The 121,896-nt window shown below is 41.7% G+C and overlaps 1 protein-coding gene across 7 annotated transcripts; it reads left to right on the plus strand.

Moving 5' to 3' along the window:
* Positions 1 to 19,329: 19,329 nt before the first annotated feature.
* On the plus strand, positions 19,330 to 121,272 carry PRICKLE1 (prickle planar cell polarity protein 1). Of its 7 annotated transcripts, none has more exons than XM_075014436.1 (9): positions 19,330 to 19,576; positions 80,656 to 80,704; positions 111,103 to 111,285; positions 113,804 to 113,917; positions 114,749 to 114,886; positions 115,389 to 115,592; positions 116,268 to 116,454; positions 116,615 to 117,478; positions 118,434 to 121,272. In XM_075014436.1, the coding sequence occupies exons 3-9, from the start codon at positions 111,154 to 111,156 to the stop codon at positions 119,288 to 119,290; spliced, it is 2,496 nt and encodes an 831-aa protein (XP_074870537.1). In that variant the 5' UTR covers positions 19,330 to 19,576; positions 80,656 to 80,704; positions 111,103 to 111,153; the 3' UTR covers positions 119,291 to 121,272. The 7 variants fall into 7 exon arrangements, with proteins under 7 accessions (XP_074870537.1, XP_074870554.1, XP_074870508.1 ...); XM_075014453.1 differs by having other exon boundaries at positions 111,108 to 111,285; XM_075014407.1 differs by lacking the exon at positions 80,656 to 80,704.
* Positions 121,273 to 121,896: the final 624 nt, after the last annotated feature.

The raw sequence follows: 121,896 nt of genomic DNA on the forward strand, positions 1-121,896 counted from the left end.
CCCTCATCGGTCACCACTGAGTGCTACAAAGATATGTGACCATGTCGCCTGGTGCTGGAATCCATCTTGAATTTCATACTTTTCCACAAGGAGGCAGGCGAATTTAACAAAGACTTCCCACCTATATCAGGTGAGGGAAGTAAACAGTGATTGTCTTCAGCTGGTTTTACAGACTGCCTCTCCACCCCAAGAAGATACGTGAAAACACCTGGAAACGAAATGTAATTACAGAAACAGAAGAGAACTGCTGGACCCAGGTCAGAAAGAACATCTCTGGCCTGAGAAAGACTTTGCCTGAAATAAAATCTAGTGGTGAGAAGTGATTATTTCTAACAAGTTCCTTTAGTGTATTAAACTTAGCTTGCATGTTCTGTTTTAATTTGCTTAGTGACCTAACATTGTTTGGTGTGTTATCTCTTATGACCACTGAAGTCCTATATTTACCAAAACTGGTTTTATTTATTAATAAAACCAGTGTAAATAATTGTTACTGGGGAAGGAGGGGAGCAAGGGGTCTGTGCATATCTCTGTTTGCCCTGAGAAATAGGGCAAACATGAGTTTACCCCATATAAAACTTTATAAAGGGTAAAATGGATTAATCTGGTGTTTTGGTACCTTTGGAGCTGTGCTTTTGGATGCTAAGGTGAGTCCCTTTCATTGAGCTTTCCCAGACCAGAGCTGATCTCCGTATCTGTATTACACAGCTTAGGGCTGTGACCCCTTCGCTGTATCAGTGCTGGAGGTGGCTGGAGGGCCTGGCTCAGCAAGACAAAGTTAAGGGAGCACTCAAGAAGGCAGGTAGGCCAGCTCAGTGATATTTCAGCACATCAAGTGACACTCACAAGGTGGTCTCTGTGACTGAGCCCATCCCAGTCAACAACCAAAGTCAGCTGCCAAATACCAGATCCAGAAGTTGAACCTGAACTGGAGCCAGAAATCCTTGAGGGTTCAGCCAGTGTCAGAAGGCAAATGCCAGAGCCAAAGGTTAAGCCCGAGTCAGAATTCAAAGCTGGGGAGATCAGAGTCAGCAAGAGTGGCCAGTGGCAACTAGTGAGGAGAGTTCCAGGGGGCACCAGCCATGAGCCCATGCCTCACCCCTCCCCGCCCCAAACCCCACTCCTGCTTTAACTCCTCCCCATCCATGCTGTACTCATGCCACACCCCGCTCTGCCTCTTACCCCTGCTCTGTCCTCAGCCTGCCTCTTCCTCTGGAACCTTGCACCGATCTAGGGCCATGCATCTCCAGGGGAGGAGCAGGGCTGCACTGAGCAGAAGCAGCACAGCAGATGCTAGGGGGGCACATGACCCTCTGGGAACACCTCCCCCAATGTGTCACCCCTGACAGTAGCAGATGGTTGGGGTAAGGCCTAAGGGCAGGAATCAGAGGACAGGGAAAGGTTAGGCATGGAGTACGGGCAAGGTGGGAGCTAGAAATGAAAGCAGGGTGGGGGTGGAGCCTGGAGTAGGGCAGAACAGGAATGTGGTTCAATATGGATAGCGGGAGGTAAGCAGAAGCAGGGTCAGGCAGAAGAGCATCAGACAGTCTGCAGAGCTGGCCAGAAGGCCCACCTCGGGCACTTCCTGGCTTTAGATAGTGGGAATGAACCACTAAGGTAGCTGAAGGCCTTAAGAGCTCCAACGGGACTTTCAGTAGGGCCTGACCTTCCACAATTAGCATGATACCACATCACCCATCTCCCTTGGTGGCAATGAGGAAGTGTCCAGGTGCCCACAGCATCAGGTTCTAGACATGCACCCTTGGATCTTTACAAAGACACAGTTCCTCCTCTATTGAACTTTGAAGGGTTTTTTTTCATGGGTGTTTGTTGAGAACGATGTAAATTTTCTGTCAGATGCAAAGGGTGCCAAAATTATGCATACCAATAGGCTGAATTGTTTCAATGCCCAGCAGTTGAGGTGTCTTCTCACCACTTTTCAGGAATTTCACATCCTAAATCTTAGTGTCATCCACAACTGAGTCCATATTTACAGAAAGTGAATTTCATATTTGCATATGCGTTTGTACACTTAGCACACTCCTCCTGTCAAAGAGAAAAAAATGCCATGTGACTTTGACCAATCAACATTAGATTAGGACTGTTAACACAGCTTGACTAGTGATTACTCACAGAGAGCTCTTCATTCTCAAAAAATAAAAATTCTTCTAAATTTGTCAAGTGATTTCAAATAACTAATATCCTATTAGCAGAAAGAGATGCATAAGCCATCTTCTACATAGTATTACTTCAGAGGTAGAGACCTCCTCTTTCCCTGTGTCTTAATTTGGCTGTCAAAAGCAGCTGGGAAATTCAGGATAACTGTGTTTATATTCGCACATCTGGGGCTTCTTAGAAGGGTATTCTGAACAGAGGGCCCTCTATCTGGGACCTCATTCCCTGATTTGGATCCACAATGCCTAAGTGCTTTTGACTTAAAGGGCTTCTACAAAGCTTATCTCTTTAGCCAGGCATTTTCAAAGAGGGTTGTTTGCACATATGGGTTTGATTGACTGGGAAGTTATTTTGTTTGTGTTAGTTAATAGTGGTGGTTTGAATGATGTTTAGTGCTGATGTTTTTATTGTTACCTAGAGGCTACTTTCTACAGCCCACTGAAGTCACCATGAGTCTTTTACATTGATTTAAATGGGCATTGGATCAGGCTCTATATAAACTGAAATAATAAAACAATAAATACAGCCAAAGCCCAACCAAATTAGCAAAACCAAATTCTGGAAGTGAATGCAAGGACATCCAGAGCAATTTTGAATCTACATTCAGGATAGCTCTTAATATGAAATAACACAAATTAAGAAAAGATAAATTCCTTGTATAAATTAAATGTTTAAATGATGTTAGCAATGTGTTCTTCCTCTTGTAATGCTGCTGCATCGGCACATAATCATAGTGCAGATGAAAGTCTGTAATTGTGGTAGTATCCTTGCATTCGATAGGAGTAATGGATGAGGAAAAATAGAAAAACATTTCAGGCAACAAATATGTCATCCATGTCACCATGTGCGAACAGGGCATTGTAGATTACATTCTTTGTACAATCATTACTCAGTGAGTGCCTCAATCAAACTACTCACATTTTAATTTCAATTTGATTTAATTGCAAGAATTGTAATTTGAAAAGCAGTTATCAGTATGGAATCCAATAGTATTTCATCTTAATTGCAGTTTATTTTATTCTTCATGTCATCTATTCTCCTTTTCCAAGGATGATGAATAATTGATTACATGATCTGCTACAATTATCTGATGAACAATCAATGGTATTCAATCAATTTGTTTAGTGATTGTGCTTTGTAATTTACATTTAAGTAAAAAGATTAAGATCTCCTGCATGGTTAAATAATGAATTATGTTTAAATAATGTTACGACTGTAATGCAAAGCAACAAAAACTAATCAAGGCAACATTATGATTCAGAGTTGTGACATTATGGAGATGGAAAAGGACAAACAGCATGTGTTTGGAATAGAGTAATATTCTTAACTTCTAAACAGGCTGGCTTCTTAAAATTAATATTTGGAGATTAATTCTAAGTAAATGTAATTTAATAAGAAAGGAAGAAAAGATTTTAATGGAAGGCTAAAATATTGTTTTGGTTAAATACCTACTTCTACTTTTTCATTGTATCTGGAGGGCAATGCAATGTATAAGATGGGAAAGAGAGGACTTCTGGTTGAGACAAGTTTAGCATAATTTCTACTGGGTCAGCCAACGGTAATCTTTCCCCTTCCTTAATAACGTTGCTCACAACACCCTTATCTTCAATGGCTAACATCATAGATTCAATTCACTGCTGATGAAATTCCACAAGTGGAAATACTTAATTTAAAGAAGGCACATGTGTTTTTTTCACCATATTGCTAAAAACATACCAGGAGGTGATTTAACTGAGAAGTAACGCCTTTTTTAACTTTCAGGCACAGGAGCTGACATGATATGGAACAGAGAGAAAGTCTCACCTCATTTCAACTTCAAGTGAGAAAAACAGAGGCAGAGAGAATCATTTATAACCCTCCTGCCATTAACTTGATAAAAATTTCATGTTGAGATTTCCCTTTAACACCAGGACATTGTGAGGTTACAGATCATGGTCTAAATTTTATTCTCATTTACACTGCTGTAAGTCTAAAGTAATTCTCTCTGTCACTATTCAAGTTACTGCTGTAAACCAACCCCAGCTGAGAGCAGAATGTTTCCCCATATAATTTTGAAAAATAAATTCCATGGCTTGTGGCATTGAGCTGAAATTATTAAAACGGAAAGGATTTGTAATCTTAAATGTTTCAGATATTTTTTGCATTTTAGTGTGGTAAACTTCAGTTTTAATCAGAACTGAAAGGAACCTTGAGAAGTAATCAAGTCCAGTCCCCTTGCAGAGGGACCAAGCACCACCTAGACCATCCCTAACAGGTGCTTGTCAAACCTGTTTTTACAGATCTCCAATGATGGATATTCCACAATCTCCATAATCAATTTATTCCAGCATTTAATCACCCTGAAAGTTAAATAGTAACAGAGAGTAAGCCGTGCTAGTCTATACACTATCAAAACAAAAAGCAGTCAAGTAGCACTTTAAAGACTAGCAAAATAGTTTATTAGGTGAGCTTTCGTGGGACAGACCCACTTCTTCAGACCATAACCAGAACAGTTCTGGTCTGGCTATGGTCTGAAGAAGTGGGTCTGTCCCATGAAAGCTCACCTAATAAACTATTTTGCTAGTCTTTAAAGTGCTACTTGACTGCTTTTTGTCCTGAAAGTTAAGAATTTTTTCTTAATGTCCAACCTAAACCTCCCTTGCTCCAGTTTCAGCCCATTGCATCTTCTCGTATTATCTTACTAAAGTAAGGAGAATAATTTTTCTCCCTCCTTATAACAACCTTTAAATTCTTGACGTTGGTTATCAAGTCCCCTCTCAGTCTTCTCTTTTCCAGACTAAAGAAACTCAATTCTTTCAATCTTCTCTCATAGGCCAAATTTTCTAGATCTTTAATCATTTTTACTGCTCTTCTCTGGACCTTCTCCACTTAGTCTACATCTTTCCGTAAATGTGCCACAATACTCCAGCTCAGGCCTAATCAGTATAGAGTGGAAGAATTACTTATTGTGTATTGTTTTTAACACTCCTGTTAATACATATCAGAATGGTAACAGAGAGGTGGTGTTTGCTTTTTCGCAAGTGTCACACTGTTGACTCATATTTAGCTTGTGGTCCACTGTGATCCTTAGATCCCTTTCCATGGTACTCCTTCCTAGAGTCATTTCGCATTATGTGTATGTGAAACTGATCGTTCTTTCCTAAGTGGAGCACGTTGTATTTATCCTTATTGAATTTCATCCTGTTTACCTCAGACCATTTCTCCAGTTTGTCTAGATCATTGTGAATCATAATTATAATCCTGTCCTCTAAAGCACTTGCAACCTCTTCCAGCTTGGTGTTATCCTCAGATTTTGTAAGTGAATTCTCTATGCCATTATCTCAGTCCCTGGTGAAAATACTGAATGGAACCAATCTCAAAACTGGTCCTCGTGCAACCCCACTCATTCTGCCCTTTCCATGTGACAGTGAACTAAATACTCCTAACTACTCTCTGGGAATTCTTATCCAAGAAGTTCTGCACCCACCTTATAATGGTTCCACTTAGGTTGTATTTCCCTCATGTGTTAATGAGAAGACCATGCAAGACTGTATCAAATGTCTTACTAAAGTCTAGATATACCGCATCTACCATGCTCCACTCATCCACAAGGCTTCTTATCCTGTCAAAGGAAGCTATCGGGTTGCTTTGATTTGATTTGTTCTTTATAAATCCATGCTGACTGCTATTTATCACCTTATAATTGTCTAGATGTTTGCATTCCTTAATTATTTGCTCCATTACCTTTCCTGGCACAGAAATTGAGCTGACTGGTCTGTAATTTCCTGGGTTGCCCTTATTTCCCTTTTTTATAGCTGGCACTATATCTGCCTTTTCTCAGTCTTCTGGATTGTCTCCTGTATTCTGTAACTTTTCAAAGATAATAGCTAATAATATCTCCTCAGTCAGCTCCTTGAGTTTTCTAGGATGCAGTTCACCAGGCCCAGGTGACTTCAAGACATTTAAGTTGTCTAAGTATTTTTTAACTTGTTCTTTTTGTATTTTAACTTCTGAACCTATGTGTTAGGCATCCAATCACTATCAGCCATCTTGGTGAAAACCAAATCAAAGTAGTCATTAAGTGCCTCTGCCATTTCCACATTTTCTGTTATTGCTTTTCTCTTTATTGACTAATGGACCTACCACTGTCCTTGGTCTTCCTCTTGCTTCTAATATATTTATAAAATATTTTCTTGTTACCCTTTTGCTTGTACTTAGTTTTCTGTTGTGATTCTCTATTCCAGAGTCTAGGTTGTAAACCCTGGGCCAGATCATGCCTCCTCCATTTTCACATAAAGGGGTTCCTCTGCACATGGATGCCCTGTCTTTGTTATGCAAATGTATCTATCAACAAGTGACAGCATACTGTAATGTGAGACACGCATGGCAACTTGAGGTGAAGGATGCCACATTGCTAGTCTACAAAAGGACTAGCAATGGTGTTCTAATGATGCTTCTAGAACCAGGGATAGTCCTGGAAGTTTAGCCTCTGCTCTTATAATATCTGTAGGTTTTTAGGTGAACAATCACCTAAAATTCACTAGCAATTGAAATCTTACTGGACCTCTAGGATGTATTCTCAAAGTCACTGCTTAAGTCATTAAGTATTGGAGGGGTAGCCGTGTTAGTCTGGATCTGTAACAGCAACGAAGGGTCCTGTGGCACCTTACAGACTAACAGAAAAGTTTTGAGCATGAGTTCACACCTCCAGATCAACTGCTGGTAGTAAGCCTCACCCTTGCTGACTGAGCTAACCTTGTTATCCCCACCCTTGCTCTGGCTTATTTATACCTGGGCCTGCAGATTTCCAAGACCAGCATCTGATGAAGTGAGTCTGTGCTCACGAAAGCTCATGCTCAAAACTTTTCTGTTCGTCTATAAGGTGCCACAGGACCCTTTGTTGCTGCTTAAGCCATTGTGGCTAATACACCTGAGTACTGTACCTAGGATAGGACAGCAAGTGATTGATACTTTTCTGTCAAGGTAAACAATGCAATTTAGCATTCCTCTGAGCCAAGCTGTCAATGAAGTTGACTTGGCTAAGCCATCAAGAGAACTGACAGGTGGGCCTGTTGTTGGAAATGGGCAGAAGGAATGAACTTGTTTCATGAGAAACAAAATTTGAAGATTTGTGCCTAACTTGGCTCAGGCAATCCACACAAGGTGGTTAATTATTTTCTAAAATGGTCCAGAAGAACACAATACCAAAATAGAACTCCAAGCTGCTATTGTTAGAATCTCAAGTGCAAAGATTAACCAAGCCCCCTATGACCCACATGCTATAGGGAAGTTTATTCTTTTTGTACAAATGAAGCACATACAGATTAAATGATCTTACCTCAGCAAGACAGTGGCAGGAACAGGAAAAGAAAAAAGCCTCGGTATTCTGACTATTATGTATTCCTTCTTTCCCTGAACAAAAATACACATACACAAAAACAGAATTCAAAGCTAATGTCCCAGTGTGTGATAAGAACTTAAATTACAAAAAGTAGTTTTAGAACATTCACAAACCTGGGTTTAACCCAATAAAGTTATATTACTGGAGGTTACTAATAATTGGTTTTGGTTTTCATGTAAACTTCTTGTGACCTCTTCTTGGAGATCACAAAACAAAACTATTGGATTTCAATACTTATGTAATGAATACATAAATCTATTTCCACGGTGGATAGTAGGCATGTGTTATTATAAACCTTTACTCACTTAACTGGAACCACTCACAACATACATGCCCATAAATAGCAAATACATTGTGACCATTCCAACCTTACAGCTTTTAAGGACAAACATAACAAAACAGAACAAAAAATCCCACACCCCCAGGCCATCATTTATATGCCCAGACTTCCACAACCTACAGTTAGAAGAGGGGAGCTGGAACATAAAGATGTATCTTGAAACTGCTTTTCCCCCTCCAAATGAAACCATTTTCCAATGACAATTGTTTTAAAGTTTCATCTACTTCCCTGCCCCCATTTGAAACAGGAATGGAAAGTGTATAGAAAATAGCCCTGAGCTGTCAGAATAACCATCCAGGGATGTCCATCACCTTTAAGAAAGTGTGGAGGGTTCTGTATTTGCACACCTCAAGGAAGTTGGTTATGTGTTTTCTGTAGTTGCACATCCTTAGTTCTGCAAATATTTTGTGGTTATAGCTAGTGGACAGTAACAGGGAGGACATTATAGAAGAGGAAGGAGTGGTGGTGACTTCACAGTGCGCAGCTCCCCTTTCTGAGTGCTCCAGTGCATGGATTACACAGTTGGGGTTCAGAGTCTGAGGTCATGGGTATTGATGTTGGAATTTAGGGGGATAAACAGGAGAAGGATTCTGAGGGAGCATATCCAAGGAGCAGCCATTCGTTGGTCAGGTTTCCACTAGGAGATTAAGCCAAATTTAAGAGTTTGAGGTCAATTTTATAAACCATCAATCTACACCACAGTGCTCAATATGTTGATTATAAGGGGCAGTAAGGCTGACTTTTGTAATGCCAAATTCACTGGGAGTAACTCCTAAAAGTTGATTTTTCAATGTTGACCTGTACAAGTGCAGATGGCAGAGTTATTAAAACTGATTTTATTGGCCTCCAAAACTATCCCACAATGCCCCTCGATGTGTCCTTTCTGGTCATTGCTTCACCTCTGCTGTTTCCAGGCAAGCAGGAACTAGGTGACAGGAAGCAGTGGTTATCAGCCTGGGAATTCTGAATTCATTTCTTTCCTTTTCTGGCCACTGTGGTGAGCAGATGTCAGGAGCACACTTTTGCAACATACCTAGTAGCCATGAGTTCATGAGCTCTCAGAAGAGCCCAAGCATGGAGCCATCAGGAGATCCTAGACCTCTTCAGAGTGTGGGGGGAAGAAGCCATCTTTGTGAAGCTCAAAACCAGCAAAATAAATGCTTATATTTATGAGACAATATCACAAAACATGATTCAGAAAGGGTACACCAGGGACACTCACCAGTGCTGCATTAAAATCAAGGAGCTGAGGCAAAATTACTGAAAGTGCAAAGAAGCAAATGGTTGGTCTGGTACATCTCCCCAGAAATGCTGATATTATGATGAGCTTCATGCTATTCTGGGGACAGACACAACCTCTTCCCCCATAAGATTCATGAACTCCTCAGCAGGATGATGAAGTGGAGTATGAGCTATTGGATGAGGAAGAGGTAAAAGACAGCCAGGTGCAATCAAGTACAGAAGTTGATCCTGCAATTTAGGACCTGTTTCTTGACTTGGAGCCCAGCCCCTTATCCTAGGAGGATGCTTTGGAGGCAAACCAGGATGCTGGCGAGGGCACTTTGAATATGCTTTTCTTCTACTAACGATAGTATGATACAATCATGGGGAGGAGGGTCTATGCCCATTTCCTTCAGAACAGTTGTCAATATTTTTGATAATGGAGGCTGATCTTATTTGGACATCTCACTGAAGGTCTTAGATGGGCACCTTTGGATTCTCCTCACAAGATTTTTGGGGAAACCTGACTTGTTCCTGCTTCCTTGGTAAGACACCTTAATGCATCAAGCCACCATTAAGTAATCTGGAATCATGCCCCCACAAAGCATTTTTGCAAATTTTCCAGCATTGTACCTGGACAGAATGAGCAACCTTTCCTTATCCCTTATTCTTATTCTGAGGAGGCTGATGTCTCCTTTGGCAACCTAGAACTCATGGGAAGTTTTGTGAGTCACTAATGACTTTTTGCCTGTGACCCACCCAGCACAGAGCAAAACTCATTCAGCCTCACTGCCTTTCAAATTGTGGCACAGCTTTAAAATCCGGGTGCGGACTGAAGCAGCCCATACTGCAGCCAGCCCTGTCCCCTGAGGGCCAGCATCTAATCAGACAAATGGCAGCCTCACCCCGTCCCCAATCTGGGCCAGTGGGTATTCAGACCCTCCCCTGTTCCACATGTGCACCTGCAGTGACTTTCAGGGATTTTTTAAATCCTGGTGCATCCTGCTCTAAAACCCCCACCACTCAGTGGCATGCTCCTTCCATAGTATTTTTTTCCCATGAACCAAAGATAGCATGCCATTGTGTTCAAGGTAAGCGTCAGCCACAGAAGAGCTTAAACCATTCTGCTTGGAATCATGCATTCTTCAGCCTTAAGAGCCCACAGAGTGACCTTGCAGTTGCAATAAGTTCTTCCATAGAGACAAACAGCCATTCATTCTGTGTCAGTATGCTCATTGTTCTGAGTAAAGATACAAATGTTGCTATTGGCAATGCCCTTAATATTTCAACATGTTTTTTTAATGCAGGAAATGACCTCGAAAACAGGAGTAGCGCCTCTAGTTGAAGCCCCAGTCTCCCTGAAATGACATTGCCCCAAATGCAGAGAAGGAAGAAATCAAATCAAGAAATGATGGCAGATTATTTTCAAGTGGCAGGAAAGGAAAATGAGGACTTAGAGAGTGGAGGCAAGCCACTGTGGATAATCAAGCTAAAATGCACACTTCATTCCTGTCAATAATGGCCAGGCAGATGGACATCATGGAAGCAATGCTTTAAAAGTCGAATTCCATGAACTCCACACCCCCTGTCCAATACATGCACCGTAGCATGCCACTCTGTCCATATTCATTCCCCTCACCTGGACAGCTTATTATCTTGTTGTTTTCCGTATAACCCCCACTCTGCCATTAGGGCCCCCTAAATAAAAAACATTATGGCTGTATCCGTGCTACACAGAAATCTAGAAAAGGAAAATGTCGAAAATCTATATCGAAACAAGGGAATTGGAAATAGCATGGCCACACACACAAAGCGGATCGCCGTACTGGTCCACTGTTTTGAAAGGGAGCACCCACATCACAACATGAACCCTTTCTAAAGAACAAGCCAGGAAACACCACGCATGGGGTCACATGGCCAACAAGCCCTTCCAGGTCCCACAACCAGCAGTTCCCTTAAAGGGACCCGCCCAAACACACCTGCCCTGCACACACAGAGCACTGCAGAGCAGCAGACAGCACCACGGGTACCGTGTTCTGGGAAAGTCGCTGCACATGGAGTACCAGCAGCTGCCCAAGGCTGACACCTCCACCGATAGCAGGGCCCAGATGGCCATGGTCATTTTTGCTATGGTGGAAGCCCTGCAGCCCATGAATCTCCCACCAGGGTCCTGCAGGCCCTGGCCACATGGCAATCGCCTCACCCCATTCCCTGTCCCTTACAGCGCTTCTGGAGCTACCCCAGCAGTGGGGACTGGTGGGAGAGGCTGGTACTGGGCCAGTGGAATGATGAAAGGTGGCTCCAGTACTTCCAAATATCGAGGTGGACATTCATGGAGCTGTGCCAGTGGCTCACGCCTGACCTGCAGCACAGGGACACCGGCGTGCGGCCTGCACTCCTGGTTGACAAATGTGTGGGGATCGTGCTGTGGAAGCTGGCCATCCCAGACAGCTACTGTTCGATGGGACACCAATTCAGGGTGGGCAAGGCCTCTGTTGGAGCTGTCCTCCTGGAGGTGGGCCAGGGCAGAGCCCCACACCCACTCCAGGAATGAAGGAGCAGGCCCCTGGGTGGGGTGGGGGGCTTGCAGAGGAAGGGGCAGGGGGCCCTGCAGGGGAGGGAAGCAGGGGGCCATAGGGCTCGCCGACATGCAGGCCCACATGTCAATGCCCCTGCCCCACACAGGTGGTCCAGGCGATCAGCCACGTGATCCTGAGGACGGCTGTCCACCTTGGGGACCTGGATGATGCCGTGGTGGGATTCGCAGCCATCGGGTTCACCAAATGGTTTGGCACCCTTGATGGCACCCACATAGTGATCCGTGCCCTGGACCACAGTGCAGGCCACCACATAAACTGCAAGGAGTATCACTCGGTGGTGCTGCAAGCCCTCATTGATCCCTGAGGCCAATTCGGTGACATCTGCATAGGCTGGTCTGGGCGAGCCCATGATGCCCGTGTATTCCAGAACTCCTGGCTGGGGCGCCACAGAGGGGAGGACATGTACTTCCCTACCCGGGAGCACCTCATGGGGCACACCACAATGCCACCATGCATAGCGACCAATGGGGCATACCCATTGCCGCCATGGCTGGTGCACCCCTACACAGGGCACACTACCGCCAGCCAGGACGCTTTTAATCACTGCCTCAACCATGCCCACAGTACCATGGAGTGGGCCTTCGGATGCCTGAAGGACACTTCCAATGCCTCAGTGTGTGGCTGGACGTCAGCCTGCCCAGTGTCCCCAGGGCGGTCTCAGCCTGTTGTGGGCTGCAAAACATAGTGGGGGGCAAGCACAAGCGTTTCATGCGGGGGGGGACTGCAGACAGTGGCCCTGGGAACGAGCAGCTTCCTGTGGCTCCATGCCACCAAGTACACAGAGACAAGGTTAGGGTCTGAGAGGCCCTCCGGGAGGCCTTCAACTGGGAGCCTCACTGACCTTCCCCCTGGCACCCTCCGGCCCACATCCACCCTTCATCATGGCCCCCCACTCACTCACCCCCCCCATATCACTAGCCCCCCACACACCCACCCTGCATCACAGCCTGTGCGCACACAGGAACACTGGGGTGCACAACACAATGGTTTACTGAACATAACTGAACCAACACACATGTAAATAAACTGCACATCAACAAGAAACAGTGTGGGGTCATCATAACTGGGAGATAGATTTGGGGGCAAGTGGGGGAGAACTATGTACAAAGGATTGGGGGCACACCCCTGTAGATGGGGGCCACAGGCATGGGTGGACCTAGTTCTCCACCGGGATGGAGGGGGTGAGACCCTTGGTGGGTGCAGGGGCCCTGTCAGGGGCTGGGATGGGGCTGGGACGACAGGGAGGTAGGCTTGGGCAGGGGCTGGGGGCACCACACCAACAGGGGAGCCAGGTGGGCTGGGAGGGGTGGGGGTGATGGGGTGCTGGAGGGAAAGGGGTGATGGGGTGCTGGGAGGTGTGGGGGGGTGGGCCCCATCTGGCCCATGCTGGCAATGAGCCAGCAGCCAGGTGCAAGCTGGGTGGCTGGGGAGAGGGTGGCTGGGATAAGGGAGGTGTGTTTGGAGGCAGCAGGGCTGGGGCTGGGGCTGGGGCTGAGGCTGGGGCTGGAAGCAGGGGCAGAGGGTGGGGCAGTGGGTGGGGTGGCAGGGGGAGTGTGTAGAGGGGGCAAGACCCTGGAGAGTGGAACCTGCCTTGCCCCAGACCTCTCTCCACCAGGCTCTGTCCTCCACCAGGCTCTGGAGCCACTCCTGGAGGACAGCCATCTGCTCCCAATGGCAGCAGTGCAGGCCGCCATGGCTTCCTCTGGGGCAGGGCAGGCAGTTGCCAGGGCAGTAAGGATGGCGGGGTACCCGGCCCTGTGGAATGGTGGGGCTGGTGTGCTGGTGGCTGGGATGGGTCTAGTCCAGCCCCCGGAGGATGAGGCTTCTCACCTGTCAAAGCAGGTCTCATTCTGGTATCACTGCACTTCAGGGCAGGAGACAGCACTTCACAAAGTTCCATGAAAGTGGCCTTATGCATGTGAAAGTTTTGCAGCCACTGCTGATTGTCCCATGACTGCAAAACAATGCGATCCCACGAGTCTGAGCTGCTTTTGCAGGTCCAGAACCTGCACTCTATGCTGTGCAGTTACTCCAGTGCTGGCAACAACTCTGCAGTGCTATTCTGCAGATCTTCACGCTTGTTAGTGCCCCTCCAACATCAGCCCACTGATACTGCATGGGCATTACATTCAGAATATACTGCATCACAGTGTGGGAAGTCATCACAAAACACTGCACCAAACATTGAAGCGTCTCGGGATCCAAGTTCTTCTTTGTAATGGCGAGTGACAACCAATGTAAAAGCAGTGCAAAAATTTCCTTGTCCATTTCTTTTCAGCAGAAAGTGGAAAGTGAGGGAAATCAATGCTGGGATGATGATATCAGGAACCCAGAACCACTCACAGTGACTTATTTTCCCACAAGACATTGGCACAGAATCCCACAATGTAATGGGTCTCCAGGAACTGTGGGATAGGCACCCACAATGCACTGCTGCCACAGTCAAACTTAGGCAATCTGGTGAGGGGACGGTAAGCTGACTTTGTGAGCAGTTTTGGGCACTCAGCTTCGACTTTATAAAATCTATTGTCAAAAAGTCGACTTTAATAAATTCAGCTTTATTTCCCAAGTGCAGACACGCCCTTTGTGGCATGCCCTGTTGACAGCCCAGCAGATTTCAATGGTGCTCTATCCAGCATTAAGTCCCCAGTGCAGCTTCTGCCCTCTGTAGATGAAGATGGCCAGTGGCAGCAGAGCTGGGAGCCAATGCAGGAGTGGCCTGTGAAAAAATGGATTTACAATGCCAGAAGGACAGGGTTTTTTTTCAAGATCCATGAGCTTAGGTCCTAGCCAGACTGAGGCTTGTTCCTTCTGAACTGGTGTAGGCCACCTGCAGAACATATGACTCTCCCAAGAACTTTATCGGTCCTAAACAACCCGTGGGCTGCCGTTTGCATCCATGACTCTCTATTCTTCCCCTGCTCTCAGTATTTCCAACAATAAAAGTTGCAACATCACAAATGTCTCTTATGCACACACAGACACACACCCTGAGCAGCAGCATACCCCCACTCTCTCCAGCTCCACTGCTCAGATGCCGTCCACTTTAGCAACTGAAACAACCGGTAGGTAGGAGGTATGTTGGTATCCTCTGTGTAGATGTGCCATAATGACACAACACACAGAGTGCATGGCCTCAGCATTCTCTTTTCTATGGTTTGCTTTGGTAGCTAAGTGTAGTGTAGTTTCAAAGCTCCAATTTGTGCCATTTGTGGTGACTGGATGCGGGGTCTTTGAATGTAATAGTGCTCAATATTGCCCATTAAGCTGAAAAACTATTTTTCATAGCTTGCTGACAGTAACAAATATAAAACTCTACATACAGTTTACCCAACAGAAGCTGAACAAAAATCATACTTTTGGTCTGTTTACACAGCAAAAGCTATTTGTAGACTAGCCTGCTGAGCCAGCCTGAACCCAGCTAGTTTGGGTAGCAATAACAGTGAAGACAACAGAGTGGGCTTCAGTGAGTAGGTAGTAAATGCCTGGTACAGGCCCATGCTAAGTGGACCCTAGTTAACTGGGATAGGCTGGGACACACACTGGTTTTTCTGGGTAGACTGGGTACACTGTGTTAGTGCAGGTTACACAAGCACATAATCCAGCACGATAAGATGCCTTGGTAAAGCAGCCAAGAGGGGCTGTGTTATGTTACAGATGCGGGTTCTAATCCTTTGTGCAAAGTCTCACTAATAATCTGTGAACTAGGTAAATAATTACAGCAATCTTTAAGATATGAGGCCTTGGTAAATAAGAATAAGAAAACATGAGCAGGCACACAAAATAATGGTGTCTGGCTGGCAGCTCAATGCATTTCCTCATAAGCTTAAGGGGCTGGGGCGAGGAGAGGGAGGGCAAATCATATGTAGCCAGAAGCATGTCATGTTTTTTGCAAGAGCTCCTGCAGCAAGGGCCAAAAATCACATTCCTCATGATAAATTTATGGCAGTTGGTAACACCAATTAGTGTAATTGCATGTTTACTTACAGTGTATTTGTCACACACTGGATGTTCCTATGAACATAACAGAGGTCCATACAGCGCATGGTCTCTGGTAACCAAAGGCAACAAAGTAGAAGTCATGCTGCACAGAAGCCTGGTTGTAATTCAGAGTTGTTTTTCTTCATAAATGTTTAGGCTATATAATGATACCACATACATCTGATGCTAGGGACTTCTTTATATGTAGCTCCATCTTATACCTCCCTTCAAAAGGCAGGTGGGATGGCATGAAAAAATTATGGTGCCTGAGGCTGCATGGGAGGTACAACAACATGAAAAACAGCAGAAGGACCAGACCTAAGAATGCAGGAGACAAGCAGCCATCTGATAGATACATTAAGGAATAGGTTGACACTGCAAAACAAAACAAAAAAACCAAAACCCAGCCTACGTCAGCATGTCTGATAACTCAGCTGAAGAGACTTAGGTTTGAGCCGAACATATGCGAGCTAAAAAAGAGAATCTTGGTGTTTCTGCTTGGGTTCTGAGACTCCGAGAACCCGGGGGGAGGGGGAGGCATCGGACCCTGACCTCCACCCCAAGAGGAAGCATCTTCTGCTACTTTTAAGCATGCTACACAAACCCCCTTAGCCTGAGTCATTCAACCTCAGCTCTCTCACTGCCATGGGGCTTTTTTTGTTTGTTTTTCTCTCAATGTAGAAACACAATAAGACAGTGTTTCTCAATGACCAGTCCACAAACCAGCACAAGATCTCCCTGAAACAGTTTAGGAAGGAAACAAATATTGTGGTATCAAAAAGATTGAAAAACACTGTTCTAAAAGAATAGTAAAAAGTTGGTAGTGACATATCCCATGCCCTCCCACAGTGTTTGTGCTCTTGGGTTGCCTTTTTCCCCTTACTAATGGTTTCAGGGCTATTAAAATGTGTGCTCCTGATTATTCCCCACCTCTCAGACACAAATCTTGGAGCTAGGAGATGTTTCTTTGGATCTCAGGGAGACAATCTACCACAATCTCTCTAACAGGGTTAGGGTAAAGTTCCTAATGTGGCTGACATGGTTTGTATCTGTCCACACTGGGAAAACCAAACCCTGTAACATCCCTGTTAAAGTAACATTACAGATTTTGCATTACAGATAGGGCCTCAGAATGTGCAAAGCCCTTTGCAGGCTACTCAGACTACTCTAGGGTTAAATAGAAGCTAAAGGTTTATAGCTTAATGAGAGGCATTTGTAACTGAGTGTAATACAAACAGATACACGACTTAAAAGGGTGCATTAGTCATAAAGTCTTTAAGAGCAAGATAACCTAACAGTTCATCCCAGATTCAGATCTGTTAATATGACTGTAAATACCATAAACAAGGGTTCTGTTTGAAAGCAAGCAACCTTATTTCCTATATAATCAGAGCTCAAAGTGGGAAGAAATAAACGAGGGAAGCCATGCAATGCTGCAGCACAGGTCTGAATGGGCCTACATATTAGCATTTCAGAGATAAGCATTACAGCAATGCTTGAATGGATGGCATGAAGGAACTCAGCACAAGGGAGGTATGGTAAAATGGGAACAAACAGTACTGATCAGTCTTCATCAACTGCTCCTTCTTTCACGGTGTATTTCTATTCAACTCCTATATAACAGCTTCATCCTTCACTTTTTTCCACAAATTAGTACACATGGTTTGGGGTCAGGCTTCTTCTCTGCCCTCTCCCTCATTTTGGGAAAAGTTCTGATATTCACTCTGCTGAAACAAATGCTGGTGACCAGCTCCTGAGTGTTTCTAGAGGTGGGTGCATGGGGTCAGAGACAGACCTCTTCATTTTTTTCCAGCCACACCTGTATTTTTCAGATGTTTGTATTCAGAATTAGAGAAAACTTAAAAGAATCTGTACACATGAGCAGTGTGGTGTTGATTCCATCTCCTGAGAACATTGAAACAGCAGAGCAAAACATGGATATTAAGGTTTAACACCAAAGATCATACATATCTAATCTAAGATAGCTTTCCCGTCAGATTTTACCTTTTTAATTTTTTAGATACGACAAACTTATTTTAACCAGATAGACTTCCACATGACTATACAAACACTGAAAAACCAAATGTACTTGAAATCAGGAAAGAAATGTTGTCATTTTAAAATCATTCTCCATTTTGGAAAGTCAATAAAGAGACAATGTAAGACATGCAAGAATAAAAATTTAAGTTTTATATTAAAACAGAACCACTTGAACATTCAATTGTATTTCTAAAACCAAGTATGAATAGAAATTCATTCCGAATATTGTTTTTACTTAGTTAAAAACAATTTTCAATTTAGATTTAATTATTTCCCTGTAGTGCAACTGTAGAATAACCTTAAACTGAAACTGATTACAAATAAATGTAAAACTGGCACCTCTATTTTATTGTCCAAACTGAGTGAAGTCTAAGTAAATACATAAACCATACAGTGTGAAGGCTGAAAATTAAAGGAGATTTTAAACTATCCAAAGTGTTATTAGCAACATAAGTAAATTTGTTACTAAAATGTATGCTAATTTACTTAACTTCAAGTTAAAAATCTACTGCAGCATTAGGAAGCTAATATTTAGTTATGTATTGGAGATGTCATATTTTCTATACTTTGATTTTTTTCCATAGTTTCCAGCATGCAATAGAGATAGCTTTGAAGTTGATGGCAATTAACATGGAATTTTAAAGCATCCCAAACAGCCTCTTCACACAGAAAAGGAGAATGAAATGAAAATATAACTGTACCACACTCTCCTGCCACTGCCTACTACTATTACAAGCAATGTTCTAGATGACAGATAGTGATTTATTTGGGGCCACACACACACACAGAGCACATCTCTGTATACATCAGTGGGGAAAGTTTTAATTAACTTTTTCTCCGCTAAGTGGATGCTGAGGGCACAGAGCAGTAATTGACTGCAGAAGCCCGTTTGATCAAGGGAAATTAGGAAGATGGGCCTGTCCTGCCTTTTCCTGGCTTTAAATCCACCAACATCATTTGTGTAAAAAGCACAGGGAGGGGAAAAAGAAGATTTGCACTTCAGATCTTTTGCTGTGCCTCAGTGAGCTTCAAATGCACGCGAGCATTCCAACTCATCATGCTCATCTGATTGCACCCCAGCTACTACTACTACTACTACTACTACTTAACCCTTGTAGTCCGCCTGGAGCATAGGTCATCTACAAGTCTGCTCCACCTCACTCTATCTTGGGACCAAACTTCTAGCTGGCTCCAGGAGTACCCCAGTTGCTGCCCTTCAGTCTCAATAGACGGTCATGTTGTCCAAGGTCTTCCTATTTTGCGTTTTCCTTACACCCCAGCCCATGCCCCTTTATACAATCACACCCATGAGTCACGGAAAGCACAACCTGTGCCCCCTCCCCCCACCGCCCGCGGCTGTCAATCTCCCTGCTGGAGACTTGCTAGGGCTTCCGAAGCCTGGCCAGTCTCAGGCAATAGCTCTCGCTCCCGGTCAGCCAATCCGCCCCCCCGGGTTTTCTGAGCTGCCGGCCCCGCCCCATCCCTGCGGCGATTGGCGAGTGCGGCCGGCCGCAGCCAATGGGCGCCGTGGAGTGCTCAAGTCGCCGGACCCGGCTGGCAGCGCCTTAGCTGCCGGAGGGAATAAGGGGGGATCGGCAGCACAGCCCGGTCACTTCCACGAGGAGGCTGCTTGGGCTGGTGGCTCCCTGACAAGCTCCCGCGTCCTGCTCGCTGCGGAAAATGCGAGTCTCCCGCCTGCACTGACTTCCCGGGGCAGCAGCAGCAGCAGCAGCTGCCTAGCCAGGCTGCGGGGGTACCTGCTTCCCTCGCTCTCAATGTGACTGCTCCTTCCCCTCCGCCCAGGAATACCTTGCGGCGCTGCCCAAGTCCTGCTCCTGCGGGGTGAGTGGGGGTTTGTCTGCGGGAGGCCGGGCTGCTTTGCACCGGGGTCCCCCGTCTCACCCCGGGGGGCGGCGGGCAGGGGCGCTGGGGAGGATCAGGCTCCCAGGTCTTTCTTATCACCTACCAGTGGCTCGAGAGACTTAATTAGCTGACTAGGACCATCGTGGCTACTCCAGGTTCCTCGTTGCAGAAGATCAGGCAGGAACCCCCTGAGTTGGGTTCATTAAACTGATGCCTTCAAAGGGGTGAGCGTTCGGTGTCTTTCTTTTTTATAAACGACACTGAAGAAAAGCCCAAATCTGTTACTCATTAACATACCTGGGGCTCAGGATGCGGCGCAAAGTTGTTAAATTTGGCCTGCGGACGCAGGAAAGCCAAGCAGCTCTTGGTTTGCCTAACCTGGCAGCAGTGGGGGGTTGCTTTTGTTGGGTGGGGGAGGAGGCAATGGAAGATTGTCCACAAACTTGACTGAAGAGCCTGGATGATCCCTGCTTTGAAAGAGAAAATCGTCTGGGGTCTGACACCAGTATGAGTTTAGTTACAGTTTGCTCACGTAGGATCTGAACTGGCACTTCAGATGCATGTGATTATTAGCATCAATGTATGTGTGTGCCCTACATGCAGAATAAAGCAGCAAAACACAAACAAAACAAGCTGTGAGGGGACGAAAATCATAAGGGGTTTATTCCAGGTATTTGCCTCTGTGTTATGTTTTACGTTTGTGTTTAGCTCTAAACGCAGAGCGACATGGTTGTGCTTACATTTTATCTTCACATATGTATACGTTCTGCTAAACAGAGGCAGTATAGAAATTAGCATTACCTGTGTGTGTGTGTGTGTGTGTGTGTGTGTGTGTGTGTGTGTGTTTATACCCATTGTTTATTTATACATTTGTAGCGTGGAAAGCTCCATCTCTCTTTATAGTGCCCAAGACTATAGATGGATGTGAGTTGCAGTGTTTGCCTGACTCAGGCTCCAGATGTGTGAGCTCAGCTGTTGCCTGTCAGTTGGGTGACAACTGGTCTTTTTCCACTAAGCCTTTGCCTTCTCCATTATCCTCAAGCAAGTGTCAATGTTTTAGTTGTCTTCTATTATCATGAGTGTATTTCAGTCCCAAGGGAGAGAGCAACCTTGTTTGGCTATTCTCAGCAGTGTCTCCTTCCAGACTCTCTTCCATAGGGGGAAAAAGACTGAGAGACGTCGGAAAGGCAGCCCTAACTTAAGCTAAACATCCTGCCTCAAGAGATCTTTGAAGGGGTGACTAATATTTGTCAAGCTTTTTCTTCTCAAACAATATTTACTCCCACTAGGGGATTTTAAACATAAACAGCAACCATTTATTTTGCGCTCTGGTTGGGTTCATTTCAGTGTGCCTTCAGTGTGGTTTCAGCTTACCGTGTCTGGATCTGGTCTTGGACAGGAATCTGTCATTGTACCCCAGCTGGGGGCTGAAGAAAACAAAATAAAGCACTCTGCTAGTACCGGTGTCTCTAAATGCCATCAACTGGAGAGTCAGGAAACTCTGTGGGGGATATTTTACAAGCTCTCCAAGAATGTTTATACAGAGGCTTTAAAGGTTAACAATGCATATTCCCAACATGTTCAAACTAAAAGGTGTCAAAAATAAATGGCTAATGTTACACCCAATTAAATTTTCAGTGCTTTGTCATGAAGCTGAAAACTACATCTTTAGTTCACAATTTTACTTGTCAATCGAAATGTCAGAACTGACAGTTCTAACAGCCAAAGCCAAGACAAGCTAGAAGAGTTTATCACATTTTGTAATCCAAGGTCTCTGGGGCCATTGTTGTATAATAAAGGATGCTGCACTGAGTCACTCTGGTCACCTGCATAAAAATTGTAACATCAGCGGAGGGAGGAGGGAGGAAAAAGCCCTTACAGGGTTAATAGCTGAACTATTAAGATTAGAGTCAGATGTGGGTAAAAGCAACAAGGGAGTCTGCTTTTTTTTTCCCCCTAATATCCTGTAGTCTGATAACTCTGAAAAAGGTAGTTGTTTTAAAAAAAAAGGTTTTAATTTAGAATTTTTTTAAAAAATCAAGACTAAATCTGCATAAATAAGAGATGATGCTAATATGTAGGAAGGCTGGGAAACAGCTAGAAAATTCCAATCAAATGTGTAACACTAAACTGTGCAAGGATTTTTCATGCACAAATAAAAGAATTTTATTGATTTTTTTTTTTTTTTTTTTTTCCCTCCCACCTTTTCTAAATAGTCCATTCTCTATCTTAGTGGCGCAAAGGATACACTTCGGTGTTTGTGAAAGAACAGTCTGTGTGCTGGAAACATAGTTTCTAGCAGACTAGTTAATTATACCCTTTAATAAAAGTGATTTAGAGTATTTGCCTTCTAGATAATAAAGTTTTGCAAAGGAGAAAATGTAAATGTTTGCAAGAGTATAGGTGATGTTTGCTGTTATACTTTCATAATTTATAGGTAAAAAGACGTTTGATGACTTGGCACACAAATGACCTGGAGTCTCATAAGCTCAAGAATCTGGTCTGTCTACCCCTGTGTTTTTAGTAAGAGATTGAGTTTGGCATTGTTCATTTAATTGGTGTATGAAAATCAGATGGGTTTTTCTCCATGACTGTTTTCCACTGAAACATTGCAACTTTCATAGTATAAACTTGTGTGTGTCTCTGCTTGATCCCTTCCTGATGCTTTGGATCAAGATACAAAGATGAAAGTATTTTCCCAACAGCATGGAATTTACATAATATGGTGATGATGAATGTTGTACAACCGCCTAATGCCGAACAGTTAAACAGATCAGCTTCAAGTAAACACAAGAATTCACTAGACAGTGTCCAGGCAACTGGTGCTGTGAAATATGTACAATTACTGAGTTAATTTTTTTGCAACTCTTTAGAAATATATGAAAAATATTTTTGACCCCTTGATGTGGTCTTTCACATTTAACTTACATGGCCTACAGGTAAAGCATCAAAGCCTTTGCCTATAGGCTCATGAAAGAACATTCTCCAAATGTTTATTACATTATATATTATATTTCAATAATAAAGCAATCACTTCATAAATATTGAACAGTATCATTCTATGGTTGAGGGCTGTGTAAGGTGAAGGAGAGTAACACAGTATTGTTCCATTGTTTGTGAGCAGGCTACCTAATGATCACATGCAGGCCCCCTATTTGGTGTGGGGTGGCAAAGGGGCAGTTGTCCCTGGACCCCAGAGATTCAGAGGGACCTGGAGCTACCAGCTGATGTATTGCTACTGCAACAGTTGTGGCAGCCAGACCCCTGAGCCCTTTAAATCACTACCACCAGGGCACTGCACCCATCCATGTGACTCTGAGAACTGGCTGCCTTGGGCCCTGATCTTCCAACCGAGGCTCTGTCCCTTCCGGGGCACAGAGCCCGGCCCCACCCACACCTTGCCTGGGGGCCCACAGAAGCTGTCAGCCCCGTCTGTTCACATGGCTTTCTCATATCTTGAATTTATAACTTTCATAGAAGCGCAGTGCCACAGTATTTGGCCTGCTTAACCAAAATTAGCCAATGTTTTTTGTTTCCAGTCCTTCCAAATTGAGGTAAACTTGAACATAACTCTTGTTCGCTAGTATATTCTGGTTATAAACCATGCATTGTTGGGCCCAGCTACTGGGAACGCACAGGTGAATAGCTCTTACTTGCATGTATAAGGCCATATCTACATGTCCAGTGCTCTGGCTATGCAGCTGAACGAGTATTATGCAGCTGTGCCACTGCAGTGCCTCTGCTGAAGACACACTGTGCTCTCCATTAGCATAATAAAACCACCTATGTAAGTGCAGAAACTGTGTATGTGGGAGAAGTTCTCCTGCTGACAGAGTTCTGTGCTCACTGGCGCTTATGTCACTGTATCTTATGTCATTTGGGAGGGTGTTTTTTTCACACCCGAGTGACATAAGTTGTGCCAATACAGGCAATGTCTACACTATAGCTCAAGTGCTCATAAGTTGAGGACTTAGCGTGGAAAGAACCAGCTTTGAAAGAGGAGAGAGCGGTACCTCTGTGTCCACCTTCTCCCTTTCCCAACCTTCTGACTGAGCAATGGTGGGACAAAACATGTTTTACAAGTTCTAGCATGCTGATGTCATGACACTTCTGGCAGAGATACCTAGATAAACTAATCAGATCACTTTACTACTTGCCAAAATGATACTGTTTTTCCAGAGACTGCTCTTTTGTTGCTGATCCATATTAAAAAAAAAAACAAAAAAAAAAACCCCTTCCAATTATTGAAAGAGAATCTCCAGAGGTCTGTAATAATTTGTTGTATGTTTTCGTACTGTTTGCTTGTTTAGGTTTTACTCTAAACACATTCAACACACTTTTTTCTTTAGCCTCTAGAAAAGTGGAATGATGGCTCAGTGTGCATTGATTAGCCTTTTCAAGGGTTATTTTTCTGCAAGAAAATTTAAAATATACACACTGAATTAAAAATCTCGAGACGGAGGCATGAGCCAGCACAAACATTTTAAAATACTTATGTAAACGAGCAAGCAACTGTCATTTACCTCTTCTTGGAACTCTGGTTACAAGGCCTCGTTTGATTTTCAAAAATTGCCATAATGCTGGTTCATAATGTTCCTGAAGAACAACTGACCAATCAAGCTGTGAATACTTTTCTTACCCATGAACCTGTGGTAGACAGTCGAAGACAAGCCTTTCATTTGTAGTGGATTACACATAAAAGGTGGAGCTGTGTTATTTCAGTTGTTCTGGTACTGAACTCCTATAATCCTGTCTAAGATTTGTGTCTAAATTGCTTAAACAATTTCAAGATAGGGCTACTGTAGCCCTAGCATAAGGGTATGTCTACACAGCATAGTTATTTCAAAATAATAACTCTTATTTCTCCACAAAAAAAAAACTATCCTAGCATTTACAGAATAATTTTGAAATTGCTGTTGTTATTTGAAAATTGGTAACCCTAATTCTGCGAGGAATAGTGCTTATTTTGTAATAGGCATTTTGAAATATATGCTGTTAAGACAGGGAATAGTGCCTGTTTTGAAATAGTTATATTAGTTATTGTTGTCTATTTCAAAATAAGAGCTGTTTCAAAATAGGCACTGTGTGTAGATAATGTATTTCGAAATAACAAAGCACTGTTTTGAAATGCATTTTTGTGTATAGCAGTGTTATTTCAAAATGGCTATTCCAGCGTAGCTTATTTCAGAATAAGGCTGCTATGTAGACATATCCAGGGTATGGCTACTCTGTGGTTTCTATTTCAGGATACCATTGTATTCCAAATTAGAAACCCTGTGGCCAAACACCATAGTTGAAATACTAGGGCTATTTCGAGGGTGGTATTTTGTTCCCACTACCTTTTGTTGCACAAGAGGTAGTGGGAAGTTTTGAAATAGGCGTGTACTTCAAACTCCAGTGCAATGTAGCTGGCACTGGGTTCAAAATAACTTCCGCAATTTGCGCAACACAAATTGAATGAGTTATTCTGAGAAAAGACTAGCCCTAGCCCCAGAGTCTGAAGATTTTAGCAATAAGCTGACAAAAAGTATTGGAGGCCAAGACCTACAAGCATGCTTCACGCGTAACAGTTTGCCTCAGCTGAGGCACAGATCCCACGGCTTGCAGTTATGGTCTTTGCCTTTAGTAATAATTCTGTATGAAATGTTTCCAATTATACACAGTATTGGCAGCATAAAGTAACTGCATGCCAAAAAGCACTTCCAAGTGCCTTCCAAGAATTGGATTATGATAGCTTTTTCATTTAAATAAAGGGTGTTTGGTTTCTTGTGGTGTTTTTCTAACCAACTTTTTCAATTTTGTTTTTATAATCTTACATCAAACAGCCACAATATATAACATGATATCAGAACTTGGTTTCTCTGGCCATCACCTTCCAAATCTAAGTGCACTTCTAGCCTTTGCACCACTGCAAGGAAAAGTCAGTTGTCCATATTGAACCAATGGCTCCTTAAAAATCAATGGCATGTTACAGTCCAATGTGCTGTTTGGTTTTTAAAAAGAAAAATATCCCCTAAAAATATGTTCAAGTCCCCCAACAAAAATTCTTTTTTAAAAAGGAATCCATATTACATTATCATCTTCATATCCCAAGATGATGTGTTCTAAGTACAGCTACATGTAGATGTTTAAAATACAGTACAGCACTGTAATACTGGATTCTGAGCTCTATCGAATATATGGAATTCTTACACTGTCCCATGATTGGGCACATTTTTTTTTCTAAAGACCTCACTGTTTCTGTTAGTAAATGAGTTTTTTGTAATTTTTTATATTTAATCAAAAACTTTAAAAGAATCTGCAGAACTATTTGTAATTAGATCTTTAAAATGACCCATAACACACAAGGTATTTTTTAATTTTTTCCATGGGAAAGCGTAAAATATTTGCTGTGTTGGTGGAACAGTCTGGTCGAAATGTTTTATAATGGAAGCACAAACTTCTTTTGACACTGACACGATAATTGTGCAGCTTTATCCATTACACTCTGATGTTATCTTTACATTAATTAAGTCCTTTTGTGAAAGCCTAGTTCAGTGAGAGATTAGCCTAGTCACACAGTCTCTCTCTACCAGCTGAGCACACTGACTAGCCAGACAGCTGCTCCTATCCATGGCCCGGTGTGGTAATGACACAAATAAGTAGTAATCTATGGTACAAAAATTGAAAGCTTTTTTTTTTTTTTTTTTTTTTTTTAAAACCTTTGTGTGTGGGTCACTCATCTAACAATAAAAACTGGTTTTTGTGAATATACTAAGAATGAGTAGGCTATATTGAGAGCAAACTTCTACACAAGTTTTAGGGACCTTTCTTCCTGCACTGAAACAGCATAGAAACTAAGTAATTTTGCATCTCAGAAGTGCATGAATTCTATAGACTTTATCTGTGATTAGCCTAAATTCAGGAAAGTTAGCCCTTTTGAGGACCAAATTTTCTTTTTCTTAGTAAAAGTATAAGTTTCAAGAATTGCAACCATATTTTTCAAAACTGTGATTAAAATACCACACATAGTAGTAGCTAAGAAAAAAGTTCATTTTTATGAGAGTGCCTAAAAGATGTGCCCTGTTCAGGAGAGTGTGTGGGTGTGTGTGCATATATACAAATTGCTAATCGGGATGAAGCTTGCTCTGGAATCTTAATAATGAATTTCAGGTGTTTCTTATCGGAGGATACAGGCATTTCATAAGAATTTTGAACAGCTTTCTGCTGTTTTCTTAGTCATAATGATCATGAGGATAACTTCGTTTGAACAGCCCTCTGACTTGTTTGCAAACTTGGAGAAAGAATCTAAGTGATTAAATATGGAGTTCCCATTTATCCTGGGGCCAAAGTGATATAGCACTTTTTTTCTGTGAAAGGAGGAAGTAAAATATACAGAGGATATGCTTATATTTAGCAGAATTCATCGTGTAAGTGTCTTTGTGCTCCTTCTATTAACCTAAACAGCTTGCCAGGCTAATAGCCAACAATGTCCACAAATATATTGAAAGTAAACCAGACATTCCTCTATATTGAGGTACTGGAAACTTTCTTTACCTTCGGATTTTAAAGGTATTGATCATTAAATTGCCCTGATCTTCCCACCCTCAACAACTCAGTGCAGATTTGAATCAGAGTGGGCACTTACTTTAAAATACTGGTTGACTTAAAAATGATGAGCTGCTTGGATGAACATATGATGGGTCAAGACCTCCTGGAGACTGTCATCTGATGTACTGAAACATGAGCCTTTTTCCTGGAAGCCTGCGATGGTGTCCTGTTGAGCCCAGCTCATCAGTCTGTTATAGCCCTGTCCCTGTTGTCTTGGCTGCACCCCCAAAGCTGCAGACACGTGCTGTAAATAGTGCAGTGTGAGATCATTTCCCAGCACTCAAGTATATAGCCCTCTGGGAACTGAACTCCAGATGAATCCATCTGACTCTTTCAGGAATTCCACACAGAGTGAGCACATGAAAATCTGTCCTATTTCTCAGTGTAAAGAGAGATGCACAGACTCCTTGCCTTTCCCCCGGTAACAATTATTTTCAATGGATTAATTAATAAACAAAAGTGATTTTATTAAATATAAAAGGTAGGATCTAAGTAGTCATAAGAGAGAACATGGGGAGCAAAGTAGGTTACTAAGTAAAACAAAATAGAACATGAATATTTAGCTTAATGCAGTAAGAAATTGGTTGCATGTTTCACTCTCAAAGTTGTTGTAATAAGCTTTTTTTCCCCACAGACTGGAAAGCCTTCTAGCCTGGATCCAGTCCTTCCCCGACTTTAGTCTTAGATACTTCCAGCAGTCATCTTGGGTAGGATAGCCAGGGAGAACTGGCCACCAGCATTACCTCACTCCCCACCCTTAAATAGATTTTGCAGAAGACAGGAGCCCTTTGTGTTCAGTCTTAACTTTCTCTTTCCTTTTATGAAAAAATACAGCCTCCAAGATGGATCCCAGCATCAGGTGATGTGGCCACATATTGTGGTAGGAGCACCATAGCCTTTCCCTAGTCTTACAGGAAAACCTCATGTCCATTCCCAGATCATTGTCCTGAGTATTGGGCCATTATGGACTGGACCATTATATTATTAATGGCCCTCACCTAGCATGACTTATGACTCAAGTAACACAGGTTTATACTTCATATTTCTAACTTTAAGTTTAGGAACGATACATGCACACAAATGGGATAATCGTATTCAGTAGATCACATGAGATATCATTGGAAAGGTAGTAAAGTATCTTGCAGGAAATGTAGTCCATTGATGTCATGTGCTTAAGCATATTCCCATAAAGAACTGGGAATGCTTTGTCACAGGATGTTAAACAGCAAGCAGTGATGTCCTCAGGTGACATATATCTAGAATGGATTATAACTGTGAAGGAAGGTAGTAGTAAGGTTAACATGTACGAAATGTGCAGACACTGAACCGAACAATTGCTTAGGTAAGCTAAATATCCAATGTGGTGAGTGAGAAGATACCTCTCGGGATTGGCTTGTGCATTTCCTGCAGCAAACCTCCAATTCCACTGATGGCACTCAACACCTCCAAGAAGGTGTCCAGTGTCTTGTGAGATCTTGCCCTGGAAGAGAAAAGGCAGTGTATGTGTAGGCATGCCATCAGTGGGACTTGGGAATTGCATATCTCCAGTGGCATCCGTAATGCTGCCTTCTGCTTAAAGTGAGGAAGAATCCTGTATAGTTTTGGAATGATCATGAGGAAGACTGGGAGCTGATTTATTTTTGTGGGCATTAAAAATAAAGGACCCTAGTAAAAGCAAGGCACAGTGCTAGAAAAGATAATGCAACTTCTTTCATTTAGCTGTTGGAACACCTTTTGTTCCTGATTAATGATTTTATTATATTGGCTATGGCTACACTAGCCCAAAACTTCAAAATGGCCACGCAAATGGGCCTGAGTGAGCCATTATGGGGAACAGCTTTCCCCTAAAAGAGCTGAGCTATCACACCCAGGATTGCCATCTCTGTATGACTTTGAGGCTGGGTCTACATGTGCCCCTTCCTTTTGAAAGGGGCATGTTAATGAGCAGGTTTGAAATATGCTAATGAGGCACTGCAGTGAATATGCAGCACCTCATTAGCATAATGGCAGCTGTGGCGATTTGAAAGTGCAGCTTTTCGAATTGTGTGCTACCCATGGAGACGGGACCTGCTGAAGGGACCCCGCCCCCCCCCCCCCCCTGTTTTCGAAAGCCGTTCTTATGATCACCAGATAGGAAGAAGGGCTTTTGAAAACTCGGGGGGGGGGGGGGGGGGGGTCCTTTCGGAAGGTCCCGTCTCCATGGGCAGCGCGCAATTCGAAAAGCTGCACTTTTGAATTGCCGTGGCTGCCATTATGCTAATGAGGTGCTGCGTATGCATTGCAGCGCCTCATTAGCATATTTCAAACCTGCTCATTAACATGCCCCTTTCAAAAGGCAGGGGCACATGTAGACCCAACCCGAAAGTCTTGTGATATTTGCCAGATAAATACCTCTAGCTCTAAATAATGAGATTTTTTTAAATCCCATAAGTCTTTGGGGGCTGACATAAATGTTGAGTATTTGGGCTTGGCAACTACTGTGTATCCAAAGCTTTCAGACTTTATTTGACTGGAGCCTCTTCCCTGGCCTTCATTTTGGTGTTCTCTATCTGTTTTCAGTTCACAAACTTCTGCTTTTTAACTCTCCCCATGCATTGTGGTTGTAGGAATCCTGTTGGCAGTTTCCTTTTAAACACCCAGGGCTTGATTTGCCTCTGCCAAAGACGTAAATCGGAGTAACTACACTGGAATTAGTGACAGTAGAGCTGTGTAAAACTGGGTCTGAGTGTCTGGCATCTAGTTACTATGTTAAGTGTTTATGGTTAATCTATAACTGCTTAATGCCACACTGTGACTTGGTCATGCAAATATTAGTTTCCATACTTCTGTCATAAATAACTGCTAGTATTAATCTGGTAATTGTATGTACTACAGGTTGAACCTCTCTCATCTGGCACCCTTCGGACCTGACCAATGCTGGATGAGGGAATTTGCCAGACCACGGAAGTTCAATATTGCCTAGCAGCATTACCAACACTGCCACTGCTTACTGGGCTCTTAGAAGATGTTTAGGGGTAAATTACAGCTCAATAACAGCACAGAACACTGAGATCCAAGAGTGGTGGCTATAAACAAACTTGCTGGGACCATGGGAAACTTGGCCACATTTACAATAAGCAGTTGTCTGGCTGACCAAAATCATGCTGGAATATGGATGTTGGTGGATGAGAGAGTTCTGGATTAGAGAGGTTCAACCTGTACAACAGTTTCAGAAATTAACACTTGGTACTGCAATATTGACCCCCTGAAGTAGTCACTGTACCAGGATGTCATCCTGCAGAAAGTCATCTTTACATATGTCTGTGGAGAGTTAGTTCTGAAGGAGGGAAATTCTTTTGCATCTGTGCTGGAGTAACTATGCCTGCAGTTGTAACTCTCTGCATATTGTGCCTCTATCACTTTATGGCTATGTCTATGGTAGCACCCGCTTTTCGAAAGGGCGATGCTAATGAGACACTTTGGCAGATGCTAATGAGGCACTTTCTTGAATATTCAGTGCCTCATTAGCACAGTGCTGTCCACAGCAATTTGAAAGTGCTGCTATCCAATTGCATGCCGCCTGTGTAGTCAGGGGCCTTTCAAAAGGGCCCCCCAGTCTTTGAAAGCCCCTTCTTCCTGAAAACCAAACAGAATAAGGGGCTTTCAAAGACTGAGGGGTCCTTTCGAAAGGTCCCTGTCTACACAGGCAGTGTGCGATTTGAAAGCCACACTTTAGAATTGCTGAGGCTGACATTTATGCTAATGAGGCACTGCATATTCATGCAAGTGCCTCACTAGCATCTGCTGAAGTCTCATTAGCATCCCCTGTTTAAAGGGCGGGGGCTAGTGTAGATATAGCCTATTAGTTTTCTAACAGTTTCATCGTGAAACTAATCTGGGTCAGGAGTGATGGAAAACTATTTCTGCCCAGATAAAACTGTTGCAGTGTTTGCTGTCTCCCGACATTCATAAATTTGGTGGTGCTTTTTTCACCTAGATTTCTCTATCAGTGGAAAACTTGTTTTCATCAGACACTCTCTGAGCAGCTAAACATAGAAGTGACTGACTACAAAAATCTCACTATTGCTATAAGTTTTACTTGATGCCGGTATTTGTGTACTTTTTGGCAGTAGACTATGACCTCAATAAAGCATCAGTACTCAAATCACTGACTGGGATTATACACGAAGGCTATAAAAAATCTGTTCATGCTAAGCTATGACTTGTGAATGTGTGTGTTTAAAAACACTCGCCTCATTCATTATAGGGGATTCAAACTCCACCACTAGTTAGTTTTTGAAAACTAACATTGCATTCCTCACCTAACTGGAACTTTGCTTTGATTGCCTGCTCTGCAGTTAAAAAATAATAAAAATAGCTTGTGATGTTTGATCTTGGAGAAGATCTGTTGGTTTATTTGAAAAGTTTTTTTCTTCTCTAAAGCAGAAAATTACAAGTAGACTATGGCATGAGAGGCAGCACACAGTGTTGCATCTTATTTTATTAGCGTTAAACTAAAATTTGACATACAAACCCTAGAAAATTCATAATACATTATGCAGAATATTCTCATTCGGTCCTTAAGTTTTGACATAGTCTAGACTATAGATTGATGTTAGGTGTAACTGAATATTGTACTTTGCATTTTCCCAGCAAAAAAGTCTTAGGCCTGAGCAGCTATTAATTAAATGTATTTTAAGACTACCAAAACACAGGAAATGCCAGGATATGCTTACTGAAGCTTTCAACACTATCCTCAACTAGGTGCCACACAACTGAAGTTTGCCCTTATGATTAAATGATTTCCAATTGTATGATCTCTAGTTGTATGAAGAATATTTTCGAACCTATATTTGGTAATGGGTTAGTCATACAAGGGAAAATCCTTGTGTGCCTAGGCATTTTGTCCTCTGAGTAAAAAGGACTCTCATTTGTTGACAGTGCATCACTATTTGCTGGTATTTCGTTGCCTGGAATTGCAGCATCATGATGATGGTACCTTGACTGAGTTGTACACACTGTGGTACATGCAGCAGAACTTGCAGATGGCCCCTTTGGAATGTAGTGATGGCAGGGAAAAGGGATGTGCCAGGTGCAGGTGAAAATTTGTGGATTTTGCTTCTGTTTTTTGTAACAGAAAGGGACTGAGTGTTTCTGCCTCCTACTTGCTATCATGATTTTATTTCTTCAGAATTCATTAGCGTGCTTAATGTGCGTTACAGGAGACCTGCCGGATGACATAATTAATTCTAGACATTTTGAAAACATTACCCTACTCTTGTGACTGAGAATCATGCATATGTATTAAAAATACCATTTATTTGGTCAGCTATGTGGAGGGCCACACACGTTCACAGGGGTGTAGTAGCCAGAGCTCATATTACAGTTTGTGGTGCTTGGCACCTTGAAAGTCAGGCTGCAGGTAGCATGTGTATGTTTTGTGGGTGTAATGTAGGGAAGTGAGGTTTGAAAATATGACCCTTAAAACTTAGTTTTATTTTATAATAAATGTCAGCTCAAAACTTCTAACCAAAGCCAACAGACTGATTTTTATTACAAAGTTTACTGAAAGCACATGCTACTTAATTAGTATTAAAGAAACCTTGGAGTATTATGGAGTGGAGACTTAGTTTTAAATTATCACAATAAAGATGATATATTTGTTTGCACTCCAACCACGAACAAGGATATAAATGAATTTTGGAGCTGCAGTGCCTAGCATTATATATAATACCTTACTTCTATGTGTACTAGGGTGACCATATTTCCCTAGCCAAAATACATGACACTTTGGAAAAGCAGGGCAGCTCCCTGGCTGCCCTATTCCTTGAAGCACAGGGAAAGGGGTCACAGCAATGCTGGTGCAGTTCCTGAGCTCCTGGAAGCTGGGAACCAGGTGGCAGCCACACCCCACTGACAGAGCCCCCTGCTGGCTCCCTCTCCCGTGTGGCCAGAGAGCATGTTGTTATGTGGTCTCCAGCCAGCAGCTGCTCCTGCTTTGTTGGGTGGGGGGAGGTAAGCTCAGTAGGGGGCCTGAACATGGGACAGTTTAGCCCCTTTGTTAAAATAAATTGGGGCGCCTTCCCTGCACCCAAAATATGGGGCTGTCCCGGCCAAAATGGGAGAGGTGGTCATGGTGATATGCCCATTTCATTCTAAATGGGCTACAAACTTTTTTTGCTAGCACAAACACTTCAATAAATTCACTCCAAAAAGCATGTGGTCTGAACAGCACGTATCATACGTGTACTACAGATACAACACAGCAGTATTGTGCCCCAGTTCCTGCAAGGAGTGATGGAATCATCGATCACAACAAATAGTCATTTCTTATGCCTCATCTTAAAGAGAGCGAGTCCAACAGAAATTTCTGTACCCTCGACAGGGTATTGCTGCAGTATTGTGCTAACTTGGAGAACCAAGACCTACTACATCACAATATGAAATTAGCCTTTGGAAGTCATTGCCGCAGGATGATGTTGAGGCCATATATTTATCAGCTTTCAAAGAAGGATTAGGATGCATACATGGATAATAAGAATAGCTAGCGCTGTAATAGTTAATGTCTAGGTGTTGGAAAAATATAAAACTTCAAGTCAGCACTTATTCCTAGTGGTTAGAAATTGATTTTAGGATGAGACCATCCCGAGGGTGGACAGATTTCTTCACACATGCACTAGGGGGTCTCTTGTATCTTCCCTGTAAGTATTGAGGGGCTGGTAGTTGTCAGAGAGAGGATAAGGGACTAGAATGGACTATCAGTCAGAATCAGTAAGGCAAATCCTATGTGAAAGTATTTCCTGCAGCACCCTGGAGGAAGTGACTGTGATAACAGGTGAGAGCATGACCTGTGATAGTGCAACTGTTAATTTTTGATTTGATAGCCTGGTTGATCTTGGATCACATTTTTATTGCACTGAAAACTTCATTCTTATCTATCCATCTGCTCCTGGGATGAGATCACACTAAGGAAGTCAGCATGAGGTAACTTTTAAGGGCTACGTTTAGTTACATAGTTCAGCAGAGTTTAATAAATTATAGATTAACGACTTTGTGTCTTCACTCTTTCCTCAAGGCTCCATTCTAAAGTATAATCAATTTCCTGTGTCCTAACAGTCAGAACAAGTGTGTTTGTGCATCATGAAAAAGAACAATTGTCTGAAAGTGTAGCGAAAAAGCTAGAATATATGGCTTTGACTGGAAAACAGAGTATCCCCAATGCAGTGCTGTTGAATGAAGAGTCCCCCTCAGTCAAAAATAAACAAGGAGGCACTAGATGGCACTCTTAAACTTGGAATATTAACAGAGAGTAAGCCGTGCTAGTCTATACACTATCAAAACAAAAAGCAGTCAAGTAGCACTTTAAAGACTAGCAAAAGAGTTCATTAAGTGAGCTTTCGTGGGACAGACCCACTTCGTCAGACCATATCCAGACCAGAACAGACTCAATATTTAAGACAGAGAACCAAAAACAGTAAGCAAGGACGACTTGGAATATAACCTTACTTAGTTTAGATGTAGTAACAGAGAGGGAGATGTGCTAGTCTATATACTATCGAAACATAAAAGCAGTCCAGTAGCACTTCAAAGACTAACAAAATAATTTATTAGGCGAGCGTTCATCTGACAGACCCACTTCTTCAGACCATAGCCATACCAGAACAGACTCAATATTTAAGGCATAGAGAACTAAAAACAGTAATCCAGGTGGACAAATCAGAAAAAAAATTATCAAGGTGAGCAAATCAGAAGGTAGAGTGGTAGAAGGGGGGAGGGGAAGGTCAAGAATTAGATTAAGCCAAGTATGCAAACGAACCCCTATAGTTTAGGTGTAGTGTTACTTAAGTGAGGCTGGGGACTTAGGGAAATGCACTACCATTTTAAACTGTTCCTCGTGGTGGGGAATTTAAAAAATCTGAACCTAAATCTCTTCAGAGACAGCTGAGAATTGTCCCATAGAGGCCACAGAAGAATGTCTAACCCAGTTTCATATAGTTTATATGACACATTTTAAAATAAGCAATAATGAACGTACACTAGTGGAATCAACAAATGTCTAAACCTAGATCTAACTTGGGAAGTCCTAGAAACCAGTAAATGTAAGCCTTGTTTGGGAGTTTTGCCCTTGACTTCAGCGTGAACGTAACAGTGTAAATGGTCTGAACTCTTTAGGGAGATGTGTGTAGACTCTGGGATACTGAGACACATTACTTAAATCGTAAGAGTGCATGCAGGTTTTCCTAGGTCTTTCTGTAGCTGTGGGGAAGAGATGCTTTTTACACTGTCCAGCCATGGATTTCCTTATATATCAAACATGACTGCATATGTGAAGTGGGAAGGTTCATGTGCTGATTTCAGCCAGTTACACAGCACCACTCAAACCCTGGGCTGAGGCTGAGGTGGCAAACCCTATAGACAGTAAAGGCCTCTCCTTGGGTATATTTATCTTAATGTGATCTGTGCTGTTTTTAGTTGATATTGTGCTCAATTACATTGATATTAATGTGAAGAGATAATCGTTTGCTGCTATATAAACTTTGTACCTGGGGAAGATTGGGCAGTGGGGTTGGGGATATGCAAATTGTGAGCTTTTTGGTCCAGCTCGCAATGCGGGGTTATAGAAAAGTGCTTCTTCAGTCTAGTTTTAAATGTCTCGTGGTGGCATTTCTATCCGTTGTCTTGGAGAAAGTGTTCCACACTCTGTGTTTTCAAGATGAATGTAGGAGAAAGAATTCCTGAAACTTAAGAAGTGATCTGTTTAGCAGGAACAGGCAGAAACTAAGTGCCATCCTAAACAAACCCTTTCCATTTCTTCTTTTGTACAATGGACATCCTCTACACCATTTTCTGGTATTCACCCAAACACTAAAATTACACGTACTTGGTGACAGTCAGTATTGTCCCACATACACACAAACAACCTTCTGGTCCATGGTTTCCCAGACTGGGAGGCGTGCCCCCCTGAGGGTACATGAAGAAATTCCTGGGGGCGGGGGAGGGGGTGAGGTGACCAAGGCCCCCCCATCGTTCTTGCACACATGAAGAAAGATCCGGCCTTTGCTTCCAGCTCTTGGCGCCTACTATTTTACATGGGTGACCTGGTACAGCCACTATAAAAAACAGGCAGTTGGGAGCTGGCTGCCTTCTGCAAATGAGAGTGAGTGTGGATTGTGGGGGAGGAGGAGGATGATGGGGTTAGATTGGGGGCTGGGAGTGCCTGGCTTTGTGAGAGGGCAGGGGAGGGGCTCGGGTGGCTGGCTTGCAGGGTTTGCAGGGCTCGGGCATCTGTCCAGCTTGTGGGACTTGTGGAACTCAGGCAGCTGGCCCTGGCAGAGCACGGCTTGGGCTGGTGGGTGGGTGATTGGCCCTGGCAGCTCAGGGCTCAGGCAGCTGGCTCAGGTGGCTTGGGATGACGGTAGGTGCCTGGCCCTGGCAGCATGGGGCTCGGGTGGGTGGTTCAGGTGGATGGGCAGCTGGTCCCAGCAGTGCAGGGCTCAGGCAGCTGCCAGTGGGCAGGTGGATGGCTGGCCCTGACAGCTGAGGGGCAAATGAATGGCTGTCCCCGGTCGCGGGGGCTCGAGCGGGCAGCTCTGGCAGCACAGATCTCAGGTGGGTGGGCAGCTGGCACAAGCCGCTCTGGCAGCTGGCATGGGGCTCAAGCAGCTGGCCAGCTGGGGCTGCACCAGGCAAACACAAGGGACCAAAAAAATTATTTGTGCTTTATTTTTAATTTTAAATAACATTTTTATATCAAGCTTTGTGTTTATTTCAAATTACAAATTGAATTTTTTGTTAAAGAGGTGGGGGGGGTGAGGGTTTCTCAAAAATCAAAAGGGGGGCATGATGCCGAAAAGTTTGGGAACCACTGTTCTAGTCAGTGTTTAACTTAGCCATTCCTTGTCAATTGTGTGTGTGGCGGGGGGTGGTTTAAGACTTTTCTTCTAAATAAATCCTCTCCCACCTCATCCACACTTGTGGTGATTTGTATTATTCTTCTTTCCTCTTGTTCAGGTGATTGAGAGTGTTGTGTTACCAACATACATATTGCTAATTTAAGTCTGCATGGGACTAGTATTTCCTTCCTAACCTCTGACATGATAGAACAGTAACTTAGATTGTAAGCTGTGTTTGTACCGCGCTAAGCGCAGCGGGTCCTGGTCCATTCTAGGCACTCTAGTAATGCAAATAATAATTGCATCCCCAAAATCACAATCTAATTTTCTTTGCATCACTTCATTAATAGCTCCTCTATGACATTCCTTACACTGTTACCTGTTGGACTTCTTTCATATCTGTGTACTACCTTTTCACTGCGCGATTACCACCCATTTTTCTAGATGGAATCCATTCGTTTTGTTCCCATGCCTCCTGTATATTCCTTGTATTATTTCTCTTCTTGCCGCTCTTACTGTCTTTCCAGCTTAGGTTCAGAAGCGACATTAAGCTGCTCTGGAGGGTCACTCCGTAGGAGTGAGCTTCATTGACCTCTCTCTCTCTATAAGGTTTTACTTGTGTGGATCCTTTACGGTATCAGGGCCTTAACGTATGTGGGTTTTTTTACTCCTTCAATCAAATAATAAAAAAAAGTTATGTAAAACAGGATGCCCCAATGCACACATCTTCCAACAATTTGATATCTTGTTGTATATAATTGTTCTTTGGTTAATTTTCAATCCTTGTGACAGTGCTTTTTATCCAGCCCATTTCTCACTCTACTCAACCTCCTGCCCCGGTAAGTTTTTGTGAGGTGGCATGTTATTTGTTTTGCTAAAATCCAGATATAATATATCTGCATTCTTTTAAAACACTAGTGTTAGTTGACAAGATAGCAAGCTTATCTCCTATAACCGTCTTCCCCTGTTCCACTGTTATTTAGGAACTTAATTTTTTTCTCTGATTTTTGTTTCATTATTTTATTATGAAAGTAACTTTACTACAGAGTAATTCATGGAAATCTAAGGCTGGATGAGGCCTTGAAAAATCATCCAGTCCAGTGTCCTGTGCTGAGATAGGGCCAAGTATACCTGGATCACCCCTGATTGGTGGTGTTGTGTTGAGGATTCTAGAAGCTTTTGAAGCCTATTCCAGTGCTTAACTATCTTTGTAGTTAGAAAGTTTTCCCCAATATCTAGCCTAAATCTCCTGGGCTGCAGATTAAGCTGATTACTTTTTGTCCAGCCTTCACTGGACATGGAGACCAGTTGATCACAGTCCTCTTTGTAACAGACCCTAGAATATTTTGAAGACCATTATCAGGTCCTGCATCAGTTCTTTTCTCAAGAGTGAATAGGCTTATTTGTTTTTAAATGTTTCCGTGTAGGTCATATTTTTTTAAACCTTTTAGCATTGTTATGTAACCTGCATGCCTTCTGGCTGTGGTTCGCTGTCCTGTCTAATGGCAGAGACCTCTTAACACAGAGAGAGAGAATGAGTCTGCTCTATAGCATTAGCTGAGAGCTAGCTGGCTTTTAACTTTTGTGGTAGAGGCTGGTGCACTAAGCTCCAGAGGTCCCCTGTTGTCACCTGTCCATTGGCATTACAGGTAGTCTTCCCTGAACTGTCTCCAGTTTGTCCACATCTTTCCTGAAGAGACGCACCCAGAAGCAGCTACAGTACTGTTCCTGAGGCCTCAGAAATGCCATGTACAGTTGGACAATAAAATCCATCCCCAGTCTTAATACACGACTTCTGTTAATATACACAAGTGATATTGAACCCAAATGATATTGGCCTTTTTGCAACCGCACTACATTTGTTGACTCTCATTCAATTTGTGATCTGCCATAAACCCTAGTTCCTCTGCTACCATGTAGTAAGATGTTGCCTGTTGTGTCTCTTAACTTTTGTTTCCCCCGGGCTATATTGAACTTCACCTTATTTCAGATGACTACACCCTTTTGTCAAGGTTTATTTTGAATTCTGATTTTACCCTACAAGTTTCAATTTAGTGCATTCCCACTAGCTATGCTAAATCAAACCCCAGACGATGGACCCTGACTGAGTCGATCTTCCAGTAAGTATAAACATACCCCAAGATGCGTGCAACTCTTCCCAGTTTGCTGTTACTTGCAAATGTTATAAGCATACATTCCACTATCCAAGTCATTAATAAAAATACTGAATAGTATTGGACTTGGGATTCACTCCTGCAGGGCCCCATTAAATATGTGTTACCAGTTTGACACTGAACCACTGATAACTACTCTTTGAGTAAAGTCTTTCAACCAGTTTTGCACATACCTTGTAACTTCATCTAGAATGCATTTTCCTAGTTTGCTGTTAAGGAAATTGGATTGGTTTGGTATGATTTTGTTCTTCACAAATCCATGTTGGCCGTTATAACCCTATTATCCTTTAGGTACTCACAGATTTGATTGATTATTGAAACAAAATATTAAACATTTTGACCGGTATCAAAGTTAGGCTGACTGGTCTATAATTCCCAATGTCTTTTTTTTTTTTTTCTTTCTTTCTTTCTTTTTAAACATAGCTACCATGTGTGCCCTTAAGTCCTTTGGGACTTCACCCATCCTCTGATACTTGATGATTTTTTTTTTAAGATTGCTTCAGGTAGTTCTTGCTGACTTAAATACCTCTAAATTAAATATTCTTCAACCTTTTTTTTTTTTCTGTTATGATTTGTATTTCTTCTCCCTTATTAATACTGACTGGGTAAAACATCTGGTCATAGTTAGTCTTTTTAGAGAAGACTGAATTGAAGTAGGCATTAAATTCTTCAGTCTTCTTGATGTCGTCTATTATTAGCGCTCCTTCCCTTGAGTAGTGGGTTTACATTGTCCATTGCCTTTTTTCTTACTTTTAATGTATTTATGGAACCACTTTTCATTGCATGTTATGTCTCTAGCTTAGTGTAACTCAGTTTGTCCTTTAGTGTTTTGAATTTGGCCCATGTTTGCTTGTGCTGTCCTTCTCTACTTGTCATAAGCAATTTGTCCCAGTTTCCATGTTTTTGTCAGATTCCTTTAATTTCTCTTAGGCTAGGGCTACATTACAGCAGTCCTTCAAAACAATTTCTTTTGGAAGATCTCTTCCAAAAACACTTCTTTTGAAATATCATGACCACACACAAAAAAGTGAATCAAAAAATTGATCCACTCTTTCAATGGAGAGCAGCCACACCCCAGCTGCTCTTTTGAAATAATGGGCCAGAAAATGCTCCAGATCAAAAAATCTGGTGCCGTGGAGCACTGCCCTTTCGGAAGAAGGGCATCTACCTACTTTTCTCCTAAAGAATCTTTTGGAAAAGGCGCTCTTCCTCATCCAGGAGCAGAAGAGAGACGCCAGAAAAGGTGCCGTGTTCTTCTGATTTAATATCTTATCTTTAATGTGCCACAAAGCTGATGTAGGTATGGAATCAAAATGTTAACTCAGGACAGAGTAATCTCCTTTAAGTGAACATAGAGTTTGAAAAGCTGTACGCTTCAGTCTGTGCCTATTGGGTAAGGCCCTGAACTGCAAAATCTTTTGTGATGAGCACTGAGCTCATACCAGGACTCAGATCTAAGAAAAGAACGTGTGATGTAAATTTACTGTACATCAGTATTGTCGATCCCTGGCATTCTAAAATTATGAACTGGCTTTTAAATTTCCTTTAGGGGTGTTTCTTTCATTCACTTTTCTGGTTTTCTGCTTTTAGGTTTATGGTTTCAAGATTTCTTTTATAGCCTTGAGAACTAACAACTGCCTTTTTTGTAATTTGTGTTTTAAATGCAAGCTGAAATTCTCATGAAATCTTCCAGTTCTAGGAGTTGGCATGTGAAAAGACACCAAATATTGTGAGACTTGCTGTAAAATCCTGATAAGTGGCCAAAGTGAAATATTGGGCTTATTAAATATCATAAGGTGTTCAGAAAGTGGTGGGATTCTGAGGAGTTGTGAATTGGGGGAGGGAAGATGTGTTGACTGTAAGGTTATCTCTAGACTGCAGGCTTCTGTCAGAAGTTTTCTCGACAGAGTGCATGTCCAAACTGCAAATCTGTTGGAAGAGATCTGCCTGTTGAGAGCATTCTGTCAACATCCCTGTATACCTCATTCCACAAGGAAGAAGGGATGTCCCAACAGAGGGGGTTTTTCCAGTATTTGGCCCCATGTGAACAGGCCAAATGTCAGAAAAGCCTCTCCCGACAGTTTGTGTATCTTTTGCTGACAGTTTTTGGTGATCTACACACAGCCTAATACATAAAAAGGCTAGATTTTGAATATGTTTTTATTACCGTAAGAAGCAATAAGTATAGGATCTCATCAAATGAAGTGCAACTCTGTTTTGTTTTTTTTTTCTTTAAAGAAAAGACTCTCTCAAAAATGATACTTCTGTCTCACAAAACTTACTGTATAATCATCTTGGAAAACATACAAATGAGCTCATTCTGTAAAGTGCTTATTAGCTTGCAGTCAAACTATAACAGGTGCCTATGGTATCCTTCTAAGAACTGGAGTTGGGCCTTGTGTGTGACAGTTTTCAGTGAAAAACATTGTTCAGACCTTACGCTTTGTTCATTAGGCAGTCACTTGGCATGGAAGTTGCTGTAGAGAAATATTAAACTGTGAGGAGCCCTGCTTCCCTAGAAACTCTACAAGCCATGTCAGGTCGAAATGTCTGAGTTTTATCAGATGGCAGAGAGCTGTAAACTGTACTCCTGATTCACAAAGAAAACATGAATGCAAGGAAATCGTAAATGGGGAGGGGACAATGATGGGGTATATCGTAGGAGTCAACACTCTGAATATAATATTTCAGCAGCAAACTGAAGAGTCTCCTAGGATTTATACCTTTGCCAGCAAGTATTAGTTGTCCAGACAAGACAGTGTATATAATTATCTTCTTGGGCTTGACCTGTGTGTAACTTCAGCTGCTGGAAATACCTCTAAGGGAAAAGTTTGTTTTACACTGTTTTAAATAAATACAAATGCCAGCTTTCACAAGCAAGAGGGTGATAAATAATTGAAACATGTTGGCTTGATTAAGGTATAACCCTTAAGACACTTCCTTACACGATCTCTTTAATGCCTTCAAAAAGTTTCTCTGGCTTATCGCTTTCTGATCGTGTCTGGCAGTACGATATGTGCCTGAGGGGACTACAAACTGTTCTTTCAAAGTCTTATGCTATTATTCCTCACAAGGCTATATGGATCCTATAACCTATCTCCAGCATCTGATTACATCAAATTGCTGTTTCTTTGCGCACACATGCAGATGTGAGAATCTGGAAAAGCATGAAACATTTTCAGGCCCAAACTCAGTGTTAATGCAAAAGGGAAAAATTGTGTGTGTATTTATGCAAGCAACAACCTACGCCCCCACCAAATTTTACTTTCGTACAAGTAACCTTTAAAACAAAACTTTTTTCTTAATTGTGTGTATTTAAATGTGGGCAATACATGGTATAAACCATAGTTTAATCTCTGATTGGTAGAACTTGGTTCACATCAGTCTTTGTTTTTGATTCTGTTCTTTCACCAAACAGAAATCTGACTCGTAACTCAGATATGCTGATATTAATTAATTCAAATTTAATTCTGGGATCAAAGATCATAGTGTCTTCCCAAGCATTTGCTCCCATACATCGTTCACGGAGTTAATTGTAGCACTTTGCAGGTCTGGCCACCCAGCTCGTAGTAGTTTCTAGTTCAATGAGCTTTATTGATAGTCCAACAACCAAAACATTTAGTATCTGTTGGACTCTGGAAAAGGGAGTTTAAATGCCAAATTCAAATAGTGACCTAAAGAGCACACTAGAGGGTTTTAAATGCTCAGGATACTGTATAACTAGAGCTGGTTAGACTCCTTTTAACCAGTGCTTTTTTTTTTTCTAGAAAAAATGATGGTGGAACTCCAAGCCCCAAACTGCCCTTTCTCCCTGCCCCCTCCACAGGAACTCAAGCCCCAATCCTCCCTCTGGCTCCCAGGCTTAAACCCCTCCCCTGCAGACCAATCTGCACCCCCTCTTGCCCCTAGCCTTCACCTCCACCAGCCCCTCCTGCTCTAGATGAATACGCTCCCCCCAGCACCAGGTACCCCCAGCACCAGGCAACCCCAGCCCACATGGGGATGAAAGTGCTGTGCCAGGCCTCTGGGGCAGTGCTGGGCCCAGCCGCAGGTGCTGCATTGTGCCCTGAGGCCTTTCCAGGCCCCAAGGCTTGGTCCTGAGGCTGCGCCTGGCCGCAGGCACTGAGGCAGCACGCACCGCACCGCACCACACCGGACCACAGCAGCTGGGGCAGTCACAAGTGGCAGGAGCTGTGCGGCTCCCAGGTGGAGGTCAGTAGCCAAGCCGGGGCCCAGCTGGAGCTGTGCATGTCTAGAGTAGGGGGAAGGGCGCTCAACATATGCGGCTCTACTGAGCCGAATTTTGGCACCCTACCCCCCACTGCCCTGAATGGGGAGCATAGCCCAACTGCCTGCCAAAGTGGCGGCGCTGGGGAAAAAAGGTGCCGGAACCCCAGTCCATAGTGTTCTGGAAGATAAAATGGCCTGCCTTTAATCCTGCTATCCTACCCAGTATTTTGTCATCTTGGTGGAAAAAAAAAATCAAGCTCTGTTCTGAAAACAGGGCCTTTGCCATGTTCATGGGAGTTGTAGAGAGGGTGTCCCATGTCCCAAATCTCCTGTGTGGGCTGAGCTACCTAGCTGGACTATGTAGCTCGTGCTGCACCTCGATCTCCTCTTTTGCTGAGCGTCCATGTTGCATCACACCAGATGCATTCTTGCTGGAGAAGCTGGCTCAAGAAGGAGAGTGGGAGCATGAGGCATGGCAGGAGCATTTCTGACTCAGAACATTTGGTTTCAGCTGAAAGACTTTTGGTTTTTGGGTGTTTTGACTTTTCAATGAGAACTGACATTTCTAGCAGAAAGCAAACACTTTCTTACATTGCACTGATTCCCCAGCCCTGGTGAGGGGGGCGTGTTCAAAACACATTGCCTGAAAGCTTTTGATCCACCCTACCTATGTCTCAATTAGATGTCACTCACACACAGCTAACTGCCTCAGCTCCATGGGAACTGCAGGGCATAAGAGAGAATATGCTGTAGAATTGGAAGATGAACCTTTTCCAGTAACCTTGGTAAACATATCTTTACTCAGGCTAGTCCATAGAGCACATGCAGCTACAACTTCCATCTGGTATTATTTATGACTTCCTCTATAGAAGTGCGTGCTTGCAGCTCCAAGAGCTAGTACTGAGAAAAACTTAGACACTGGGCTACATTCATTATTGGTGAAAGAACATGCCACATTAATTTCAGCAGAATTGTACCATGACTAAATTTGCCCCTCTGACAGAACAATCCCAACTGCATTTCTGAAAGGCCTTCATTACATAGGTGGTTAAAGGTTTTATTGAGACTTTGGAGCCTGCCTAGGTACATTTTTGATCCATTCTTCCCATTAGTTTGTCATGGAGCATAATTACTTTCAGAGGTTTAGCATGATGCCCAGTGCTACAGGCCTATTTTTGCCCTCAGGTAACTATTTGTCAGATTGGACTACTGACTTCATGGGAGCTGCTATGTTCCATACAACGAAGAATTTGGCTCAAAGGTTTGAAATGTCTATGAAAGTCAGTGGAGCTTTTGAACATGTCCTTACCAGAAATTACACTCCAGGGAATTACATAAGCAGCATGGCCAACTCATACTGTTCTTTGTCAAGTGACTAGATTGTGGCTGGGCTGGAACCTGGTCTTGTGATGACACGAGAAACTTCAGTCCTAGCAAAATGGGGCCAAAAAACCAATCAGCTCTGCAGTAGGCAGTATAGCCACCTCCTTCCCTTTTCCCCCAGCAAACGAAAGGAATTCTCACAGGTGCTGCGGGGGAAGCAGCTAAAAATCCCAGCAGCACCCCATCACCTCTGGGACAGGCCAGATCCCTTTTTTTTTTTTTTTTTTTCCCTCCACTGCTGTGCAGCACCTGACCTGGGAAAGGGCAGAGAGAGGTGAAGAACTCCTGGAACTGCCATCACGCCTGGAAGGGAAAGAAAAGGACTCTGGTGAACCTGGCAGAGGAAGATTAACCTCAGGAGGAGGAGGAGAAGTGAGGCGGGGGATAAATATTACTGGGAGGGCTGGCCAGGGCTAAATTTCTGGAGGTTCTGTACTGCAACGGGGGCTGAATGGTTGGGGTGAGGTGATGGGCAGAAACATACTGGGAGCAGAGCTGAGAGAGGGCTGTTGGGGACAGAATGAATGTGGGAATGGGGACAGTTGGGGGTCAGAGCTAATAGCTGAGCTGAATATGGACCAATGGGCCAGGTGGGAGTGACAGCTCTTGCAACAGGGTCCAAAAATCACTGGAAGTGGTGAATTTGAGTGGTGGGGGATAGATCAGTGGTTTGAGGATTGGCCTGCTAAACCCAGGGTTGTGAGTTCAATCATTGAGGAGGCCATTTAGGGATTGGGGCAAATAGATGTCAGGGATGATGCTTGATCCTGCCAAGAGGGCAGGGGGTTGGATTAGATAACCTCCAGAGGTCATTTCTAGTCCTAGGAGATGTGTGTGTCTCCATTATTTAATTTAATTGATTATGATCATTCTCAGCTAATGAGGACTGTGAACACTTGTTCTCCATGTATACTGAATGTAGGACAAAAAGTAATGGGTTTACTTTTTTAGACATTTAGGTTAATATAAGGAAAAACTTGCCATTCCATGTGCACTCCTGTTTCCAGATCATTTACAGCTGCTGAACAGCATAGATTCCACTACACCTCCTTAGAAGACCCTGCTATTTTCCATTTAATGGAGAGCGTTATAAATGGCCAGTTTTCACTCCTTGCTTTCTGTCTTTAAACTAGTTATTTGTCCATGAGAAAGCCTTCTTGCATATCCTACAACTGCTTACTTTGCTGGGGGACCTTGTCAAAGGCCTCCTGAAAGTCCAAGTACACTATTCTGCCTGTTGTCTGGTAAAAAAGTTGGTTTAAGTGATGGCTGGCAGAACAGTTAATAGTTCTGTAATTTCATATTTGTGTTCCTTCAGAACTCTTGGATGAATAGTGTCTGGTCTTGGTGGTTTATTACTGTTAGTTTTTTTTTTTAAAAAAAACCCTCCTGAACTGACACTTAAGTCAAGGAGAGTTCTTCAGATTTGCCACTGGGAAACGTGGCTCTGGTGTGGAGATCTTTTCCATATATTCCACAGCGAAGACCAATGCAAAGAATTCAATCAGCTTCTCTACAACCACCTTTTTTCTTCCTTGAGTGCTCCTTTAGCCCCTTGAGCACCTGGTGGCCCCACTGACTTTTTAGTGGGCTTCTTGCTTCAGGGATGGTCTATGTTTATCTGGTCCTACAGTAATTCAGAGAGCTGGATTTTATCATCTTCCAAGGTATCTTTCAGCCCTGTATTTCCAGTAAACTTTTGATTTAATGGACTAATGAGGGGAGGGGTGTCCATTAAAGCCGGAAGCCCTAAATAGAGGGTTTACTGCCCATCCACCCCTGCCAGGCTCCCGTTCTCCAAAAAAAAAGCCCACAACTCACTGGAAGTGTTGCCACCTCTGGAAGAGACTACAGAGCCCTTGGAGCCTGCTGCCATTGCTGGAGTTGCCAACCCCATGTCCAAGGGGCTGGAAGGACCCTGGTATGTGCCTGAAAGAGCCTCCACTGCTTCCAGTGGGTCTGCCATGTGCTCCTCCCACCAGAGGTGGGGCGCATGTGGGAGTGCCAGTCTGTCCATGTACATGTCCTACCCCTGGTGAGAGGAGCACGTGGTGACTCCTGCAGTGGTCCAGGCTGCTGTGGAGGGTTTGGCCATGGTGGACCGAATAAGTTACTTACCTTCTTTGGGTGGGAGAGGGCAGGCTTTAGGATTTTAAAGACCCTGATTAAGCAGGCTTTGGGAACAATAGGATGGGGCTGGTGGATGTCCCTTGTTCCTGAAGCCCTCTAAATTGGGCTCCATAAAATCCAGGGTTTACTGTATTCCAATTGTCACACTCCTGTTAGGGATGGTCTTATGATTTCGGTGATCTCCTGAGGTTAGCAGTACTGCAGGAAGAACTTCATGCAACAGCCTCAGGCAAATGCGCACGTGTGAATATACCCAGAAGCAGGAAAATAGACATTTGAGGAAAAAGGAAAAATGGGAGACTCTACCACTGCTGAATTTGCCTTTTTCTCAAATGTGGTTCTTGCTTTTGCTCAAATTGAATCAGTGGGCTCTGGCCCCTTGTTAGTGTTCTGGTACTGAAATCCACAGGCAATTGCACACTACAAGGCAGAATTTAGCCTGGGCGTGATTAACCACAGAGGAACAAAGGCAGTAACTCCAACCCTAAAGATAGGGCTGTAGGAGCATTACTCATGCTGTCTCCCAAATGTCCAACCTGCCAGTTTGAGATCAGCAAAATCAGCCAAGCATTTTAAATGCACAACACTGGCCTTGTTGCGTGTTGTGCCATAATTAAGTGTTTTCAAACAAATTCTTTTAATTGGCTGTGTAACTATGTCTATGGCTCATTGCTTGGCTAATACAGGTTTCCTTCTGTTGGATGGTCAGCAGGGTTTGATTTCTGTACCTTCAGGTCCCCAGCAAATATCTCTACAACTTGAGGTTAAGAAGTATCCATTATTCTGTGTGTGACCCTGCACTGGTGGGAGGAAGAGGAGGAGGAGGAGGAGAGGCACGACACGTACTTCACTAGCTATTTGCACAAATATTTGCTTCACAGCAGTAAAATGTAAGGAGTCAGGATTCCTAGACTCAATTCCTGGGTCTGCAACAGGACTGTGGTCTAGTGTGTATAGTAATGGACCCATTCTGTCTAGGCATCAAGCTCTGGCACATTCATTTGGAGATGCAGCGTGGCTGAGCTGGCAAGATTTGGGTCTGTGCATGTATTTGGATAGGCTAGGTCTATGTTCTCTAGAACTTTGACTTTGCAGTTATGATGAAACATGGAGTGTGATTTGGCTGATGTGCAATTTATACTGCAAAATGCATTATATGTACAGAGTCCTGCAAAATAGCAAAAGTAAATGTCCTATAATTCTACAAATTTTAATATGGTGGCAGTTGTTTTATGACTGATGTGGAGGTTTCTTGACTCCCTATAACATAACAGGATGCGCCTTTGCTCCTGTCTTTTTCCCTCACAGGAACTGCACAGACTCCAAAGGTATATCCTTTATATATAAATAAAGTGAGTTTGCAACGTGTACTTTAGTATCTTTCGGACCATCTTTGATGAGAACTCTAACATAAAGGTGTTACTTTAAATTTTAATTGATTACAAAAATACCTAATTGCATATAACACACTCTCCTTTCAGTGAGCAAGTTTCAAATAAAAAGTCAGGAGTGCAGACGCAGTAGTCTGCTCACTAGCATTATCTCGGCCATAGCAAATCCAACAAACGGTCTTGTGTGAATGCAGACAGACTTATTCATTACAAATTGTACAGGAGAAAGTTGCACAGGAATTTTCCTGGGGCAGTCTAACATCTGGACTTTCACAGAAAGTTTACTTTTCAGTAAAATAGTAGTAAATCATAGGGAAACATTGTACCTTTTTGTTTTTAATTAGATTGGCATTTCTTTAGTACGCTGTTACCAAACTAAGGATGTGGTTTTTATTTAAAAAATTGTGGCGATAGACAAAAAAAAATAATAAATGGTGTTGTCCTTTTATTACCATTAGGTGTGTCATGTAGGCATAAGTGAAGTATGTATGACTGTGTCTTAAACCATGATTGTGTCTGGTTACAAAGCACCTATTGACTTCCTTGGACCAACTTCATTTATTAAGTCTTAAACTGCTTATTTAAAAAATTAGTAACAGTGTCTGTAAAGTGCTAAACACGTGCAGTAATAATAAAATACTTTCCAAATACCATAACTTGCTGAGCATGATGTAACTAGGATATGGTAAGAGATTAAGGTTTTCTGTTTTAGAAAAGGATTGGTTTATAAATGTAGAAATCATACCTGAGGTGAGATGTGCTGTACATCTTTAGGCGCCTTATTCAAGAAGTGGGTATAGTGCTTTTCAATTAGCAAATATTGGATTTCAAGGTGCTGTCCTTGACAGAGACTCTGAGGACATTGGGGAAAAACTTCTCTTCCCACCTCCCTCTTGAAAGTGTCATCTAAAGGCCAACAAGAATTGAACAGATGTGCCATCCAGGGAGTCAAAACTATCTCAAAGGGGAATTGGATAGAACAGTTGCGCCACTTCTCTTCCACCCTAGCTCGTTGAATGGGACTAATACACTGGGGTTGGAGTGAATATCTTTCAGTTTTGTGCTGGGGTGCTCTAGGAGGCACTGTGCCTTTTGGTATTCTCATTTCTGCAGTCCACATTACTCCTTCCTCTGATCATGCCTAGCTTGCACCATCAAATCACTTGTAAACTCACAATCACTTAGGCTGTGTCGAGACTATCGTTGCTATTTCAGGATACAAAGATCTCCTGAAATAGCAACTCTGGGGCTTTTCACCATGCTCAGAATGGCAGTGTTATTTCAAGCACAGTATTCTGTTTTGACTACCCCTTGTCATGAGGGGGTAGGGGAAACCTTGAAATAGCCACTTATTTCAAACTTGGGTGCTGTTTGGATGCCACCAATTTCAAAATAAGACAATTGGAAATTTACACAATTTGCATTGTGCAAATTGCATCAGTTAATCCAGGTTAGGGCTACGGTCTAAACATAGCCTTAGTGTGGTCACTAACACACTTGTGTTTGCTTGTTCTATGTCTCTATTTAAATATTAGTAAATAGTGTAGGTTTACAGGAGAGGATCTCTGCGGATCATTATGTAAGTCTTTCCATGAACCTACCTCCTGTCTCAAAACTCCAGTCTCCTGCTTGTGTAGCCCCTACGCCTAGGTGTGGCTGACTGTCCCATGCAGGGGCACCTAGACCACTTAGAGAGAGAAAGAAATGAGTCTCCTCTACAACCTTAGCTAAGCACCAGCTGGCTTTTAGCTCAAACTGTAGCGCCATGGTGTCCAATCAGTTCTGAAGCAGTAGCCACATTATTCTGAAAACTTATTTATTGTTCAAGCCAATTAGTCACACTAAACCAGCCAAACAGCCACTAGCGACTAGCATTTGAACACCACAGCAGTAGATACTCCTGCACTAAGCTCCAGAGGTTCCAGGTTTTAGTAGGCCTGTGGGCAGTTACACTTGGTTCTTAAAACATTTTATTTTGTGCAGTAGTATGAAATAGCTCCACAGGCATCAGCATAACAACGTGATAGGAGACCAAAAATTCAGAGGCGTAAGTCTGAACCATAAATCCGAGTGCAGTCCCCCAACCTCCTTCACAGTGCGTTGAAGTTTGATTATGTCTCCAACTGTGGAGAATAATACAAATGTGATATGGATAATGCTATGAATATATAGGACCCGATAGAGGTTAAGTCCAGAACAGCCCGCTATAGCCGAGTCTGACGTTCTGTATATCTCAGGCCACCATTATCACCCAATATCCCTACACAAAACCCAACAAACTATAATTAGACCAAAGGTCTTGCTTTCCTTCAGGAAATCAAAGCTGAACGGAAGTAGCCATGGCTGTCTGGCCAGAGTTTAATTGTGAACACTGCCTCTTCCAGTAGATAGGGGTTCATAGCCCATTGGTAAGATAGGGGAGCAACACTCTGAACCTGCAGTTCTCAGCTCTCCAGGGAGAACGTGTAGCAGCTGGAACATCTGGAAATGACTATTTGTTCATAGAGGTCAACACTCTGCACTAATCTCCAGAAGCCCTGTTCCATATGACACTGCCTTGTTGCTCTTTCCTCTCTTCTTTTTGTGCTCCGGCCTTGTTTTCAACATGTGTGACAATCTAGTGCACAACTTTCATGATGCCTGAATTGTTTCTCTAGATCAAAGTAATCTGACCAGATACATAATTGTTGTGCATGCCACTGAGAATAAAGCTATCTTTGATCATTGTATGCAAATAGTTTACATTTAAAAAGTTGAACTATGCTGAAAAAACTCATACCAGTAGGTCTGAATCTAGCCAGAAGGAAGGTTGACATTTTAACTGTGGCAGCAAGAAAACCAGACTCATAAGTGATCTCATGATGGGGGGTAAAATAATAAATGCAGACCAGCCATAACTCTTCACTGTCATCCTCCTTCTCCTCCTCCCCCATTCCCAGCACTCCTGCAGTATGTCTTCTCTTGCTCCTAGTCTTTCTCCCTCTTCTCCCATTCCATCACTTCTATTTAAAGGTCATAAAATTTCAGTCTGTGATAACAGCAGTCCATCTTCAGTGCTGTGCTACCCACATATCTCTTCCATACCTGGTCACAGCCCTTTCTGCCCCTCCTTGAGGGAGTTTGAAGGTGAGAGGTGGCTTACAACTTAACATTAGTTCATACTGGTATTTCTGTGTCAAAACCCCTGTGCCCAGTAGAGTGCCTTTCTAATTAGGGAGAGAAAGTTTTGTGAGCCTTGAAGCAAGGCATGCGACTAAGGCCTGTGACTGTTAAAGCCTAACTCTCCTCTTTACAATATTTTGGTTTCTGATATTTTTGTGTCCACCATTGCTAAAACTGGAGGGATTGCTCTGTCGTGGGGTATATGTGATACAGGTGGCACATGAGGAATGATAGTTATTTTTTAAATATTTGTCTTATACTCAATCAATACAGTCTTCTGAATATTCTGCTGACATTTCTGTAACCTGAGGTTCATTGGAAGTGTTTATGCAGTGTTCACATATTCATTTAGCTGTACATTTTTTTTTTTTTTTTTCAAAGTAATGGACTTTACTCGCATGCATCCCGGTGATAACGGGAAGGGCATTTTAGTGTTTGGAAAAAGTATCCCCAAATGTCTAAATAAATGACTCTCTCGATTTCTTTGCTGCCATGGTTGGAGACTTTGGGAGCAGTTGGGAGTTATTTCCGTATTTCAGGAATCAGAGGTTTATATATTTTATAGGAAACTGTAAAGATTTTAATTGCCAAGAGAGGCATTGCTTTTTCCACTTTCCACATGTGTTGGCATAAGACAAAAGTCTATCTACTGTACAAAATCCAGCATACCAGATTTTTCAGGTCTTTTAACTCCAGGCATGCTAACTGGTAGCTTTTTCTATAAAACAACTTGTCTGTGTGCCATTAAATGTTCAATCCATTACATTGATTACTGGTACAAATAGAATACCAGTCCACCACCTGATTAGCAACATGTATTTTTTTTTTTTTTAAGCATAAATAGAATATTGGGAATCACAAGGGTACTGTGATATTAGCACTTGTTGCTTCTCTACCGGCAGACCATTTTAGTTTTCCAGGACCGGTTTACAAAATCTCAGGTCTACATGTTTCATAGCGGCACAAATTAATATACTTAAATACACAGGTTAAACGTCTAGGTAGGTTCACATTTTGTATTCCACGTGTGGCGCTGAGAATCTAGACTTGTGTGCTATGAGTTGTTCAAAATAAATACATTCCATTCCCATGTCATGCTACAAAATCTGTCAAATTTCTCAGTCACAGAAGATTTGCACCCAGCCCTTTCAGCAATCCTTGTTACTGGACATATCTGCCCAGTTCTGACTTTGGCCAGCTATGGCAAGTTCGATTCCCTTCCTAAGACGCAAGTCGCAACACTTTCAACCCCTCTGGCTTTTCGAATGGAAAAGCGGCTGAAACTCTGAGAGGACAGTCTGATTTGGTCTCTGGTTTTGTCTATGGATTGGAAGCAGTGGCAGTGGGAGGCTATGAATAACACTTGTGTTCCTTAAAGTGACAGCTCCGACTCACAAGACTGCTTGCATGGAATGTTTCCCTGTGACCTAGATGTTGTGGATGCAGTAAGAGTGGGGAGGGGGGCAGAAAGTACTCCACCTTCAACCTCCATGATAGCCTTAACATAGGACCACAAAATTCTCTCTGCTGCGATTGATCAGATTCTGACATTCATGATCATGGTTTGTCAGTCTAGCCTCTTTCTAGAAAGTTGCACACAAAAGTTGAGCTAATGGAGATGTTAGAGGAGCCATGGTGTCATGGCTGATGACAAAGTATGCCCGAGCTAATGTGGCAACATAACCATCACCAGAAAGGCCCAGTGAGGTTCACAGATTTTTCTGAAGGCAACCTCTCTTCAGCCAATCTGCAGATGACCTCCAAAAAGGTACCAGTGAATGGATGGATACTCAGTAGTGGCAAGAAGAAGATGTAAGTCTGCTGCAAAGGAGGAGATGAACTGACCATGATCAGCTCCTTCGAAACTTTATCTGGTAGCCCATCTCCTAGCTGAGTTGGGTTTTGAATGTCTAATAGTAAAACAAGAATAATCCACTCAAGCCCTGCATCAGATGGCTGCTGTGTAGTCTCTACATATTACATTCCCTTTACTACTGTAAGAGAATATAGCTACTTAAGGTATGATGAGCGCAACCACAGTACAAAGCACAGGTTTGTAGTGGGACTTGGTAAAGGTCATGCTTGGAACTCTTCTTTTCTCTTACTACTTCAAAGCAGTATTGAAATCTAGGGACTTTTGTTTCTCTCTCTCTCTTTATCTTTAATGTGTGTAATTCTTACAGGAAAGTCAATATTTACAGCAGTTCAGAGGAGATGAAGGCGCTTGCTTACAAAGAACCAACCAAAAAAAAATCTTAATTTGAACAAAAGCTGCTTATTTGTGTGTGACCCCTCACATTTGCTAACAGACCTGAATATTAGTATAACCTCAGGGAGTATCCTTGTTTTTTGTGAAGCTACAGACTAACATGGAGTCCTATAGTGCCTTAAAGATTAACAAAGTTATTTGTTGGGTAACGAGCTTTTGTGGGTAAAACCCATTTTTTCAGCTATCCAGGAGTCTAGAGATACAGCCAATTCAAAGAGAAAAGTAGTTTGGCATGCTCAGAGCTTTCTTCCTGGTGGATAGGGGGAAAAAAAAACCCAACAAAATCCACCAGAAATAACTCTGCAGTACGTATGCTTTCTCAGTTCTTGTCTCCTAGTGCCCCTCCTCTACCTGCTCTACACTGATGACATCTTCATCATGTGGACCCATGGGAAGGAGGCTCTTGAAGGGTTCCACCATGATTTCAACAGTTTCCACCCCACCATCAACCTTAGCCTGGACCAGTCTACACAAGAGATTCACTTCCTGGACACTACTGTGCAGATAAGCGATGATCACAAAAATACCACCTTATACCGAAAACCCATGGGCTGCTATGCTTATCTGCACACCTCCTGCTTGCATCCAGGGCATACTATACGAGCCATGGCATACAGCCAGGCACTAAGGTACAACTGTATTTGCTCTGACCCATCAGACAGAGACAAACATCTACAAGACCTTTACCAAGCTTTCCTCAAACTACAATACCCACCTAAGGAAGTGAGGAAACAGACTGAGAGCCAGACAGGTACCCAGAAGCCACCTGCTACAAGACAGGCCTCGCAAGGAAAACAAGAGAACACCACTGACCATCACATACAGCCCCCACCTAAGGCCTCATCAACACATCATCAGTGATCTGCAACCTATCCTGAACAATGATCTTTCACTCTCACAGACCTTGGGAGGCAGGCCTGTCCTCGCCTGCAGACAGCCTGCCAACCTTAAACAATTTCTCACCAGCCACTACAAATCACAAACCACTGACTTTAAGCCTGGAACCAATCCTTGCAACAAACCCCACTGCCAACTCTGCTCACATATCTACACCAGTGATATTGCAGGACCTAACATCAACCATACCATCCGGGGCTCCTTTACCTGCACATCTACTAATATAATATATGCCATCATGTGCCAGCAATGCCCCACTGCAATTTACATTGGCCAAACTGGACAGTCTCTCCGTAAAAGAATAAATGGACATAAATCAGACATCAGGAGTGGTAACGTACAGAAGCCTGTGGGAGAGCACTTCAATCTCCCTGGACACTCAGTAGCAGATTTAAGGGTGGGAGTCCTGAAACAAAGAAATTTCAAAAATCAAATGGAGAGAGAAATCTGAGCTGCAATTTATTTGCAAATTTGATTCCATTAACCAAGAATTAAACAGACTGGGAGTGGCTCGCACCTTACAAAAGGAGCTTCTCTGCCCTAGGTGTTAACATCTACACATTAGACTGAAAACGGGCCATATCCACCCTGTCTAACCTGACCTTTTTTTTTCTCTCTTCATACAGACTACTGATAATGGGCCTTTTCCACCCTGACTGAATAGACCCTGTCAGCTCTGGCCCTCCTTTTTACTGGGACCCCACTCTTTAAATACCCCCTCTGAAGCCACACCCCCCCCACTCACGCATCTGATGAAGCGGGTCTTTGCCCACGAAAGCTTATGCCCCGAAATATCTGTTAGTCTATAAGGTGCCACAGGATTTCTTGTTTGTTCTCGAAGATACAGACTAACACGGCTACCTCTCTGGTAGTCTGCAATACATAGGTATCAGAAATACTGTGTAGAGAGTTTGACAGCTTTCTCAGATCTTAAATTTTTTCTGTATGAGAGTGTTCTTTACAATTATAGTTTTTAAGCCCACTATGGTATAAAATTGAATCATGTATAGGGATCCATTAACAATAATGGGATTGATAAATTAAAAAAAATCTAAAAAGGCAGCTGATTACAAAAAATCAAAACAGGCTTTTTAGATTAATGAATGCTATTGTCTCTAGTTTTTATGTCTAGCATGTTTCCTTCCTTAGTTTTCTTTCCTACTATTTTGTCCCCTCTCTCCCCCAATAATTACAGATCTTGCCTTTATCATTAGGCAGATGTTTTCTATTAATTCTGAATGAAAGTAAATGATTGCAATTAACCAGACACATCAACTACGGGCTCTACCATTCATCTGCATCATGACAGAAACTAATCTGCTTCAGCACTCTTTTTTTGTAGACAGTGGGAAAAATTCTTCAGAGATGCAAAAGCCCGACTATGCAACCCACACCCACACAAAATGTGTGTAACATACACCTGAAAATAGTTTGGGAGTGTTCTCAGACAAAGGTTAAGTAATGTTAAGTTTCTTGGGATTGACAGCTGATTACTAGCTGCAGCCTCTGAGTTATACTGGTTTAACATTTCAACGGAATTAAATTGGGTATGATTCAGTAGCAGCAATTGCAAATGATATTGAATACATGTAAAATGACTTATTGTTAACACTAATCTTAAAGAGCTCTCTGCACAACTACAAGCTGAACCTCTGTAGTCTGGCATCCTTGGGACCTGACCGGTGCTGAATGAGAGAATTTGCCAGACCATGGGAAGTCAATATTGTCTAGCAGCATTACCAACACTGCCACTGCTTACTGGGCTCTTAGAAGACCATAGGGCCATGTCTACATGAGTGGCTTTTCCTGGAAAACTGGTCTTTTGATGGAAAAAAACACGGAGCATATACACTGCAAATATGCTTTGCTAATAGTTTGACAAAACCTAACACGTCCTCTGATAGCATTATATCTCACCCCATCAGGTATAATGCCTCTATCAACATTGCTCTGTTGACAAAACAGCCATGTAGATGCTCTGGGGCCCTTTCGTTGACAAACAGGACTACCCATTCATTGGGCAACCCTGTTTGCAGAACTTCTGGTTGACTGTTCTGTCGAGAGGGCCAGGCAGTCTGGCCGCTCTCTGTTGACAGAGTGGATTGCTCTTTCAATCTGCTTTTATGTGTAGATGCACTTGGTCGAAGTTTTGCCAAGAAATCCCTTCTGAGAGTCACCTCTATCGACAGAGGCTTCTCTTGTAGATGTGGGCTAGGGGTAAATTACAGTTAAATACTAGCATGGAACAATGAGAGCCAGGATTGGTGGCTGTAAACAAACTTTATGGGACCACGGAGGACTTGGCCGCATCCATAAGTGGTCATCTGGCTAACAGAAATCATGCCAAGTTACAGAATGTTGCTGGATGACAGAGTTCCGGATTCAAGAGGTTCAACCTGTAGCATATCCTGGTGTAAGTGCAGGGAGGTGATAATCCATACTACATCAATTGTTTTGTTTACATTTTACCTAATTTGCAGTGTAGAAGAAGGGAATTGACTTTGCTTACCTTTTTACGTATGCTGGCAATATCTTATTAGCTGCTAAAATTTTTAGACAGAAAACTTAGATAATGAAAAGACAAACCTCTTCTTCTTACCAAGAAAGAGCTGAGGGTGGACAGGGCTGAGGTTCATGGATTCCAAGACATAAAGAGATGGTTGCTGTCACTGGCTGACCTCCTGAATAACGCAGGCCGTGGACCATCCAGGTGGGGCAGCATGCCAGTGAAAGAAATATGCACCCAATTTGCTTTTTGAAGCAATTCTGTTTAAAGAGGGTTCTCAAAATGCTGAGAGGAATATATGGATAGAATAGTACACAGAATAAACTGATGGAGGGATTCTGGAATGATGAGCACCCATATTATCTCTTCACATCTTTGTTTCAGACACTCCCCTCGTCACAACCAATATATTGATTGGGGGGTTGGGAACTGTTTTTTGCAGTCAGCAGCCACTGACCTACAGAAAAATCAGTTGGGCCACACTCAGGGAGAAGCAAAAACCACCCAAAATACTCACTGACATGTCCTCCAAGAGAGGGACGGGGGGGAAGAAAAGGACACTCACCTCACTTGCGCTCAATTCAGGGCCCCAGGACTCTGCTTGCGCAGCTGCCAGTGGGGAGTGCTAAGGCTTTGGGCTTCCCCCAGAAGTGGGCATGCCAGCAGTTGCACTCTAGCCCCACTGGGAGGAAGGAAAGGTAATGGGTGCCAAGGCTCAGGGACTTGGCTCAGGGCTGGAGCGTGAGCTCTAGCTCACTCTGCTGTCAGGGGGAAATCCCAAGTTTTGTCCCAGGCCAGATCAAGTATGGCAGGGGCTGGATCTGGCCTGTGGGCTATAGGTTCCCTAACCCTGGTATAGGGCTTTGATTAATTTTCGTATATTAGTCTCAGAGGGGTACTCAGTATTAGTATGTAGCTTCACATAAAACGAGCAGTCCTGTAGCACCTTAAAGACTAACGAATTTATTTATTGGGTAATGAGCTTTTGTGGGTAAGATCCACATCATCAGGTTTTCAGATTGGAGTAGATAATAAGAATCCAGGGTTTGTATTGCTGGGGTGGGGGTGGGGGAGAAAGAAGGGGAAAATTAATACTTCAAAGAAAATCCAAGGCAAACATTTGAAGAACTCCTATGAGCACCATGTATTTATGGAATTCCCAAGTGGAGTAAGACCTAAAGAGAACAGTTCCTTGAAATAGTAACACCTGTAATGCATATACTTCCGTTTAAGAAAAGTCTTTTTTATAAGCAAAGCAAAATATTATAGAAAAGCAACTAATTAGGACCAAGTAGCAACATTTAGGCTCTGCATGAGAGAGCATGCTCTTTGTCTTAGGCAGTGTGGCCATTAATACATTGGTAGAACAAGTTTTGGTTTGCAATTCTTCAAACTTAATCTTAACATGTGCTTTTTAAAGATACGGTTAGACTAATGAATAAAAAGCCTGAACACTACCTAGCCTGGATCCTGATGGAGTAATTTAGAGTAATTGTTAGATATCTAGCTAGCACTCCCTAAAATCTTGAGCTGAAAAAGCTGTTAGTTTTTCTGCAGAACATTAGATAGTGATTTAAGGCTTAGGCTCAGTAGTTTTTCTAAAATTAAAATCAGAGCCTTGACTTCTCTAATACTTTTTTCAGGTCTGTGCTTAAGAGCGTGGTTCCCCCCACCATGCTCATTGTAGATAACATTTTCAACACAGACATGGTATTTCTTTAAAAAGCTTGCATCAGCTGTGAAGGTTTTTTAAATAGAAAAGTCTGATCCTTTATGCTCTGTAGCAGTTCTTTATTGTCTATTTCCTACTACTGACTCTGCTCCTTTCAATTAGTCACACGCTGGAAGGAATGACTATCAGAGGAGCCCACTGACCTCAGTGTAGTTGAGGAGCTGTCAAGAATTTCCATGAAAGCATGTTCATTAGGGTACTTCAGTTCCAGATGTGAAACTGTGGTATGTGTAAAATCTTTAGAACCAAGACATAGGGGGCCTGCTGTGGGAGTGGTTTGTCTTTTAATATGGTCAATCTGGTTTTCAGTTATTTTGTTGTCATTCCTGCTCAATCCTTGGCTTTCATACATTTTGCTGAACAATTTAAAGGCTAAGCTCTACCACATTGACTAGGCACTTGCATATTTAAAGAACAAAGTGACAGTTAAGGACACTTGTGTTTTTGCTAAGCATTCTAACACAATGGCCAACATTGTCAAAAGTGACCCTTTTGCAGGGAAGGGTGTGTGTCAGGTTTGGTGCTCACTTGAAGGCATACACAGGTAGTTCAGATTTTTATTTATTTTTTTTTAAGAAGTTGGGGTTCTTAGGCAACTTCAGACAAGTACACAACCTCACTAATCACATCTGAAAGCCTTGGCTGGTACAATTTCCTCCTCCTTCCTCAATGTTAAACAGAGAGAGAGTGTTACTTTAAAACTCCTGACAACATTTGTGGCCCTAAAGCAGTGGTGGGGAACTTCTGGCCTTTGGGCAGCACATGGTTCATCAGGGTTAGCTCCCATTGGCTGTAATAGTGAACCACAGCCACTGGGAGTTACAAGGCTCCATGCCTGTGGATTCCCAGGTAAACAAACTGTCTGGTGGCCTGCCAGCTGCTAACCCTGGTGAACCAAGAGTGACTGGTACACTAGAGGTTCCCCAGTACTCCCCTAAAGAACATGGGGCTTTCCTTTTTATTTCAGACTTGATTTTTAAATTTAGTTAATGAGTTTTACACCTCTTTACTTTCAAATTATTCCAGGTCTAAATGCAGTAGACAATTTGACCCAATGCTCATGTTTTAAAACGTCCTCAAATTACCTATAACGGAGAATATTAGTAATTCCAACAATTAAAGGTGGCTGAAAGAACCTCACTGGAATAATGTTCTCTCAGAAAATGCATTACAATTGAGGTCAAAATGCTTTCAGTTGTGTTGACTTTTTCCAAATTTCCATCTTTGAAAAGCAAATAAATAAAAATGCCAGTAATGCAAATCCCCTTTGTTTTCAGAATGGACTGTTGTAATTTTCCAAAATGGAATAACTGTTTTTATTTCATAATACAAAAGAAAACATTAAGGTCAAACAAAGCTCCAGTTTTGTCAAGATGAAATATTTCTATCAAGACAAAACTGATGTTTTTCTGATTCTTTTTCCTATAGAGAAGATTTTAGTGGTTTTTTTATTTGAAATTAAACCATACTTCAAATATCTTGAAATCTTCCATGAAACAGAATTACTGCCCCTGCCCAGTTCTTGTCATAGCAAATGTCATTCATTCGGGCATCTTTGTGGGGCTTAGCACTTCAACATTTGTATTTTTTTAAAAAATGCAAATATACGTCAACCCTTCTTGTAATGACAGCACTGCACCCTCTGAACAAATTCCCTTTAAAAGTATTTCTGCTTAAAGATGTCTTACATTACCCAATAAATATAGTACTCCTTGGAAGGGCTAGCTATGTGACAGTATAAAACCTAAGGCTATGGCTACACAGCAGCGTTCTTTCAAAATAAGCTATTCTGGAAGCACTTTTTTTTTTTCTGGAGTAGCTTATGTCAAAATGCATTTCATAATAGCGCTCCGCTCCACTGTTTCATAATAGTGTCTCCATACACAATAGAGCTTATTTTGAAACAGAGCCCTTGGATGCACTGTGGCTTATTTCAAAATAGGCTCTATTCCCTGTCTACACAGCCCCTATTTCAAAATAGGCTCTGTCCCTCGTGGAATGAGGTTTACCAATTTCAAAATAAGTCACCTGCTATTTTGAAATTAGTTTTAACTAGCAGTTGTGTAGATGCTCACAAAGTTATTTTGGAAAGCGGCTGTTTTTCTGAAATAACTTTGCTGTGCAGACACACCTGAACTGTCTTGTGACAGTAAAATGAAATTATAGGTCCAGTCCTATGGCTTATTTTAGTCTAAAGTTTAGCTGTTTTTGGTCACTAATGTAAACTTCATCTCTTCTTCTGGGGCAGGGACAAGGTAGAGATAGATATGAATTCAAACTGTATTTTTAGTTGTTCAGGAACATTTTATAACCTGATACTGGTGACATTTAAGTCCCAGATCCTGAAGTGTGCTCTGTACAGGGGGAATGAGGTGTAAGGGTACCTTGAAATCATGTTTTCCGCCCTGTTGACCTTGGGTCTGGATGGACTAGCTGTCAGGCCACTCTCTGGCATGAACTCAGTCTCAAGACTGCCTTTGGCCCTGAAAGGCTATTCTACACTGGAACATAGGGCTCTTCCAGCTACAGTCTTCCCATTAGCTATGCCACCTCCACTGGCAGCCAGAGATAGCACAGCAGGTCCCGTGACCACTCAGTGCAATCCAAAGATTACCCTGGTTGAAGTGGAGTCCTCAAGTAGTTAGCAATGCTGCCTAATCACATGGCCAGCTTCTAGCGTTAGAGAAACACCAAGTTACAATTGACTGGCTTTGACACTTGTCATGGAAGTCCCTACAGTCTTCTAAAGTTTCAGTTTTTGGCCATTGCCAGGAGGAGAATACTAGATGTGAACTGTCTTTTACAACATGAAAACTCAGTGTAAAAACTACGTAAAAATTCTGTCCTATCTGCATCAGAGGGGTAGCCATCTTAGGCTGTATCTGGGGGAAAAAAACCCAGGAAGTCCTGTGGCACCTTGTAGAGTAACAAATATTTTGGAACATAAGCTTTCATGGGCATCTGTGTGTTTGTTTATTTTTCCCTGAGGTATGTCATAAATGGCACAATAAATTTCGCTGGTAGGCCAGGCAAGTAACTGAAAGGAAAAATATTATAATTCCTTCTATCTCAGGCCTATGGTTACACTAGCAAGTTTTGCTGACAAAACTGGTGGAATGTCTACGCAATGCATTTTATCAGAGGGGTAGCCATGTCAGTCTGTATCTTCAAAAACAACAGGAAGTCCTGTGGCACCTTATAGACTAACAGGTATTTTGGACCATAAGGTTTCGTGAGCAAAGACCTGCTTCATCATCTGACAAAGCGGGTCTTTGCCCACAATGCATTTTGTTGCCAAACTGGACAGAACTCAGCACTTTCACCAGCAGTGTTCTGCTTCTCAGCCATGAGGCACAACACTGCTGTGAACAGTTTTTGCCAACAAAAAAGCTGTATGGATGCTCTGGGGGCCCTCTCTTGATAGACAGGGCAACCAGAACAATAAACAGCCCAGTCTGCTGTGCTTCTGGGTGCCTGTTTAGTCAGGAGAGCATCTGAGCAGTCTAGCCACTCTGTCGACAGAGCGCAGTGCTCTTCCAATTGGCTTTTGTGTGTGGCCGCACTCTGACAAGTTTTGTTGGGAAATCTCTTCTGACAGTGACTTCTGTCAACAGATCTGTGTAGTGTAACTGTAGCCCATGAATATCATTGGATGGCTTATTCTTTTTGATCCAGAATTAAGGTGACAGGTGTTACACATGGCCTTATGTCTACACTGGAGAAAGTGTTTTCCTCTCACAAAAATGCAACATAGTTAGCTCTGGATATTAAGTTCAACTTACTGTGAAGTTCAGAAAGGGACAAGTCCTATTCAGCATTGCATTGGTTGGTTGTGAATCTCCCCAAGGCTACCTATGACCAGCTAACTCTTCACTCCTCCTGTCACTGTTTTATACCAAGGTCTAAATCATATTTAATATTGCTAGTTAAAATGTGCTAGTCAACACCGTTGGATAACATGATGCATTTTCTTCAAATGGGTAAGTTATGAAAGGAGAGGTAATGGGGAGATGACTGTATCTGACAACCTTTTATAGTTTGTAGAAACTTCAAGAAGAATTGGGTAAATGGAAACTCCCAGTTTCACTGCATTACTTTTCTTCTTCTATCTTTTTTTTTTTTTTTTTCTTTTTTTTCCTGGAGTACCCTGCATCCCATATGACATTAAAGGAAAGCAGGTATTTCTGAGAGAGCTGTAAACTTTTAAGTAAATTATGCAATTTTCTTTCATCAAATACTAGAAAAAGTTAATAGAACAATTTCAATGCTTTATCCGCAGCTCTAAGACAGGTTTGAATTTCTATCTGCTTACTTTAAACTTTCATTTAGCAGGAAATAAAGCTGTTGTGCGTTGTTTAAAATTTTTTATATGTGTGCATGTGTAGGACTGTTTTAACAATTGGGATTTAATTACTGCGCCTAGCATGAACAGACTTAAGCTTTCTGTGAGGGTATATCTACACTAGCCAGCTTTTAGGGACACAGTCATGTGCTAAAAGTCAGTCAGTGTAAACACTGTTTGCCAGCACTTCTGCCAACAAAAAAAATTCCATCCCCTACAAATGCCCTACAAAAGACGTTTGCTTTGTTTGGAGGAGCGCACTCCTGCAGACAAAGCACTGTTTACACTAGTAACAGAGAGGGAGCAGTGCTAGTCTATGTACTATCAAAACAAAAAGCAGTCAAGTAGCACTTTAAAGACAAGCAAAATAACTTACTAGGTGAGCTTTTGTGGGTCTGAAGAGGTGGGTCTGTCCCACGAAAGCTCACCTAGTAAATTATTTTACTAGTCTTTAAAGTGCTACTTGACTGCTTTTTGTTTTGTTTACACTACAGTACTTGTCACACACAGCGTCTGTTGTTGGAGGGAGAGGGGGAGCAAGTATCAATGAATGACAAATAGCTTTTCCCCTCAATTGCCACTCACTCCGAGATATCACTGACTTCCCAAGGAAATTACAAAACATTGGAAAAGGTCCTGACAACACCATCCTTGCCACCATGGATGTAGAGGCTCTGTACACTAATATTCCACATGGTGACGGATTACAAGCAATCAGGAATACCATCTCTGTCACCACAGCCAAGCTGGTGTTTGACCTCTAACTTTGTTCTCACCCACAGTTATTTCTGGTTTGGGGACAACTTGTACCTCCAGATTAGTGGAACTGCTATGGGCACCCGCATGGCCCCACAATATGCTAATATATTTATGGCTGACCTGGAACAATGATTCCTCAGCTCTCGTCCCCTCTTACCCCTCCTCTACTTAAGATACATTGATGACATCTTTATGATTTGGACCAATGTTATAGAGACTCTAGAGGAATTCCACAGAGACTTTAATAATCTGCACCCCGCCATCAATTTGTGCCTCGACTAATCCACACAAGAGATACATTTCCTGGACACTACAGTACAAATCAAAGAGAGCCTGATTAAAACCACACTGTATGGAAAACTCACCGATCTCTATACTTACCTACACCCTTCTAGCTTCCATCCTGCACACATAACTACATCCATTGTTTACAGTTAAGCCCTTAGGTACAATCGCATTTGCTCTGACCCTACTGACAGACCGAAAACTACAAATCTTTACCAAATAATCATAAACCTGAATTATCCACCAGGAGAAATAAAAAAACCAAATCGACAGGACCAGACGAATACCCAGAGACCAGCTACTCCAAGATTGGCCCAAAAGAGCCAAGAACAGAACACCACTGGTCATAACTTACAGCCCCCAACTCAAACCACTGCAACACATCATTTAAAGACCTATAACCTATCCTTAATCAGGATGCCAAACTCCAGAAGGCCCTAGGTGACAGGCCTGTTCTCTCCTATAGACAATCTCCCAACCTTATGAGGATTCTCACCAACAATCAGTCTATACCGTGGGAATATCAGTCCCGGAACTTTTCCTTGCAACAAAGCCTGTTGCCAGCTTTGTCAACATCTCTCTTCTGGAGATACCATCACTGGACCTAACCAGATTATTCACAGAATCACAGGCACATTCTCATGTTCCTCAACTAACATCATGTATGCCATCACGTGCTGACAATGCCCAGATGCTTTGTATATTGGACAGACTTCAAACTCTCTTAGACAAAGAATTAATGGGCACAAAACAGACAAAACCACTCCTGATCCACAAATCTGTCAGTCAGCATTTTAATGGAGTGGGCCATTCTGTTAATGACCGAAAGTCTGCATCTTACTGAAGAGGAATTTTCACAACAGATTGGAAAGAGAGGCTGCCGAACTATCTTTTATATTCAAATTTGACACATTAACACATGGTTTGAACGAGGATAGGAATTAGGTCATTATAGGGGTTCTTTTGCATACTTGGCTTAATCTAATTCTTGACTCCTCCCAGCCCCTCTACTCTCTGATTTGTAACAGAGAGGGAGCCGTGTTAGTCTATATACTATCAAAACAAAAAAAGCAGTCAAGTAGCACTTTAAAGACCAGCAAAATTATTTTTAATAATTAAATTAAATTAAATTTATTTTGTTAATTTTTAAAGTGCTACTTGACTGCTTTTTTGCTTTGATACTCTCTGATTTGTTCACCTTGCTAATATTTTTCTGATTTGTCAACCTTGATTACTATTTTTGGTTCTCTGTGCCTTAAATATTGAGTCTGTTCTGGTAAGGCTATGATCTGAAGAAGTGGGTCTGTCCCACGAAAGCTCATCACCTAATAATTTATTTTGTTAGTCTTTTTAAAGTGCTACTAGACTGCTTTTTTGTTTAGAGAGTATATAGACTAGCACGGCTTTCTCTCTGTTACTAGACAAAGCCTGTGACTCTGGACTAAGGTATATGATTATGGCTACGCTAGTGAGTTTTGCCAATAAAATCCATTTTATCGACAAAATTGGTGGAACATCCACACACAATTCTTTTTGTGGACAGTAAACTGATAAGTCAGCACTTCCAGCAACAACCTTCTGCCTCTCCCAGATGAAGAGGAGTGCCTTTTGTAAACAGGCTCTGTCAACAAAAAAGCTGTGTGGACGCTCTGAGAGGCCTTCTCTCGACAGACAAGGCATCCAGAACAATTGGCAGCCCTGTCTGCTGTGCTTCTGGGTGCCTGTTTTGTCGAGAGTCACCTGGCATTCTGTGCTCCCCCGACTTGGGGTTTGTGTGTGACTGCACTCTTTCAACAGAAGTTTTGTCAGGAAAGCCATGGCTACACTAGAAGCATCTGTCAACAGAAGTTACTGTTGATGGGGAGGGTAATCTCGACAGAACCTCTGTCAACAGGCTGCATCTATACACAACTTGCTCTGTCGACAGAGAACTGCCAGACTACGCTGCCCCCTGGTACCATAATGTGGAATGGCAGCTCTGCAAAGAGGGCTGCCCGGCAACCAGAAGTCCTCTCTGTTGATAGAAGTGTCTTTACTGCACTTCAGTTGACAGTACTCTGTCCAGAGATTGATAAGCCTCAAATTTTTGAGGGCTAATACTGTCAAGGAAAATGCAAAGTTCTGTCTAGACTTTGTCAACAGAATGCTTTACATGTGTAGATCCCTGATTTATGGCGACAGAAGGCCCCTTCTGTCAACAAGGCCCTGTCGTGTAGACCCAGCCGAAATCTTTTCCAACAGTGACTTCTCTTGACAGAGCTCTGTAGTGTACCGATAGCCTATAGTGCTGTAAGTAACATTTCTTTTATTTTAACAGTGACAAGGGGTTCATACTAGATTCTCCTTACCTGAAAAACATGACTGCTGTGTGTTTGTCAGACACACAATTTTGCTAGAGTTAAAATTATACACATTAAAAATGAGCCATTACTTTTAGATGTCTTATCTTTTGTGCCTGTATGTAATTAGTAGCTTGGTATAATTCCATTTTAAACCTTTGCCATCTGCATGATTGTTCCCTGGTAACCCATCAGCCTATGGGAATAGGTTTAATTAGGTAATTAAGCTATAGTAAATATTTCCTATGGAACACTTTTAATTATAAATAAAATCTAAAATAGTGAATCTAGTGCTGAAGGGGTAGCCTTATTCTAAGCTTTTATTGCCATTTATTCTGGTGCAACTTGGTAAATGTTTCCATATGAAACCCAAAGGACCAGAAACTCTTTAATGTACTTGTGTGCATCCACCCACTGAAATGACAAGAAGTCCTGTGGCACCTTATAGACTAACAGATATTTTGTAACATAAGCTTTTGTGGGCAAAGACCCGCTTCCTGAAACACGGATACCTCTCTGATACTTTGTCACCCACTGAAAGGGCTCTCTTAATGGTAACCTGCAAAGGATTTCAAAAATTAAGATATCTGGAAGGTGCCATAAATATTTTACCAAAAATTTTCTTGCCTTACGTATTGGGAATGTCAAGTCTTGTTTTCCTTGGTTTTGCTGCCTAGATGTCTAGGTATGTAGTCTGTGCCCTGACACCTCATCAGAAGGAGTGAAAAGGTGAACCTTTAACAAAGATGTCCTTTCCCTAAAACTTTACTCACTGTAATGTAATAGGTGTTAACTATTTTGGGGATAGTGCGGCGGGGGGGGAAGCTCACTAAAAATATCTTTCTCCCTCTCAGATGCTCAGGTTTCACCTTCTTGATCTGAGCTGTTTGGGGACAGGAGGACATGCTTACTCTCTCCCCATGGAAAATTCAGATGTAACTTTGTTTCTGTCAATAATTTATTGAAATATCAAAATGTGAATTTTGAGTTGAAAATCAAACTTTTCACTTTGTGAGTTTTCCATTTTTCATCAGTTATCAAGATTTTCTTGCAGAAAGCCAACACGTTCCATAAAATTTTGTGTAGTCAAAAAGCCATTTTTTCCATCCAAAAGTGGCATGAAAATTTTTCAACATACCTTATTCTTGACTATTGTGGTATCATCATCATCATCATCATCATCATCATCATCATCATCATCATCATCATCATCATCTCAGTATTTCTGCAATCATCATTGCAGAATCTCAGGGCAGGCAAAATCTGAATTTCTCACGTGAGAAAAGCCTCCTATGAGTACTTTAAATGGAATATCTTTGGTTTTTTGTTTTATTTTATTTACTTTTTCAGTACATCTTTAAAATGTATGTTGTGGTCAGCGTGTCATTTTGTTTTCTATTCAGACGAAACTCTGAACTTTTTTTTTTTTGATAGCACTTTATCTTCAAATAACTTTAAACATCCACACACTGCTCCTGTAAAGGAGGGGAAAGAGTATTCCTATCTTGTAGTTGAGGAAACTGAGGCAAAGTTACTTGGCAAAGGCCACAGGGGGTTCAATGTCAATGTCACAGGCAGGATTAGTGTGTGTTTCCTCTCTGGGCCCTGTGGTTGGAACCTTCCTTTTGGACTCTTATTAGATGCGAGCATAGTTGGGAATTATTTTGCAGAAGATGTAGCAGAGGGGTAGCAGAGCTATCTTCAAAAACAAAAAAGTCCTGTGGCACCTTTATAGACTGCCCATGAAAGCTTACACTCCAAAATATGGCAAAGACCCGCTTCATCAGATACAAAGATGAAACGGGTCTTTATCCACAAAAGCTTATGCTCCAAAATATCTGTTACTCCATAAGGTGCCACAGGAATTGTTATTGGTTTTTGTGGAAGATGGTTGGAGTGGGAGAGCAGGGAAGAAGGCTTGCGTAATAATTTGATCCCTTTGGAATCAGTGGTGTGTGCGGGGGGCGGGGGGGGAAACCTGGTTGAAAAATGGATACCAAAGTATTTAATGTCTTGTTCCTTTATCAGGATATAATCTCACACTTAAATTTATTGTGACCAGAATAAGAGAAGAGTACTCTCTTAGGCTGGGCTGTCCCTGATATTGGAGTCAGAGCATAACTTGGTTTTGGATTAACTTGACTGTTGTGGGGATTCACTGACTAGAGTGTGCAGAAGCTTTTTAAAAATGATTTGACATCGCATTTGACATTAATCAGTTCTCTTTTGGAAGTGGACTAACTCAGATTTGGAATGAGTTACTCTACAACAAAGAGGTGTGGACAGTGCTCATTTCAGACATCAGGAATGGTAATGTACAGAAGCCTTTTGGGGGGAAAACTTCAATCTCCATGGACACTCAGTGGCAGATTTAAGGGTGACAGTCCTGGAACAAAAATAATTTAAAAATCAAGTGGAGAGAGATCTCTGAGCTGCAATTTATTTGCAAATTTGACCCCATTAACCATGGATTAAACAGCGACCGGGAGTGGCTCGCAGCTTATAAAGGCAGTTTCTCTGCTCTGGGTGCTAATATCTACCCATTAGACTCCTGCCAAAGGCTCACATCCCCCTGTCTGATCTGACTTGTTTTTTCCTCTTTTGATAAGTACTGTTGATACTGGGCCATTTCCACCTGGCTGAATAGACCTTGTCAGCTCTGGCCCTCCCCCTTACTGGGACCCCACTCTTTAAATACCCCTCTGAACCCTCCCCCACCAACTCATGCATCTGAAGAAGTGGGTCTTTGCCCACAAAAGCTTATGCTCCAAACTATCTCTTAGTCTATAAGATGCCACAAAACTACTTGTTGTTCTTGAAGTTACAGACTAACACGGCTACCTCTCTGATGCTCATTTCGGGTGAACTCTTTCTTTCACTGCCATTCCACATGGCCTTGCTGCACACCTCTGTTACCCTCCCTCTCTGTCTGGGTGCCCTCTATTGCTCTGGGTCACACTGACTAGATATTCTGTCCTGTTGAACCAGCATGTAGTCAGGTATCGGAGGGGTAGCCGTGTTAGTCTGGATCTGTAACAGCAATGAAGGGTCCTGTGGCACCTTATAGACTAACAGAAAAGTTTTGAGCATGAGCTTTCGTGAGCACAGACTCACTTCATCATGTAGTCAGGTGTGGCCTTTTATGATGCTCCCATGTGATAAGTTCACACACCTGTAGTCACGTAGAGATTATAGCAGCCATTCCCTGTGCTTGCATATGTTGCTGTGATGAGGTCCTGGACTTTCTGTGAAAAGCACCGTCATTTGGTTTGTGTGAGGCAATGGTTCTCAACCAGGACGTTGTGCACCCCTGCGGGACCATCAGCTCATTCAGATATTTACCTGGTTTCACAACAGGCTACATAAAAAAACACTGGTGAAGTCAAAAACAACCAGAAGTCCTGTGGTACCTTATAGACTACCATATTTTGGAGCCTAAGTTTTTGTGGACAAAGACCCACTTCATCAGATGCATCTGACGAAGCAGGTATTTGCCCACGAACGCTTTTGCTCCAAAATATCTGGTAGTCTATAAGGTGCCAAAGGACTTCTGGTTGTTTTTGAAGATACAGACTAACTCGGCTACCCCCTGATACGGGTGAGGTCAGTACAAACTAAAACTTCACACAGACAATGACTTATTTCTACTGCTCTATGTGCTACATGCTGAAATGTAAGTACCGTATTTATACTCCATTTGATTTATAATTGTACAAGAAAAATTAGTTCAGGAATACTGTGCTGTGACCCTAGAGTGTTCTGTTTCTGTCTGATTTTGTAAACAAGTCCTTTTTAAGTGAAGTGAAACTTAAGGGTATGCAAAGCAAATCAGACTCCTGACAGTATCCAGTAGTCTGGAAAGGTTGAGAGCCATTGGCCTAAGCTAAGGTGACAGGCTGCTGTGGGAAGTAATCACTCTGGCTGTAGCACCTAGCTGTCTCTCAACATAGCCAGTGCCTATTCCTCACCAGCTCCACTGGCTTCTTCCCCTGCCCCGGCGCCGTTAGACATATTAATGGATATCCATGGCTTGCTTTCTTACTGAACAGGCTATATTTCACTATTCCACATACAAACGGCACCAGTCTCCTAGCTGTTCAGAGTTGGTGGAGATCAACAGCTCTATTAAGAACAGCTGGGAATAACTAAATCCAGGAAAGGCTGAGGTGAAAGCAGTGAGGAGAGAGGGTAGCACTTTAAAGAATTTGCCACCTTTGTAAGGCCACATTTCAGGGGAGCGTCTTCCTTCAGATCATTCCCAGCCTATTGTTTCAGTGCACAGCTGTACACCTCACTGTTTCTGGGTGCTTCTGTCGCGATGGCTTGGAAAAACTTGCCTTTTTAAAATATTTACAGCTAGCAGGAAGACCGTCCCACATCCTGTAAGATCTGGACAGCTGTGGAGACTCGCACATTTGCAGTTCTCCACTATCTTACTGTTGTGATTTGCTTACTCTATAGCTGGTGTCGAACAAAGCAGCTTGTCTGTTCATCAACAGAAGTTGCCAAGAGTTCATTGTCCCAGTGGCCCATTCACTGACTCCACCTTGAATCCCTTTCTGTTCAGCTCCCCTCTAAGCCCTTCAGAGGGCAAGCCCAGGTTACTTAGCCCAAGCCCTTGGGATAGTGACATTTTACTGGAATGCTAGAAACTCCAGTGAAACTTTCATGCTGCAGAACAGCAAGAAGTCCTGTGACACCTTTTAGAGGACTTCTTGTTGTTCTCAAAGATACAAACTAACACGGCTACTTCTCTGAAGCTTTTCATGCTGCAGGACATTGACTAGCCCAGAGTTGAAACACATGGTCCCAGAAGAGATCACAATGACTGTGAAGTTAAGCAAAATCCACATCTTAGCTTCCCATCATAACACCGCTGAACATACCACCTCAACGCACTGTCTCTGGCAAGAGAGTTGTTACATGTACACAGACATTTTGAGATGCTCAGATGAGCAGGTGATGGGCAGGGTATGGGACCCTAGATTAATGATAGCATAATAGCTCAAAATAAAGATATTTGAGAGGGAAGCTGTTCTGGTTCTGTAATACATCCCTGTCTTAAAATTAGAAACTTTAGTACATTAGTTTCTAACTGCAATAAAATCATATTTTTGTTTTGCTTCATAGAGTACTAGGACTGGAAGGGACCTTGAGAGGTCATAGAGTCCAGTCCCCTGCCCTCATGGCAGGACCAAATACTGTCTAGACCATCCCTGATAGATAGATAGACAGACATTTATCTAACCTGTTCTTAAATATCTCCAGGGATGGAGATTCCACAGCCTCCCTAGGCAATTTAATTTTGCAATTTACCTAAACTGCTTTCTCATAATATTTGGTTAAATAAATAGTCAATTTTTTTGTTTTTTGTTTAAAATATAGTATTTTAGCCTTTTTCCACCCCAAGGCATAATAGCAAAAATCTGTGTGGAGAAATGCAAGGAAAGGTGCCTAACGCAAAGTCTTAGTTTGGATAATTTCCTGAGGTTTTTTATTGAAAAATGACATCACTGCTTCACATTATACTTAAAATGCAGTACTTAATGGTATCAGAGAAAGGCATTTCGATAAGAAGTGCTGAGATCTTATCTAAGATTAAGTCTGACTACATTACATTACCAAGTTGCAGTTTGTGTGGGAAGCGGGAGTGGCTGCGAAGCTTAGCTCTTCCACATGAGGAATAGTAACAGAGAGGTAGCCATGTTAGTCTGTGCTCCAACAAAACAAACCATCAGAAATGTAGTGCTTTAAAGACTAACACAATGATTTATTCAGTGATTTTTTTTTCCATTCCAAACAGCTAAATGTAGTGCCTTGCATGTTGAATAGTAACAGAGAGGAAGTATGAAGGAAAATCACACATTTTATCTCAGTAGTAACAGAGAGGTAGCAATGTTAGTCTGTACTCCCAACAAACCAAAGCAGTGGAAATGTAGCACTTCAAAGACTAAGAAAATGATTTATTCGGTGATGAGCTTTCGTGGGACAGACCCACTTCATCACAGGTCTGTCCCACAAAAGCTCATCACCGAATAAATCATTTTCTTAGTCTTTAAAGTGCTACATTTCTGCTGCTTACATTTATCCTAGTTGACCACTTTTATGGAGTGTGGACAATGTGGGAAGGTAATTACACTAGATATGATGATTCTTTCTGAAATTTATATTTGAACTAACCCTCACTCCTGTGAAACATAGGTAGTATTTACGATTCAAGTAGCTAAACCTAAAATATTTATAGTAACGCAAAGCTTTCTTTTTCTTCAGGAGCCAACTAAAAATTATTAGACCCCTTAGGATCAAGTTTATGTAACATATCCACTTAGAAATAACACATTGCTAATTCCTTGCTTAAAACTAATTCTAATTGCTAAGGAGGGTTGGGGGGAGTAGTTGATCCAAAAAGTATAGCAGTAAAACCGTGCTTGGCACAGTCTTAACACTTCCAATGGCAGATTGCCACACTGGATGATGGGGAAAGTAGAGCTAATGTGGCCTAGGCACAAACACAACATGAGTTACATGACCTCAGCCTTGTGAGAGAGTCTCTTTCTATTTGCAGAGCATATATTAGACTTGAAACATGAATTTACTATTTCTCATGTGCACAGATTGGCTTTGATTTTTATGAATCAGTAATTTGTTTTGAGTGGGCTAAAGACATGGGCCATACTTTTCAAACATGGATGTCCGGTCTAGTCTTCACAATTTTTTACAAGTATAACTGTGAGTGATGTGAATTTTTTGTTAATGGGTATAGTTCTACTGATAAAACCCTAGAGTGAACAGTCATATTTCTATAAAGGTACATTATACTGCTAGCTAATTCCACTTTGCTACCAATATAAACACCTATATTCCAATATATCTGCATCTGAACCACTTTGACTATACCATTATTCATAGAATCATAGGACTGGAAGGGACCTCAAGAGAGGACATCAAGTCCAGCCCTCTGTACTCATCGCAGGACCAAGCAGCATTGACTATCCCTGACAGGTGATTGTCTAACCTACTCAGTCTCCAAATGATAGAGATTCCACACCCTCCCTAGTCAGTTTATTCCAGTGATTAAAGGATACAGTTTCCTAATGTAGACAAGGCCTTTGGTGGCCTGACCTTCAAAACTACTTCAAAGTCCTCCTTTCAAAACCATTTATTAGTTAGACTCCTGTGCTTAATGGCAGATGAGCTGTAGCTCTGAAACCTAGGAGACCGAAATATTTCCCAGTACTTAGTGGAAACTTGCCAATTGCCACAGGAAAGCATTTATTATTAATTCCAGTAACAAATAAAGGCCTACACATAGTAAGAGCCCCTACCCCAGAGATTTTTACAAACTAAACAGGAAAGACAATATATGGGATAGAGGAAGATTAGCTCCATTTTGGAGACTGACTGGCATATAATAACTTGGAGGTCTGGGGTAGTGCTGGGAATTGAAGCCACATGCCCTTTGTTCCAATCCAGTGATTTAACCTAAAGACCATCCTTTTGCAACAGGAGTGCTAGAAAGTGAGAAGAGTACCATTTTTAGAGGCTACCAATGCGTGAATTTCTATTAACTGAGAGGAATTTTGATCATCCTAGAATAAAAGAGAGAAGAGAGAGGATTCTGATGATCTATAGCTAATCAGATATAATACTAATAAGTTAAAAATATATATTTTATCTAGTTTCAAGAATATAGTGAAAGGTAATCAGAGAGCTTTAGTTATAAGATAAATCAAAGGCCTGGTATGCTGTTAATACAAGTTAGCTAATGCAAGCCATATGAAGAAAGATTAAAAAGAGTGATACTTTTCAGCTTAGAATAACAGGAGACTAAGGGAGGGATATGAGAAGAGTATATAAAATTATGACCGATTTTGGAAAAAGTGAATAAAAAGTTATTTACTTGCTCTCATAACAAAAGATCTAGGGGTCCCCAAATGAAATTAATGGGTAGCAGGTTTAAAACTAACGAAAGGAAGTTTTTCTTCACCCAGCGAGTAGTAGGTCTGTGGAACTCTTTGCCAGAGAAGGTTGCGAAGACCAAGACTTCTAATAGTGTTCAAAAAGAGCTAGATAAGTTCATGGAGGTTAGGTCCACTAATGGATATTAGCCAGGATAGAAATGGTGTGCCTAGCATCTGTGTGTGAGAGGTTGGAAATGGATAACAGGAGAGGGATCTATTTACCTGTTCTGTTCTATCTGTCTGGGGTATTGGCCTCTGGTGGAAGACAGGATACTGGGCTAGACAGAGCTTTGGTATGACACAGTGTGGCCATTCTTAGGTTCTTAAAGTAAAAACTTAGTCCAGACAAGGCAGTTTGTAATTTTCACACACACTAGCAAATTGATTTTAAAAAATGCAAGTGGATCCTTGGGCTTATTTTACTGTTCCGTTAACTTCTGTGAAAATTATAGACTGCCTTGGCCTTTGTCTTCACTAGCCACCTCCAAATTATCTCACTCCTATGTAAGAACACCTAATCAGAGTTGTTTTAACTAGCATCACTTATTGTTGAAACAGGTCAAGAAATAAAGATGTGTGTGTACATCGGGCAGAGGAGGGTTGTAACACTTGTCCCTTTCTAATGTACAGATGTTGAAATTCAAAAGTATTTCAACCATCTCTGATCGGAGTATATTCAGTGATTGGGAACGTGCATCTGCCTCAGTCCCTTGACAACTGGAATTGCAGTGACAGGACACTGAGGGTGGGATGGGGATGCATTGGAACAGTTTATATTGTGTGGGTGCTGAGAAACATTGAACCAAACTGTGAACCCTGTTGCAAAAGAAACAGCAAACATGATTCTGGGATGCATTAACAGGAGTGTTGTGAGCAAGACCCAGGAAGACATTCTTCTACTTAGAGCTGATTAGACCTCAATTGGAGTATTGCATCCAGTCCAATAAAAGAGAGTTTTTCTTCACACAGCACACAGTCAACCTGTGGAACTCCTTACCAGAGGACTCTGTGAAGGCCAGGACTCTAACAGAGTTTAAAAAAAAGCTCAATAAATATTTGGAAGTTAGATCCATAGACTGCTATTAGCAAGGGGTAAGGTATGGTGCCTAGCCTTTTGTCGAAGGCGGGAGATGGATGGCAGGAGACAAATCGTTTGATCATTGTCTTCAGTTCACCTCCTCTGGGGCACCAGCATTGGCTACTGTCGGCAGACAGGATACTGGGCTAGGTGGACCTTTGGTCTGACCCAGTATGGCCGTTCTTATGTCCTGGTCACATTTGAGAAAAACTGTGGAGAAATTGGAGAGGGTCCAGAGAATAGTAACAAGAATGATTAAAGGTCTAGAGAACATGAGCTATGATGGAAGAATGAAAGAACTGGACAGTTTAGGTTGGACTTTAGGAAAAACTTCCTAATTGTCAGGGTGGTTACACACAGGAATAAATTGTCCAAGGAGGTTGTGGAATCTCCATCATTAGAGATATTTAACAGCAGCTTAGAGTTAGATAAACAAATTTTCTTTAAAGCCTCTGGAGTCAGGATATTTGCTTTCAGGCTCCATTCTTAAAGAAAAGTAAGTTTCTAGCCCTCATAACTATGAAGAAAACTTCCCAGGGTACTCTTAAGCTGAAGGCAAATAATAAGAGCACCAAATTTAGCATTTTATGTAATCTCACAATTTTAAAGACACTCACATGCTTCTGGTGACCCAGACTTGATTTTATTTTTTTGACTATTTGGTATTAGCACTTCAACAAATACTGGTTCCAGGTGCTTAGTGAATGAGCTGGTTTAAGTGATTTCACTTGCTTTAAAACTAGGCAATAAAAAATACATAGTGCTTAATATTATTCAACATAATTATTGTAAATGATTTTAACAGAATGTAATTGTATTAGATTTAGGCCTTAGCATAGACTGAATTTCAAATTTAAATAGATTTTAACTGTATTTGGTTTAAAATTAAAATATATATATGGTTTTAAAATCTTTTAATTCATCCTATTTTTTGAATTTCCCACTGCCAACTGGAGGGTTTATTTATTATATGTCTAATAAATGGACTCAAATGGGGGTAGGGGAAATATTACTCCAATTATACACATTTCGTCATATATCAGAGCGCTAAAGAAGGGAAACTGAGCTGGGGTGGCTGGGTGTTGGGATGCCGTAAGCTGACCGCAAACTAATATATCTAGTGAGAAGAGTAACAGAGAGGTAGCCATGTTAGTCTGTACTCAACAAAACAAAGCAGCAGAAATGTAGCATTTTAAAGACTAACAAAATGATTTATTCAGTGATGAGCTTATGTGGGACAGACCCTCTTCATCAGATGAACAGGAACAGTTCAGATATCAAAGCAATTGTTTCTGCGATTCATTTGGAAATCATTCCTACAGTTACACTCAGGTCACGTTGGGCAGGTGTTCTTTGCAAGCAATATAGGCTGTGTCTGCATTAGCCCAAAACTTCAAAATGGCCATGCAAATGGTCATTTTGATGTTTACTAATGAACCACTGAAATACATATTCATTGCCTCATTAGAATGCTGGCAGCCATGGCACTTTGAAATTGACGCAACTTGCAGCCGTGCGGCTCGTCCAGACGGGGCTCCTTTTCGAAAGGAACTCACCAACTTTGAAATCCCCTTATTCAGCAGATAAGAGATTTCGAAGTTGCTGGGGTCTTTTTCGAAAAGGAGCCCCGTATGGATGAGCCGTATGGCTGCAAACCTTGTCAATTGCGAAGTGCCGCAGCTGCTGGCATTCTAACGAGATGCTGGAAATGTATTTCAGCGCTTCATTAGTAAACTTCAGAATGGCCATTTCGAAGTTTTGGGCTAGTGTAGACATAGCCATAGACTTTCAAATAAAGTTTGAGATTCCTGAGCCCCAGATTCAGGGGAGATGGGAGTATGCTGCAGGGCCCCACTTTCTCCTCTACTCTTTTTCTGTCCTGGCTGAAGTCACACAGATTGCTGGATATGAAAGAGTTTACTGTTAACTTGAGTAATTCTATCATCCAGAACTCTCAAATAAGAGATCCTTCAGCATTTTAACCATAAGTAAATGATTGTCACATTTCCATAAATTCAGTATAGTGAAAATAAATACAAATACAGTGTAAGTTTACAGTGTACAATACTATTGGTATTGGCAAATAAAGTAATGTGCATACATCATTTGTTTTTTAATATCTAATCTTGTTGTTCTTTTGTGCTATGCATTGCTAGGTACACCTCTCTGTTATCCACAATATTTGAATATCTGGCGAGCTCCCTGTCCCTGGGCTGCCAGATATGAATTAGTTTACTATATAGGTTCCTGTGTTAAAGTTTGCAAAATCAAGCTCTAGTTAGCAGAATTGATTGCAGACAATCAATAGGGTGCCAGGTAGCATGTTTTTTTAAAAAACTAAATATTACAGCAAACAGTCAATAGAAGTTAGTATTTGTTGGAGGGCATTCAGTTTGACAGAGTTTCTGTGACTTTGACTTTCAGCGCCTTTCATTTTTCTGCTGAAGGGTCTGTTCTGACCTCTGCATGATGAAAGCCTCTTGGAAATGGATGTCACAGAAAGCATGGCAGATACACTCAATGCTTTGCATCTCAATCCTGTTTAATTGTGCCATTGTCATGGTAGTGGGATGCAACACTCTTTTTTCTTTTGCAACTGAAAGGATCAGCAGAATGAGCTGATAAGCAATGGGATCCTGGTGTGAAACTGAACCTTTGAACTGTGGAGAATAGCTTCAGATAAGCAAGTAACAGAATGTTTATCATGTCTAACTTCTCAGTGTAGAGTTTTAGAGTTAGCATTAAAAGCCTGGAAGAAACAGAATCCTCTGCTTTCCCACCACTTACCAAGAGCAGAAAGAAAATAGTGAAATGGTAGAATGAATAACAAACTTGTACTGATTAAGGGCTCAAGCCAGTGAGTTGAACACCTGGGGTCCCATGGAAATCAATGGGAGTTGAGGATGTTCCCTGCCTTGTGGCACCAGACTGTTGGTGTCACAACAGATAGCAAGGAAGAGCATTACAAGAAGACACTTATGCAACCAAGATACTCTGTATACTGTTGTTTTTACTGCAGTGATCTGTTTTGTTCTTTTACATCAATAAAATCTCTGAATTTCTAGAGTGATTTTTTTTTCTAATATAAGCAACTGAATGCCTGCTGATTTCCACTTTTGTTCTATCACAATCAGAAGTCCCCCACTGAACCCCAAAGGACGGGATGGAAAACTATGAAGAAAGAGATTCTAGTCCTCAAGGTTATGAAAGAAAAGCTTGGAAAGATGATCTGAGACCAGCTTAAAAGCTCAAAAGACAGAAGAAAAACCCTCAAATTAACTAATAAATAAACAAACAAGCCAATCACGTGTTTTTTTTGAGGACTGGGGGTTAGCAGTATTGTGCTGCTGAGGTCTCATCTGCATTGTAGACCTGTTTGGTGTAACTGCATCACTCAGGGATGCTGAAAAATCCACGCTCCTAGGTAACATAGTTATACCAACCTCATGGTCCTGGGGCTGCCAGATGTGACAGAGTTTACTGTAGTTAGCTCTTATAAGAGACAATAGAAAATGACCGATTAACTTTTCTGTAGTCAAAGACCAAGAGGGGGCTTAGAGAGTTACAGTTTGCTGTAGTAAGTCATAAATTTAGTGTGTCCGTAGCATCTGGCAAAGTCATGAAGTTAAGTTCCCAAGCTTGTCTTTTGAAAGATAAGTTACATAAAACAAATACTAATTCTTTAGAGGGCTGGTTTTGAATTTTAATTTTTTTTACACCTTTGGTCTTGTGATAGTAATTTTCCCCCTTGCAAATCTGTATAATTCAAAAAGCCTTTATTATGACTGAGTGAAATATGCATTATTTTCTATTTCAGCAACCCAAAGTAAAGACAGGTTTTTACAGAAAAGTTGCTTTAATGGATAGAGGTGATGTGTGGAGAGGGCAGAGTGGGTCATGTGCTCCCCATGTTATGGAGGAAGAGAGGCAAGAGGCTAGCAACTGCAGATGGTTTAGGCCAATTGCCCTGAGCCCTGTACTTTGGGGGGCCTCTTGGGGCCCAGGCTGACCTGGGGGATTAGTGGGGAAGGCCCTGGCACTCGCAGCAGTGGTCAGACCCATGCCCACACTCTCTGGTGGTGGTGGGAAGTGGAGCAACCCAGCCTCTGCCCACTCCACACCCTCAGCTCCCAGCTGTGTTGTGCAGGAGAGGGGGCTTGAGGGAAAGGGTGGAACCATCCCTGCGCTCACACCGGCAGCAGTAAGCAGAGCAGAGCAAAATGGCTGGGAGTTGGCAGAGCAGAGTGGGCTGTGGCCAGACCACTACACTTCCTGCTGCCACCAGTGAGTGAGTGCAGGGAGAGGAGAGGTGCTGACACCCACTGCCAGCACCAGATTCCCTGCTAGTGCCTTGGGCCACCTTCCTCATGGGTTTGAAGGAAGCAGTGCAGGTGGAGCAGAGGCAGGCAGCAGGCAGAGCAGGGGTGAGGGCTTGTGAGAAAAGGTGGGGTGGCACAGACAGGGTGGGACAAGGTAGGGTCTGGGATGGAGAGGGGTTGTCCTGGACCCCCTACCTTTTATAAGGACAACCCTCTCCTGGAGTAGGGGTGGCTTAGGTAGGAGTCATGTGGCCGGTCTCCCCCCTTACATCCCTCCCCAACAGTCACCATTGTTAATGGAAAATTCTTGAGTGAAAACCCTTTTGTGCATCCTCTGCATGTAGATATTATAGTAACTGGTTCATAGCTTCCATATGAAGGCAATAAATGCCATTTTAAATGTTAGTATAAAAGAGAGAAGTCTGTGCAAACATACTATGAATTGGTGCTGTTTTCCCTCAACTTAACTTTGATTGAAACTTTTTAAATTGGAACAAATATGCCAATACACTCTAGGGTACCACTTTGAGGGATTGACTAAATTGATATTTCTTAAAATTAATCAGTAGTTACTGCATTTATATGGAAGAATTCCTGGACTGACTATGCCCACAAGTTTTTCTTCATGATTTTTTGCAGTTTGTTTGGTGAAATGAATTGAATGTGATACAGCCTTGCTGAAACCAAGGTAAGCATGGTGGAATCAGGAGTGGGATGCCCCTTTTGCCTCTTGGAGTTTGGAGGGATTATTCCACTTAAGAATGTTTTGCTCACTGTCTGTGAAATTCACCCATTCTTCATTGGTCCAGGTGTTAGTCTTCAACTGTCTTAAAGACTGACTATGGCTTCCTTACAGAAGACAAACTTCCAGCTACCTTACAGGATATGGTAGCCTTTCCAATCGAGAAGCCTTTTCTGACTACCAACATTCTCAAAAAATGATGGCTAGTTTCTCATAGAGAAGTCATTGATGACTGTCAGATGTTTTTGACATTAGAAGAGCTAGTAGGACCGAGCACTTGAATACTCACTTCCACCAGACAAATTTCTAGAGAATTGTAAGGGCCATCTGTCTGGATGTAAAGACTCAGGGTCATGGTGCAGTGGCTGTGATCTAGATTTTCACTGCTTCCAAGTAAGAGAGCTCCAGTATTCTATCTGGGTTGATCATAACATCTGGAACTGGTGCAGCATTCTCATGAATAACAGGCAAGTATGAACATTGTGCTGGTGGTCTACTACAGAATGTGTTAAGACTCTTCAAGTCCCAGGTCATTCTCACAAGGTTGTCCCATCTCTAACATCTCACAGTAACCCTGCAGAAAATGTGGATAAAGCTTTAAAGCATGGACAGGATGACCATATCGACAGCAGATCCCTAGTTATGAGGTGTTTGGTTTTATCTCCCCTAGCAAAGCCTCTGCAAGATGCTAGGTGCCTTAGAAATATCCGAAGATGGCACCTGCAAATCTAATAATGGGTTCAGAATCATCCTTTCATCTCCATGTTCACAGTACTCTGACTTAAATATGCCTGGTACAAATGGTTCAAATCCTGCAGATTAGGGTTAAGATTTTGCATTTTTCTACTGTGACATAGTGCTGTCCTAACTTGCTACCAGCATTTTCAAATTAGGGTTGAATTCTCTCCTTTGATATACGTGCACAACGTTTTCAGTGAGAATCAGATGCCTGTTTGAACACAGAATTTGGTTTCTAGGCCCATACCCATAAAGGGAATTGGACATCACTTTGAAGATCCTGCTGCATCTTAGGCAAGTCTTTCTCAATGATTTAGATAATGACCTGAGAAGTGCACTTATAAAGTTTGGAGATAATACCAAGCTTGGAGAGGTTGCCAATGCTTTGGAGGACAGGATTAAAATTCAAAATGATTTAGGTAAAACTGGAGATAAAGTCTGAAGTAAGTAGGATGAAATTCAATAAGGTCACATGCAAACTGAGGAAGGAGCAATTACTTGTACACATACAAAATGTGAAATGACTGCCTAGGAAGATGTAATGCACAGAGGAATCTGGGGGTCATAGTGGATCACAAGCTAAATATAAGTAAACAGCATAACTCTGACAAAAAAGCAAACATCATTCAGGGATATATTAGCAAGTGTGTCGTAAGAAAAGATATGAGAAGCAGTTTTTTGTTCTCTATTTTGTGCCTATTAGGCGTCAGCTGGAGTACTGTGTCCAGTTCTAGGTGCCACGTTTCAGAAAAATATGGACAAGTTGGAAAAGTCCAGAGAAGAGCAACACAGATGATTCAAGGTCTAGAAAATATTCCCAATGTGGGAAGGCTGAAAAAACTGGGTTTGTTTAGTCTATGCAAAAGAAGACTGAGTGGACATAACGGTTTTCAAGTGTGTAAAAGATTGTTGCACGTAGGAGGAAGAAAAACTGTTCTCCTTAAACTCTGGAGATAGGACAAGAACAAATGGATTAAATTTCAGCAAAAGCATTTGAGGTTGGACTTCAGGAAAAACTTCCAAACTGTCAAGATGATTAAGCACTGGAATAAATTGCCTAGGGAGGTTGTGGAATTTCCATCATTAAAGATTATTAAAAAGCATGTTTAGACAAACACCTGTGAGGGACAGTCTGTGGAATACTTACTCCTGCCATGAGTACTGAAGACTGGATTATATGAGATCTTGTGGTTCCTTTCAATCCTGCAATTCCGTGAGGTAGAGGCCCAGATCTGTGAAGGTGCCCCATGTATGCAGAGCAACAGCAACAGAAGTACTTAGTAACAAAGAGGAAGCCGTGCTAGTCTATACACTATCAAAACAAAAAGCAGTGGTCTGAAGAAGTGGGTCTGTCCCATGAAAGCTCACCTAATAAACCATTTTGCTAGTCTTTAAAGTGCTACTTGACTGCTTTTTGTTTTGATAGAAGTACTTAGGAGACTTTTACAGTGAAAATTTCAGTGGTCATGGAGTTGAGGAACCACCAGAGTCAAGAGGTATCAGATTTTTTTTCTTTTTGTGTGGGTATCTCAGAGATGCATAAATACTGGGCTTCTGTGCCTAGAGTGCACATTAGGCACCAAGTCCTCTTGTGGAATGGCCCTTAGCTCTTTTTTTAAAAACAAAGCAAAACAAAAAGAAAAGAAAACACAACATAAACTGTTAGGAATATTTCAATTTCATTTCTATCTGAGTATACAGGTTCAACCTCTCTAGTCTGGCACTCTCTCATCCAGCAACATCCATAATCCAGCATGATTTTAGTTACCAGGATGTTCATTTATCAAGGGTGTGCCCAAGTTTCCTTTGGTACCATAAATTTATTTACAGTCACTAGTCCTGGCTCTTGGTGTTCTGTGCTGTTATTTAGCTGTAATTTACCCCTAAAAGTCCTCCAAGAGCTCAGTAAGCAGTGGAAGTGTTGATGATATTGGTATGTCTCCAGTGGTTTGGCAAATTCTGATTTGGCACCAGTCAGGTCCTCCTGAGGGTGCCGGACTAGAGAGGTTCAATTGGTAGTAGCGGAGAGGAAGGATATAGATTAGATGCCGTATATCTTCCATCAGATGCACGCTAAGCTGACCACAAGTGTTCAGAGCAAACAATTATAAAAACAGAATTTGTCAGTTCTTAGTCTAATCTATTTACTAAGGGGGCAGGAATAAGAAGGATTCATTTTGTGTTAGATTCTTTGCAGTGTTTGTTTGCATTGTTAGCTTTTTGTAAAACGAGGCCTTTGAAAATTCCCTCCCCACAATTTTGAGCAATGTAGTGTAATCTCTCCCCGTAAAAATTGCAGAACGTTTTTCTTGTTCCTTTTGAGTAACTAAGTCGGAATAGTAAGCAAAATGTGTGTGTACCCTATTCATATTATGGTTATAATAGAAATAGTACGTTCATATTTCTTTACATGATCATCAAAGTACTGCTTAACAACTTACTGGTCCTCACTATACTGTTGTCGTCATCATCAACAACAACTACAACAACCACCATGAGCTCAGCATCTGGTTTTGTCCAATGCCTCCCTCATGATTTGCTTCCATCTTTCCCTGTCCAGGGCAGAGTGACTTAGTTTCTGTAGACTAGCTCCTCACCAATCTACTATATCATGTACCCATTCTCTGTGAGGTCTGCCTCTCCTATTCAAACCATCCATTATCCCATATACCAAGGTCTTGATTTTTCCTTCGTTGTTCATTCTGCAGATATGCCCGAATAGCTGTAACTTCTGTTGTATAACCTTCTGCAGTAGGTTCTCTTTTGGCTGTATCTTCCTATATAATTCCTCGTTGGTGACCTTCTGCATCCATCCTATTCTCAGAATCTTTCTGTAACAATTACTCTAGAATGCCAATATCCTTCTCTTCAAATTGTTCATTGTCACCCATCTCACATCCATACAACATGCTGATGAATACACATGTTTTCAAGAGGCTCAGCTTTGTTCCTAAGGTAATTGCTTTGCGTTTCCAGATTTTATCCATCACCTTCAAACTCACTCTTGCTTTCACTATTTTAGTTGCTATTTCCTTCTTACAGTCTAGATCATATGTTATGGTGCTCCCCAGATATGTGAACTTCTCTATGTTCCCTAGTTTGATCCCCTACACTGATCATAATCAGTCTTTACCACTTCCCTTCCTCATTTAGCACCTGCACTGTTCTCTGCACTGTAGCTTCTCTTTATCTTCCTCGATGATAATTGCATCATCTTTGAACCTCAAGTTGTTAATTCTCATCTTCTGCATGGATATCCCTTCTGCCTCTTCCTTGGTCTTGTCCATCGCGCTCTCTAGGTGCATGATGAAGATACTCAGCAATACCGGATCTCCTTGGCTCATACCTCTACTCTTTCTAAACCAACTTCCCAACTCCCTGCATATTCTCACAACTCGTTCAACAACTGTATCAGTCTGCTGTCCACTCTGTAGGACTCCAACACTGCCCAAGTCACTTTCTGATCTATACGGTGGAACGGCAATATAGAGAGGAATGCAACAAGGTAAGGAAAGTGGACAGAATAGTTAAAGTGAAATGGTTAGAGGAGCAGTGTGAGGATATAGGGAGATACTACCATGAGCTTAAGACAAGGGATGTGTATAAAAGGATTAGGAATATTAATAGCAAGTGGCAGCTGAAGCAGATGGCAATCAAAGATGAGAACAACGAGGTGCTCATGAACAAGGAGAAGGTTGTGCAGCAATAGACGAGATACTGCACCAAGCTGTACAAAGCACAGTCGGACCTGAGTGTCTCAGCAAGACTTATTGAAGAACTGAAAGCAATATCTCCACTGATCTTTGAGAGCGAGAACAATATTTCAAAGGAGGAAGTAGAAAGAGCAGTGAAACAACTAAAGAACAACAAGAGCCCTGGAAATGATAAGATCATGAGAGAAATGATCAAATATGGCAGAGAAAGTATATTTCAGGAGATACACAGACTATGTAACATAGTGTGGAAAAGAGGGAAGGCACGTAAGAAAGGGACAAGATCCGTGCTAGTGACAGTACATAAGAAGGGAAGTGTGTTGGCGTGCAAGAACTACAGAATGATGGCACTAGTGAGTCATCTAGGCAAGGTGCTTATGATGATACTGACTAAGAGACTGAGATTGCAGATAGAAGAACATCTAGAGGACGAGCAAGTGGGATTCAGGAAAGATAGAAGTACCATACAGCAGATATTGGCACTAAGATTGATAGTGGAGAAAGCTTGATAAAAGAACAAGAACATCTACAATTGCTTTGTTGATTTTTCACAAGGCATTTGGTAGTTTAACCGTACTGTGTATGTAGGTAAATCACCTCCATAGTACACATGGGGACACTGAAAAGTTAAGTGACCTTCTCAGAGCTATGTAGCAAGTTATTGGTAGAACCAAGAGGAAAACTGTATAGTTCCTCATGCTTAGTTCCTGATGTCATAGTATCTGGTCACATAGTCTTTGTATCTTTCAAATATACGTTCTCTGTCAATTGTATAGTATAAATGTTATTGCTGCACCAGAAGGCAGAATAAGAGATCCAGTGCAAGAATACTAGAGTCATGCTTGGAAAAATTGTCATACGGTTCAATGGTGTGGTGTTTTTACTATTCTTGATCATTGAGACAACTTCTCTATTTACGTTAGGTAGCCAATGTTGCCCCAGAAACCTTTGTGTCACACTTTTCAGGAGGGTCCCAAATTCTTTCTCAGCCTTTGCCAGTATAGGCCATGTGCTTTGCCGTCTCCCTGCTGTGCAGAAAGAGAGGATGGCTGTCAAAATGTTAGGCTCTACTTTGAGTTCTCATGACACATTGCATTGCATAGCGTGACACATGATATGCCCTGCAATGTGTCGCGTGCTATGAAGCTAATCAACATTCAGTGCCAAAAGAGGAGAGCAGCTGTTCTGCAGTCCTCATGTCTGAGTACCCCAGCACCCAGCAGGACATCGCTTAATTCACATTAATGGAAAAGGAACTAGTCTCATAACATGTATATAAATGTACCTAATGGTCAGGAAAAAAATTCAAGACTAGTTTTATCCTCCTCTTGGAAACTATGAATAATTAAATGTAATCAAAATGACTGGATCTGATTAAACTGCTTGTGCTACTGTTATGGCTCCTGTAAATCTTTATGTAAATCTGCAAACTTTTACTGGCTTATTTACCAGAGAGCTCTCACATATTATAATATAGAAAAGATGCAACTAAGGGTAAACAGAATCCTGCACAAACTGGCCTCCCGCTTTCTGAACAGATACCCCACCACCCACTTAAATAAGGGCTTATTTCTAACACAGTCTGAAAAGTGAGTGAGTGGGGAGAAAATCTTCTATTTTAAATGCATTAAACTTGGCCAGCTTGTTTAGAGTGGGGGGAGGGGAGAACTGGTGCTCAAGGCAAGATCCTTGTGGACTCAGTTTCTGTATGCGGATTAAATTGTGAGCTCTCTTAAACTGCTGTTACCCTCATCTCTCACCTTCTCCCTCTTTGTATGCCCATCTCAGAAGTTCAGGATTAGATAGTCCTCTGTTCTGATAAAAGTCTACATTCTCTTACTTCTGGATCTTGTCCTGGACTCTTCCATGAGATTGTGGTTGGTAGTACCCTTCAGCTGAAGCTTAGAGAGGGTGATCTTTTTTTGGAGTTGTAACTCAAGCCCCCATAATCAACTTCTCAAAATCAAGGCTACCTCTCCTAAAATGGCTTAAACTTTCTCCCTCCTGCCCTCAGAAAAGTCTGTATTTTGGTTCAAAAAGTTCCTGGAGCCCTTTCCCAGCCTTCATAGGATACTTTTAGAAGAGGTGGGCTCTTTTACAGGTTCTGTATTTATCTCTGACTTGATGCTTATGTGCATCATAGAAGTCCTACATGGGAAAATGAATGAAGAGAAGTTGATGGCTTAATTGAGTGGTTCTCAGATAGGGGTATATGTTCCCCTCTAGTGTACACAAGGGCTACATCTACACAGCATTCATCTCACGAGAGAGGAATGCAAATGAGGGAACCTGAGGTTGCATATACCTCATTTTTTTTCAGGGTAAGTATCTGACAATGAAGGGGGTTTTGCTGTTTTTTTTGCCAAAAATCTCTTCCCAACAGCACTATGGCGCAAGGTTGTGTAAATAAAGTGTGAGATTTGTAAATCAGTGCTTCATGTGCAGTGTTGTATTCTCTCATTTGCATTCCTCTCTCACAAGAGGAATGCCAGTAGATATGGCCAAGATGTCTTCCAGGAGGTACATAAACTCATTCATGTATTTACCTAGTTTTATAACAGGCTACGTAAAAATACTAGCAAAGTTAGTGCAAACTCAGATTTCATGTAGACTATGACCTGTTTATACTTGCTTATAAGGTAAAATGAGAAAGTAGGCAATTTTTCAGTAATAGCGTTTTATGATATTTTCATATTTTTGTGTTGGACTTTGTATGCAAGTAGGTGTTAAGTGAGAACAAGAAGAAGTCTGGTGGCACCTTATAGACTAACAGATATTTTGGAGCATAAGCTTTCGTAGGCGAAGACCCGCTTCATCAGGTGCATGAGTCATGGGGGTGGTTTCGGAGGGGTATTTTAAAGAGTGGGGTCCCAGAAAAAGGGAGGGCCAGAGCTGACAAGGTCTATTCAGCAAGGTGGAAATGGCCCATTTTCAATAGTGGGTATCAAAAGAGGAAAAAGCAAATCAGATCAGACGGGGATATGAGCCACTGTCAGAATCTAATGGGGAGATCTTAACACCCAGGGCAGAGAAGCTGCCTTTGTAAGCTGCGTGCCACTCCCAGTCTCTGTTTAATCCTTGGTTAATGGATTAACCAAATTTCCCCATTAGAACCAAGATCTCCCCATTAGACTCTGACAATGGCTCATATCCCCCTGTCTGATCTGATTTGCTTTTTCCTCTTTTGATACCTACTATTGAAAATGGGCCATTTCCACCTTTCTGAATAGACCTTGTCAGCTCTGGCCCTCCCTTTTTCTGGGATCCCATTCTTTAAATACCCCTCTGAAATCACACACACACCCACCTCATGCATCTGATGAAGCGGGTCTTTGCCCACAAAAGCTTATGCTCCAAAATATCTGTTAGTCTATAAGGTGCCACAAGATTTCTTGTTGTTCTCAAAGCTACAGACTAACACAGCTACCTCTCTCTGACACGTGTTAAGTGAGGTGAAACTTGGGAGTATGCAAGACAAATGAAAGGGGAACAGTACTGTGGAAAGGTTGAAAAACATTGATTTAGTGGACCTGAGAGAGAGAGAGAGAGGTGAAGATAATGTGAATGTGGAAAAACTGCAGATCCATGTGCTGAGGCACTGGGAACTTTGGCCTCGTAGTAGTAGTAGGCATCCTTCAGTCTGCATAGACTATGGATCGCGCCCTTTAAAGTTTCAATTGAGGACTTCATTTACAGTGTGTCTGGTGACTATGAAGACCCACATGAGAGTGACAGTCCTTGCTGTATCTCTTGCAGATGGAGTGGGTGTCTGGCAACTCCTTAGTGCGCTTTCTGTGCGCTCGCTTCTCCTCTGCTAGCTGTCTGATCTTCATCTCGCCCTTCTGAGGGCCCTTGTGTAACCCCTGCCTCCATCTGCTGCGGTCGTCTGCTAGTTCTTCCCAGTTGTCCAGCTCGATGTCTACCTCTCTGAGGTCTCACTTGCAGACATCTTTGTAGCGCAACTGGGGGCATCCGGGAGGTCTTTTGCCAGAGGCTAGCTCACCATACAGGATGTCTTTTGGAATCCTTCCATCGTTCATCCTGTGGACGTAGCCAAGCCAGTGGAGTCGACGCTGCCTGAGGAGGGTGTGCATGGCTGGGATTCCAGCTTGCTCGAGGACGGCAGTGTTGGTCACTCTGTCCTTCCATGATATTCCAAGGATGCACCTGAGGCAGCGCAAGTGGAAGACGTTCAGCCTCTTTTCCTGACGGGCATACAGGGTCCAAGTGTCGCTGCCATAAAGGAGGATGCAGGCTCTGTAGACTTGCATTTTGGTGTGAGTGTACAACTTGTTGTTATTCCACACTCTCTTGCTGAGTCTGGACAGAGTTGTGGACGCTTTTCCGATCCTCCTATTTAGCTCAGTGTCCAACGACAGGGTGTCTGTTTGCTTAATCCATCTTCTTTGGGACTTATTCTGTCTCCTTAATAGTTCCCTTGGGCTGTTTGTTGGTAAGGCTGGAGGCAAGAGAGGTCTCCTTACAAATTTTCTCTAAAGTACACATCCATGTGTGCAGCCAGCAGAATTTTAGAAGGCCATTAAGAGGGCTAGTCAGAATGTATAAGGTTCCTTTTAAACCTTATAACTTTGGTAAATAAAAAAAATTCTTGCTAGACTTCTGAGCATCAGTCCTAGGCCACAGAGGTAGCTCCTTAAAAACTTGGAATATTCCATCTCAGGTCTCTAGGTGCTATAGTTGTTCCAAACGGCATCTGCACACGAATATAGTGGGGAAATTTTCTTGTAAAAAAATCAACCCTGGGTTAAGGGAACCTGCCAAATTCAGCCTGAAATATGTTTTAAAAAAACTTTATTTTGAAAAAATAAAAAGCTAAAAATAATGCCTTTTGGAATGATTATGCTCATTCAACTACAACTGTTGGCATTACTAATGAATACCTAGTTACAGTATATAAAATATGGACTGCAGTCTGCTTAGAAATAGTTCAATAAAATGCATCAGCACTTGTTTACTTTGAGACAATGGTATCAGATTTTTAAGGTGGTATGTTACTACAGTAAAACCCTGATTTACATGGGGAGGGGGAGTCCCTGAGCCCCAGGGAGCAGGGACCCAGACACAGCAATGCCTCATCACTTTCCTAGCTCCCTGCTGCTTGCTTCTCCCCCTTCCACTTCCCCACTCCTCCTCCCAGCAGTGGTGTCCCCCAGGCTACCCCCAGCTCTTTTCAGTGTTCTGCCCCCAGCTGCAGTGCTTGGAGCTGGTGGCGGAGCGCTGAAAGGGGAAGCTATCTGGGGGAAGTCGTGCCCTGCCTTCCCCGGCTGCCTGCTTCCACCGTATGTTGAAATTGCATAAAGCCTGGGTTTACTGTCTTCTGTATCCATTCAAAAAATCCAAAGGACTCCCTCCTAACATCAACTGGTGAATGAGAGAAGTTAGGACTCGTAGTTTAGTCCTGGTGGAGTAGCTGAAAGCTAGGAGGCTATCAGTTAAGTAACAATGTTAGGTATTGCAAACAGCTCTTTTTTTAAAATCAGCTGAATGGAGCTAATAGAGCTCGTGAATAAACATACATGTATGGTGGTTATTGAAGCCAAGATTACAAGTTTAGGGGTTTAAACAATTCTCAATGATTGAATTATATTTAACCATGGACAATGAAGATAGTGTACATTATATGTAATCTGTCTATGTATAAAATCCTCAAACATCATAATATAAGCATAATCTAAGACGACAACTCTGCATGAAGCATGTATGTTCATATGATTCTCTAAACGGTCATGCATCCTTCACTTGAAATAAGATACTCAATTTGAGCTGTGCAAATTGTGTATCGTCTTTTGAGTCAATTTAGAAGTAGGCTGTTTCGGCATTTGGTGCTGTCTGCAGAGTGCCATGTGGTGAAATGCTGCACTGTTTTGAGGCATCTCTTACTCTTCTTGCAACAAGGTATAGAGGGATGCTGAAATAGTGCACCCAGTATTTCCAAAAATACTTCAAAGTAAGGTGCACATTTCATAGATACAGAGTAGCTATTTCAGGATACCGAGATATCACAAAATAGTTCTGCAGTGTAAATATAGTCTCACATTAGTGAAGTATGCATGCCTCCCATTGAAGGCTCAGGCCTTAAGTTTGTAAGTCATATTTTAAAAAATTAAAGGATATTAACTTTGATTATAAGAGATTACACTCAGTTTTTTTAAAGGCTTAGGTAAATTGTTATGGAAAGAGTGGTGATAATTGTGTTATATTATTATAGATCATATCAATACAAAAATAAGGCCTTCAAGCAAGGATAACACATTTCAGAATAGACCATTTTGCCCTAGAAAAGAAATTTAACTTAAGACATGCAACTCCAGTTGTGAGAATTGCATAACTTAGGTCCAACTTCTGGCCTATCTCCACTGTGAGAGGTCAATGGGAGAAATTCTCCCATTAACTTCCCTTTCTCTTTGTGACAGAGGGAGTACTGGGGTTGATGGAAGTGCTCTCGGGGCATGATTTAGCATGTTCCTACTAGGCATATTAAATTGAACCCCAGAAAATCTGCCATGGCAGTGTTTAATATTCCCTTTAGTATAGCCAAGCCCTAGTCAGTGGCAGTGTCGATCTTCCCTTTAGTGTAGCCAAGCCCGAAGTCAAGATGTCCTTCCAGCCAGGTTACTTACACTGTGTTTGCTGTATTTATTTATATTTACTTTCACTGTGCTGGACTTATGGAAAATGTAACTAAACTGTACTTATGGTTAAAATGCCAGTTATGTGAGAGTTCTTGATGATGGAATGCTGGATATGAAAGTTTACTGTAACTACTTTTTTCTAAATGATTTTTGCTTAGGGACAAGGAATCTGAGATTAGCTAAGAGGAAATTCTAGGATGAAGTAACTCCAAGCCACCAGCATTCTTCATCCAGTAAAATGGAAACCAGCCTACCCACAAGGAAACTGGCTGGGTTCCAGGCATCCCAGGAAGAAGACTAGAAACACAAAATAAATCAACACTTTGTCATTGAATCATCTTCTTCTGTAGCTCAAAGGTGTCTTGAAAAATGCATGACAGTTGTATCAGTTTGAAGTTTGTGCTCATAACAATAACTTCAAACTTTTCTTAAACGCTCATGTTTGTAGGTTGTGGCTGTTTGTTTTTTGGAGGGGGTGTAACATTAAAGTGAGGTGTTTTTCTATAATTGTTATTGTGAAGGAATATGACTGCATTTTGGGGGATGGTTTCAGGTAGTCTAATGTCTACAGTGGATTTTTTTTTTTTTTTTTTTTTTTTTTTTTTTGAGATTGGCCTTCAGGAAAGGTGGTGGCAGGTTAGTAAAGGAGCTTTTTCCCATTTACTCCTTTCAAGGATAAGCCTCAGCTGACTAAACCATTTGCCATTTAAAACAATTAATTCACAACTTAAAAACATAAAAACTAGTAAAAGAAAATCAGTTTCAAATTTGTTACATCTCTCATGGATGATAACATATGTCTCTGGAAATGAGATTTCATCCAGTTCCTGTATAGCATAATCCATTTCGGTATAAGTAGAAAAGGAAACGTTCCGAAAGCTACAAGAAGTCCTGTGGAACCGTATAGACTAACAGATATTTTGGAGCATAAGCTTTTGTGGGCAAAGACCGTTTCATCAGATGCGTGAAAGAAACATTATGGATTCATACAATGCTGAGTAAGAAGTGTGGTGGTGATGGCATGGCCAGAAACAGCAGAGAACACCAGTATGCATCTGATGAAGCAGGTCTTTGACAAGGAAAGCTTATGCTCCAAAATTTTAGTCTAAAGGTGCCACAGGACTTCTTGTTGTTTTTGAAGATACAGACTAACATGGCTACCCCTCTGATACTTATTACAAAAGCTGAGAACTACAGAAATAGTTTTGACAGAGGGATCCTGGCCTGCCTTGTAAGCAAGTCTAGTAAACAGAGTAGTAAGCCTCAGCTGAAGTGGAAATATATCTGTCTTTGAGAGAGATGTTTTATTATTCAACAGGAAGTGGACTGTCTTCAGACTTATGTGCCTTTAATATATGGGAGACTAATAGGCATTTAGGTATTGAACTTCTTCTGCAAAGACTGAAACCAAATCTCTGTTTTTGTGATGCACTTTGGCAGAGTTAACCAGCACTGGATCTTGACAGTTCATAAATACATTGTTTCCCCCTCCTACTACTTTGCTATACAAAGGAAAATTAGCAAAGTATAACATATCTTTATCCATATAGGCCAGAAGAATTCTGACAAGTTTATTAATGTTGACAGTATGTCACTTTCTACATTCAGGGGGGCATGTAAGTTGAATTCAGTAAACCAAAGTGGATGCAGTGCTGCTGTAGCCATGCTGATCTCAGCATAGGAGAGAGACAAAGTAGGTCAAACAATCTCTTTTATTGGACCAACTTCTCTTGATGGGGAAGACAAGCTTACACAGTTTGTCTTTCTCACCAAGTTCTAAGAACAGACTCTCTGTACCCAGGCATATAGCACATAATGCTAATGTGGTTTATCACACCCACAAAGCAGACTTTTCTCTGGCAGAAGAGAGAAAGTTAAGGGTATATGGATAAGGTAATACTGGCACCCAGCACTGTAGCTACTGAATGGAAAGCTCTGCACCGTTCATCAAGGTGGCTTACTTAGGTCATGTCTACATTACCCAGAAGTTCAACCTGCTCAGGGTCAATCTTCCAGAATTCTATTTCGCATGAAATCAACCTATAGGGGTCGTCAGTTGAACGCTGTACTCCTCACTATTGCAAGTAAGGGATGTCGATGGGAGAAACTCTCTCCCATCGACCTTCCTCAGTGAGGATGAGCAGGTAAGTTGATAAGTCGATTCTAGCTATGTGATTTCTGTAGCTAGAATTGCATATCTGAAATAGACTTATTTTCTAGTGTAGACCAACCTTAGAATGTGGCAACTGTGGATTTATTTAGTGTCGATGCCTCAGGAGTTGCAGCACTGCAACCTGATTTACTGGGCTGTAACATGCCATTGTCAACAAGGCCGTAGCGCTGGCCTATCCGCAACTTTCCACGTTGCACAACAGTGTTGGCCACACTAAAATTACAAAAGCAATGAGGGGTCCTGTGGCACCTTATAGACTAACAAATGTCTGAGCATAAGATTTCGTGGGCAAAGACCCACTTTGTCACCTGCATCTGACGAAGTGGGTCTTTGCCCACGAAAGCTCATGCTCATACGTTTCTGTTAGTCTATAAGGTGCCACAGGACCCCTCATTGCTTTTGCAGATCCAGATTAACACGGCTACCCCTCTGATACTAAAATTACAAAGACAGAAGTTCATGTCAGTCACGGGTGAGTGGGTTTTTTTCCCCCATACCTCTGAGAGACATAAGTTACGAACAGACGTGCTAGTGTAGACATAACCAGTGTCTAGCATAATGGAGTTCCATTCTTTCTTGGCCATAAGCACTACCATAATAACCAATAGATGCTCCCCAGTTGTTTTTGGTCTGAGAAGAGAGAAAGGAGGATGTCTTGTTTCTTCTTAGGAGTCGCCAAGGGTGGGAGGAACAGAAGGGGAAATCTTGATCTCTCCTTGTAGCCTTGTTTGATCGATATTTCATTTAGCCTGACAGAGGGATAGCAGAGCCAAATGTGTGGCTTTCCCTCCAGATGAATGACACTTGGTAAGTATGCAGATAGTGAAAACTGAGAGTAAAAGGATATGTCTGTACTGGCAGTTTTCAACATTTTTTCATGCCATTGGTCTAACTTTGCTGATGCTTGCAATGGGAAACTGCTGGGGGCAGCAGCATGCTTCCATAATACAAATAAATATCAACATCGTATTGGCCCAAAACCTGAATTTTCTCCATTTGCAGGTCACCTTTCATCTTTTAAATTCTTTGTGTTAACCTACTTCCCAAGCTGCAATACATCCAAAATGTGTTTTATTAAACCTATTCTATTCATATTTCACATCCAAATCTATTTCTTTCAACCAATGTGCATTAAGGAAAAACTTTACCACATCTGGTAAAGGTGAGCATAAAAAAACAATGGGCACAATTATTCAAAGTATTCTGTTATGGAAAGACTGCAGAATTTAAGTTGATTGTTTTTGAAGTTGTATCAGTGTTTTGTTCTTGATTAGAAGATTGTGTGGCAGGCCAGCTTTTGCATTTCAGTAATGTGAAAAACTAGTTTGGACTAAAACTTTTCACTAATGGTGAATCAAGAAAACCATTTTCTGCACAGCTAATTTAACATGTCTGAGAGCCACATCACGCTGAAGTGTTTCATGCCACCCTCCTTTAAATGGAAGTTTGACTTCCACAGAAAACAGTCAAAAGTGCATACCAAAAAAGGCATGGAATTTTTGCCCATTTTCCTTTGTGTGCCACAATCTAATCAAAGGGAAGATAAATATTTTAGGGTTTTTAAGTTAATATAAAAGTCTAGACCACAGTTAGTCCTATTCAGCACTCCGGTCATCAAAGTTATTGGTTTCAACAGTTGTCTGACTAACCTGATGGGAGGCTACAATCTTGACACATAGGCCTAGAACGCTTTTTGGGAATCGAGAAACTGAACGTGGGAGAAGGGACATAACCTCACCACGCACTACCAAAGGAACATGTGTTCTGAAACAAATCCATGGTGAGAAGGAAAGTGTAAACAATTTTTATTTATCACAGTCAAGTTGTTTAGGCTTAGGATTCAAGTTACCTTAAAATAATATTGTCTCTTTAAAGCAGTGGTATCAAAAAGAAATCTAACAGTTGCCACAACTCCTTGCCCCCAATCCAAGTTCCCTCCCATCCAGGTGCCTTTGCCCTGCCAGCCAGGCACCCTACCCCCCCACCCCCACACACCTCCCCAGCCAGAAACACCCACCCTGTGCAAACTGCCAGTGTCTTACTAGAGCTGCACAAGCTGTTCCACTGCCCTGAGTTGAGCCACCATGAGCAAGACAGCACAAGCAGCCCCAAGTGAGTTGCCCTGAGCCGTGCCACCTGAGCTACCTCACAAGCCATCCCACACAAGCTGTCCTGCAGCCCCGGGTGAGCTGCAGGAGGTGCTGCCTCCACCACGTGCTTGTCCCACCACATAGTGGGGCATGTGTGTGGAAGGGCAGAGGCTGCTTCATGTGTGCGGCTCTAATGAGCTGCTCCGCCACACCACAGTGTCCAGTTCACCACATGTGGCAAACAGAGACTGGATTGGACATTGTGGCTTTACAGGGCCTTTTAAGTTTCCTATTCAAACAAAATCCTGGGCAAAAATAATTCTTCAAATGACTGGATGACTTTGGCAGTTTGTAATAGGATATGGAACCTTTCACCTTTGAGTATTAGCAGAAATTCATACTGTGTTGGTGGCAAAGAAGAGTTGTTACCATGTGATTCCTGTACTATGGCCTGTAAGAAATCATCTGTGCTAGTTTGGTTTCATAGTCAACAATTAACAGTGCTACAGGCCATCACTAAATGTGACATTAGTACTTGCTGACCTTTGTTGACCCAGGAATGAGGATGAAATAACTTCTCCTGCTTCACAGGTAGACCCTATCGGTTTGGGAGATAGAATAACTTGAGGGTGACCATATTACTCTAGCCCAAATATGGGACACCCTGGAGTGGCGGGGGGAGGAGGGGCAGCTCTCTGGTACCAGGAATGGGGCTGCTGCTCTTGTAGGAGACCTCTCCAGCTGCTGCACACCTCGGGGCACTGGGAACAGAGTGGCAGCTGCGCTGGTGATCTTCCCAGTCCCCTGAGGTGCAGGGAGCCGGGTACTCGGTGCCGGTGCTCCTCCCAGCTCCCCCAAGGCATGGGGGAATATTTAATTATTTGCATTACAATAGTGTAAAGGTGCCACAAAGCACTGTGCACACACTTTGGACTGGTCTATACTGGGACCTTACCTCAGCATAGTTAAGTGGTGGTATATACTGCTAACGTCTTCTGTTGATACAACTGTCTTGTCTGGAGGTGTGGAAAATTTCACCTGAGTGATGTGGTAATACCAACCTTAATTGTCACTTTCCCATGTAGCCAGCACTGTGTTGTCAGGAGACAGCTTGAGATGGCATTATTAAGGCAATGGGAGTGTCTTCACCAGAACGTGTGCAACTGTACTGATACAAGTTTTTACTGTAGACCTGTCCCCATAGATGTGAAGTACCAATGCTGATGGGAGAAGGTTTTCCATCAGTGCAGTTATTATCTCCACTAAGCGCTACACAGGTACAGCTGCACCAGTACAGAGCTCTGTGTGTAGACAAGCCCTACATCTCCCTCAGGTATCCTGCTATAGCTTTTTCCAGTGTAGACCTACCCACAGAGGGTGACAGTCCCTTTATGTCTTACTAGTTCTATAGTGACCCGTAGATGTGCCCAAGAAAAAGGGAAAGAAAAAACATACTACTACTACTACTACTTCTACGTATCTCGTGTGCTCCAAGTGGAACATAAGTAATCCTACAAGTCTCGTCTACTGTAGTCTGCCTCAAGGCAAAACTTTCGAGCTGACTCCAGGAGTACCCCAGCTGTTGTCCTTCAATCTCAGTAGACCTTCTCCACGTTGTATGAGGTTTTCCTTGCAGGTTCCATGTGAGAGCTTGATAGACTGCTGGATGATAGTTTCCTGAGAGTGTGGCCTAGCCATCCCCAACTTTCTTCTCTTGATTTTTTCAATGGCAATTGGTTTGTGTCCTGCTCTGTTCCAAAGCCCCTCATTTGTGACACTTGCCATTTGATGTGAAGGATGTACCTCAGGCATCTGTTTATGAATGTCTGTAGCTTGTGATTTGAAGACTGTTCAGTACGCCAGGTCTTGCATCCATACAAGAGCACGCTCTTCACATTTGTGTTGAAGCTTCACAGTTTCGTCTTTGCAAATGTTACTTGTAAACTCCGTGAGATGGAGAGTCTTGTGATTTCCCTATCCTGGCATTGATTGTTAATGTTCCACAGCAAAAATAATGCATTGGGGGTACAATGGGGAGTGAGAATAAAAGTATTTCTGATGTTTCCATTTTTAATTAATGGTGAATAGAATGGGTAGAGATGTTCATTTGGCCACCAGAGTGAGATTATTCAAATCAAGAAATCAAAACGCTGACTTTGACGCCCCCCCCCCCCAAATATCCTGCTTGACTTTCTGATTAAAATATTGTGACAATTTGAAAAAATCACAGTGGTTATTACCAACAGAATTACTTCATGCACACTAACTTGTATTGAGATATGGGAACTTGACTGGCTGATAGACCAAAAATACTGCAATTCCCCCTCTCAGTAATGTACAGTTCTTACAACTTTATATAACTGCAACCCCTTATGGAATCCCCTTGACTTTAGAGTAGTTCTATGCAGGTATGATACAGACCAAGTGCAGCCAATGACAGGGGAGTAAAGGGAGTTAAACAAGAACATAGAGCAGCAGCTCTCCTACCAGACTTCAAGCTGCTTATCAGGAAGGTATTGTGATAAGATATAAATGGACAGATGCATATTTTTTTTCTTTTTATAGGTATCCTGTTGTAGGTATCTGGGTCAGCGATTTTGTAATGTTGTTGAGTTGCTACAGACAGTACTGGTATTCCATGGTGTTTCTGGCCTTGCCACACTTCTTACTCAGCATTGTATGAATCCATAATGTTTCTTTCAGGCATTTGACAAAGCAGGTCTTTGCCCACGAAAGCTTATGCTCCAAAATATCTGTTAGTCTAAAAGGTGCCACAGGAGTTCTTGTTGTTTTTGAAGATGCAGACTAACATAGCTACCTCACTGATACTTGTCTTTCAGGTGTGATGTCTTTTAAAGAGATTCATGTGCTTGCATTGGATTTAGAATGGTGATACAGAATTAAAAGATTGATCATTAGTCATTCTACTCGAGTTTAAATAGAGTCCCTGTCAGACTAAAAAGGGAATTTTACTATCTAACTGCATATCTTGTGAAGCAATCTTCACCTTTTTTTGTAACAGAGATCAGATATTGTTCATAAGCTATTTCTAATACTGTTAATTGGTGATAAGATTTGACAACAGATTGGGCCCATAAACTTTCGTGTGTGATCACATGGTTCACACTCAGTTGTTATTAATCAGCTATGCCATGGTATTTTCATGGAAGGGGAAAAGTTTCTTCCTGTTTACGTATACTCTGACCTATGAAATTGGAAATTCTCATTTTAGAATTTGACTAAAAAAGTTGAGTTGTTGTAATGTTACACAGCCAGTAGCAATAATTCACTTAAGGTCATGCATGACCTTGTATCCTGGTTCCTATTTAAAAGGCTTGTTATCATCCAATTGTTAACACTGTTCATGTATGTGACTCTCTCTTCCACCAACACGTTTATTTTTGAATGATTGGCTGTATACCATGAATAGATCATTTTAAAGCACTCTTTTTCTTCTCATAAAATGTAGCATAGAGATTGAAGATGCGGGAAAATGGTTGCAGTTGAATAAAACCATATTCTTTTCTTCTTAGTGGTCATCCAAAAAGCGATCCATGCCAGTCTTCGCCTGGCTGAAACAAAAGGCAGCCCTTGAGGGGCCCAGTTCTGACTCATGCCTTTCCTTTTCTGCATGTGTTTGCCCTTGACAATAACAATGCCTTTTAGACAAGATTGACTCCTCTTAGCACCCTGTGGATATAGTCTGTCTCATTCAAATTTAATTTTGGTGGAAAGCATTAACTGTCTGCTAACTAGTTCATGACTATCTCACATGCAATAGTCTGTAAAGCTGACAATGGTGTGGAAAGTGTAAGGAACAAGTAAGTAATTGTGAATGTTCCACAGTAGGTGACACTTCTACTCTCCATGCAAATATTTAAGTGTTGGAAAATCATGAAGGCTTATCTAATTAGCTAGTGTATTGTTGCTTTTAAACAAGTTTTAAAAGTGATCAGCCTTGTAAGGTATAATTTCATGTTAGATGCTTCTGTGGCAATAGGGGACAGCTCAACAAAAATGCTGCATAGTGTCATTCTGAACAAGCAGCATTTATGCCTTCGACCCAGAGATGTAATACTAATAAATTATCTTTGATAATGACTTCCCTAGGAAAGCAAAGAACAGTTAGGAATAGGAAAAAGGAAATATGACCTTAGGTGTTCACGGTTAAATTCACAGTTCTGTAGAGGAAACTGCTTGCCAGCCTTTGAAGTCAAATGGGGGAGAGAAGCCCCAAAAGCCAGTTTATTTCAAGCTGGAGGAAAGGCTACACCGTTTAAGAATGCAGAGGAAGTAAAAGCGACAGCTATGTCCATGGTTCCTCCCTTTTTGAATGTTTATTGTCAAAGATGGAATCAACATTGGCTGCTAGCCAAATATGTCTACATTACAAACATTATTGTCTGACCAGGGCTGAATCTTTTCTAAATAGATTTTCCAGTTAATGCTATAAGCCTCTGGTATCTCTGCTCTCTAATAAACACTAACATTGTCCTTATCTATACTAGGCTCTGGAGAAAGAGAAGCTAGTCAAAGTTGTATCTTTGAGCTATTCATTTTACCAAACTATTTACAACAACATGTTTGTGTATTTTTTAAATTTAAAGCTTTACAATAGGGCTCATTGTTCAGTTGTGTGCAGAAGCATATGTGCAACTAAACTCCTTAACTGTGTCTTGTGAGAGAGAAGTTGTTCTTGGGTAACTTTTTTTTTTAAACTGACATTCTACCCTACATTGTTGTTTGTCTACCAACACTCTATAAATACAGAGATTTCACACGACTGTCAAATACTACAGCAATTGTAAATAACTACCTTTATGTATAGGTTTGTATTCTGATAGCGTTGCATTTTTATGTAAGGCCATAGTCCTTTAGGTATTTATATCAAATCTGTATAAAATGAATGATTGTAAGCAGATTATATAGCTATTAAAGAATTTTTAGTTTATTTGTAATTGTGCAAATACAGATCACCAGTTTTATTGTAATGCTATATTACATCTTTCAGTCTTTTACATGAAGGCATTGACTACCCTGAAATGCTTTCCTCTTGCTTAAAATACAGTAGTTTATTTTAAATCTGTATTTCATGAGGGGGCTTTTGTATTAAATCCTACCTAAAATATTTGTCACAATTTTATGAGGCTGCTTTGAATTTTGTTAGTGTATGAATTATTAATGGTAGCCCACTTTTGACACCTTCCACTATCCTGTTTGATTAAGTACACAGACTTTTACCTGGCATTGTTCCTTTCTCCGGAGTAGCCCATAGCTCTCTTCATCAGGCTTGCCTGACTTTACATATGTTAAAGACCTCTTCCAAATGATCAGAAACTTGTTAAATTCTGGCCCAGTGGGATGTTTTCATTGTTATGGACAAGTTTTGAGATGATTGTTAAGGAATGTGGCCTTGCAAATTCCCAAAGTGGTGTGTTGGAAAGAGAAGGGAAGTTTACACAGGCATTTTTGAATGCTGGCATCACTCTCCTGTAGAACTGATTTGGGTCCCTGGAGCTTGTGAAATGGAAGAAGTGGAAGATAAGGGATATCTCAAGTAACCCTTGTAGCTTATGGAAAGGTGTAATTTACAGTAAATTCATTCATATCCAGCATTTTATCATCTGAAACTCTCAAATAACTGGCATTTTAACCATAAATAAACTTTAGTTATGTTTCCCATAAGTACAGCATAGTGCAAGTAAAGACAGCAAATACAGTATAAGTTTACAGTCTACGATACTACAGTGGTTGGTAAAGTATTCTGCATACATTTTTGTTTGTTTCTTAATATCTAAACTTATTTTTCTTTAGTGTTACGCACTGCTAGGTATACCTCTCTATGATCCAGAATATTTGAATATCCAGCAACCTATGAGTCCTTGAGCTGTAGAATATGAGTTTATTGTACATAGGATCACAGATGACTGACAGTTCTTGGGAAGTGGATATTCTAGCTATCAATGTTGAAGGAATTATAGGCTGAAGAAAGGTCAGATCTTAGTGCGGTCTGATGTAAATGGTGGAAAGCTTTTCACCCCCTGGAGGGTGTGGTGAGAGATCTAGAACAAGTACAGGTTAAACCGCGAGTCCAGCGCTCTCAGGAGTGGAGTGGCACCAGACTAGAGAATGTGCTGGATCACAGCGAGGTCAATATTGTCTATCAGCATTACCGTACTTCCTTTGCTTATTGGACTCTTAGAAGGCATTTGGGTAAATTACTGCTAAAGAACAGTGGGGAACGCTGAGAGCCAGGACTGGTAGCTGGAAACAGACTTCATAGGACTACAGGAAAGTTACCAACCCCCATGATAAGTGATCATCCAGCTATGTAAAATCATGCTGGATTACAGATGTTGCTGGCCAAGATAGTTCTGGAGTAGAGAGGTTCAACCTGTACAAAAAGCCTTACTACAGCAAACATGAAAAAAGTGTACCAGTAGCGTTGTGACTTAAACTCTTACTCATACTAAAAATATTGAGTGGCTGGAGTCGGTATTGGGCTGAGCTTTTTTGCTTTGGCTAGGTCCCTGGCCGAGGTATTACATGAAGGTGCATCCTCTTAGCTAATGAAACCAGGGGCGATGAAGGATAATTCTGAACACTGTCCCCTGAGCCTTGTGCCTCCTCCAACTGCTGTAGCCTGGGTGCGGGATGGGCAAGGGCTCCTTCCTGCTCCCCACGCGCTGTGCACTATTGAAGTGGGGGGTGATTACAAGCGGGGGGGGGGGGGAAGAGTTGGGGGCGAGGGAGCGGGGCTGGAGCCGGTTGTAGACAGCCTCCAGGAGGAAGGCGCTTCTTGCGGTGACTGATGGAAGCCCCGGGGTTCAGAAGAGGCTGGGGCCAGGACTCGGGGGAATGCGCGCTCTGGTTGGAGATCTGAGGGCTGGGGGAGACCTGGAGGGGGTCGGGGACGCTGCCTGAGGACGGGATGCGGAGGCTAGCGGCGGATGTGGGCTGGACGCGAGGGTGCCAGAGGGAGGGGGGAGAGGGGGCTGGTGGGGGGAGGAGCGGTGGGGGTTGGAGGGGGCTGAGGGCGGGGGGGAGCGGCTGGGGGGAGGAGGAGACTGGTGGCAAGGCGGGGAGGGGGCAGAGGGCTGCGGTTAGCACCGTGCATGCCGGGCGGGGCAGGGCTCGCGCTCGGGTTGCTGCTCTGGGCGGTCCCCGCAGCCTGGCGGGTGGCGAGGCGAGGCGAGGGGTCCCGGTTCGGGCGGAGGGAGGCGCAGGTGTTGTGCGCTGCGCGCCGCCCGGGCACTGCCCGCAGAGCCCGGACCCCAAGGTAAGGAGCCAGCGTGCGGGTCGCTGCGGCAGCTCCTCCGGCCGGCTCAGGGGCGCTGGCAGCCGCGGCCGGCGCAGCCCCTGGGGAGCTGGGGGCGGACGGATTGCGGGCAGTCGGGCACCGCGGCAGCCGGGGTGGGGGTGAGGGGCAAGCGGCGGGCTCGGGCGTGGGGGAGCCGCTCTCTCGCCGCTGCGGGGGCCGTTCCCCGGGGCGGCGGGCGGGCGGGCTGCGCTGCGAGGCAGGCTCACGGGCCGGGGAGCGCGAGGAGAGCCGGGTCCGCTGGAGCCGCCTTTTGCCCCGCCCGGGCGGCTTGACAGGAGAACTGGCCTCCCACGTGACCCCGCTCCCGCCGCAGAGCTGCTCGCGGCACGCGCGCGCCTGGCGGTGCGGCGGCCTTTCGGCACGAGGCTCCCGGGAAGGCAGGTGGTCCCTGGCGGACTAGAGCGCGTCTGCGCCCTGAGCTGGCCTGGGAGGAGCAGCTTCCCGGGAGGCTTGCTCCCATCATTGAGGGGGCCTTGCCTGCGTGTGTATAAGCTGCACCCTCCGGGCTTCAGCTCCCACTAACCCGTAGCCCCCTGCTAGCCATTGGCGCAGAAAGAGGACTCCGAGAAGCAACACGTAAGGTCAGTTCTTCAGTCTTCGCCCGCTGCCAGAAAGCTTGCGGGGAAGATGCCCTTTTAAAATGGGCAGGTGTGTGTGTTTCAGTCTCCCTCCCTCCCGAGCCTGGGTCAGAAGAAGCGGCTGTGCGCGGAATCTTGTTTGCACAACTCTAGCCTGGTGGCTTCTCGAACGCTTTCTTGAAGTATTTTCTCTGGAAAGTTGTTTCCAATGAGCCCTGTACGCTTTAACAAAGAGGAGTGTTGTTCAGGAGCCAACAGGTGACGGGGTGAAACCTGAGTATATGTGTACATTGGAGTAAAGTCTGGCTGCTGTTTCCTATCGTCGTCTAAAATAGATATTTTCTAAAAAAAAATCAATAGGAGACTGTAAAGGTCTAGATTTCTTTTTCTTGCTCTTTTTTAAAATCTGTGTACCCCATTATGGAATACAAAAATCTCAGAAAAGGGCTTCTGAAACTGCTGGTAGCTGTCTAACCACAGCGTGCAGTTTGTATTTATATTTGAAGATGGAGCCAAATTAAATAGCCCAAATCAGACATTTTGGCAAAGACAATGCTTTGTCACCGAGTTTCCTCCTTTTGTTACATGTAAGTAGTCTGTGTTTGCAACATCAGTAGACATTATTCATAAAAATAAAACAGTCTGAAATCACGGAAGAACGTAATGCCGGGTTTCCAACTTAACAAAAATATTTTGGAGTGGGGTGGGGTGGGATGGGGTAGGCTGGGAGGCGGAATTCAACTTTCTTGTTGATTGGTGTACATAATTGATTGGGTATTATTTAGAAATGTAGAAAATACATCAGCTCAATTTACTCTTAAGGCCAATCTGAAGAAGTGGGTCTGTCCCACGAAAGCTCACCTAATAAACTATTTTGCTAGTCTTTAAAGTGCTACTTGACTGCTTTTTGTTTTGATAGTGTATAGACTAGCACGGCTTCCTCTCTGTTACATATATAGTTAGCAATCAATACAGCTGCAGTTTTTGCTGTATGTCATTATCTAATAGTTTCTTTGACAGTTCACTAGATATTCTGTAAAAGTAATAAGTTAAACCTCTAAAGCAGCCTAACCCCCACGTTGGAATATTTGGAACTGTGTTCATATTTCTTTACAGAGTGCCAAATCCAAAATAAAAAGATTGGTTAATTTTCAAAAATAAAGTTATTTTAACAGGGAAGAAGGAAAACAAATTTGTTGAAGCAGTAAAGTGCGTTTTTTGGTAATATTCATGCTGTTAGAAACACACCCAATATTACTGATACTGGGTTTTGGCTGTATTGCTAATACAAACTTCCTTGCTACTCTATAGCGTGAATTGTCCATAGGAGGTAGAATGGTCATCCCATTCACCTGCTTATTTAACCCCTAGTCTTAACCCTTTGGATTGCATTTGCAGTGTATTGTGAATGGATGAATGTGATATGCATCTTGTATTCCCTATAGTCTTGTTAACAAGCAGTTTAACAAAAAAGTTGTTAAACAATTTGCCCTGGAGCACAGAGTTAAACAGCAGGGGATGGGAAAGGAAATGTGTGTCTTACTGGGCTCACAAATCATGACCCCTTCAATCTGGTCAGAGGTGACCATAGAACTTACTCAGTGAGCTGGAAATCCTAACATAAGGATGAGTTTCACACTTGGATACAACAATTCTGTAGTATCCTTTCTGTAGGATGTGAGTTTTAATATTTTATGGAACAATGAATTTATAATTAGTCTTACCAACTTTTGGAGTTTTCACTCCTAAGAACTTTTCATTTATTAAGTGACCATAGATGACAATAGACTTTAGTTTTGCTAATGTATACATAATTTCATCAATTTTTTCTTTTTCCAGTTACATGGCTAATAACTATGAAGACACTAGTGCAAGATTTTTCTCACTGTAGATTATGACCTTTCAGTAGTGAGGTGGTGCCTGTAGATCTTAAAATAAACTCGCTTTGCTGTGTAATGGTCGCAATAGAATCCCTCTTCCAACAAATAATCTATTTTTTCAGTGGCTATACATGTGCTGCTATTAGGATATGTAACCATTTTGAAGCTGTTGAAGAGTAACATACACATCTTTGAAGAATATGTGCACCTGCAAAAGCTTTTAACTCTAATAGTGCAGTTGTAATTTTCAAACTGACTGTATTCATAAGATAATAGGGAAAGTAATCTGTAAACAAATGAGAGATAAAATACAGGTTGTATGTTTAGTTTTCAGACACTTCAGTTTAAACATTTAGCAACACAATAATCACAATATGATTTACTTTATGAATTACGTTTTTTTAGCAGGAATGCACCTCTTCCATGTTAATGTTCCCAACCTTCCATTCACTGTAGGTTTAAACTGTAATTTATAGATATGGAGGCATGTCGGGTTTGTGATGCTTTTTCCTTGCCCTTACTAAAACCAACATATTGGATAGCAACTCTGCCCTTTTTATAGTTTAGTTTTTCACTTTACAGATCGTAGCTATAAGAGAACGGCCTCTTTTTTTTCATTCCCTCCCAAGATCAGTTTCAGGGTTTTTTTTGCTGATAAAGGAAATAGATGTAGAGGATGTAAATTTTGAGGTGAATGTGTTAGATTGTTTTAAAAAAAATTCAGTGCCTAGAAAAAACAGTAGAACCGGATCTGTTTCTCCACAAGTAGCTTCATCTGAAAGCAAACAAGACTCTGTTAACTCTTGCTCTTGATACATATATGCCAAACTAACTTGTTATGTAAAATGAACTTGTCCATGTATTCTTGTGAAATGAGTGTGTGTCTTCTCCATTTTACAGATGGAGTGAATAAGCAAGGAAGGTTGACTTTCTGAGGCCACAGGGAGTCAGTGTAGGCTTGACTTTTTCCTAGATTAATGGTTAAAAATTGAGTTTAAGTGTATATATAACATATTCATTATCACATCAGGGAGGCGTGGGTATATGGTCTTGGGACTGGGTTTTTCAAGACTAGTAGGCATAGTAGGCATCCTTCAGTCTGCATAGACTATGGATCGCGCCCTTTAAAGTTTCAATTGAGGACTTCATTTACAGCATCTATTGTGAGTATGAAGACTCACACGAGAGTGACAGTCCTTGCTGCATCTCTTGCAGATGTAGTGGGTGTCTGGCAAGTCCTTATTGTGCTTTCTGTGCGCTTGCTTCTCCTCTGCTGTCTGATCTTCATCTCGCCCTTCTGAAGGCCCTTGTGTAACCCCTGCCTCCATCTGCTGTGGTCATCTGCTAGTTCTTCCCAGTTGTCCAGCTCGATGTCTACCTCTCTGAGGTCTCTCTTGCAGACATCTTTGTAGCGCAGCTGGGGGTGTCCGGGAGGTCTTTTGCCAGAATTTTCAAGACTAACTGGCTTTTTATATGGAGATATATGTATCTCATAGAACTGGAAGGGACCTTCAGAGGTCATTGAGTCCAGCCCCCTGCACTCACAGCAGGACCTATCACCATCCCTGACAGTTTTTTTTTTTTTCAAAGGTATTTGCCCCAGATCTCTAAATGGCTCCCTCAAGGATTGAGCCCATAACCCTGGGTTTAGCAGGCCAGTGCTCAAGCCACTGAACTGTACTCCCCAAACCTTAGTCTTCTCTGCAACGGTCAGTTGGGTGAAACAGTGCTGACTACAATTGATGTGACTATGAATTCCTATTTAAACAATACTAAAGTTGGTAGTGAAAATTCCCAGCTGCTTGGTTTACTCAAAACACCTCTCATTACAAATCAAAGACAACTTATGTGCTCAGAACAAAAAGCAGTCAAGTAGCACTTTAAAGACTAGTAAAACGGTTTATTAGGTGAGCTTTCGTGGGACAGAAGACGGGATTAGTTACAAAGCTGAATATATCTTAATTACAGTTCTAGCTTAAGAGTGTGAAGGCCAGATCTAAGAACGATACCGTCTGGACTCTTCAGTATACTTGCTGATGTAATTACTTTCCTATGAAACATTTTTGGCTTGCTATTGTATGATGCAGTCCAATATTAACTGCTGAATGAAACTGTAGTAAAATAGATAATTCCTTTATTTATGTCACTTTGCAGAATTAAGATTTGAAAGGTGACAAACACATTTAATATAAGTGTTTAGTAATAAGTGGGAAGTAGAAAATTTCAGGTGAGACTTCAAGTAAACTTTAAAAAAATATTTCAAATAAATATTTCTCAATTCCTTTAGTGCTGCAGAATATTCTATGTATAGAATATTATCTGTCTAGTACCTGATTTCTTCTACCAAAATGACTTGGACTGTAAGGCAGTGTGTACGTGAGAGGGTTTTGTCGACAAAACTGACATTTTGTCGACAAAACCTGGGGAGCATCCAGATTCTCAAGGCGTTCTGTCGACAGTACATTGACAGAAAGCAGCACTTTTGTCGACATCCATATCCTGTTCCCCACAAGGCATAATGCCTCTGTCAACAGATCTGGACATTCTGGAGGGTCTTCTGTTGACAGGCAGGGCTTCTGGGACACTGGGCAGCCCTGTCTGCTGTGCTTCCCATTGTCTGTTTTGCAGTTTGAGACCCCATTTTGGGTTCTTTCCCCTCTGGAGGCCCGGCTGTTCTCCGCTGACAGAGTGGATTGCTCTAGTGATCTGCTTAGTAGTTTGGCCGCATTATGTTGACAGAAGTTTTGTCAGATATTGTCCAACAAAAATGTCTGTTGACAAATCCCTGTAACCTAGACATAGCTTAAGTATGATTAGGAAAGATGATACATAGATCTTACAGCTCAGAATTATTTGGACATCTCTGTAATCGTGCTAGGGTCAAGATACACATCAGAGGTCTACTCTTTTAGTAACTACCAGAACACTGAGTGTCCAACTTTATCCTACTTCCTCTTGCCTGCTGCTTTATGGGAACAGGAAGAGATTGTGGCTATATCTGTGCTGCATCATTTACAGAAGCACAGCTGCACTGTTGGAACACTTTTAGTAAATCCTGCCTCTGCAAGGCATGATACTCTCTTACCAATATGACACCCTCTGTACTGGTGCTTAGCTCAGAATAACCTGTGTCACTCAGTAGCATGGATTATTCACATCCCTGAGCAGCATAAATAATATTGATGTAATTTGGAGTGTTGACATAGCCTTATGTAAAATTATTTCTCTTGTTGTAGTGGATGATTTTATTTCTACTACCATGATGAGAAATGTCACAGAGTGGTGGCCATGTTAGTCTGTATCTTCACAAAACAAAAAAAGTAGTCCTGTAGCACTTTAAAGACTAACAAAAATAATTTATAAGGTGATAACCCATCACTGGGAGAGACTCACTTCCTCATATCAGAATTTTCCAGATCTCAAGAAGTGGGTCTGTCCCACGAAAGCTCATCACCTAATAAATTATTTTGTTAGTCTTTAAAGTGCTACCTGACTGCACTTTTTTTATGATAAGAAAGGAATTTCCTTTGTATTGACATTATCTCCTCTGTATCTGCTTTCAAAGCAAATTAATTTATAGATAAGATGTTTATCTGTGTGTTTCTAGATATCGAGTGAACTTTGAGCCCTACATGTTGACCATTTTCATACATTACTTAGTAAATGAGTAAATTATCACTGCTTTTTGTGTTACTTGTTTTAGAGACAGTAATATTCAAGACAATGTAATATCCACACTGAATTGCTTCTGACTACAGTTCCCAGTAACTGAAGACTGAATGAATGCGCTGATATTCTTGCAGTTATTTTGAAAATGAAGGCGTGAATGAGGTGCACCTGTTTTAAAATGATTTGTTTAAAAAGTCACACACTCTGAATAGTAGAAAAGGAAATGAGGTCATCTTTACTTTTGTTAAGGGTGAAGTAAAGTCAAATTTTTTGGTTAGCTGGGCTAAGCGCTACCTTCTGGCATGCTGTTTTAAAATACTGCAGAAAATGGTATATGTTGAGGTTTTGCTTTATGTAAAGATTTACCTTTCAGTTTTAATTTATTCAGGTTTACCATTTCAACAAAAACTGCAATAAAATTTTAGGGATTTATTTAACCTCTGACATGCTTTGTGCAATGTGCAGTTCTTACAGTGACTTGCATAGGAGATCTACTGTTGTACTTAGAATAATGAGTTATGATCAAGCAATTTTATTACAGTACTGCTGTGCCCTGTAATAATAGTCTGCTGGCCTGGCTAAGAAACAGTTTTTTCAGGATTTATATAACTTTGTTATTCTAACTAGCAGCTGGCTAAAATTAGTGGATAAATTCTCAAGGCATGTGTAAACATGATTTTTGTTTTGGAATCTTTTACAATTGTAGCAATAGCAACATGGAAGTTCATCTTTTTTTTGTGAGGGTAGGAAGGTATGGAATAACTCAATTTACCCTAGAGTGATTATGTGTATTTTAATAATTAGAAGATCATCTACTGCTGTTCATGTTGGGTGCTTGAAGGAGGAAACCTCACATACTGTACTTCAGGCATTGTCTACCATGAGAAATTTTAAATCCTTCCATCACTAATCTAGTATAATTTCATTGATATTGACAGTGGTGAGACTAGTAATATGTCCAGCCACAAGTGTTAAGTGTTATACTGCTGTGATATTTAGACCTGCTTTGAGAAGGGTTAGGTATCATGCTGGTAATGTTTTCAGTGGATGGGCTAACAGGGGCGGGCAATAAATTCTTCTGGGAGGCTACTCAAAGATTTTGGTAAGTGGTCAAGGGCTGCACTCTTCTGTGGCAGGGAGGGTGACTGAAGTAGAGAATCTAGTCAGTAGAGTTGCAGAAGCACTTAGGCCAGTGGTAAGTGCCTGAAAGTCTGCATGTAAATGCAGCTTAATTGAGCAATGTTATCGTGTTGGAGGAAATGTCCTCTTACTATCAGGTGGTCAGAATAATTGTCCTGACAAGACATCAAGTTTACTAAAGACCAGCATTTCATGCAATGCATATAATCCAAACTTCATATAAACAGAACCATTTCCCCTTCATTATGTATTTTACAGCAGTCAGTTTGCCACAATAGTATTTCAGATATTGAATTTGGAATAACCCTAAACCTTTTATCCCCAGCCTCAAGATCATTTTCATGAGGATTTCTGGATTTGTTGACTCTTCTGTAACGTCCTCTTTTCAGAACAGTTTCTTGATGAACGGCAGTTGAATAGCTGACACTTCACACTACACTATGCCTTTGGAGATGGAGCCAAAAGTTAACAATCTTACCTTTGGGTGTCAACGAAGCTCAACATCTGATGACGACTCTGGCTGTGCCTTGGAAGAATATACATGGGTCCCACCAGGCCTTAGACCAGAACAGGTAGGGACTGAGACTCTTAGTTTTAAGATTAATCAAACTACTTGTAATTTCATTACTAAACGGGGCCGTCCCAAAGGGGACACAGGCCCTGATACAACTGCCCCGCGAGGCCTGGGACAAGCCCTCTGCTGCAGACCCTTCCCCTATCTACCCCCACCTTTTTACCACCCCTCCCCAAGCTACATGGCCTGGAGGATTACAGCAGTCTGGTGTGACAGCGTCCCCCTGACCTCCCCATCAGGTGGTGGGAGCTGGAGTGGCCTGGCAGCTTCTCTGGGACATCCTCCTGGCTCACTGTTTCTCACTTCTCTACAGAGGTGGGAAGCAGCGTTCCTTGGGGCTGCGGGGGGAGGGGGCACTCTGTTTCCTGCTGCTGTGGAGAAGCCAAGAGCAGCAAGCTGGGAGAGCAGCATGGTGGGGTGGAGCAGGCTGCTGGGCAGCTTCTGCTGCTGCCACCCAGGTGGTGAGAGAAGATGGGAAGGGAGGTCAAATCCTGTTGCTTTTGCACTAGGCCCCATAATCCATGGATCCCTCCCATTCATAGGACAGTTGGCGTGGCAGCTGTGCAGCCCCCAAAGTGCAGGGCCTGGGGCGGCTGCCCAGTTCATCCTCTATGGATGGGATGGCTCTGTTTCTAAACAATCTATGTTGCCCCTGATGAAAGGCTTTGTATAGGTCCTAATCAGATGTAAGTTAAAGATGTTTTAGACATTATAAAACACCCCCCCCCCCCCCAAAATCTGCTATCTTAATGGGGAGAAGAGTTAAACAACTTTGGTTATTGGGGAGCCTGTATTAAAAATAAGTCTCCAGTGATGATTTTTCAGTTGAAATAATGCAATTTCCATCTTGTGTTTTTCTAAATAAGTTAATATGTGACTTATGTATGAAATGTTTTTTTGAACAGTGTATTTCACTGAAACTATTTCTGGCACCCATTTAAAATTGTGTAATTGTACATATTGCCTCAATTCATGTAATGATTACTTTTATGTGACTTCTGGAGTTTTTTTGATGGTTGAAGGGGAAATTTGTTCAGGACTGTTCACTTTTTTGTTCTGAATGGTGATTTTTCCTCAAACTGTCTAAAACTGAAAACAAAACATTTTTAAGTATAATAGTAATGAAAATAGGACAGTAACACTAATTGTAAGTTAGAAAGTTGCTCATTGATCAAATGTTCAAAAACAGGTTATTAAATAAATAGTATGGCTAGTTTAAAAAAAGATCCAGCAACAGTACTGAAGGATTTGGTATTAATGATGCAGAAGGTGTCTGATCAGCACTGAGCTCTATTATTACTCCTGCATAAATGGGTAGGGTGACTACAAGACTGTGTAACAAGACCGGGGTGCTGCTGCGCACCTCTAGTTCTGGTGGCAAGATGTATGCAGGAGTAAAAGATCTACTTCTTATTTTCTAGAGGCTTTCTCTTCATGATTAAATTAAGAACAAGCCAACAAGCTCCATCATTAAGAAAGACATCAGTGGCATTTTCCTTAGTGATATGTGAGACCTGAGCACAGAGCAAACATTCTATAAGTTTCTGCTTTGTTCCTTGACAATGAAGTCCACTGATTAGTGGACTTAAAGTAGATTTAATTGAAACTCACTGATGTTCTGTTCCATGTCAAAACCTTACAGCGATTTATTAAGACAGCTAGTAAGTGGTTGACCAAAGCACTATTTAAATAGAGATTGCAGGTAATGTCAGCAACAATCAGTTCTTATTTACAGCCTCAGGGCTTGTGACAACATGGAAACTGCACACACAAAAAATATAAATCTGTAGCTGTTCCACAAATATTTTTTGCCATTGGGCTTTATCATAACATTCATTACAGTTGTCCTGTCATGAGTTTCTACTGGTATATAGCGTGTTTTGTTTTCCTGATCAAAATGCAAGTTCATTTTGAAATTACAAAGTTTTAGCATCTAGTGAAATGTGGCTGGATCCAACCCCTCCTCCCAACAGAGAGATGAGTTTAACTTCCCACCAAAAGCTCACATGTACCAATGAAAGCTGATGCTTATGGAAGAACCTGATAAACAGGAGATTACAAAACAGTTTTTATCTCAGCGATATGTAAAATGCACTGAGCAAATTACATTTTCTCATTTAGTGATTGTTTTCAGTATAGCTTCACACATTATATGGTAAATTGCAAAGTGAAATCTGGAATTTCAACAGGCTTGGTGACCAACCCCAAAAGGGGCAGAAGTAACAATAGCATTAAATGTGCATAATTTATGATACCTGTAATTGTCACTGCAAATTGCATTCCAAGAAAGCAATTCAGCAGCTGGGTGCTAGTTGTGGCAGAGAGAATCCAATTCTGTTGCATTAGCTCATCTGGTCCTCATATTACCTAGAGGAATGCAAATACTGTCACAGATCTGATGTAGCGTATCTTAGTTCCTTTGTAAATGAGACTTAAGATAAGGCACTAGTTGAAGGACATTTACAATGCTTGTATCACAAGTACCCCTCTGGTCTTAATTCTTAACTCCTATTCAGGTACAGCTGTACTTTGCCTGTTTGCCGGAGGAGAAGGTCCCTTACATTAACAGCCCTGGAGAAAAACATAGAATTAAACAGCTTCTATACCAGTTGCCACCCCATGATAATGAGGTAATGATGAAATGTAATTGTGACCATGTCTCCATGAACTATTTTGCTTTTTTAAGAAGGAAGAATTAATTATCTTCCTGTGGACATATTACAAGTTGAAATTGTCAAATGCAATGGCATCTAAACCATAAAGACAGCATGGTGTGTACATTGTCAAATCCATTATTCAGCTGTCCATTTCAGTTGTCTTCCAATAAGAACTGTCTAGGAGGACGTTGCTTTCTCTTTTTAAGAAGTTGTGCAGTCAGTGCAATAAACTTAACACAAGCTGGTTTTATAGTGTTTGCAACCACCCACCAATTACCAGGAACCTACACATTCCTGAGATTTCATTGCAGACTATAGAAGGGATGCTTTGTAGTAGTAAAAAGTTGGAAGCTTAGACATGGTTCTGTACAGTGTAGGATAGAAATGGAAATAACAAACGCTTCTCCAGAAAGAAGTCAGTGTTTCAGTTGTGTACACTGCAATACACTGTTTCATTATGGTGTGTAACTCTAAAAACCATACATCCAAACAGATTCTTTACAAGTTTCAAGTGGCACAAGTTCTATTTTTGGTAGCTATAGGTTAGCATACTATTGAGTTGCTTGTATGTTAATGAAGAATTCACACACAATGTCTTTTCACATATCTGTAAGGTGGAAGAGTTTAAAATGTTATATTTTAACATATATATATATATATATATATATAAAAACAGTAGGAAATATAAAACATGGAAAATCTTAGGAAGGAGTGGAATAGGCATCTTGATTTTTATAATATATATGTTAGTTACTACTTAGAAGTAACCAACCAATAAAGCATGTATTGTCTTTTCTGTTGAAGGTGAGATATTGTCAGTCTTTAAGTGAAGAAGAAAAGAAGGAACTACAGATGTTTAGTGCTCAGCGTAAGAAGGAGGCATTGGGAAGAGGAACTATTAAACTACTCTCAAGAGCAGTAATGCATGCAATTTGTGAACAGGTAACCTTGTAGCAATAGTAAGGAAACTTCTAAGCTGCTTCAACAGTACAGATCTTGCCTGTTTGTTGATGCTGCTTATATAGGTTCCTTTTGTTTGCGTCTGTATTCAGTAATGCTAACATATGATAACTACAGGATGTTCATAAATTCCACATAGGGAGATAATGGTTTGTTTTTTAAAAAAGTTAGATTTAATTCCTTCACATTTGTACTGATGGTATGGATATACAAAACAATTTTCAGAGTAGGCAATATGTCAAATTATAGCCACTGGCTATTGTACTAAATCCATAGCTGTTTAATGCACAGTAGGTTTGGATTTTAAAAACACAAGTGCATAAATTAGTTCAGCATGAAGATTATTAGAATTGCTACTTTTGCTGTATAAAATGGAAGAACTGTTAACTCTGCATTGGGATTGATGTTTTGGTTTTGTGAAAATAAAAACAAATGCTGGTAATCCTTCCATGGAAGTATATTAACTTTTATGGTTCATTCCTAGTGTGGGACAAAAGTAAATGGAGGTGAAGTGGCAGTATTTGCTTCGAGAGCTGGACCTGGAGTGTGTTGGCATCCATCATGTTTTGTGTGCTCTACATGTAATGAGCTGCTTGTTGACTTAATCTATTTCTACCAAGATGGAAAAATTCACTGTGGTAGACACCATGCTGAGCTTCTCAAACCCCGTTGCTCAGCATGTGATGAGGTAAATGATGTATTTTTTTACCCAACCTAGGCTTCCACAGAACCCATCAATAATGGATAAAATTGTCATGTCATTTGCTCACCTTTGCTCACTTAAACGTGAACCACTGTTGAATACTAATATGTACCTTTCGGCAACAGAAGACTGTATCGTTGTATTACATATGTAGATGTGAACAACCCCTCCCATCTCCATATGTATCTAGTAAAATCAGCTACTGGACCAGTCTGATGTAGCTACAGACATGTGTATCTGAGAGTAAAACTGAAACCCAAAGACTGTGTTACAAGGAAAACTTGTATGAATTTCAGAAAAATGGTTTTCTTATTGCAGACTTTTGTCAGTCTTACTTTTGATACCTAGAAACATCTATCTTATGCCCTACTTTTAATTATTTTTATGACAACTGACCTACTTTTAATAAATGTACATTCATTTTACTTACCGCCTTCTCTCTCAGCCGTTCTGCTACAGATAAGCTTGTATGTTTAACTACTGAAAATGATCAGTTAATAGTCAGATTTAGAATACTGCTAAATTAATATGTTGTTTTTAAATGTCACTGGTGGCCCCTTTAATAACCAAATAAATATGTTCCTTTTGCACATGTAATTTTCATGACTCCAAAAAACCTTATTATTGCTTACCTAAAAATTTACTTTTTTTTTTTTAAAGATCATCTTTGCTGATGAGTGCACAGAAGCTGAAGGTCGCCATTGGCATATGAAGCATTTTTGTTGTCTTGAGTGTGAAACTATCCTTGGTGGACAGAGATATATTATGAAGGATGGACGTCCGTTTTGCTGTGGGTGTTTTGAATCTCTTTATGCTGAGTACTGTGAGACCTGTGGAGAACACATAGGTAAACCTATCCTTCTTAAGTGTTAAATTGTACAAAGGTGATGAGTATTTCATTGAGCAAACATGGTAATTCACAAATCAAAAAGGCTTCAGGTTTGTGTGTGCGTAACTTTAACTACCTTAGTCATAAACTGAACAGCCCCTTTTCGCCTCTTTACTAGGTGTTGACCATGCGCAGATGACCTATGATGGACAGCACTGGCATGCCACAGAGACTTGCTTTTCTTGTGTTCAGTGCAAAGCCTCTCTGCTGGGTTGTCCTTTTCTTCCCAAGCAAGGACAGATTTATTGTTCAAAAACTTGCAGTCTGGGAGAAGATGTTCATGCCTCTGACTCTTCGGATTCTGCATTTCAGTCTGCACGATCAAGAGACTCCAGAAGAAGTATTCGTATGGGAAAAAGCAGTCGATCAGCTGACCAGTGCAGACAGTCTCTCCTCCTGTCACCAGCACTGAATTACAAATTCCCTGGTCTTTCTGGCCATGCTGATGATACTCTCTCTCGCAGGATGGATGACTTAAGTCTTTCAAGGCAAGGAGCAAGCTACGTGAATGATGATTTTTGGAAAGGAAGAGCAGATCAGGAAACGCCTGAAGACCCCGAAGAATGGGCTGAGCATGAAGACTACATGACTCAACTCCTGCTAAAATTTGGTGATAAAGGCCTCTTCCAGCAGCCCACTGAAGTAGATGTCACCTCAAATGAACACTGGATTTCTGATAATATTGTTAAAGCCAAGTCAGATTTGAAAAAAAATAATCAAAGTCTGGCAAGTAAAAAATACCATGCAGACATGTATTGGGCCCAGTCACAAGATGGTTTAGGTGATTCTGCATATGGCAGCCATCCAGGCCCTGCCAGCAGTAGAAAATTCCAAGAGTTAGACTTGGAACATGTGGCTGCAGGGTACAAACATGACCAAACACAGTGGTATGAAGGTTCATTGGAATGTTTATCTGATCTGAAACAACAAGAACAAAGTGTTCGAGATTCAATGGATTCTTTGGCTCTGTCTAATATCACAGGTAATTGATTATAAGGAAAAGCAACTATTTTCCTAGAAAGATTATTTAGGGGAAAAAAAACAAAATTAGTAATAATGTATGGAAGACTTCAATTAAAAAGAAATAATTGACCAAATTCTTCCCTGAGGTAAATAGCTACAACTTCTGCTGAAGAAAGAGTGCCACATCATCTGAAGGCAGAATGTGGCCGTTACTTTCTCCTTTATTTACAAGAGAAATACAGAAATTTATATCACTTGAGGTGTTAGAACTATCAGCAGCTTTTGATGGATGAACTATTTGGCACTCTTTACTTTGTATATATGCAATCTGCCAATTCAAATAGTGTTGTATGAGTATTTAGCAAATCCATACACTAAAGAAAAAAAAAAACCCTAAATACTTTTCAGTCTGTAATGACGGTGTTAACGGTGAAGTGTAAGTACAATTTTTTAAATTGGGGTTATTTCATATTTTGATTTTAAATTTATTGAGAAAGTTTGTGTGGATGGGTGGCCATTTAAAAAAAAAATCATTTTATCCACCCCTTACAATCTGTTTTACTTTAGAAATATCCAGATTGTCAAATTTGGTTGTCCCTGTCTTTGTTGGAGGAATATCTGGAAACATGGAATTTGTACTGTCACCCCGTAGCAGGTGGTGCGGTATCGTTAATCTTTTAACAAGCCTTTTTGTGTGTGTTTACTGGGCACTGGAGTTCAGTAGGTGTTTTCAACAGACTAATTAAAATTTTCTTTTATTCTTGATACCCTAATGTCACTAGTTTTCCACTAATCAGAGTTGAGACCTGAACTGCTAATGTAAATTTTATATATCAAACAAATGACATAAGAATCAGAGGTAAACCCTGTCTACGCCATAAACTTTTATTAGATCTTTAATATTTTGAGTCAACATGATTCATTACAACTTCACAGATGATCTTTGACTGTTTTTTTTCCCCTCCCCTCTTTAGGAGCCTCAGTGGATGGAGAAAGCAAATCAAGGCCATCTTTTTATTCTTTGCAAACTTTCCAAGAGCTTGAGGCAGAGGACTGTGAGAAAATGAGCAATATGGGAACTCTAAATTCTTCAATGCTTCACAGGAGCACAGAGTCTTTAAAGAGTTTAAACTTAGAATTGTGTCAAGAAAAGGTGTTGCCAGAAGAAAAGCCAGTGCACGTGCCCGTACTTAGAAGATCCAAATCCCAGTCTAGACCACAACAAGTAAAATTTTCAGATGATGTTATTGACAATGGAGATTATGACAGTGTTGAAATTCGCCAGCCTCCAATGAGTGAAAGAACTCGTAGGCGTGTTTTCCATTTTGAGGAACGTGGGAATCGGCATCAGCATCGTCGCAGGAGAAGTAGGAAATCTCGTTCAGACAATACACTTCACCTAACTACAGAAAAAAGATGCTCTCCAAAAGAGAGACCTCACTTTTACTCACCTCAGGATTATGACAAATTTATCCAAAATAAACGCCCTCATGAGGTTCAAGCATATTTTCAAAATACAGAACTCTATGGACAGTATGCCCATGCTACATCTGATTATGCACTGCAGAACCAGGCAGTTGATAAATTTTTTGGACTGTATGGTGAGGGAGAAGACTCTTGGTGTTCAACTTCATCGTCGTCGTCTGATTCAGAAGAGGAAGGATATTTTCTTGGACAGCCAATTCCACAGCCACGATCGCTGAGATATCCATACTACACAGATGACCTTTCCAGTCCCAGCACTGCACTGGCCAATTCTCAGTTTGGGCAAAGGACAATCAAATCGAAGAAGAAAAAAGGACACAAAGGCAAAAACTGCATAATTTCATAACCCAATTAAGTCTGACAGCTGGGAAGGCATATTCATATAACTTTGTAGCTACAGTCAGTAAATGATAATGCTACTGCTGTTTTACAGTGTAAAACTAACAAACATTCAGAAATGTCATTTTTTCTCATTACCAGATATTCCCAGGTTTTCATAATCTATGCTATGCTAATCAAAACATGACAGTTTACAGTCTTTCATACAGAGTTGGTGTACACATTAACATTGTGTTGGACATTCATCCCTGTTCAAACATTGGAGAGCAGATGCAAGAATAGTAAACTGAAAATAAAAAGAAGCTTGTCCTTTACCGTTGCTTTACGTATTCAGATGGCTTCAATATCTTTGTTTTTAACCATAGAAAAGGGAAGGTTCTCGGGCATGTTTCTTCTCTACAACTGCCCATTCTTAATGGAACACTTACAGCCTGGCTCGCCTTTTAAAAAAAAAAACACACAAAACTAATTTTTAACCTATTGCTTTTATTTTATTTGAACCCTGATCTTCAGCTTTCCCATAGTTCATTTGAGTGTGCCTGTGCTGGAAAGAAACCTCCAGTAAAGGGAGAAATCTGAAAATGACATTTAAATAACTGCAGCCATCTTCATGTAGTACAGAAACAGTAAACAGCCCAGACTTCTTTAAAAGATTAAGAATTCCATGCACCTTTCAATGAATTTGGTAATCAAAGTTCAGTTGGTTTGGAACTTTGACTGGCATTTTTTCACTGGAGGGGCATGTATACAGCTATAGCTGACATCTTTAACGCCTGAAACAAAGAAGCAACATGCTAATGCTGGAAGCTCTAAAACAAGTAACCTCTTTTTAGTCAATGAAACTATGTAAAGAATACTTGTGAAGAGTTGAAAGACTTAGGCTCCGTATTTGTATCTACTGGAACTCAGTCCAGATTTAAAATGTATTGTTAGCAGCAATTATAATTCGAAAACACATTGATATTTATAATGTAGTATTCCATAAACTAAAATGTATTCATAATTTAACACTGAAAATATTAATGTACATATTTGTACAGTTAAGATTTAAAAACTGATTATTTTTATATCCCTGAATTCCAATTTGTTATAATACAAAAGCTAGGTTTATTAGACATTTAACAGCAGCATCATGGATGAAATGATTGTTTGTATTTTAGTCAAGGGTTTACATTTAGAAACATTCAAAATTTAATTACGTAGTCAGCCAAAGCTTAATTTTCTCTTCTAGATATTAAAAGTTCTGTATGCATGGCAGGGCTGTATAAATTCTCTCTCAACTGTGGCCCTTTTAATCTTAGTCTTTATTTATGGGTCAAACAAAATGTAAACTGTATAAATGTAAAAAACCCACACAAACCTGGAATATATTAGTACAAAAAATATGCAACTTCTGTGGCTGGTCTTTTTTATAACCTTTGTTGTTGCCCCATATTAAGGAACAGTTAATGTGGGGGTTGTGGATGGAATGGGAGTGGCAAAAAACTTGAAAAAAAGATACTTCTTTCCATCAGTGAATTTTAAATGTACTGTAAGTAGGAAGTCTCATTCTGCCTTTCAGCTAGTGTGTATATAAAGAGCAATTTTGATTTAGTTGTAATAAACATATATATCTCTTAATATGCTCCATGCCTTAACCACAGCTGGATGTTTTTGTTGTTTTTATATGGGTGAATACTGAAATTCAGTAACAAAAATATTTAACTACATGTTACACTATGGGTCTGACCACTTAACCAAATATAATTAAACAATAAAACAGTGCAAGGTGCTCCTTACACAACATCACTAAAAGTGTTGAGGTTGAGAACTAGACCCAAGTTTGCACTTTTTCTGAGGCTATGGAAGAATGTTGATTTTCAAAACCAGTAACTTGACAGAAATACAAGGGGGTGGTCATCCATGAAACCATTTGTTGCATGAATCTAGACTTTTGTCCACACTACAAAATGCAGCTATAGTGTGATCCTCCCAGACCCTGAATGGAACCTGCCTAACCCCAGTGTGAACCCCCACCAGCCTCTGTGTGACCCTCCCAGCCCCCACACTTTGAATGCCCCCAGCCCTTGCATGTGGCTCCCCCCAGTCCCTGAGTGTGGCCCTCAGGTCCCCAACCCCCCTAGCCCTTGAGTGTGACCTCCCTCCCCACCCCTCCAATCTCTGACTGTGGGGTTTAAGCTTGGTGGGGGGGGGGAGTAATTTGGGACTGAAGGTTGTTTCCCTCACCACAATTCAGATCAACTATAGTAATAAAATAAACTATAGTAAAAGTAGTATTATCTTCCATTTTTCTATTATATAACTACTATGAATATATAAACATGGGGGGTGCAATTTTATATTCTTGCCTCAGGCACAAAGTTAGTTAGTTACAGCCCTGCCGCCTCTTCCCACCCCCCCAGCACTATTTTTAAATTGCCGTGGGTCACCAAGTCTTCTGGGATTGTCAAAATGGGTCCCCCTCTGGAAAAGATTGGGAACGACTGAGCTAAGCAGTGAACCTTGTTGATGTATATCTTTTGCAAACTGAAACAAGATGACACTAACAGAGCTATACAGTGCACGTGAATAAGAGTAGATCACACTGATGGGGAAGTGGCACTATATGTGGAA

Source organism: Carettochelys insculpta, chromosome 1, assembly GCF_033958435.1.
Source record: "Carettochelys insculpta isolate YL-2023 chromosome 1, ASM3395843v1, whole genome shotgun sequence".
Taxonomy (NCBI): Eukaryota; Metazoa; Chordata; order Testudines; family Carettochelyidae; genus Carettochelys; species Carettochelys insculpta.

Coding starts and splice junctions, on each gene's coding strand:
- PRICKLE1 (XM_075014436.1), top strand. CDS start 111,154: ATGCCTTTGGAGATGGAGCCAAAAGTTAACAATCTTACCTTTGGGTGT. Junction 111,286..113,803: donor CAGGCCTTAGACCAGAACAG/GTAGGGACTGAG, acceptor ACTCCTATTCAG/GTACAGCTGTACTTTGCCTG. Junction 115,593..116,267: donor GTTGCTCAGCATGTGATGAG/GTAAATGATGTA, acceptor TTTTTTTTAAAG/ATCATCTTTGCTGATGAGTG.